Genomic DNA, 144,179 nt, shown 5'->3' on the forward strand with positions numbered 1-144,179 from the left:
TTCAACGTCGCTAATCAAACCTTTTCTGAAGCAACTGCGTACGATGCGATTGACCCATCCAGATATGTAATTTCAAATTCAATTAGAAATTCGAATCGCAATTATATCTGCACGCTCTCCCATATCGTCGTTATTTTTCTTCGATTGTAATTATATTAAATTAAATTCAATTAAATTATAATCATGGCAAAAGAACGTACAGTAGTTCGCGAAAGTAATCGAACGTTCGTAAACGTTTTTGAATATCGCGTGTCACGTAAAACATTTTGAAATTTCACTGGCATCGTGAGATACGGATATGGTGATTATATTGGTAAATTTTGAAACAAACGTAGAAACGTACACGGAAAGTACACAAGATGTTTAATGCAAGCACACGTGTGTCTTTTAGAAATTATAATACAGCCGAATAAGCCTCGATATTCGGTAGGATCGTCTTTCACGCTTATTATACGCCCAAGATGATTATTTATGCTGTATACTAATCTTTCGCTAAATATATATTTGCGGTAAATATCTCGTGGCTTTTATACGCGTTTCCAGATTGATTTGAAATATTATTAATACAACGAAAGTAGTTGTTGCAACGTTAATGAAATTCCAAAATGTTTTCTACAACGTAAAAGTTCAACATAAAAGTTTTCAGCGGTGAGCGTTCACGTATTTTTGCGCGCCATTCTACACCTACGTACGTAGTACACAGTTTACGAAGACACTGCAGATGATGGAAGAAGAGAATTTTTCCCTGGAATTTTCTGAAAACGCGCGTTTCTATATTCTACGACTGAGACTACGATAGATAATCGTCGTATTGGTTGATCGTATCGATGCGACTATGACAAGATAGCGAAAACAGGACTAGGATTTCCATTAATCGAGCGTGTAACGACTCGAGCGAAGAGTGAAAAGGAATGAATGGATACCGTGCGTAATCTGTCTGTGAACGTTTTCACAAGAACGATCGGTATTACGCAACGATAATTGGCCACAGTCTCGCGACTACGAAGATTCGTTCGAGACGACGAGTTGCACGCCAGCCGTGAGACAGGTTTCGAATAAAAGCAAAAGCCACGGCGAAATGGGACATTGGATCTTGGTTTTTTTATTGCCACATCCTTAGCACGTGATCGTAATACTTCATCGATGGCCAAAGAAAATCTTGGCAACTGATACACGTGCTCGTCGTCTGAGAAAGAGAAGAATAGGAATCGTGGGATTAACGAACGAGGAACTATTCGTTCCGGAAGCTTTATCGTACAGAACGATTTTACACAGAAGTTTACAAATTTTTATTTTTCTCTATTGTTTATCGCTTTTCATCTTTCGATAAGAGAAACGATATGTTTGCGTGCTTGACATTCTCTTAATTTTCTTCTCGTAACGTACAAATCCGATCGTACTGTGCGACGTTCGATGCTGAATTTTTAGCTGATTCGAATAATCCTACCCTGTGTTGAATTTCCTACGAATGAAATTCCTATCTTACAAAGTTGCTTTTATTTATCGTATCTTTAACGTATAAAGTTTCCCTCGATTTACCATCGAAAATGAACAAAACCTTTGTATGATAAGAAACAACTAACCGTAACTATTTTGTGAAATATATTTTTAGTATTCTTTCACGGATCGAAGGCGTAGAAACTAGATATTTTTGTAGGAAAGCGCGTTGCGAGTTAAAGAACGATCGCATCGGGCCAGTGCACAGTGCGGCATTGGAATGAGAATTGGGGACAAAAATCAGAATTCGCTGGTCACATTCGTTCGCATGTTCGCAGATCAGATACACAGGTAATCGCATTAGATTTTGAGGTAGAAACGATTTTTACTAACCCGTCGATTTTTTGAGAAAATTACTGTTTACGATTATATCGCTTACTTACAGACTGATGATATCATCGTACAATAAGATCGAAATCGGACGATTATTTCGATTCTTATCCACCGCATACCTCATTGTATGGCGTAACGATTGGAACCAGATCCGAATGCGGATGAAGCCAGAAATAATTAAAAAATGACGACTTCGAAAGGAGCGTTTGCGATATAAACGTTAGTCGAGGCAAACAGCCTTTTTTTTAGCATAGAGACTCGTTTTCGACGACAAACCTGCTTCGAACAGGAGTGTCGATCCTTTACGGGAGCGAATTTTTCGAGAGTGGAAGCAAAGCTAAAAGTTACAGTTAAACACGAAAACATGCGAGAAGAGTCGAATGGAAAGAGGTAGCTGATGAGAGAAATTGATAAGTTTCAATCGGATAATCGTTTCGTTTTGTTAAGAAAAAATTAATCCACATTGTTTAAAAGTAACTTTATGGAAAAAGAAGCGAGTGGATGAAATAAAAGAGAAATAATTTTCCCGAACAAAAGCATCAAATTGTGGATAAGAAATATTCTTATATTATTAAATAAATGTTAAAATATATCATCGCCGTTGTAACGAATCTTCTACGAATTCTGTATTAAATCCTCCCCTGTTCCGCCAAACGATTTATAGAAAAGTACTTGACTATTTCATAACAAATCGTCTTCAATGAAAGCAATACGTTTTAACCGAAAGAACAGATACAATTGCCCGTTTGGACGAGACGGTCGTAAAACACGAAGAACGACCCGCAGAAAAGGTCTTCGTTGTCAACGAGCCAGAATCTCTCTTGAACGAAAGAAGAAGAACGAATTTTTTTCGACAGGGATACTTTCATTTCCTGACATTTAAATCTTACGTGGAACGAGTTAACCAAATCGATGGAGAAGCAATTAGGATGGAAGAAAAGAGGCAGAAGAACGGCGAACGAATCGAACGGTGAATCTGACGTGGCTTCTGAAATCTGAGCTGTTGAAAATAGGATCCACGTTAAGAGACACGAGTTTCTATTCTTTCGTTGAACAAGGCCATAAACTTGACAAATGAAAGGCGATTTCAGAGCAAGTGTAATTTACCGATATAAATGACTGTGAAAGGAACTTATCGAGTGGACCACGGAAAAGATCGTACTGCGACTTGATCGATCGCTAGAAATCTAATGGTAAATTGTGGCCAATTCGATTCGATTCGATATACGTCCGTCTTGTTAGTTATTTCATCACGAAAGCAAGAAATAAGAAATATTTCGTGTTTTTGGTAGATCGATTCGGTTGGTTGAATTGTTACAGAACAACGTGGATCGTTATCGGTTTGGAATATACAGCGAATCCAAAGTTTCATGGATTTTCCATATATGTTACTCGACCAATACACAAACACGTTATACAGTACGTCATCTTACGTTATTCTCTTATGCTGTTAGGTTGCACATTTGAAGAAACGACAGATTACGCGTAGTAAGTTTGCAGACTGAAGTCAGAAATATTGGATTGGCGATTACGATAAAGAGAACAATCTGGTTTCTACGATTGTTTGATTAATCTACATCATGTCTCTTCGAAAATATGACATTTATCGTTTAATTAGTCGATTAGCTGGTCTATAATACTCTGCTGAGATTTATGTTACAACGATCTATATTCTCCGAGGGCAGGTAAACCAGTTTTGCCTGCAAGATTTATCAAGTGTTAAGAATTCTCAGGTAATAAAAACACGGAGCGCGTGCTTTCAACTTGCAGCAACTCGTAACAGCTTAAAAAAGCAAGTCTCGTTGAAGAAACGTGGCGCAGCCCTACGCTTCTGTTCAAGAAGTGGTCTCAATAAAACTTTTGCTTATATAAAAGTAAATGAGAACGTAAACCATTAAAAGAGTCAAAAAGTTGATTTTCATCTTCTTCGGAGGAATAACGTGGAGTAAGAATGAAAAAGAAAAACAAAGTCGTTGGCGAGCGTGACTTTTAAGGAATTTTTCCTCATCGAATCCTTGAAATTTATGCACACACTTTATAGCACGGTTTTTTATGTACGTGCGATTTAATAGCACGATGATGTTTTTCTACTTGAGACACGCATCGATCGAGAAAGAAATCGATATGCACGGTACGTGTAATACGCGGTGGTTTCGATATGGGACGGGCCACAGTGCAGCGAACTGTTCCAATAGCAAATCGGTCGCGAACGAGTAACGGTACCGAACCAGTGAAATTTGTCCTAATTCTTTATTTCGCCACGATTCGCGAAACGCTATCTCGTGCTTGATACGTTCTATAAAATAGTTTCTTTTTTGTCGCGTATACAAATTTCTACGTTTCATAATTTTTGATCGGAAATTTCTAGGTCTCGCTCGTTTAACATTCGTAATCGTTGTTTTCGATATAAAAATAGGAAAATGTACGGAAATGTAAAAAGATCGCAGGCGAACTCGTAGCAATTACACGTTTGTTCGTTCTAGTGTTACTTTGCGACTAGAAAAGAATATCTTAATATGAAAATACATTCGTCACATTTGACGATACTATTGCTACGTTCTCGTCGTTTAAATTGAATTTTATTTGAAAACGATATCTCGCTCTGGATTTCTATGTCTCTGTTGCTTGCATTGAACGCGGTAAAAGTATCGAGAGGTGGAATTATTTCAAAATAATATGCACCAGCAGTTTCCTACGCTCTTATTTCTTCAATTGAATTTAATCAAACTTTTACCACATCCAATTAATACCTGCGATTTCCTATATTGCTGTTGCTGCGACGTTGATAAAAAGCCTGATGATCGGTCGAAACTACGATTAGATTAGATTAGATTAGATTAAAATTGTTAAAAGTGAAATTAAACGACCAGATACTCGAAATCACTTACTTCGTTTCTGCTTTATATCTAATACGTTCTCCTAAACGGGACCAAGTATTTTACAATGCTTCGAAAGGCGATAGAAATCGTTAAAAATACGAGTTAATATTAATATAATAAAAATATTTGAATCGCCAGTACTTGACGGTTTACTTCCGATGATATGTGAGCGTTGCAATTATTTTGACCGTCTGGCACAGGTAAAAATAATTCGACCTGGTCTCGAAGAAAAGAAAATTGTAAAAGAGAAACTCGAGTCCTTCGACACTTGAAACGAGCGTCCAAGTTTCTGGGTGTCCTGATTTATCCTCCTATCGATAAATTCGTTCGCACAAGCGTATGATATTATTATTCGTGATTATTCGTATAGCGAAACATTTCTTGTACAAATTCCAATTACTCAAACGAACGCAACAAGTTAACGTGGATCTAGTTTCTTATCAATCGTGATCTTACCGACCACGATCATATTCCACGTATTTGTATCGGTTTAAAAACGTGATTATGCAACTTGGAAAAACTCTAGGAATTTTTCTTTTCCACTTGAACGTTACACGTTTCGTTTTGCAATTATACGTTGTCTCTGCTAATTTATAATAAACTTGTCGTTATTGTGTTAGAGATTATAAAAGGAATACAGCGTTCTTCGGTCCTAGAAACAGTTTTGTTTTCTTATTGTACACAGATCGGATCGTTAGACTTTAGAAATTATAAATCTCAGAGGTTTGATTTCGGTTTATCAGTTGACATCGAAAAAGAATTGGAAAGTAAGAACTTTTGGAAATCGTAGAAGACGGCAGTAGAATTTTATTTTAGCTTTAACATTCGCAACCCACGGATATTTGTTTCTTTACATTTGCCTTTAAAGAGTCAGATCTGCCTGAAGCAAATTATCAGACCGTCCGAAAAGTTTTTTTCGTTTTATAAGGAAATAATAAATGCACAATATTTTTCGTTTTATATTATTTTATCGAGTTACGTACGATCCATTTTCTTCTATCGAAATAAAGATCACAACGTTCGACAGATTAGGTTTCATGTTTGTACAAAGATGCGTCGCTGTAAAAAACGTGTAAGTTGTAAAGACTGTAAAGACACTTTTCGGACAACCTAATACAAATTACAAATTACACCGTGTGACACAGTTTGACACTTGTAACGGGTAGACTATCAAACATTCCTTTCTCACAGACCCGTTATTTGCTTAATACATTCTTACTGGTCTCACACAAATCATCGTATTAATTCGTCCAGTCATCGTGGTAAAAGATTGCCGTTATTCTATTGCACAATCACATTTTAAGATTTACTCGTCAAATCTTCAACTTTCACTTGTAAGTATCGTCCACTTGGTTGATAGTACTCGTTCATCTTCAAAGAGAATTTGTGATCTCAAAACGGCCAGCCGTTAAATTAATCATCGTGCTCTGTCGTTTAAATTGTAAACCAACTTCTACGAGCAACTATCGAAGAAAGCTTGCAGCGATTTTGTTTCGACGGTTCTACAGCGACGAAAAAATAATATTCGTGATGACAGAAGCCGCTTATAAACGTCGGAAATACCTGCGATATTCGTACATCAATAATATCTACAAGCGTGGACGATCAGAGAGATGCGGTTCTGTTTGCCATCGACTTAATCTTAGAGCGCAAACGTGTTATTCTTCGCGATATTTACAATTGATAAATTGCTTCCGTTTGTCGTACAAATAGTACGTTCCATCGTCGATTATTAATGGAATAAAATGTTAAATAATAGATCAGAGGTAAGATGAAATAAAATATAGCATCGTGAAAAGAACGATGCAGAGACAAAGTTTTCTAAATTGTACATTTTAAATGGAATCGTAATTTTGATAAACGCATTTTGTTTCTCATGTTTAGCGAGATATCGAATAATAATGTACGATAAATGATATTAAAACGAAGATCAAAGATGAACGTTCTTGACATTTAACAAACGTTGATACTCTAAAGTGTAACAAGATCTGGAAACGATATGAAAAACTGTTCGAAAGTATATTGGAATTAAAAGAAACTGTTTCGCCGAAGGGGTAGAATTTTATAAAGAATATCCAATTAGGATAGCAGAGCGAATCGTCGTTGCAAAATGTAACGGATATTACGTTACTATTTAATGATGGTAATAACAATTAACGAAGACGCTCCTAAACGAGCTCGGATAATCTTTCAGTAAATTATTCTTTTATCGTGTTTATTATCGATATTCTTTATTCTCTGATATTAAATGTAAATTATAAATAAACGAAATGAAAAGATCAATGAGAAGAACTCCTATGCGCTTATACGTTGTCTTTATTAATTTATAATAAACTTGTCGTTATTCTATTGGAGATTATAAAAAAGAATACAGCGTTCTTCGGTTGATGAGAAAATTGTACTGGGAACCAGCTGGTACACGAGCTGTACCTAGCAAAATTTTTCTTCCTTTTATTATTTAATTTGTACCTTACAATTTGTCCAGATGGACATTTGGTAAATGTTTCTAACTTAGTTGCTAAATAACATGTCGATGGCTACCCCCAGCAAGATACCATCTTTGAGTTTGGCCATTTTATATTTTACCTTGAAAATTGAACATAAGAAAATTGTTTTCTTTTTTATTATTTAATTTGTACTTTATAATTTGTCCAGTTGGACATTTGGTAAATGTTTTAAACTTAATTGCTAAATAACATGTGGGTGGCTACCCCCAGCGGGATACCATCTTCGAGTTTGACTATTTTATTTTTTATCTGCAAAATTGAACATAAGAAAATTTACTTTTTTTTATTATTTAATTTGTACTTTATAATTTGTCCAGTTGGACATTTGGTAAATGTTTTAAACTTAATTGCTAAATAACATGTGGATGGCTACCCCCAGCGGGATACCATCTTCGAGTTTGACCATTTTATGTTTTACCTTGAAAATTGAACATAAGAAAATTGTTTTCTTTTTTATTATTTAATTTGTACTTTATAATTTGTCCAGCTGGACATTTGGTAAATGTTTCTAACTTAATTGCTAAATAACATGTAGATGGCTACCCGCAGCAGGATACCATCTTCGAGTTTGACTATTTTATTTCTTACCTTGAAAATTGAACATAAGAAAATTTACTTTTTCTTTATTATTTAATTTGTACTTTACAATTTGTCCAGATGGACATTTGGTAAATGTTTCTAACTTAATTGCTAAATAACATGTGGATGGTTACCCCCAGCGGGATACCATCTTCGAGTTTGGCTATTTTATTTCTTACCTTGAAAATTGAACATAAGAAAATTTCTTTTTTTTTTATTGTTTAATTTGTACTTTACAATTTGTCTAGCTGGACATTTGGTAAATGTTTCTAACTTAATATAAGAAAATGACTCAATATTATACGCCTACTATGTCGACAGATAAGACAATGCTCGAATATTCCAATAGTATATCAAGATGCAAAGCAATCTTTCACTTTTATTTCACTTTTCACGAATTGATAATCCTAACAGCGTGGTAAATCAAACTCTTATATTCTCTACTTTCCACTGATTAAAAACCTTCTATCCTGCGATATCTCAATTTAAAGAATTTCCAATACCATTTCTTCCACCTCGTACGAATAATGCGAAATGGTTTGTCATTCCGTCAATCGATCAAAAGCCCATCAATCTCCGATCCTCCTCCGATTTTTTCAATCTAAAAAATGAGCAATACCACGGTTCTGACTTGTAACGAGCAGCCCCAAATCATTTTCCCACTACGTTGATCAACCAGCCATCACAGCAACAGAAGCAAAATTCTAATCGAACCTCCCACTTTTGCATCGACAGCATAGTATAACAAAGGTGTCGAGGTAACTCACGATTGGTTTGTGTATCTCATTGTTGCTGGTTTGCGGGACATCTTTGTGAACGGGGACCATCGAAAAGCAAGAAGAAGCAAGTGCTGGTGGGAGGGAAAACTCTCTCTCTCGAGCACAGCTGATCATTAAAGCTACCGCTGGCCAGTCAAACTTTCACGCTCGGTGATATCCAAGCTTCGTGCGTCGAAACGCGTCGAGTCTCAAGGTCTGCGAAAATCGATCGACCGATTTTTTTCGCTCGAGCCCCTGCACCTGGGCCTATTAACCTCGTTTTCGCTAAATCGAAATTTAACGGAAGATAAAAGCAAGACTAATTTTCGAAATACGAAAGCAGTGAATGTGATTCGATCGACTCGCTAAACAATAAGAATCTTCGCTATAGAGCGACGTTGAAAAATCTGCCAACTTCGTTTTCGCTGAATCGAAATTCAGCTGAGTTCGTACAATACGAACATCGCGAACGACAAGATCGACCTACGTATTTACGTACGAAACATTGAGAGTTTTTAACCTAACGCAAACTAAAAGGTGTTTATCTCGTTTTCATTGCATCGATATTTAATCAGAAATATGACCGAATGAATCTTCCACGAAAAAAATTTCCGATCGAATCGATACGTCAAAGGATAAGGAATCTTCGCTGTAAAGTGACACTAAAAGGCATAGGTATCGGGTTGTAGCAAGGAGAATCGTGAGCGAGGATATCCGAATGGAATTAATGAAAAAGTTGCATAGTGAAACTGAATCGATGAAACGTTGATTCAAAAGAACGATTTCAATTTGGCAGAAGAAACTTCTTTCGTAGAAATGGTAAGGAAAACGCGGAGGAACGAGCGCACGAGAAAGGAAGGAAACGCTGGCTGCGCGTAAATCGCAAGAAAAAAGTCGAGGACCAGCACCACGAGGTAAGGAAAAGTGTTACGGATCGCGTCCCACGATTTTCGACGACTCGATCGAGGAGCTTCGTCGACAACCAGATATACTGTCGAGCTGTGACAAACATTTGTGAAATAACGTCATAAATATGTTCGTCATACGTCTGTCAATTCGTGAAGATTTAATCGTTAAAATTTGCTAGTGAAAAGAACGAGACTTTGATCCTCGAAGAATCTTTGCTCCTTAATTTCCTCTGTATACGTTCGAAAATAAGTCTCCTGTGAAATACGATAACTAAACTAGACGTTCAACTAGTCGATTTTGTATTTAGTATTTTGTATCTATTGGAAATTACGATTTAGTATAACAAGGGAAGAATTTGTCGAAACCATTTGCAAGAGGCATAGAAACGTAGATTAGCTACATATAGAGTCATAGAAATAAAATAGAAATGGAAAAAGAAAACCATCATTGGTCGAAAGTTAACTATCGTCGCGTGTTGCAAAGGTCGTAGAAATTTGAAAAAAAGGACGACTTGTCGTTAGGGTCCACAGTATCGATCCTTTTAACGAAAAATCCATCGAAATCAAGAGTTACGCGTATCTAATTATTAGTCGGGACGAATGTCGCTAATTAATTAGAAAAACGCAAAAGATAATATAGACATAAAAGATATAAAACACAGATAATATATTCGTACAAATTTTCTACATTTACCAAATGTCCAGCTGGGCAAATTGTAAAGTACAAATTAAATAATAAAAAGAAAATCTTCTCCGACAAATGTTCCGTTACTTTCCCGTATCGCTGTAATCCATACAAATGTTCGATTCGTCGACAAATCTGCGTTCCTCGTGTCTGTGCGATTGAACTTTCGATCCCTGAAACTCCCTAAAACGTACATCTCGTAGGTTGAAAAGGTTACTCGTCCATTTGAGATTCACGAAAAGGATTTAAAGTCTCGTCTAATCCCGTTAAACGTGCCGTGGCACGTACGGATATCGACCTATCCGTTTTTCGCGAAGGAAAGAGAATCGTCGAAGGAAGAGCCAGAGAAAGGAACAGGAGGGAAGGAGAGTCAAGATCAGGATTTCAATCTCGAGAGATCGTATTGTCGGTCTCGAACGAGCGGTGCACTTGAAACTTGCATTATTTAGTGAAAGTTTCAGGCGTCGTTTGAATATCGTTGAAGGTTAAATTTGCGTGTTCTTGCGAACGAACGAGAATTGATTAAAGATGATCGGCTGATGAATTGGATGATCTTTACTCCGAGTTTCGCGTACTGTACTTGAAACAGTGTCGTTTGTCGATCGAACCACTGTCGCGTAAGAAAGAAAATTGCCGGGACAAGCGACGAGTTTCGAATGTTTCCCTTGGCAGAAATTTTGCATATCAGAAACGAGGATAGGTAGTTTCCCTTTCTTTAAATAACAAATATTTAGACTTAACGCTATACAGTGGATTTATTCCTATGGTTTTATCACGTTTCAATAGTTTGGTTGAAGTATCGATTAATTTATAAAGCGTTACAGCAACGCGTTACTCGATGAAAGACAAAACGAACGTAAAAATGTTCCGTTTGAAAACGTGTTTCTTTACTTTTAAGTAGTAAAATTGTAATCGTACAGACCATTGCGAAATACATCGAGTATCGTACACCGAATGACGTAGAAAGGCAAAGATGACAGAAAGAAAAATGATAAAACTTGGATGTCCTTCGCATTTAAAACGGTAGACAGAACATTTGAACTAAGGAGAGTTTCCGTGTAGCCGTGCTACACGAACAAACAAATCATTCTGTGGTTTTCTGTGTTTCAGTTGCAGACCTTTAAGCCGGAATAAAGAATCACGGAAACGAACGTGATCGGTCATGCTCGGCGACTTCGTGTAAAAATGACGAGGAAATAGCAGTCTCGAGGTTTCATGGACGGGTTTGTCCGAAGAAAAGCCGTCTCCTCTCCCATCTACTCGTCTCTCTCAGGACTATCGTCCATCGTGCGATCGATGGCCGTTTCTTTTTTCTCTCGTCGACCTATCATTACAATGATAATGGAGTTGTTTTCCCAATCCTTCGGGCTTTGACGGGCCAGCGTATATAGGCGCGGTTCCACCGACGAAAACCAGACTTTCGTGCCACCCGAGCAACATCGTAGTACGCTACTTGGAAACAGGAGTTGGAAGAATTTGAGAAATTCAGTGGAGGAAAAGATAGAAATATACATCGGCAGTAATATAAAGTAGAGAACGTTGGAACGTCGAGGTTACAAGTGAGAAACTGTCATAGAAGCTCGGGCAGAACTTGCAGGAATTTATCAAACTACACGAAAGAGGAGATAGAGACGTACAGCTGAAGTAACGCGAAACAGAGGACGTTGGAATGTTAAGATACGAACGAGCAGCTTTCGTATAAGAAGCTTAGGTAAAACTTTGGAGAACTTAAGGAATTAGATCGAAGAGAACAAGACATATGAAGAAGATACTTGAATGTTAAGATCGCAAATGAGAAACTTTCTGTTCGAATAAAGGATAAAGCAACATCGAGTGGAAAATAGGAATCAACGTAGGACAAGGAATATCGAAGAATACTAACGGCGCAAACGAGGAATGTTCACGGAAGAAAGTTGCAAAGTTTAAGGGTGCTGTTTCGACGATGATATAGTTTCCGACGTCAAAAGCTTCTTTCTCCAGTGTAAACTTCATCGGATAGACGCAGGACACACTGGTTGAGGTGTTGTGGAGGAGCAAAACAGCTGAAACGCGAAAAGAAGAAAATCAACGGTGAAAACTTAAAGATGACCAATTCGATGGCTCCAACGATTATTTTCTTCGTTATCTCGTTAGTTTGTAATTCCACGATGGGTTACAATATCCTGCTGGCCACTATGGGTGGCACGAAGTCGCACACCGTGCCATTTGTGGCACTGGGTAGCAGTTTGAAGGCACGTGGACACAACGTGACCCTATTGAGCGCGTTTCCGGGACCAGCTGCGAACAGTGGATTGCAAGAGTTCGTTCCGCCTATCTTCGAGGTAGTCATTTCCAATTTTTACGAATTAAATATTTCACAAAAAAAAAAAAAATTGTAATACGAAGATCGACAAGTGACAGAAATTGAGAATTCTTGAATTCGGTGTTTTCCTGCTATCTAATTATGAAAGATAAGCTGATTAGAAGTAGCTCTTAGAGAATAACGGAAAACATTTTCGAGCGCGTATTACTCCGTCTAGACGCAATTTCACCTATAGTATCAGTTCGTTGGATTATTTAATTACGAAAGTGCCGGAAGTAGCACAAGGGCGTACAAAAGGGACGGTATACGAATTGACTGGAGTTTGTAGCGTGAGCAAACAGCTGCTGGTAAATTATAGAAACCCGGGTCGAGAAGCTTGGGGAATTCGATGGTTGTAGGCCATGTACACACAGAACCTCTTGGTTTCAATGAACGCTGTTCGTCCCACTGGGTGGAAATAAAACAAATAATTTGATACTGGTATTTTGATAATTGAAATAGAGAAGATTATTATCGAGAACGACGTATAGAAGGTTTAAGAAAGGCAAGAATATAAAATAATACGAAGTGAAACGTATTTGTCAAATGGAATAAGACAATCGAGCTTCGTTCAAATTAATCGAGTCAGCTGACTCAGATGCGCACTGATAAAATGGTTTCAAATTGCTTGAGTCCGCGTTTTGCTTGACACGAAACGTACAAACTTCAAACGAAGTCGAGGTTCTTTAATTACTCGCAAAAATGTCAAGTTACGTAATTAAGTTCAAAGCAAACGCTTGGCTTTTGACCCGTCCGATTTGTACGAATCTCCTAAACTTGAATTTTACAAGCCTATTTTAATTCCAAATAATCTGATTAATCTACAGAAGGATTTGGTAAAGAAAACTCGGAAACCTAACTGCGTCTAAATTCGTCGCTTTGCATATCGGTAACGTTAATGACTTTATACGAATTGTGTACGTGTTAAGCTTTGTATCGCCTAACTTCTCGATCTTCTAGTTTTGTCTCGCTAAAATGCTCGCGTTCCGTGGTTATTCGAAATAACACGTTTCCATCGAGTGGATACACAGTAGAAGAAATTTATTAAAGAAAAACGCGATAGTAGGATTGCTTTATGAGGAAGCTGGCATTTAGACTGTGTTTTATTATCGATAGGCTTATGTCGGGAATTACACGTCCGAATGGGACTTGGTTGGCGCAAGATTCCGAGATGAAATGCCTATCTCTCCGTGGGACGCAATGCGATATGCCTGGGAGGCATGCGAGGCGCTTCTTCGCGACGAAATCTCCGTATCTTGGCTGAGAAGACCCGAAGGCAATTCTCAGACGCGATGGGACGTCGCGGTCGTCGACGGAGCCTTCCCCGAGTGCCTTCTAGGAGTTCTTCATGGCGAGGATGTGCCCATTATCATGCTGAATACCGTAACTATTTTAAATACGCTGTAAAGACAGGCATTCGCTAGCAAACATATTTGCCAATAGCGTTCGCGAATAACAAGTCCGTAATGGCCGGGACCTAAAAAAGTATTTCATTATGTACATGATCCTTAGTCTGGATAAAAATTTTGAATAATTTTGGATAAATTAATTTTGAATAAAAGCGTAATAACGGGTGCAGGAGTAGACATTTGAAAGAATATTTTTAAGCAAATAAATAATAGCAAAGTAGATGAAGGAGTTTCGAGAAAACTAGTTTACCGCACATTTCTCAATGTCTCGATTACTCGTAGCGAAACAACTGAAGAAAAATGTCGATATAGGTGGCACTATACAGCGGATCCATAAGTCGCCAAGGGAACCCATCGCCATGGTCCGTCACACCTTACTTTGGCAAATCCCTGACCCAGGACATGAACTTCTTTCAAAGGGTTCTAAACGTAGCCTGTCTCGTCACCTTGAGAATAATGCACTGGATTATGGTCAGCGGGTACCTTCAACCGGTTCTGAGAAAGTACCTAGGTACGTACATCTTTTATTCGCGATCGGTTTCATTGACGACGATCTGCTTTTTCTCGAACAATCTCGTTTCATCTTCGCTGCTTCAGGCAACCAGTTACCAGACGTGCGAGATCTGACCACGGAGATTCCTCTGACGTTGCAGAACAGTCATTACAGCGTGGCAGAGTCGGTGCCGTATTTAGCGAACGTGGTGAACGTCGCGTGTCTGCATTGCAAGCCGGCGACAAAGCTTAGTCCCGACTTGGAGAGCTTCTTGCAACGCGGTGAGTCGATATCCTAAGTCAACTCGCGTCGTTAACGGGAAATTACGTTCGCTTGTTGGGATAAGGTTTGTCGATTGGTCGGAGAAAGTGGAGATGATGGAGCTGCGTCAAAGGATATTGAACATTTCTCTCGTAGCATGGGAAAGATGCAAACTCGCGCGATGTAGAATTTACATGTTCGCTGTAGCGAAGATCGAATTGCCGTAGGAATGCAACGCTAGAACCACCGACCAGATTAAAATACACAACTTGTGCCAAAGAGATAGAAAAGGAAGATACGGAGAACAAATTGTTATCCTGTATTTTACGAAGAATCATTCGAAATTATTATAAAAATTCGCATATCCGTCGTTTTAATGGATCTGCTAGCTTTAATGTTAAAGTAGCCTTGATACGTCAAAAATGTCCAATCTGTCTTTCTGTCATAACGATCCATTACGTTTTTGTACCAGCTTATCGACGACCAGTCTATCATACAATGGATCATTTTCAGGCCAAGTCGAAAGACTGAAAGTAGTTCGTCACGATAACCGTGAAACATGGCCGTAGGTTTCATATTCGTATCTATGGGTTCGTCGGTTCGAGCATCAGGAATGCCAGAGGCACTTCGTCAAATTTTCGTGGCAGCCTTCGCCACGCTTCCCTACAACGTCGTGTGGAAATGGGAAGGTATGAAGATCAAAGATCTGCCGTCGAACGTCAGAACGGCGGCATGGTGGCCTCAGCAAGAGCTGTTAGGCCATCCGAAGCTACAAGCGTTCGTCTCACACGGAGGACTTTTGTCTTTGCACGAGGCTGCTTATCACGCCGCTCCGACCCTCGTTTTGCCTGTTTTCTGCGATCACGATGGAAACGCGGCTCAAGCTGGTAAAATATCGACGCTCCTTCGCCTTTTATCTTATTGTTTCGTTAACTTTCTGCACTTGGAATATCGATCAAAGAGCACGTAACAAATGTGACTCTCTGTCTATGCTTGTGTTTCTTTAAACGAACGAAGAATATACTCTGGCATCTTTGATCTCTGTTTAATATATATGAATTTTTAAACATTTTTTACGATATTTCTTACATTACACAATTATCGTAAGCGTGTCTCTAATTATATCACAGAGAATTGTTTTCCATTAAGTCGTGGAACCTTGGTAAAGACCATGAATATCGATAAATGAAATAAATTAATAATAACTTTAGAAATATATAAAACTGAAGGAATTGAATGACTTGGAAGAACTTCGACTAAGCGTACGATCTTCAAAGGAATATTTTCAATCCTTTTGCATTACAGAAAAACTGGGTTACGTTCTGGTGATGGACTTGGCTAGGATATCCATCGGAAGCTTTCGTGATGGGATTCTCAAGGTGGCTGCCGTACACAACAATTCGTACCGAATAGCAGCGAAGAAGAGAAGCTCATTGCTACGGGAGTTGCCAATTAACCCCAGAAAATTGGCTACTTGGTGGGTAGAACACGTTGCCAAGTACAAAGGAGCTGAGCATTTAAAAAGTTCTACAAGGTACGTCGAAGCTTTTCTAAGAATTTCTCTTTTAGGTCTTAATCCCTAAGAGATTGTTTAATGGAATTAATTTGTTTTAGATATATGAATGTTATTCACTATTATTCCATCGATGTGGCATTGTTTTACGCGATAGCGTTATTAATATCGGTATACGGACTGAAGAAATTGTGTTGGAGAACTATTTCCAAACAAATTGTTAGGAAGAAAATCGACTAGACTGTGAATAGTGTCAATTTCGTTTTCTGTGAAATTATCATGTATTTATTTAATATGTTTAGTACCTTCTAATAGCGTCTATGGATATTTTAGCGATTTTTGATATTGTCTATATAAATATCTTACAATTAGATTAAAAATATTTTCTTAAAAATCTAAACATTTCTATCCTCTTTACTGTGCTTGAATTAATATGTAATATAGTAAAATAAGCTCTGTTTAGATGAAAGAAGAAATAATTAAAAGTAAAAATTAATGATTATTCAGAAAATGATAATATCGACGTATAACAGGTTTCTACATTAACTACTATTGATGTAGCGGGTCGAAAGTATCTTGGAAATCTCACGGAATGATGCAATGTAGTTTACATTGCACATGCAAACAATTTGTAAAGTTTGTGGTTTAAACTACAAGCGCGAAAATATATTGAAACAATTTTTTGAGACTATATGCAATTCATAAAACTATAAACATCCGGTTGTTCGGCAATTGTATAAAAGCGAACTTGTTTACAAACATTCGAATCGAAAGCTATTCTGACATGTTATATGTATATTGCCTGCATAATCATTCTCCGATGTAAATAAGAGAAACCAGATATATATAATGAACATTGATATAAATCACTTCTGGCAAGATGTTTTTGCTTATGCAACCTTCAACAAGATAAATAAAAAATAGTACTCCTCGCTTCAAAACAAAGACTCAACGATAAAAAGTCTTTTTTACGTAGATATCTACTCTTATGCAACCTTCAACGAGATAAATAAAAAACAGTATTCTTTGCTTCGGAACAAAGACTCAATAATAAATATTCTTGAAAACAAGTTTCTACCGATACTTGCGCTGCTACATATGTAAACTGGCTAAACACATTCCCACTTTTTCCTCTACATGGAAGAATTCCTGTATGCTATACCCGTCGTAACTACTCGTCGTAACTTATCGCGTCTGGCTTCCATTATTGGGCGTTTTGACAGCGCTTTCAATCATTCAGACAAGTATCGTTTCTCATCGGGAACGACAGTTCCGGAAATGGTTGAAACCTACGTCGCACTTTTAAACACTTTAGACTTGGTGCAGATACACCTACATGCTATTCGATTCTATAGCTTTATACATAAACGATGTAATGCATATGAGTGCGAGATCTCATTCTTAAAAATATAAAGATATCGAATTGCGTAGCGTCACTGGTGATAAATCACAACGACGTCATATCGTACACTGGCTGTGTCAGGCCTTACGTCCCAAATGTTTATGAATATATAAACGTCTACCGATATTGACGGAAGCAAGATAGCATGACGGGGAAGGGGGCATACACGTGGCTAGTGGCGAAGTATGGTACTGACGTTAGTTAAGGAGTCTTTACGAACGGCGGCGCACGAGTCGGATTCCCGCCGCGACACGAGCAGAGTACTCGTGTTTTCACGACGCTTCTACGTCCGTGACCCGTGGCGAAGTCGGCGCTCGATCACGATTGGATCAGTACCAGCTGATTCGTTCGTCAGAATGTTGGTGTACGTTTTGTTATTACATTTCTGAGGGCTGCCTCTAACCGAGTGTTCTCTCGTCGTCAATCGGGAATCGGTCCGTGTGTGCGGAGACGATACGAGAGTGGCAGGTCAGAGTGCAAATTCCGGGACACGCGAGTAAAGCCAAAAGGTAAATGCCAAATATGGGATACAATGTAACGTGTGTGTATGCGCGAGATGGTAGTGAGGATCGTGGTGTTTTGAAAGGACACGTCTAACCACGTGGAACGTGGTGCCAGTTTGTAGCGTGACTCGACAATTTGTTCGTGAGACGAAAAATATATTAAACGTGCATGCTTGAGAAAAGTGAGGAGGTAACATTCTATGAGAGGAGACGAGAAACAAAAGAGGGCACTTGAGACGATGTCGCGAAAGAAGAGAGAACAGAGACGGGCGAGAAAAGAGAGAGAGAGACAGAGAGAGACAGAGAGAGAAACAGGCGAGGCAAAGATAGAATAAAGACACGAAGAAGAGAGTCGAGGCAGAGAGTTGACTGTTGTTCGATCAGCGAAAACACGTGGGGAGCGAGCGGGAGTTTCGCCGTGATCGACGAACGTTGTTTCATAGCCCCGTAAATAAGAATTCTCCTCGTTAAATGGATGAATCCCTCGTGTCGTATCTTGACGATCGATCGTTCCTCGGCACTTGGCGAAGGTGCACGAGAAACGATGGAAAACGGCATCCTGTTAGACGAATATGCGCGAACGGTAAACGATGCTGCGCATATGAGCATGTAGAGTGTTCACATGGTGGCGGTAGGTGGGTAGCTGGATATCTAGTTTCTCACTCGCGTTTTCTGGGGCCTGTTGGTCACCGGAAAACAAACGGTCGAGGTCGGGGCCGAAGTCCTCCATGCAAAATGCCGCATACTGAATACGCGCAACAACCGATGCAACAAACAAATGCTCTATGCAGTATGGGCATCATCGTGTGTGTTGTGTGTCTGTTGCGACGCTTTTACCCTCTTGCGCTTGCCTCTGGCGCGTGACGTAATCCATTCAAGCGCTTACTACGCAATACGGGACGCGGGCAGCAGCAGCCGCCTCTCTCTCTCTCTCTCTTTCTCTCTCTCTCCTCTCGTCTCTCTCCTCTCCAATATAGTATACTTTTCTCTTTATCTAGTTTAGAGGAAGACCATGCTTTCCATGCTTCCTTCCTTGTCGCACCCCCCTCCCACTTTGTCGGAACAACCCTTCTTTTTCTTATCATTCGATAATGGCGACGGGAAAGAAAACGGTCTCACGTCGTGCGTCGCAATTATAGTTTCCTCCCGACCGGTTTTTCCTTTCGTCCGTCAGTCGTGCTGCTCTGTCTGTGTCTGCCTGCCTTTTGTGGCACGTGTTTTTACATATTCTTTGTTTTTCTCCGTCTCGAGTTAAGCGATCGTGCGTGCATAGACGTATATCCTGTCGTGCGAAGGAAATTCAACGATCGAAGGATTTCCGAATACACGAGAGCAGAATTTCGCAGTCGTGACCACTCGTGACCACCCTTTCTCCCTACCCCCACTCTTATGACATTCCCCTACCGTCGCGGCGAGTTTTCTTAGCGTCGCATGTGAATTACGCGGTTCTTACAGCAATCGGACGTGCCGAGCCGCGTTTTGTTTCGTCGCGTGTAGTGTGTACGCGTGTGTCGAACGCGTCGCGCGTGAGTACCGCGGGGAGTTAACGGTATCATGTTTAAAAAAGCAACCCGAGGCGCGCCAGTGACGATAACATGGTCGCCTTGAACGGTGTTTGGTGTACTTGTTCGTTTGGTGATGTCTGTTCATCATCCATGTGAATTCGTACTTCCGTTGTACTATTTAAATCTTTATAGTCGCATAAGAAACGACTATTCCAATCGTGCTAGTAAATACAAAAGAAGCAAACTAGATTGAACTGTTTAACGAAGTTCAGTGCCGTGAATTATGAATTCTTCTGGTACGTAAATATGATTCCATCGCGTATCAACAACCTGTTCGAAGGTGGGGTAAAGTAAACAAGCGGTGCGTAGATCGTTGAGAGCAGAGGCTACTTGCGGTGGTGGCGTCTCGGCGCTTTAACCTTCGGGGAGTGGTTCTTTGTGTTTCTTCTTTCTCTTTATGTTTTATGTTTTATTTTATTTTACCGGAGTCCGCGAAGCTAACTACGCATTAGAAGCGGCTACGAATCATCGCGCGTCAGTCGAAGGAGTGAGCACGCGCGCGCACGTACGCATCAACTCACGCACGCAGTCTTTGTCCTAAATAGTTCGTGGAGCGAAGTGTTGGAAGAAAAAAGATGGAATTTCGTGGTGTATAGAGCAAACTCGTGTCTCTTGTGAAATCTTCTACGGACGAAGCCTTGAAAAAGTTCCGGCTAGGCGACGACGCAGAAAAAGAGAATTAGTCTGTGGTCGTGTGTTTTGTAATCGGTCGCGTTACCGTACACATCGATCCAGCTCCTTTTCCACGTGCACTTGTACCTACGTATATACCCCTATACTTGTACAATTAATCACAAATGTCTACGTGTACTCCTCGAGCCGGAAACGTTTTTTAAAACGAACAAAGGCATTAGCTCTCAGCAATTGTTTTGCGGTCAATTTTCTTTCAACATATTTCCACAGCTATGTGAAATCGTAGAACAGGTATACTTAACCGCCTTCTGTTCTTGTTAAACGTCAAGGAGAATCAAAGAGAAAAGTTTCTGATCGAAAAAGTTTAGTCTTAGTCCTTAATTTTAAGTTTCCTATACGAAATAAAACATCTTATTTCTTGTTGTTGTTGGTACGCGTGATCTGTTTCACTTTTACGCGAAAGATTTTCTTCAAACACCAAAAGTTCTCCTCGAAGTCGAAACAAGATTGACACACATATGAAAAAATTCATATATGCAAATGTCCATATAATATATATAATACACGTACGAAGAAGTCCTCCATAGACGTTGCTAAGAACCTTCGTAGAACTGATCAAATCAAAACGTTAAACGTTTCGTAATTTCTGATAAAATTTCGTTCTAAAAGTCTCTCCTAAGTCTTCCTCCAAATACCTTAATATGCCGAGCAAATTTACCTTTTCACTTTGCACTGATGTATAACTGATAGTGTTGCCTTTTGGTTTCTATTGATAATACCATACATACACATACACTGGAAACTTGAAGCGTGTAAACAGACCGTCGTGAGCAACTGCATGCGTACATCTACACGTCTATGTACGTGCAAAAATCGTTCTACTTGGCCTTTTTACTTCATATCTATTTTCGTTATTTACGCAGTGATTTCGGACTATCGGCATGCCGAGTAATGTGGGACACACGGCAGTGGTGCTTCGGTAGTGATTGTGTTATCGACGTGTCATCATCGAGGACGAACGACACGGATCCACTTCGCGGCCAGGAATGTATGTATGTATCTATGACACGCGTAAGTATTGGCGCGTAAAAAGTTTCGGCACGTTCCTTAGCCGGCAATTTGAACGGTTTCTGCGATAATAACGCGCAACAAGCGATCGTGTCCCATAGCCGTTCGAATTGCGTGTCGGCCAAAGTATATCGAAGAGAATGTTATTTGTTCGCCGGCGTCTAGACGCATGATTTTTTCGATAAAAGGTGCTTCGATAATGGTGTGGCGATTAAGCATGTGGATTAGAATAGTTTGTTTGCTACGAAGATAGTGTCAATATTAGGGGATAAATGCATTTACTGGAAATATTGATTACTATATAAGTACAGTCTACAGTGAGTCACGAAACTGTTTTGATTACTTGTACATTTATTAATATTACGCGTGTTGTGCAAAACTTCTTCAAGTTTTATAACGATCATTATATATCGTGATTTCACATTTCGTTAGAATTCTGATCGTGGTTATATATATTGGTAAAATTTGAATATTGCTGAACATTTGGTGCAAGCGTATACGTGTATCTTGTAAAAAATCAGTATACGACATAAGCAGTCGTATACTGTGCCAAAGCCGTGCCGCTGTGAAAACACTTAGACTTAATAATTAGCCGTTTCGTTACGATAGAACTTGGGTTAAAATTGAAAGCCATTCTGGATGTCTTTTTTCCAACTCGTGAACCATTGTTTGGCTCAGCACGAGATATACATATCTGTCACGTGCTTGCGAAACAGCGTTCAACTTCGACTTTGCGACACTTGTTCCGCGCTCAGGGTATCGCGTGAACAATGTTTTTTTTTGTCTCTGCTTCTCCGTGCCGACGTGTTTTTTGCACGCGTAGAAGAAGCTCGCGCGCGCACACGCTGTCTTCTGCACCACGTGCGCGTAGAAAACACGTTGCACGACATTCGATTAATCGGAAGCGATTAAACGGAAGAAAATAAAAACGCGCTCGAGCGAAGAACTGCAATGGTCGTTTCGAGTCGGTTTCGAAGTACGTTCATAAATCGTGGAAAATGCTAATTACGCGTAAACATGCTGCGAACAATTAATTGGCTAGCCAACGAAACGGTTTTTGCGGCGTTAGTAAACAAAATTCAATTAATTAATCAATTATGCAACGAAGTTATTGCGGACGAGCGTGCATACTGATATCGATGATCGTTAAATTTTAAACGAAAGATACAGAGCGCACGGAAACGTTAAATTTAACGATTCTGCGATAAATTACGTTTAGTGGCCGTTTAATTTGACCGATTGCTATAATAAGAAAAAACTGTCAATTTACGTGAGCGAGCTTAAATCACGTTAAATTATTTATAGTAGGTTGTATCGCATACGTAAAGAATCGAAAGTCACGTAACCGCGTATCAGAATGAAGACACGATTTAAAGAGGATCGTAACTCGACGAGAAAAAGCCGTGACGCCACCATGTTTTGTGTTATTGTGATTATCTTGAAATTATAACCTTCAACAGAGAGAGAGAGAGAGAGAGAGAGAGAGAGAGAGAGAGAGAGAGCGTGTTACCTCGTAAACAAAATTTTTATCGTAGATCGTTCTATCCATCCTTACCTGACTGTCAGAATTTCGTTCGGGTGTGAAATAAACATGGCTGGTCCGTCGTCACGCGAATGCAGGGAGCTGTGACGGAGACCGGAAAACGAGAGAAATATTGGCCATCAGACATAACAAAATGGTTACGTAAGCTAGCAACGGAAGGGTGGTTGGTCTGAGGAAAATTATTGTCACGTCTCTCGTTTGGTTAAATTTTCTCTCGCATAAATTTTCCCATAGAAATAACCATCTAGCTAGCGTGTAACCACTTTTACGTATACATAGTAAAGAAACGTATCAGATAGCCGTATTTCATTTACGCTCGATGGAAAAGAGAGATAAGGAGATTTTATTAAAAGTACACCATCCTCGATAACTGACAGGATAAAATACGTGACCAGTTAACGAAACGACGAAAGTTATTGTATTCTCGACTATGAACACGAAACGGCAGCTCGCATCGTTACGACCGATCATCCCCATTATCTCGACTCTTCCGTAATCAGCTTCTGTTCTAAAAATAACGACAACGTGTCGCTACCGATGGAAAAGAAACGCGGACACTGTATTCGAGAGCGTCACTGAACACGATAACGATCGCGAGAAATCACCGTCGGGATCGTGGAATGGAAACGCCGACGACTTATAGTTTAAAAGAGGTCTGCGCCGTTTAATGACGTCGAGATCATCTCCCTAGTATCGCGGTCCGGTGCGTTTGGGGAGGGACGCTTCTCCAACGGTTTTAATATAGAACGACTCGGTGGACGAAACGATCGGACTACGAGCGAAGACAATGAACGTGTACGGCTAATTTTTAATGAGACGCGCAGCAAGCATTTACCTACGTAACGCGAACCGATTCAACGAGTTTGACGCAACGGTTGTGACACACATGACGTATACCTTGCAGCGATAACGTGTTATCGCGACCACCGTGATGCAATTTCTTCGCTTTTCATTAATCTTAATCGATTTTTTTTTCTTTCATGAATGAAAATCGTAGAATAAGCATTCTATTTTCTGTCGATGTTTCTATTACGTTATTACGTTTATCGAGTACTATTATACAACTTAGGCGTAGATAACATAGCATCTGGTTGAAACCTTATTTACTTGTCTTATTTATTTGGAAAAGGAAACAGCTAGTTCATCGTAGTGATATACATTTTTGTATTTAACGCTTCGAGTAAGTAGTAACGAAAGTAATATTCGGCGAATTCTTGCGACTGTTTTTCAGCATCGCATAAATCCAACGAATTTAACAGAGTTGAATAACGTGAATCGATCAAGAGGGAATGAAATGAAATGCTGAGTCAACGTAAGTTCCAGCCTCGATGGGTTAAGATTGGCGAGAACTTGCGTTCTGACAGAAAACTGAACGTCCGATTCAATCGAAAGTTAAATAGCCGTGCTTCCACGTTTTCGCGATTTTCATCCCGGCGTGTAATACGCGCGGTATTTGCGCTATCACAGCGACCACTACTAGCAACGAACTGACCGGCACGAAAATGAAAGTTACGAAGTGGAAATATCCATTCGCTGGCTGTTACGTGCTCGTCCAGTGGAAAAGTGGAAATTTCCTCGCGTGAAGGTCGTGGCTGTAATACAGCCGTTTAAGGAGATCGAGGTTTCCATGGAAAAGGAAAATGTGACGGTCAAGGACGACGAAAATGTCGATCAATTAGCGCGGTATCGCGCTTCGTATGCTCGCCGCAGGGAACTTAGTTTCCAAGTAACAAGTAATTCTTGTCACACAAAACGCGTATCTATTTGTCGTGTAACAACGATCGAAATCGATGAAATCATTAAGAAGATATGTTAGCTTCTCCTGTGTCTCCCCATATACACCGAATTAAGGACAAATAACTGTACGTAGGTCAGAAATAATCGGGAGAGCACTTTGGAATTTCGTGACGAATTGATACAGGTGGAGAAATTAAGGTCACTTCGAGATTTTGAGTGATGGAACTTCTTTGCAACTTTGTTCTTATGGACTTTTTTTTCTTCAAATTTATGGTACCAAGCATCATCAATTTTAACATGTTTTATATCTGTTATTAAGGTTACCTCTTCTCCAGGTTATCGTTTAATTTTTACACAGTCGCATAAAAGTATCCTTTTTATATAAAAATTTCATTTGAAGTTTAAACAAATGTTTATAATATCGATATAGAGGGCGACAACGTGGGAAATATTTATCGTTACATGATGAAAATGCATCATCATCATCAAATGAACAGAAGAGGAACGTAATGAATTATGACGAATTATACGTGTTAGCCTTTGCTGTCAAACTGAAATTCGATGATCGTTTATGGAATATATCGTACGATTTTAAAATATCATTTAAATTCTGCGTAATCGAGCTTCACGCTTATCCGTACACCATAGATCCCAAAATTCCAATGAATCAGCCTGTATATTGTGACTACGTCAAATCGGCCGAAAAGGACACACGTGGCCATATAAGCCAAAGAGGCATCTATTTCCTCGTAAACGGCTCGAAATGTCCTCGAAGCGTTCGTCTGTCGGTGAGCAAGTAGTATAAACCGAAATGGGTGGGAGAGGCCAAAAGAGGCCGTGATCTCTTGACACACGTAATTTGGGACGACGCAAAAGCAATGCGTGGGCCGTTGCCGAAGCTTCCTGGAAGCGTTTTCTCACGGTGTTTATATGTTCTTGTTTCCACGCCTTCGATCGATTCCGCAACTCACTGAAAATAGATCGTCTATCGAATCACGCGATCCCATGAAATAAAATATGCAAAGTAGATCTTTTCGTTAATTTAAACTTGTTGCGATCCTCGACTTTTTATATTTCCATCTTTCATTTCTATCAATAACGGTGCTCCGGTTTATTTTACCGAAACTCGTGATATATTTTTTAAAGTTAGAAGGATACAAATTGAATCGAAAATAAACCGTAAGGTTAATCGTCGGCTATGTATAAATGTCCAACGGTATAATTTTGCGTTGCAACGGTTTGATTCTATGGCGAATAATAGCAATTTCCGGAGGCCATTAACCCCTGATACAAGAGCGGTTAACTGGCCCCTTATTGTACGGAGTCTGATCCTGATGATCATTCAAATCGATAGTCCGGTTATGTAGATACATCGTGTGGATTAGAACCGATGCAGTGCAGACGAGAGATGCGATGCTGCACCCCGTTCCGATTTCGTATTAATCGCCGTTACTCGATGCACGCGACCTGTCTTCAATGTGTGATTCGTCAAATTTGTGTGTATTTCTAATCGCAGAATGCGCATACGGTACGTCGTAAAATATGTCGGTGGTTGTAACGGAATGGAAAAAGAAGAAAATTTGCAAATGAAGCTGTTGCGGAGAGAATGAACGATGAAATTCTCAAATCACAGAAATAGAAATTAACACGCGTTTACCATTGCACACTAAGAAGAGATTCCACCGCTTTGTTGTGTTATCTTGAAATAGTTGCGCCAACCTGGCAATTTGTAGCACTTTGTTAAGAAAATAACCGGAGAATGTGACGAAATAAAAATTTATGTTTGTACTATTCTCTTGGTCTAATCTACCGAGATAATAACTAACATTTGAAATTATTTGCATAACTAAAATACATATGGATTTGCATAAAAATCGTCGGTTTAGTGGTCGCTGTAAACAATCACAGAGTAAAGAAACACCGTACGATATGTGCGTAATAAATATTACGCGATTTTGCTACGTCTTGACTCGTATTGTACGATCTACTGTTGCAATCCGATACGTATTTCGTGTATTATATGTTACGTGCTAAAGCTGCCAAGTCTCACAGCTTCACTTGTATGTACAAAGCCGCAACTACATGACATCGTTTATCTACATCGGGCCTTACTCGAAGTCTTTTCTACAGAAATGTGTCTGTACACTTTAGAATATCGCCTGTTGCTCCTCTATCTGGCTCCAGACGTTACATCGTCGATGCGAAGGGAAACTCGAGGGACTCGGTGGAAAATTCGTACAGATTCGGAAGGAAGATGAGACAAATTTAGGAAATATCGTATAGAACTTTTAGACCTTCATGAGATGGTTTAGCAGTGTTCGGAAGCGTACACATTTTCCAACTAAAAGTTTAACTGCATTTTTATCTGTCTTTGATTTGTTCGATGTAAAAGTAAAAAATTCGTCGTTTCTACTATCTTTCTAGCGAGCTTCTCCGCTTTGGTGGACATTTTGGTGGAAATTAAACAATAGGAAAAAGATTCTTATTTAGTTTTCTTTTATTCTGTCGCTCTTCTTCCGACCTGCTTGGTTGACAACCAAGTGATTGCCACCTAATGACAAAATCCACGATCAGTTGCCAACCCAATAAATGGATAGAATTCCTATCACATCGTATCTTGACTAGGAAGAAAATATGATTTTCCAGGAACTCGGCAAGGTTAATCTTGTTTTTCGTTGTTCCTTAGTGTGTCGCAATTTTGTTTCGTTTTGTTTTCGTGGATGTTCATAGACTGTAGAATCTGGTACTATTTGAATATCGAAAATTGGTGCAGATAGAAGCGGTGAAAGTCGATGAAATTGGTGGCGACAGATGTTAAGCACGAGAATAGTAATTTAATGGTTGACTAACTTCGATGAAAGCATTTCTCCGTCGATGCGTCTCTTCTTCCGCCTGTTTTTTTCGTCGCGATCAGACGCTATGGTCTTTTTATGCTGTTCGCGATGAACGAACTTGTGTCTACGTATAAGCCAGGAAACATTTATCACCAGAAGCTCCGCACCGATGCGTAGACTCGGGATTACGGTGGAATGTAAAAGATCCATAGAGAAGTGTTTGACTTTTACGAGCGAGCATGAAAATCGATCGTAAACGTCCCTCCCTCTTTTTCATAATTTACCATTTTACGTACTGTCATATCCTGTATATTACCTTGCGGTGAAAGCACGTCGTTGTATTAAAACTGACGTTTGAATCATTCTCCCAAGTCACGTGATACGCTAGCGTCATTTCGAACAGTATATTAAACGAAGCTGCCACGATTGGAGGGGGTTAAACGTGCGCCATTTTAGTTGATCGATCGTCGCGTGTTACTCGAAGACCGAATATCGCTCGTTTTCTGCGACGTTCCTCCTTAATTTTCGTGCGCCCTTCGCATGGAACCTTGCAGGAAACGAGGAATAAGTCACATGGCTCGAACAACCAAAGTAACGACGCAATGATGCAATTTCTCGTCCTGTCATTGCCGTTTCCCTTCGTCTAATCTCGTTTGCCCGATGATCCGGCCCGTAATCACGTAAATGAGATTTCTCTATCGTCATCGTCTCGTTTGCCGCAACGGTGAACGTTGTTTACGCGCGTGAATATAATTTGCGTTTCTAGAAATAATCCGCTATTATCTCTTGGTTGCACTCGTCTCGGTTTCGCATCTCGCTAAACCGATCGTGCCCTCGTTTCGGGATAAACTCGAAAGAATTTCCTTCCCGCGAACAATTCTCGTAGGCATTATTATTAGTTGCTTGTGATTTTTCTTTCCATGAAATTGATAATCGAGATGACCTTTCGTGATTTATTTTTGCTTTCGAGTAAACACGTTAGAGGAAATGGAAAAAGAAGATATCGCGTAGGAGTAGTGTCGGAATGTTGATACTGGCGTGTAAATGTTGGCAACTCTGATGTTGATATATTAATGTGTTGAAAAATATTAATGGTCCTCGACTCGACCGATGTTTTTCGATATCAATACGTATCGTCGTTTAATCACTGTCAACGTACAGACAGTATGTAGAAATGATAGTTTTGTAATAAGTCAAAGTGAAACCACCAAGGAAGTTAAAGTGCAAGTTTAAAGAACGGCATAAAATATTTCGCAATAATTTGAACACCGATACTCGAGGACTAATAACGTAATAAGGTATTAGCAAGCATACGTATGGTTTTCATGATCGTTATCATTAAGACGTTAACGAGCCTCGCAGTCCATCCTTAATGTACAAATACGTAATTTCACACAGTCTTGCGGTTGTAAAATACCGTGCGTATCGTCTTGTTACAAGCTGTAATTACGACTAATCTAATTGTATCTTTACCAGTCGAACATTTTGCATCGCTGATTTCGTTGCCTGTTACACCAAGGGTTATTTCTTTCTTTTTCTTTTTCTGCTCGTAAAACACCATTTGCACGTTAATTCTCAGCAGTCGAACGTTCTTCCCAATTTCATTGGAGAATTTTAATTGTATCGATATTACGCTCGTTCGCGATGATACACGGTCAACATCGTTGCTTAATCAATCCGTATCTTGTCCATTCAATTAATTGGCGAATATTTCAGGTTTGGTATGTACGGCTTTTGCGATTTATCCATCCGAATGATTATTATCGTGTTTGTCATTGTTATCGTTATGATATTATTATCGGAGGAAATATAAAATATAATAATTTGCAGATATAATTTGTCCATCACCGATGTGGATTTATTTCGAATATTTTTCATTTAGTTGAAATTTCAATTTTAGTTAACGAATTTCTGATAATGCAACGAAAATGTTAATTATACTTTGCTTCGATTAAAAATAAAGAATATGTTAACGTTAAGAATATTTTGTTACGTCGGTCTTTATTTTGGCTCGATAATAAAATTAAAATATTCAAACAGTTAGCTGTTGCGACCTCTTTGAAAAGCGTGTGCCTAAAACTTGTCGGAAAAAGTAAGCTGCGACGAATATACTCGTCAAACACAGAGTATACGTGGCTCTTATTACACAGAATTAAATTATAATTAAACGACTGTTTTATTTATTAATTTTATTACCGACAGGGTACGTCGTAACGCAAAATATTGCCGTCTCTTCATGACGAATATACTCGTCAAAAACAGCTAACTGGTTAAGATACATTCCTCGGGAATGTAAATCAATTCCGTGGCGCTATTGCATCATTATATTTTCCTGTCGTTGCAGCATCGAGTTATATCTAATATCACCATACTTATATCTCCTACAGAACAATTCGAAATTCTTTAAAAAGAATTGCAAATACTTCCAAATGTCCATTTATACGTAATCGCGCGTAATTTATAAATGAAATTAATTAGCGTGTAACAAGAACGAGGACCGTGACTTAACAGCAAAATAAGCTTGCAGAATGTCCCGGACGAATTCTCGAGCTGGAAAGTTTCGGCACGAGGTTACAACGTCATGTCCATCTAATTATGGTCCGGTTAACATAACGCTTCGTTCGTGAGTCAGCTTGTTGACGTTCTTTCAAACGATTTTGCTCTACCGCTTCGTTTCTGTCTTTCTTATTATTTCGTCGGGTCTCGCTCGCTCACGTCCATTCAAGAAAATGAAAAGTCGTCGGTTTTGCGTAAAGATGATAAAAAAAGCGTCAGCTTGTAAACATACGCATCTGCAGCTACCATTCATATTTAGACATTTGGTATAATTAGACCAAAATATCGATATTTTTGATATATTCTCAAAGTTGTGATAGAAGAACGTACCTTTGCTGTTTATTTGTTTATAAATAGATTTCAGTTGAAATCAGTTGTGTGTATAGCTGTATCGCTCGAGAAAGGAACATGTTTAATAAACATGTTTAATAAACATAATAAATAAAATGATAATAAACAGGTTCGTTTCAAGAGTATTTTACATATTTGTAGGCGGTAACGTATCTATATTTCTTTTCTTTTTTTTTTGTTTCTTGTCCTCTGTTATCGTTTGTTGCGTCAGCATGAGGCGAACAGAGAGACCGGAAATGGGTTGCGAGGGAAAACAATGTGCGTTATGACGATGCTAGTCTTTTCGTTACGTGCCACGGAACAAGTCGCCTCTAAAGGGAGTACTCTTCTCCGCTTTTCCTTCTTTTTCTTTCGTTTCAGGGTTGATAAGATTGTTCGTGATAGAAGGGTTTATCGTGACTCATGGGATTCGTGAGATGAGCTGTCTTGGGGTAAATTTGCTTTGGTCTTCTTTTCCTTCCTACATAATTGAGTGAAATCGTGGCTAATACGAGTGACACAGGTTTCGACAAAGTTAAAATCGAGTTACTAGGAAGCTAAACTGATCAACTTAAGGGGGTATTCTGGTCTAGAAATTTGAAAAAACCGAAAAAATGTTTTTTTCATATTTCCGAAGTTTAGACATTCGAGATTATACCCTTAAAAGGATTTTTCAAAATTTCAATTATTTTATGTGTTACAACCATTTTTGTGACGCGGCATCTGCTCCGGTCTGACCGGAACAAATGAATAGTAGACGGTAGACGTTGTCCGAGTAAACTTGTCTCAAAACTTTAAACGCGTTTTTCTCGAAACTACTTTTTTCGAGTTGGCCTGCACGATATCTCAAGTTCTAACGAACCGATTTATTTTAAATTTGGTCTGAATATTCCTTATATACTCCTCTATCGTCCGGACCACGCTCAGCTCAAAATCTTTAATATTACTATTTTTTAAACGTTCGGAATTGTCAAAAAAACGTGCGAAATAAGAAATTTTTTTTCAAACGGTCGTCATTCTGTGAAAAAATGTTGTATTGATTTTTCCAAGGTTTAGACGATAGCGGCATCCATATTAATTAAGAATCCGTTCGCATTTTTTGTTTCAAATGACCAGAAGGGTTGATATCATGCACGCCACGACACCCCATTTTTTTGGCAGCACCCACTTTGACAGCTCATAACTTTTTAAATATCGAGTTTTTTTTTCAGTGAATTTTTTACATAATCTCGAAATATCAATAAACAAATGCTAAAAAGAAGGATAGAAAAAATATTTTTTGTTTCGCTTATACAGAGCTTCAAAAATCGCCCGAAATTCATGCCTCTAGACCAGAATACCCCCTTAATTTTCTTTCACTTAGAAAGAAATTTTGGTTTATATTTTCGTTTTAATGTCGGAATATAGCGTTAGTCGACGAATTTTTGTTTTTCGCGTGACTCAATCGTGCGCTGGTAAAATTAAAATCCAAGGGTTTGGAGAATTTTCGATGGCTTGGAGGTTAAATGAAAATTCCAATTAAACAAAAGCTGAACGCTCTTGGAAACTAAATATAAATCTTAACCAAATGAAAACCAAAGTGCAATGGAAAGCTAAACGATGGTCAAATGCGAAAAGAAATGGCACAAGACCGTCCGCGTTTTTGTTATACTTTCACACGCGAGACTGCATCCTGCAAACAAGAACTTGGGACGTTTTTTACCAAACTACGAACCATTTGTAGGGAATTTGTACCGAGGTATACCGCAGAATTTCAAATTAATTAACCGTACCACGAATAATATTTTAAACTAAGTACACCGAACCGCTGTTAGTTATTAGTTAAAATCTGGAAAATTAAGCACACAGAGGGTTCGAGTTTAATCGTTTAATCTTCGTTCATGGTCTGTAGGAGGAAATTAATATGTATGTGTATATCCTTGAAATTACGTGATTCGTTTCTGAATCGCGGATATCCTATCGAGTAGCAACCACGAGGAAAACGTGAGATCGCGAACGAAACATCGTTAACATCCTCGAAGGTTCACGATCGCATCAACCTTTAACTAATTCTCGTTCGATCGTATCCAGTCGGTCGTACATCACGATTGGTACATAAAACGAAAGAATTAAAAATTCTGTCAGGTACGTCGAAAAGTTCTGTCGTTTTTGTTCTTCGAAAGAATGGGAACCAATTATTCGCACTGGAATTTCTACTAATTAGTCTTCGATATAGCGTCGTTTTCGTTAAATTTCTCATTGTTCTTATTAAAATATTCTTCCAGCCACTACTCTACGACCTGATTCTCAGCATCGAATATTTTTCCTATCGGGGAGATTTATAAAGACCCGAAGAAATTGCCAATTTATGTTTAAAAAAGGCTGAGAGAACTACTTTTATCGTATATTTCTTTTTGAAGCTTCAACAAAATGATTTCTGGTGCGTTTCGTCGTGGAACAATCGATCGAATTTTCAACAAGTAATTTGTTCAGCAAAGTACATATTATGGACTGTCATATACCAAGTACAGAAATAAATAGACAGCGCATGTTTATGTATTTATTGCTTATACAGGGTGGTTGGTAACTGGTGGTACAAGCGGAAAGGGGGTGATTCTACGCGAAAAAAGAAGTCGAAAATATAGAATAAAAGTTTTTCTTTTTTTTAATTTTCCATCGAGACAACGATCTACAGTGAGATCCGTTCTAACGAGACGTGATAAAGTGCACGCGTACCGAGCGGAAATTCAAAGTCGATTTTCTCGAAAACAAAGCCTCGAACGAAAAATTTGTATTCTATATTTTCGACTTCTTTTTTCGCGTAGAATCACCCCCTTTCCGCTTGTACCACCAGTTACCAACCACCCTGTATACGAGAAATTTAACTATCCAGAGCGAAGCACATACTTCTTATCGTGTTTACTAGGTGAAACAAATTTTTACTCGGACCCTACTTCAGTTGCGTTTGTAAATAAAAATATGAAATAGTACAAACGTCTAAACGTACACGATCTACTCGTATACAAAGAAAAGCTAACGATAAAATTTCTCGGTCAACCTAACACAATAGAACATCAAGATTCGTGTCGGGTGAAGGTCGTAAGAGACCAAGTTTGAACTGTTGAAATCTGTATTGGACTGTGTACGATGTTTCACGATATCTACATTCGTATGAAGAAAAGATCGCAACGAGCGAAGCTTCACTGCCGAAATTTCGTCGTAAGTAGCACGACTTTAACGCGTGACGAGTATATGAAAGATGCAAGTTCCTTAGACCGAGAGGTGTAAAAGTTGCTAATAAATAGCGCGATGAGTCGCTCGACTGAAAATTCGTGCACGTGCGTCTGTCGCTATGGCGAAATAACATAGCCGCGCAACTATGCCGGCCCTGGGCTGCGGCTGGCATACTTTTCGTGCTAAGAGCCAAACGCGAGCGTGCCAAGCTACCTCGATGCGTTAATTAATTTTGCAATTTGTCGTCGAACGTCGATGAAAGTCGAATCTTGTCATTTCGAGGACGCGCGACCGTCTACACAGTCGAATTCCTTTCGAGTTTGTAGCATTTCTCGCGAACTTGGAATTCGTCGGTCAAGTTTTACGCGAATTCGTCGCTGTAAATTTGTTTTCCCCAATTCTTGATCGAATATTATATTAACGCGTTCACCGCCACTTCCATTTATTCCAACACTTACGGACAGTTTTTGTAAATATATTGCGTGTTGTCAGGCAAAAGATTTTTTATGATACACGACGATATGATACAATTGGCGCGATCACGTTGGTAAAGTTTGAAACAGAAATCCGGAAATGCGTCTAGAAGATGGAAAATATTTATCGCAGAAACGTATACTTTGGGAAAATCAGAAAATTATTTGAACAGTTCGTTGTCCATCGTAACTCGTAAATGTATTCTCAGATCGGTTTCAAACTTTACCACTGGTATTCAGTCAGCTATACTCGCAAACAGTTAACGTTTGGACTTAGAACAGTTAACATTGTACAGTTAGAAAAAGAAGAAAAGAGAATATGCTTTTCTCTACTAGTAGTATATCTTGGGCTTAATTTTAAACGCGTAATCATTTTTGTTTTATCACATCTTGTCGATAATTCAAAATGGTTTTAGCCTGTTTGTTTTGGATCGGTTCAAATGTGAACAGAATAGATACTATGATTTATTTCTGATATACACGAGTTGCTCGAAATAATTTGAGGGTCGTTCGCAAATAGATTATCCAACACTCTCGATACTATGCTATGCAAATGCTCTGTAAAGTTCATACAAACTGAAATATATGTAGCCTGGTTTTTCCCTATGTACTTTATAGTAAAACTTATTTTCCATTCCCTGTTGAAAGCTCACGAAACAACGTGAATTAGCCGTTTTACGTCGATCGTGTATCCCTGTTTCAAAGATCAATCTCTTATTGTTTATAATAATAGACTTTAAAGGGATCTATTTTGAGTGGACATATTTCTCTAACGAAATTCGACGACGCACTTCTCTACGTTACGAATTATTCATGTCGTCTAGATCACGTATCGTCACGAATTCCTTGGCAGAGTGGCTGATAAGAAACGAGGGCTCAGACACGAGCCAATCCGCTGTTTATCAGCTCGTTATCAGGGCCGCGTCAACTTATGAATGGGCGGAATGATGCCAGTTCGTACGATTTCGGGCTCTTTCATGACCACCCGAGTTTTTCGTAAGATTTAATTACGAGCACGAGAAACGTATGGACCATTCACTTCGTGGGATTTCTTATGAACTGTTTTTCAAGTGCGTGTATTATCTCGGAAATTTGGACTGGCTTGATATCAGGGCAAATCAAACACTCGAAAATGTCAAGTACTCTTAGCAAGACCAAAACAAATCTGTTTACTTCGGCATTACTTCTTAATATGAAAAGGAAGAAGAAGGAGCCAAGGAGGAAGTTAAAGAGGTGCAACTTAAATTGCATACTAAGTTACTTTGTATTCACGAGAGAAACCAATAAGTATACGATTTACTCGAAGATGAACATTTTTAGTCGAACTAAAAGCCACCTGAATGTTTCCATTACCCTTTGATAAGTTCGTTCACTTTAGTTTCGTTTTCACTTTCGTAAAATCACTGTATTTTTGCTGTTTTATCTGGGCTCGTCGAACAGAGAAATAATTTGAATATCGCGTTTTCCACTTTGTGACAAGCGAAACATTTTTAAGAGAATTAGAAAGTCGTTAAAAAAAATAAGGGATAGAGATATTTTCCAGAAAACGATATCCAAACAAGGATAATTATCGTGGAATATTTTAGTGGTTGAAACAAAACCTCCCTAATATCTGGAACGAGAGTCAACAATCTGTCATTTTTCTTAGTATAATTTATAATTTATAATTACTTTACCGAATAGTTATGTATTTGCATATTACGTGTTCCTACGTATTTGTAAAATTTTCCTAAGCGAATAAATGTTTTGCTTAGATATTTGCATAAACGAGGTCAAACAAATTTAACACAACTCCAGAAATGAAAAGTCGGTCGATATAGTCAGGAATATATATAGTTATATATATATAGTTAACACTTGCAATTATCGCAATTTGTTTCAAAATGAATATCAGCCAATCCTCTTAATTAATCGTCTCGAGTTTATCGAAGTTCTCCGATACGATGAATTATTGGGTTTCAACAAAGAGAATGAAGTGGATAAATTAAGTATCATGAGAATAATTCGATAACGAACTCTGTTTCTTCTTGCGATCGAGTTCAAGTATTTTTATCGTCGTTTTATCTGTAGTAAATTTTCAGTTACTGTACTACTTCCTTTGAGACTTCCTTTTCCTCTATGTAATTACGCTACCATGAAATTTGCCGGTCGAAGCTACTATCAAGCTATTTTCTTTCCTGTTTGTTACTTTTTTTTTTATCTTTATGAATGGCATTTAAAATTGTTGTGAACTTTTCTTATTTAGCAAAAACAGGCTTCTGTTTTCCAACGAATACGTTAATTACGAGACTCTATTGTTTGATTTCTTTTTTCTTTTGTTTCTCAAATTTTTATTCAACGATATTTCAAGAATTTTTCTTACGGTTACCCGCAATGACGAAAGGAAAATGTCTTTGAATTCTCCTCTTTATGAAGCTTCTTGTAATTTTCTCTGCTTGTTTCTACGAAATGATAGGAAATGATAGGAAACAGAATAATCTAATCAGCGTGACTCGATAGCACATTATCCAATAATTCTACTGTCCATTAAGTCTAGCTTAATTCAGTGAAATGACACTTTACAAATTTCTGAACCTTATCAAACAAGATTTCACCCATATTCCAACTTGTTCGTTAAATTACAACAACTTGGATACTCATCGTTAGTTACGTCAAAGTACCAGGCTAATTACCATTCGAAGCAACCTGAATATTCCTAATAACCATATTAAAACGATCAATTTCTCTTCGCGATAACCAACCTCTCATCTTCATCTGTCCACAAAAGGAAGAGTGTAAAAATAAAAAAAAAAAAAAAAAGAAAAAAAGAAAAGTAAAAGGAGAAATGGAAACTTCAAATGAGGCATCAACGTGTCGACCATTCCTCGTACAAACTTGACAAGATATAAATTCCAATTTCTGGGCTGGAAAGGAGTGGATATCTGATGAATATAGAAGCGGATCCTTGGTTTCACCGCAGAAAACTTGTTCCCAGACCTGACAGTGGAGCATAATTATACTCGTCACGTAAATAAAAATGAACCGTGCAATTACTGTGCAAACCACACGAACTATGTTGTATATAGGAAAAGATCTCCTCCTTTGGAAATATTTGCATACAAGATACTGGAGTAACAAAAATGCTAAGTGCAGGCTAAAAGTTAATGTTCAGTATTCATCATCCAGTTAGGTAGCACGTTATTATCACGCGCAAGTCGGCCTTTTACGTAATCTTCAGCAACTTGAAATCTTTTTACCAAAAAGCGCCGCTTACAACAGTTAAAGTCGTCGGTAAATTTATGCGAGTAGGAAGGTGTCAAAGTCCACATCTGTAACATTACGTTCGATATATTGCGCGAAGCGATTTCTTTCCGCACAATTTCTGATGATACAGAGAGCTCTCTGGAGGTTAGCGATCTCGCGAGTAAAAACGCGTTTGGCCATTCCAATCTTATGTTTTTTATCTTTTCTTCACCGGTGAGATGAGAATTCCACGAAACCCCGACGAAACTAGTCTGGTTTCACGAAATTCTTTATTTTCTTATTCCTTCCTTTTTATCTTTTTCTTTTTTTTTTTTTTTTTTTTTTTTTTACATATTTTTCTTCCATTTCGTTCGGAAGTCAAGTTCAAAAGTTCCTTCATCAATGTGTCTGTTAGCTCGTGAGTCACTCAGCTTGTGAGTGAATCGGTACACCCATGTGGTTGCAATTTTTGCAGGGCAGCTCTGCTGTTAAGTCGAACACCGTCCGTGATTTATGTTCGTAACTTTATAAAGAACGTTATGCGATACGTTTATGGATATAACAGCCTGCGCGGATCGTGAGATCTTTCGGGCGTCTTATCGAGGGTGGAGGTTGTGGCTAAAAAGTACGAAAGAACAGAAAGTGGACGGCGAAGATTACGAGATGCTTTCACTGCTTATCGAGTTAAAATTTCGTGAACCCTACAACTCGCGTGACAAAACGGCATTCGCACGGTTATAAGCAGCGTCATGAATATGCAAGTCATTTTTCTTTTTCTCTTTCTTCTCTTTCCGTTCCTTTTTTCGCTGGTAACCCGTGAAAGCTGTTTATTAAAACAGCTGTGTCTTGTCCAGGTGTTCGCCACCTTTTTCTGCGACTTTGTTAGATTAAGTGCACCGGTGTAAGACGCTTCATGATCACCGGTCATTTTATCTACTCTCCTTAATTATTTCCAAATTTAATGATTTACATTTCCGTAACCAAAGCACCAAATGTGTACGATCTTGGCGTTCGCAAATTTGCCGATGACACGCGATTTTCTCGTGCGATTTTAATCATCGCGCTCCATGACTGTTACTGCAGGTACCGCGTTCTACAATTTAATACCCCGTAAGCGGACCAACTTGTTCACGTTTTAAGCTTATACAAAATTTAACGAAATCCTAAAACGTTTATCAACGTCTTTACCACATTATGCGGTCTTTGGTCCAGGCAAATATTTGACGCTTATTTTAGTAAGAATGACGATTAACTTCGAGAAATTTGAGAGGTAAAATTTTAAAGTTTTTTAAAGTTCTAGTAAACTTTACGATACTCATAGTCGGAATTCTTCTAATTCGCACGAATTCTCTCGACTATACGAATATTAAAATACAAAACCGGGCCATACGATAATAAGAAAATGTAAGAAACCCGAAATTCTGAATCTAGAGAAACCTTTCTAGCGGTGCGTAAACACGTCACAGTGCTACGAATAAAAGTTGTGTGAAACTTCTTAAAGGGTTGTGTGGTCGGTTAGTCTCGCGTTTCTGCCGACGACTACTGCGACAATCCGCTAAACAACGTTTAGGAATAATCATCAGGAATTGCCTGAATCGGACATGAATCCGACTAGTCACATTTGTGCCGTTCGATTGCTTGCAGGCGTCGCACTGGTACAGCTATGAGGGGCGGAAAATTCTTCATCTTCAATAAGAAGCTTCTTTGAGCATCGCTTTGTCCAGGATTTGCACACTGGTTCTGGAGAAAGGCTTCGAAAACAACAAAAAGAACAGGAAGAAACTAAACCATTGGATCGACTATATCCGAGTCCTAACTATCTGCATCGAGTCGATCTTCTTTCTTAAAAATTCGCTTTTCTAATTGGAACTTGCAAGAAGAGCCCTAAGATCGATCTATAAGACCGTAGATCGAGGATCGCGATTTACTATCGGCCAGGAACGGAGCATGAAGCCGGAAGATCCGCAAACCAGGTCGTTGAGCAGTCATTAAACCAGCTGTGACCGCAGTTCATCGTGCTTGTTAATCGTTTGCACAAGGTAGAAAGTCGAAATCGTCACGGAACTATAATATATTGCATAGCTGGAAACCTGAGTCACGATTCTTGGTAGAATGATATTTGCAAGTTTCGCGCGATCCTAACGATTCGTCCGAGAACGAGCAGAAGTGGAAAAAAGGTCTAACGAGAGAGCAACTAGCGATTCTGCTCGAGGCAAACGATCGTTCGAGTTCCTTGGATCTGGAAGAGGAGAAGCGAAACCGTGTTGTCTGTTGTTCGATCTTGTTCGAGGTCCATCGGCTGAGATCAAACTGTTTAGAATCGCTTGACACACAGAGAGGGCCTTTGTTCGACGATCGATCGATCTGGTAGAAGTGGGGAGGCGAAACACGTTAAAGGGTGGGGTAATTTGGGAAGATTTGACGATCGCCTTCTCGATAGTACAGTCTTGCCTGAGACAGGAAGATGAAGATGAGGTGGTTACTGGTGGTCGTGCTCCTTTCCACCACAACGCTGTTGTCCTGCTGCCAACCAAATAGAGTTCGGTACAGGACAAGCCTCGACGATGACTACGACGAGATTAGGAGCAGATACGAAGCGAATTACGCATATACAAACACCGAGAAGGCTATCCCTAGGCACGGACGTCGCGAGAGGAACCTGGACGATTCTGACGATCCGTTTTACGAGCGGATCGTTTCCTACAGAAGCAACAGGGCCATCGATGCTTCCAGGTATATACTCTTGAAAAGAGTTGATTGCTTGTTTGATCAAGGACTTTTCGTTGTTAATCGATCACGCCATTACTAGTGGGTCCTTAACCCACCTTTGGTTGAAGGGAATTGTTTTTGGATACCTGAGTTATATAAAGCGTAATAATAATTCTTTGCAAAAAATTGAGAAGAAAACGTGAAAGGAGCTTTCTCGTAGGGTTGCTCGTTTGCAGAGAAATCGGAATTGAAATGTATGGAGACCTGCGTGCAGGAGGCGTAGATACCATAATTTCAGAGCCGATTTGCGTGCCAACGAAGAATCCCAGAACAAAACTTTTTGCACGTTTTCTGTGCACTTTTTTGCGCTGAATAATCTTCCGTATCCCAAATCCCAATCCTATTTGTCTGCAATTTACGTTAACATTAATCTGTGTCTGTTGCGTCTAATCTATGTCTGTAATTTATACTGTAATTAATTTCTTCTATCGCCTATTTGAAAACGCAATGTTTTAAAACATCTAATCAAGCATAATTGATTCAAATTAATCCCCCTTGTCTTTTAAAAAAAATTACTATTCTCTAAGACGTATCGTTATTTGTCCAAAGCAGCAATACAATTTCCTAAGAAGAAGAATTTCTTCCCATATATAAAGAAACAAAATTTAAAGTATTGCACGTACATGGAAGGAAAAGAGAACTTGGACCTTCTTCGACTAACCCAAACACAGAACCTTCAATCCTGATTCGAACAAATCGCACCTCGCCGTACATTTTACGATACTCTCCAGCGATCTCGGCTAAATTCGTTGCCTAATGACGACAGGTCGACGGAAGCCAACGCAAAATTGACCCAGCAACCGGGCCAACTACCGAACCTCCCTAAATCGAACGCAAAACCAATCGACGTGGTTCACGAGAAGGGTCGACGAAGGGTCACAAACAAAAACGTGACGATTGGCGATGGAATTTGCCAGAGCATCGATATACGGAACAGCGCGTCTGGTTTCGGCATTATGAAGGATTGTCGCGTGATAGAGGGCTTTCTGCAGATCGTCCTCATCGAGAATAACTCCGAGACGGACTTTCAACCGATCACTTTTCCCAAACTTCGGGAAATCACTGGCTACCTGCTTCTCTATCGCGTGAATGGATTGAAGACTCTCAGCAATCTGTTCCCAAATCTCGAGGTGATCAGAGGCAACATCTTGCTGACCGATTACGCGTTCATGGTGTACGAGATGCAGAATCTACAGGAGGTAAGCATTACGTAGGTACGATTTATAATTCTGCGCTGCGAAGTTTTTACTTCTGGTATCCGCGGTGTGAAAAAGTAAACGAGCGACGATCGAATAATAGCTCTGTTTGCGAAGCAAATATTGTCCAGCCGTATTGGTGAAAGAGAGAAAGAAAGAGAGAGAGGGAGAGAAAGTTGGTTGACTCTGGAAAAAAGAGATGGTGCTAATAATTCGCGTGTTGTTTCTGAAAATAAATCAATATTCACACCGCTGGCAAATATTTGCACAGAGAAATATCATTTTTCCGCAGTTCGTTCTGTATTCTCTGTTTTGTACTCGATCGGTGTTCTCCTTGTTCGAAAGCAACAGATAGATAATTAAAAAAGATATTTGATTAATATTTAGTTGAATTTAATTTCAGCCTGCTAGTTTAAATTTTAGTTTCATTTTAACATAAACTATGTATCTACGTTAGAGATGGAATCAACTTCACTATGTACTTATAATATGAATATACGTAAATGTGTAAAATAACTTTAGGCTCGAGAATCGTATAATTGTTTAATTATTTTAATGTTTTGTTTTAAAGATTGTTTCTTCTCTTGAAATAACATTTTTTTTTTGCAGACACTATGGCAGTGTATCCTTAAAACCTTCGGAACTTAATCATGTGCTAACTTAATTTCTTTATTCTGCAATTTATTTCTAATCACCTCGGCGTTACGAGCCACTGCCCGTTCTTTACTGAATTTTAATTAGATTAGAACTTTAAATAGACCAAGATACGTCTTATCAATCGAGTAAAGTAAAGAATTTGAAATGCGAACCAGTTTGCAAATACAAACCACTTTACAAACGTAAACTTTTTTTCTTTCTTTTTTTTTTTTTTTTTTTTTTTTTACTTATTACGTACTTGAAAGCAATACATATCGGTAGTATATCATAATCAGCGAAGAAAATTAGTAATTATGTCATAGTGGAACCGGTTAGAGAATCAATACGAAAAACACGAGTAGATCGACGTGCTCGGATCATTTCCCACGTTCCTGACAGAGAGGCTTCTCTCCAATTTGCTTTCTGGACGTAGCTAGTTGACTCGACGGGTCAAGTGACGTTAATTAGTCAATCGAATTAACCAGTCGTTCGACCTCTGGCTAGCAGTTAGCTTTATCGGGGCTAAATCGACGCCTTGTGGCGGAATTCTTTCTTGCAGATCGGTTTGAAGAAACTTACCGAGATCTCACGGGGCAGCGTTCGGATCGAGAAGAATCCGGCGTTGTGTTACACCACCCTCGACTGGGACCTCATCGTTTCTGCTGGGGAGAATGTTATCAAGGACAATGGGGAGGAAGCCTCTTGCCCTGGTATTTATCGACTTATTAGTCGGTTAATATTATTATTCTTTCAATTGATGAAAATCTCTTTGAGTAGAATATCATGTTACGAACATGCTGTGTTAATAATTAAAGGGCTTATGATAAAAATAATTCCTGTTCACGTTTTCTTTTATTTCGGAAAAATGGAAGAATGTTCTAATATATTTAATTTTTCTTTAATACATTGACGTTTTTTTTTTTTTTTTTTTTAACAAAATATCCGTATAATCGGTACGTAATTACAATGCGGTAATGTATCTAATTATTGGATTGGCAATTAAGTGATTGCGGATTTTGCCAATACCACCTAATGACAAAATCCGCAATCACTTAGTTGCCAAGCGATTACGAAGATGTGGAATTATTTTTGCAGAATCGACTAGTTTTCATTCGATAAGTCAAAATGTTGATTATTTTCTATAATGTCGGTTTCATCGTGAGCCTTGATTTCGACTGCCAGAACGAGATATTATTTAAAGAATCGCAAGATTGAATGGGGATGTTCTTATTTTTAAGCTCGTTGATTTACAACATATCGTGTCAAGCATACTGTTACAATCAAATTTTGTTCTTTTTTTTTCTTTAATACGATTTTATTGAAATTACAAATTTGTATGCTTCTTTATGCATGTGATTAAGTGATTAACGCTGACACAGAGATCTTTGCTTTTTGTGCTTGGTGTGCTTTTGCTTTGGAAAGGCAATCTACTGATCTTTCATTTTTATTCTTTCTATTCTTTGTGATTTTAATGAACTTCCTTTTCTTTGTTTGGTCGATTTCATAATTAAAAGATTTTGTTTGAATTAAAGTCTTCGTAGGATTACGCCCAGACTCAAAATACTCTTTAACTGTGCATATAACTCGTTAAAGTATAAAATTCCACTGCTTTTGCACTAATTGGCTGTTCGTTCTTTCTTTTTTTTTCATTTCTGTTGCAGGCGAAGAACGGTTCGGTAGAATATTAAATCCAATCTACATATAACATAGTATATAAGCATGAGAGGTATAAGAATAGGGAGGAGTAGTACTAAGTCATTGACCATTATTTTAGATGCGTATGTGTAAAGAAAAAGTGTGGAAAATCCACTACTCGCAATACATAGATACGAAAAAGTCTTACGTGTAATTAGATATGTGCGAGGGCTTTGACGAAATGTTTTTCTTGTGGATTTGAACCGTAAGTTAAAAGTTTTCAATTGGATTACTTAAAAATATGAAAAACAGGCGGAAAAATTTTGTGGAAGTTTTTTTTTTTTTTTGGTCAAGATTAGGTTTGGAATGTTTATAAAATTATGGTTTCTGTAAGAACATAGAAAGAACTAAATATAAACTTGGCTGTTACTTCGGAGTATAAACAAATTCAGTTTTTAATCTCCAATAATTTGGATCGATCTATTTGACGAATGATTTACTTAAAAACGAGAAAAACAAAACGAAAAGAAGAATTACGTAGAAAATGAACAAAGCAGTTTATACGATTTAGTTTTTATAGAAAATACTTAAGAAATCACGATCGTACGATACGTATAATCTCATTGTCGTGAATGCTTTTTCTTTAATCGTCACAAATTGAAGCAATACATTCGCCCAAGGGAGAATCGTGTATCTACCTAACGCACGTACTGTAGCAATTGAACTCGTGACGAGACTTCGAGTATGTTTAAGAGCTTCTACAATGCGACATTACCAGTATACGATTCTCCCAACGTCGTGCTCGCATGTTAAAGATACATTAGTTCAGGTACGAGCAAAATTACCACGCAGCCATAGTTTTAATCGACTTTTCACCGCTACAGGATGTTCCCACTGTCCCGGGGGTTACTGCTGGACTTCACAGCATTGTCAGAGAACAGAGAGGCTGGATTGTCACGATCAGTGTCTGGGCGAGTGTCACGGTCCAACGGAAAGCGAATGTTACGTATGCAAGCATTATCGGCACGAGGGGAAATGCGTGGAAACCTGCCCTAGTGATCTGTGAGTTATATTCTGCAAGCTTACTTTTGTTCCTCCTTCCTTTATATACTATCTTTTTAAAAATATTTTTATCGTTAATTTCACATAGCATAAATTTGTTCTCTTCGTATTCGTTAATTTTATTCGTAAATGTAACGTTAAATATTCGTGGAAAATTGGTCGAGCGATTTAAAATAATGCTGCGGAAGCTATATTGATTTTTTTTATCTATACAGAAATTCTTTTCAAAATTAATTCAATTGATTTTCAGAAAATAAATTTTTCGTTCGGTAACCGGTAATATCATTTATTTTAGTTTTATAAATATATTACTACAGCCTCTCTTGTGTAATGTTAATCAACGATTTAAAATAACTATATCTCAAAGTTACTCCCGTTTTTTGTCTTTCCTTAAATCTTCTTTATTTTCACTTCTTTTTAATCGTCGATTTCTCGCAAAAGTCCTATATTTATTATTTAGCGATACCTTGTATGACTTGCCCTGTCGAACTTTGAGGGGTTCTGCTGATTACATCCTCGCGTATATCTTACTTTTCTCTGATCGATAGTAAGTCTTGCAAAATTCCTCTGAAACTAACTTACAGAATGCACAAAATTCCAACTGATTTAATTATTTCTCCGACAATTTGTACGAGTTATCGGATATCGTGCAGGAACAACGTAACACTTGTGGATAGGTGTTGGAATAGCTGGAAAAAGTCTTTTCCACTGCAAAGATGCTGCGTATTTCCATAGTTATGGAAAAAGTTTGTCTCGAAACTCTGAAGCATCCTTCCTTTGGAAAGGAGAGCGGAAGTCGCCGGTCATGCTTTCTATTCTTTCACGAACGTTATGAACACGTATAGTGGGGGGATTGTATCGTAGTGACCTTGAGCTGCTAACTGTTTCCAGGCAAGCTATAGCAGCCGGATAAACGCGACACGATCTGTTCCACAGATACTCCTATCTCTCGAGACGCTGCGTCACGAAGGATGAGTGTGTACGAATGAATCGTCTAAGACGAGTATATTACGTCCTGGAAGATGGTCAGGCGTGGAGACCATTCAATGGATCCTGCGTGACTCATTGCCCTGACGGTTACGAGGATGCACTCGACGAGAACAATGTACGTAAAATATTCTCCTTTGTGTTCTCGTTCTTTACTTCGATCCCACCATACGATTAATTATTGTGTACCAACATTGCGATCAGATTGCGAGCTCAAGGAAGGAAAATGGGAAGGTAAGGTATAGACCGGTCGCGTTGAACATTCGCTTCATATTTAATTCAACGCACGATGAGAAGAGAGAACGTACGTTATTGCGGAACGCGCGCGGGTGTTAAAATACTAAATCGCCGATAGAATTATAAAACGATGAGATCTCTTGTTCTACTTGAAGAGATCAAGGGTGATGGTAATTGACAATTGTGGGCTGGCCAAAGATGATAGAGATACCAACAAACTACGGTGTGATAACGTTCTACCGTCTGATCGAAGATGTGGCTTATGAGATTGTTCGAGTGTGAGTTTTTTTTTTTTTTTTTATTTATTGTAAGTCAATCGTTCTCTGAACAGCTACAGTGCGGAAATAGAGGCCGATTTTAATTTGCAAAGGAAATGTCAGTAGGTCTTTGTGAGTTTCGGTCAGCTCGTAGATCGTTGTTAACTTAAGTTAATAGTAATTAAAATAAGAAATCAGTTAGATTCCTATAGAAAGTGTCTTCTACAAATGGTATCGATGTGCTCTGTATTTCTGGTAACACATGCCATTCATAACACTTCGTTCTAATTACAGATGACCACGTGTCGCGCTTGCGTGAACAGCTGCCGGAAGGTCGGCCACGGCGCTCTGATCCGCCACATCTCCGACGCCCAGAGCTTCCGCGGTATAACCGTAGTGAAAGGCGCGCTGGAGTTCCAAATTCGAAATGGAAATCCGAACATAATGAACGAACTAAGCGACGCATTCGGTCGAGTCGAAGAAATTACCGAGTACGTCAAGATCACTCACTCGTTCCCCATCACCTCGTTGAATTTCTTCAAAAAGCTCAAGGTTATCAAGGGTGAGAAACTGGACATTAACAACGCCAGCCTATCCGTCTTGGACAATCCCAATCTGTCCAGCCTGTTCCCACCAGGGCAAGAAATCAGAATCGAAAATGGCCGACTCTTTTTCCATTACAATCCAAAGCTCTGCTTGTCCAAAATCATACAGTTCAGTCAAATGGTGAACATCACGAACTACACCGACCTGGAAATACAGCCGCAATCGAATGGCGAGAAAGTGGCTTGCGATATAGTGAATATAAATATCACGGTTAAAAATCTGGGACCCGATTACGCGGATTTGATGTGGGATAGTTACAAGCCACCGGAAGGGCAGCAGTTGCTCAGTTACCTGTTGAATTATATTGAGACGGAAAATCAGAACATCACGTACGAGATGAACGCTTGCGGGTGGAATAACACCTGGCAGATAGTCGACGTAGATATTCCTAAATGGAACACAACGGTTTCGAAGCATATCAGCAATCTGAAGCCCTACACTATGTACGCGGTATACGTAAAGACGTTCAACGCCAGGACCACCAAGTTCGTGGGACCAGTGGGCCAGTCGAGAATCATCTTCTTCAGGACGAAGAGCACCATTCCATCACCTCCGATGAACGCAGTATCCACTGCCTTGAGCGAGACTGAGATTCTAGTCAAGTGGGAACCGCCACTGTTCCCTAATGGGCCAATAGGATACTACATGGTCTCTAGCGTCATGATCTACGAAGACGAGAATCTAATCTCGTCCAGGGATTATTGCAACGATACGCTAGACAGTGAACTGGAATCTGAGGAAGTGGTGCCGGACGTAACCGTAAAGACGCCAGTGGTAAATCGAGTTTCGTGTTGCTCGAAGAGCACGAACAGGAATATCATCACGTCGAAGAAGTTCGAGATTTTCTGCCACGAGAACACGACTATCAGCTACATATCACCCGGCTGGAAGGACTACTGCGTGTACAACTCCTACAACACCGTGGACAATCAGTTCTACGAGCTGGCGAACAATCTGTCCACCCCTCGACCAGAAGAATCCAGCAGATTCGACGCATCCAAGTCCACGGGGAACGTGTTAGACAAGCACGCGGTCACGTACAACGTTAGCGGTCGAAACAATTCGTTCGTGATCAAGAATCTACGCCATTACTCGCGCTACATCATCAGTATAGCCGCGTGCGGCGTCAAAGTCAACGAGTCGAATATGTGCTCATCGATTCAGTACACGAACACCCGAACGAGGAAGCGGAATCGTGCGGATGACGTGAAGAACGTGAAGGTGCAGGTGACTAACAACACCATCGTTGAGGTTTTTTGGGACCTGGTGAAAGATCCTAACGCCCTCACCGTTTCATACACCATCGAATACACCAACTTGGACGTGAAAGACGCGAAGAAGAGCACCGAGTGCATCCCACGAACTGGTCGAAAAGATACCATCAACAGTTACTTGATCAAGAACCTAAGTCCTGGAAAATACAGTTTACGGATGAAGTCCACGTCGTTGGCCGGTGATGGTAACTTCTCGAATGTGGTGTATTTTTCCATAGGTCTGAGCAACACCACACCCATCACGTTAATAGCGTTGTTTACGTTTGGTGTTCTGTCTATGGTATTGGTCGTTTTACTCGTCGTTTTGAGGCATCATCAGAAGAGAAAGAAACAGGAAAGACTGATCGCCAGCGTAAACCCTGATTACATAGAAACAAAGTACGTGATAGACGAGTGGGAGGTACCTAGGGAAAGCGTGGAGATCTTGGAGGAACTTGGTTTGGGCAATTTTGGTATGGTGTATAGAGGAGTGTACGACAAAACTACGCCAGTGGCCATCAAAACGATTTCGAAGACGGCTAGTCAGAGGGAGAAGAACGAGTTCCTGAACGAAGCCTCGGTAATGAAGAACTTCTCCACTTTTCACATAATTAAGCTCATCGGCGTGGTATCCATCGAGAACCCCCCGTTCGTTATCATGGAACTAATGGAGAATGGAGATCTGAAGACCTATCTGCGTCGGATTCGCGACACCCATCTCGTGCCGGATGCCTGCAGAATTATGAGGATGGCGGCTGAGATAGCCGATGGCATGGCTTATTTGGAATCGAAGAAGTACGTCCATCGAGACTTAGCTGCGCGGAATTGCATGGTGTCGAAGAACTTGGTGTGCAAAATCGGTGACTTTGGCATGGCCAGAGACGTCTATGAAACGGACTACTACAAAATCGGTAGGAAAGGTCTTCTTCCGATCAGATGGATGGCACCGGAGAATCTGTCAGACGGTGTGTTTACGTCAGATTCTGACGTCTGGTCGTTCGGTGTGGTTCTCTATGAGATTTTAACTCTCGCAGAGATTCCTTACCAAGGTTTCTCTAACGAGGAAGTGCTCAGCCATGTGTTGCACAAAGGGACTCTAAATATTCCACGTAATTGTCCCGAAAATATCCAGAAGATCATGGAAAAGTGTTTCAAGTGGCGACCAAACGACCGTCCCACGTTCATGGAGATCGTATCAGAGCTGGAGCCGTTTCTTGGCCAAGATTTCTACGAGAAATCGTTCTACCACTCGATGGAAGGTGTGGAGAGTCGAAACTCGGGTATGAAGAAGCCCTATCATCACGCAGCTCCTATCAGATTTCATTGGGGCAACGAGACGGCCAGGTGGGTAAAGGAGTTCGAGGACAACGTGACGCTGTTGGATCAGACGAAAGCCGGCACCAGCAGGGGACGTATTTTTAAGAATGGCTTCCAGCATTTTGGTAATGTAGCCAACATGGAGGACGTACCCCTCGATCGATGAAGTTCTACGGTCAGTCTATAATAGCGAATTTTTCAATGGCGTAAGTGTATTCGTCCGGGACAAGTCCCCGGCAAGTCACAAACTCGTTTAGGTACGATGTACAAAGGATACTCAGGGCAATGAAACGTAAACGAGGGCCCAACGAGTTCGGCAGACGGGAATAGGCAAGGATTTTTTTTTCTGTCTCTTGCTAGCCTGACAAGTTCAGGACGACACTTGAAAAGATTCGTCTGTCGGTGCTCGTTGATTTCCAATTAGGACCTTAATGGCAACGAGCGACTAAGAATATCTTCACAACTTTTCGTGCATACGTTCTTCGCTCTACCCGAGCGCTAATAGTATGTATAATGTTTAACTTAACCAAAAGCGTTTGAAGACAGAGTCCAATCAGACGCGATGTTTTTCTTTGATTTCTTTTGTTTTTCTTCTTAGAAAGCGTAACCAAAAGCTCTTAGCTCCTCGGCCATGCAAGCCTACGAACTTTGTTCATTCCTTGAAAGGATTATATTTCGTTTCGTCCTTTCACATGGATATTTCTTTCTGTTTTTCTTCTACTTTTTCTCTCTAGATTAGTAGATAATGTTTTAGGGACACGCGTTTTTTTTGTTAACTTGCAGTCTCCTGCCGCTCAAAGAACTGACTAATTATATGTGCTAGGTACGAAGTTACGTAGAGTTCGTAAGCCCAGGTACAATGAATTCTTTGTTGTTTGATACTCGTTGCATTTTCATCAACTCATTGTTCAAAACTGCCCTGTCTAAACTTGCCAAGTTTGGTGCTCGTCCAAGATCAAATTTTTGATTGTGTACATTTTTATAAAGGGAACATTACTGACTGTTAGTTATTAGATCCAGAAAAATAGACGGAAATAAAAAAGACTCAAGAGACTCCGAAGGGAAACATTTTTCTACAGATAACAGTAATTTGATTGTGCTTCGATGCATAAACGACTGGAAATGCTGAGTAACAATGAATTCACTGTATTCACGCGCAGTTTTTGCGAAGAAGAAAGTGGAAGAAGACACATTCGCGTCGTAGGTACTTTCTTCGTCGACCGTTTCAAAACGACGCGACGACCGATCGAAAGTTCAAAGCTCATCGAATCGCGTTGTCGTGCTCCATTTGCCAAGTGGGACTCGATGTGTCAAGATTTATGGATGCTTATACATATCTATCAACGTCCTATCAAGAGAGGAAGACTTAGCAATACCATGAATTTAAAAAAAAAACCCTCTTTTTCACACTGTTGCAATACTCTAAGGTTCCAAAATTAAGCAGAGTTCGTTTCCATTTTTATACGAACGTCAGTCAGGTTTTCCGAAAAAACGGTGGACTAAAATGATGCTATTCGCGAAGCGATCTCTGGATCACCAAGAAAATCTGGCGGTGCAGCCAAACGGTAAAATAATTTGATTAGATATTACATCACCGCGACATATCGAATCTGTTGATTTACTTTCTTTCTGACAGCAGAATCGTTGAAAAAGTTGCAAAATTTTGAAACAACATACCATTCGAACTCGTGCTACTGATCTCTTCTACTAAACAAACGAATTTACTTTCACTAAAATCTTCTAAAATTTAGGCGAATGTATACATTGATTAATCACTTGCTAAATTCTATACTTGCAATCTGACAACAGAATGCTCTCAAAATTTAAGAAACTCTTACATTTTCCCTTTATTCGATCTATAAAGTCAACTGATGAAAATGCTCGAGCAATTCCCCTTTCCAGTTTTATATCCATTTTATGACCTTTTTCTAAATCCTATTCCCTTCCAGAAACTTCCGATTCTTTCTGCGATTCGTTCCATCATGAAAGAACGATCGAAAAGAGAGGCAAAGAAGCAGCTGCACGGCGATGCACCGCCACCCCATTTCGTCCACGAATCGATCCCAGACTGTGTTCATAGGACAGAGTCGACCGGAAGCCGACAGAAAGAGAGAGGAGATAGAGATAGAGATTGAATAAAGGGGAGGGGGGAGGGAAGGGAAGGGAGGGGGGTAATTTAGGCGATCGTCGAGCGCTCGAGAATCCATAGACAGACACACTGATCCCCCTCCGCACGTACATAGTACACATATGCATACCAGAGTTCCTTGTTCAGACATACGTATATAGTTTACGCGAGTCGTGCCCGTGTGCGCGTGTACACATATTTTATTCGCGGAGGAAGATAATGGTTACACTTCCGGGGGCACATGCGCGCTAAGCCGCGTTTCCATCGTGCAACGTATACGTTGTTCTAGGTAAAAAAGAAAAGAAAGAATAAAAAAAAAAGAAAACACTTGCAATAAGCATGCCAACAATCTTCTTGCAATAAGTACTGAATATAGTTAAACGTATAAAGAATAGTTAAGCGTTGTAAGCGTGTATAGCGGCTTAGGTAAATGCCAAGGAAATCTAAGAGACAGAAAAAGAGTATATCTCTATTTTATTGTAATGATATATATATATATATATACACATACATATATATATATATCATATATATATGAATATATATGTACACATAATAGGCACACGTTCGGATAAGTATTTTTTCGGCTGCAGTATATATATATATATATATATACATATATATATATTCACTCTTTGACCGATCGACATACACACTCGCAGGGGGAATGAAAGAAAAAGGGGACAGAAAGGTGTACGCGTATCATGGCGCACGAATACATTGGCGCAGGTACAGACAGAAGTTCCAGAGAGGCTTTTATCGACGGACGTTGCGAAAAGTCGTCCACCAGAAAGATTATGTTCTTTCCGGTTATTGAACGATAACAGTCTCCGTTTCCGATTTCTCGCTCTTTCATTATTTTGAATGGAGACACGAATTGAGTCGGCCCGAGGTATTAAAATTCGAGTCCATTTCGTGAAAGAGAATTTATGATATGGTTATGTACTGGGTGTTCTTTCTTGTTGAGTTTGAACGTTTCGAATGGTCTGTAGTAGCATTAAATTTGTTTAGTGCGCCAAAATGGTAGTAGCTTCGTACGTATTTTTTTTTTTTTTTTTTTTTTTATTCGAACGTCATTTGATTTCCTTTTCTGCTTTTCTATAGAAGTCGTAGACGCTCGTGAGACGTAAGTAATCGATGCAATATCTCTGACAAAGCGTACACGTTCTTGCACACAGTATTAATGTACACTGACATCGTTGCATCGATTAAGAATGGTAACACGGAGTAATCACGATTTTTTATCAACATTGCATAGATTGTTATAACGCTTAAAGCAAAAGAAAGAAACCATAATTTTTCATTTCTTGAATATTTTCACTATATAACAATATTCATTGAAATTCTCTCGTATATTTATCATACAAGTGTATTACGGTGGCGTGAATAATTTTTTAAACATTTATATGAATCGATAAAAATTGAACACCTTGTACATGCCGTATCATGCATTGCAACCTTTCGTTTACCTGGATCAACTTCATACGGAGATAAAAGAGTATATATATTATAAATATATCATATGTTATTATCACTATTATTACTATTATTATCATAATTTCTATGTTTATACATATATGTAAATATTTAACTTATTTTTATTTTATATTCGATTCGCGAGCGTAGCTCGTGTCCCGTTATTACTAATTCTAATCGTTTGCTAGCGCACGCATAGAAGTTCCTTTAATTTAGCAATATTTCAGCGGTATATCGTTCGATTTCGTCAAATATTTGCCGTAATTTATCCGTGCTAGCTTTAACAATAACGATAGCGATTTGAAGAAAACGGAGAATAAGGATGCACATAGTCGGAAGTCTGACCTGCGCGAATACCATGTACCTTCTCGTTCTTTTTCATTTTCTATTTTAACCCTTAACGGTTGTCATACACGGACGTTCGTTCACCGCAGCACATCTTTCTTTAACTAAAAAGTTCACCAAGTCAAACAAACTGGACTAAACGTATTATTATCGTTAGACGAATAGTTCGCAGCAGTTAGTTCAGTAGTATTATGTATTGCAGCACGATGATATTAAGATAAAGCGGGCTAGAGTGAAATTTCACTCGCTATAGCCTTCAAAAAGGATAGATAGACTTTTAAACCGACGAAGCGGTTTTAAACGGGGAAAATATTTGACAAACGAAAGTGTGTGGTAAATTAATTTTACCATAAACTACCCTACGATTAGCAGTCAGGCAGGTATTACGTAGGATAAAACGTTACTAAAAGAATAATAACGATATGAGATAGTCGTGTTTTATTGTTGAGATATTCGATCTCCGTGGTCTAATATCTTCGCCAACACAGATATACGAGATTCTAAAAGCATAGAACTTTCTTCGTTTTAAGATTAAACCGTGCAACCGTGTGAATAATCTCTTGAAGGAATAGAGAACAGTCGAATGGAAACAAGCAATTTTACTTACGATTAGTTACGAAGCATCGCGAACACGTTATGTACCCTAATGGCCGATCACAATGACTTTGCCCCGTTGTTGCAACCATTTCTAAACTATTCCGTCTTTATCTTCTCGACCTATGTGCATACGGTTCTATCGATACGCTGTTATTTACTGAAAACCGTTCTAATTTACTTGGAAACATTTGAATTAACTAGTTGCCAATTGATTCAGTTGCTTAAATCAAACTAAATCTTCCTTGCGCCAATGTTTGATGAGATTGAGCATCGGATGTTATTAAAGCCGCTGACAACTATAATTGATAATTAGAGAAATATAATTGGATAAAAGAATGAGTTAGAGAGCGAAGCAGGGTTAAGATGTGTTTGTTAATGAACAAATTTATTTAATTACAGAGATACCGGTGTTCAGATAAGGCGATATTCAGTAAATAACGCGTACAGGAGAATCCTTGAAATTGAGTCCTGAGATGTTCACCATCGCACACGTTGTATATATTATTGTGTAACAAATAGTGATAATAATGTTAACATAACGATTCGTATCCGGATAGAACGATGTAGGAACGATGTTGGCTCGATATTCCTTGAAATTTCGATGATTAGACGAATCATAGATCAATAAATAATAGAGGATAAATGTTTAAATTCGCGGCGCTGTATATACTAGGGTGTCCTAAAATATTTGGTCAAATGAAATGGAATTTGAACGAACGACGACGTGTAACGAAAGAATTGATTTTGAAGTTTCGATCGCATGTGATATTGAAAAATATTTTTCATATTATAAAAAAATTTTTTTTCATATCTCCGGGGGATCTTTATATTTTATGTACTATGAATTTTCACGTTTTCTTAAGAACTAGTAAGGCAAAAAGATTTCAATTTAAAGATTCTAAAATAAATTCAAATATTCCAAGCTTGTCGAACGTTGTCTACGTTGATAAAAAAAAGAGACCAATGCTATCGAAATTGTAGAAACAATATTTTATTCCTCGTTGTTGATCCTCGAATCCATTTTTTCTCATATTTGTCTGCATATTTTTCGATGCTACGTTTGAAACGTTAATCGTTAACGTACTAATTCTACTAAATTCTTCAGGAAGGACCTTTTTCTCTCCTTCTCTCTTTTTCATTGTGTTCCATGATATCGACAATGTGTATAATGATATTAAAAGCGACGAAGAAGAAACTAAAGAAGTAAAAAAAAAAAAATGTGTAAAAACGAAATTTAAATTTTGCCGCTAAAATATGCTAATGAGAAAGAGAGACTGGAAACTGTATAATAATATTCTCGAAAATCAAAATATTCTAATGGGCATTAATCGTGTGTATTTATCGTGAGCCTCGTGTTTGAATAATAAACGACTATTTTTTACGCGTTGCAATAAGTAGAAATTAAAAAATCGTGTAAATAAAAGAGAATAAACATTTCGAATAACTAGAAGAGGAAGAGAGAGAGAGAGAGAAAGGGGGAGAGAGAGAACTGTATCGAATCAACGTTTGTGGAAAATACGTAAATAAATGAATAAGAGAAAAATATAAAGCCCTTAGGGTGTATATGAACTAAAATTAAAAAATTAATTAAAAGGGAAAGGGAATATCGAAAATCGAATACCGGGCCAACACATAAAAGACTTAAAAAAAAAAAAAAAAAAAAAAAAAGCCGTGAACTACGTTCTATGTGGGTGATCGATTTTATTAAAGTATTTATTATTGCCGCCTAGTGCCTGAAGGCAGGAAATCGTTTCGCGTGCATTTCCCGATACGTGGAAGCACGTGTTTCCATCAGGAAACGCGCGAGGGGAAGAGTTTTTCGTTGATGCAGGTGATCAGTGCCGTAACTAGAACTAACTTCCTTAATAAGTCATTAACTGCACTATTACTGAATTGTTGAATCATTAAACGAAGGATCTACGATCTTGATCTATTAAACGCTAGGCAGTGGAACGATTTATAAAAATTACATGGACGCGACTTTAACGAAGGTAAATTAAACTATATTATAATAATAAATACTTCGCAAATGTTTGCTATGCGATTCAAAGATACGGAAAGTATTTCTATGATATTCTTCTATCGATTAATCGTATGGTAATTTTATTGTAACACGAGCAAAAAATTTATACGAACGAGACGGTTCGTATAAATCGATTAATAATGCCATTTATATCTAACAATCCTCTTTCAATTTCTTCAAATTTCATTCTTTCAAACGTCGATGAAAAACGCATTAGTCAAATTCTTGGGACGTTCTTTCCATAATTACGTCGTTAAGGAAGTGTTAGATTTAAATAGCGTAAATTGTCTGGCACCTTTCGATAGGTTAATCCGAGTCCTTTTCGTTTCGATCTAGTACACACGCCACTTTCTATCTATCAGATATTAGATCACATTCTTTGAAATAGACTGCAAAAACAATCAGGTGCGAAGTAAAGTAGCGAAAGGTAATAAGACTAAATAAAAAAGAAGAAAAAAAGATGGTAGGTAGAGGTTCACAGTGCGGCCCAGTGCCACTGATTGCTTTCACACGACCTATACAACTTTCGATGTACATATTGCATTGGCAACTAAGTAATTGCGGGTTCTGTCAATACCATCTAATGACAAAATCCGCAATCACTTAGTTGCCAACCCAATATGTCGTGTTTTCTCGCGTTAATTTATCGAATGTTAGAATGTTAGAATGTTAGAATGTGGTCCAATCGCGCATTACGTTTGCGATACGCATCTGTATCGGTTCTCGTGTACATAAATAGATTTTCTGGATCTAGATTTAGTAACTATGAACAGGGTGAGCACAAGCCTAGCTTGTCGAGTCTGTCGACGAACGATCAGTCAAGTAAAAGAAATCCCTTAATTCGTTTCGCAGGCAAATATCCTAATTTAGCGTAATCGACGGTAAAGTCAGCAGCACTGAAACGTAGACATACACACGCTACGAAGCGTGTGCGCAGCACCTTAGTTGCCTATACTAAGTAATCATAGACGGTTAATTAGCGTGAGGATGAATTTCCGTGAAGTGTCCCACGGTGAACCAGGTTCAGAAGGCGTCGTTCGACGCTTTAAATCGATAAATTAGTCGTAAAAGAGGCGAAGCAACATCGGGCGTGAATCGTGCTGGTTGCTCTGATGACTTTCGTTTAAATTTCACCGACTGCACTGCTTCCTGAATGTACAGGGTGTTTAGGAGAAAAGCTGCAAGATTTTTCTCACTCGTATTATTCATTCGGATGAATAATTTGCTAAATTATCTTTGATACAACTTGTTCCTTTACGAGAAATGTTTATTTTTTTATAGGCAATTGTATACTTTGACAAAATACTCATACGTGTACTATAAATCCAGCAAATCCGATCATTAGATACTTACGAACAGTAACGTTAACTCGCTCATCAATCGCGCGAATGTTGCATCGAAGTTAGAGAAAGAAATTATACTTGGAAATATTACTTGGCAAAGAGAAAAGAAAGTTCCTTGCTTTTCTATGATTTTTTCTGATATTAACGATAATCTATAATTACGATACCATGTTGTTTCCTCTTACGTACTCTTTGTTCCATATACTCGTATTCTCAGATCGTTTCTTTCCTTCTTTGAGTATTATACCGATCAGACGTGTTCTATTCTTCTCAGTGAGTAAAATATTTCGTTGAAATAATTTCATTAATAACATTAACTAACGTCTTGGATCCTTATTTTTCTTTTCCACGCTCTATAGCAACGTGTATGGTCTTGTTGATTCAGTATTTTTCTTTTTGCTACTTGCTTTTATAGGGTCGTTTTCCTTTTTCTCTGAACGTGGTGCTTGGCCGTTGTTCATCGAACGAAACTGATTAAACGACAGGCCACTTCGGAATTTGTGATAGTTCTAGTTACGGTACTAGTTGTAAGCGTTCATATAGTATGTATAGGGTGCGCGAATGTACGCACAAGAAAAAATGCGCGCTGCGTCTAGTAGAATTTCAATGGACTGACACCGAAGATTTAGTTTTTAAATTGTATAGGTATATCGCGCCTCAAATATTCCTTCGTTCGAACGACTGGCCTTCGATAGAGAAATATTCGCGGTAATTACGAGTATCGTAAGAACCTTTGCAACCGCCTGTACATAGTTTCGGCGGTCTTCATTTTCGATGTCTTTTTTTCTAAAATTGAAGCGCCACTTCTTCTGAAAAAAAAGCGTGATCTGGGAATCGGAAGAGGAAATTATGAACGATAGTGACGAAGTTTCAGTTCCGAGTATCGAATAACGTTATCTATAGATATAAATCGTTGAATGTTCTTTGGTTTCTTCGAGATTAAGAGCGAGCATAATCGTTAGTTATTACTATCGCGAGTTTGGATCTAATCCAAAAGCTTTGATCAATTTCTCATTTTCTTGATATCCGTTAAAATGTTAAATGTAAGATAAACGATTGTACGTATGTTTTTGTTTAACGCGTAAAACGACCAAGATTATTCAATTGATCGACGTTCGATTTATGTTTAACCGTAAAAGTAATTTTTTTTTAAGATTCGTTCCAACGCCTTCTTCAGGTTTCGTTAGGTTCTTTTTCAAACATCCTCGTATAAATAGATTTCTAATAAAAAATTGCGTAAAACGAATACTGCCTAAGCACGATCAAACTATATAAATATACAAGCAAGAAACCATAGAAAATAATTTCTATCGTCTCAAGGTACTAGGAGCAATAAAAAAAGGTACAACGTAAAAATTAACATAGAGAAGTTTAACGAGATAAGATACGAAATCCAAGATTCCTGGATCGCGAATAGCCTGCAAGACTAAACTTATTATAATACAGCTTGAAGTCGGAAATCAGAAAGAGAAAAGGATAATTGAGAGGCTGTGAGAAGAAAAGTATTATGTACGGTACTATGGAAACTATACAATCTATGTACCGTTTCTCGTAAACGTTTAAACACCAATACGTTACAAATAAATAAGAAAATTTACACCGATAAACGTCGTATAATCGTTTGAATATAAACAATTTGATTAGTCCGATCTGAAACTTCTTTTTTCATTAGCTTCTATTTCTTTTTGATAAAATTCACGCTTTTCCATCATCGAATCCCTCAATTATCCTTATGGAAATAATCGATCGAAGGAAAATGTTAACGTTAATTTCCGATCGATTTCCGGCGTATTTTTATCCAGACTGCTCGCATATTTAAGATTCTTCTACTCATCTACCATACGTAACCAAAAGCAACAGGAAACTTCAATTTTCTCGATATACAGAAAAGAAAAAGGGGAAAAAAGAACTCGAGGTGCATAGTCCTATATTTTATACAGACCTTGTTACCTTAAGTATATAATATCGATAATAAGCAGCATGTATACGCGTATAACGATTCACCGAACTATACTATATCGTATAACGATAGAAACTATAAAACGTTATAGATATAACGATCTAACGAATACCTATATACATAATTTCCTTTTCTTCGTCTTTTTCTTCTTTCTTTCCTTTTAAGGATCGTATACAATCGGAGCACAGGTGTTCGTTTTTTTTTTTTTTTTTCTAATTAATTATTCGATATTCGTTCTTTTTATTTATGATCGTTAAACATAGAAGTTAAGAAGCTATTCCTCTAGCAACGAATTATTTTGCTCGCTCAGTGGATCATCGAGTTTATTACTCGTTAAATAGGGAATAAGAGCGACATCGTGAAAAGTAAAATATTGCTATGATGCAGTATACTACTTGCGATGTGATCGCGCGTGATTTTTCGTTCACACATTTCTCGAAGCAATAGAAAGCAACGATGGTTGCAAAAATAGTTTCGTATGGAATGCAAGGGATGTTTCTGTTTTCTGCGAAAAAGAGGAATTTGTTTTTCTTTTGGTTTGAAAGTGCGCGTCGAAGCGTGTGCCGTGTTCAGGCAGAAGAATCTCACGAATTGAACAACCCGTTTTCAACTTCGTAGCACTTTTGTTAATTCGTAAGAATTGTCACATATCCGCCACAACGTCAGCCGCCAATTTGTCGTCAATAGTCATCCGAGACATTGACTAGATCGCCCGTGTTAAACTGCATTTAAAAAAAGAATATACATATATATATAAATATATATATTGTTCATGAAATCCATTCGGAAGATTTTAAATCTAACTAAATCGATAAGTCTAATGTTTCCGTTCTTTTTTTTTTTTTTTTAATCTAATTTAAAAGAAATTGTTTTAATGAATTTTATTTATTTAAAAAATCACGTTATACGAAATTGAGTTAGAAATTTGTCGAACGACATTTGAACATTATTCGTGAACGAGAAAAGCTTTCCCCGAGGGCGCTTGATCCTTAATTAATAGATAATCATAATTTATTATTTATCCCGTATGGGTGAATCCTCCCAAACGTTCCCCCTCGGTTTTTCGAAAGGTTTCGCGATTCCAGCGTAACCCATTATCCGTCAGAATTGTTGGAAATATATATTTACGACATGAGATATCGCCTAACTGTGTTGCAATTTTCTCAATGGAAAAAATAAAATAGAATCGAACGATCGATAGAGGAAAAGTTATATAGAACTGACGGATAATGGGTGAAGATTTAATTGAAATTCTGAGGATAATATCGAACAGATGAGCCGGAGAACGCGAGGAGAAACCAAAATCCAGACCTTTCCATAAGAAACGTTATTCCTAATCAAAAAATCCTGCCATACCGTGTCTTCCAAGACAGAGATTATTGAATAGCGAATTAGTTTAGTATTTATACACGGTTTTACGCCGCTATCTGTGTTGCGAACTCGCCCAAATCGACTAATTATTATCGATGAATGGATATTATAGAAACTGATCACATTCCGATATATGGGAATAACATTGGAGTTATTATTCTAATTTTGATAATATCATTGTACCGAATTTATAAAAAAAAATATCTCATGTCGCGATGCTCAAACTTCTACATATATTTCGATCTTCCTCTCGTTTTAATAGAAGATGGGATTTACAACGTTTTAGAAAGATGTTCGATGTAAAATTCAAATGATAAACCGTGCATACCGATAAGAATCTCTTTCATATTTTACTAGAAATTGACTTTTCTCTTCGAGTCAAATTGTAACAATCACATTGTCGATGATCAATCACGCAAAACTATTGTCTCGCGCGTAGATCATTTGAACGATGAGTTTACTGGATACGAGGAACGTTGTAGGAAAGAAATAACGAATAATAATAATAATAATAATAATTATGGGCTAGCAATATTCGATAACGATGAAAAACCGTACCCCTGTAATCCGAAATAAGTTAAGTTGTCGTTTTATCCTGTTAAAGAAGAAAAAGTAGCGAACGTGCGAGCATTGAGATGAATGAAAGAAATAAGTCTGATTGCCTGTGAGATGAAAGAAGTAACGCGCGAATACTTTACGACGCGGAAAGAAAGAGTCGGCGAACGTCGTTGTCAACTTTCTTACGGCGAAAACGATGATGCACGCGCACGCGTAAAAAGAACATGTTTTTACACTGTGTAAGATACGAGTTTTAACGATTGTATAAGAGAAAAAGGTTCTATCCGGGAAAAAATTGGCGGTGGTGTGAAAAAAAACCAGAGACATCGAAGATAAAATTGTTCTGAAATAATTATGATACGATTAATGAGAACACTGCACCACGATTACTTGCGACACTCGATGTGTATTTAAAAAAATTAAAAAAAAGAAAAAAAGTCTTTCTTTTCACGAGTTGTATCGGCTGAGAATCTAATTTGGTACAGAAAAATCAAACACTATATCGTTTGTTGCTATATGTATTCGAAAGACGGTTATTATTGTTCTTGTGGTCAAGATACGAGAATCTAATATAAAGTTGTTTTAAAATGAAAAAGAAATGTATAAGAAATCCGAACGTTTCGTATGATATATCGAATGATATTCCCTAAAATGCATCACATACATACAAGATCGTGAAATTTCTAATTTTATCGGTAATCTGCCCTTTACTAACTTATTTGCGTACTTTCGTTTCGAGTTTCAACGTGAAACTCGTTCGATTTCTTCGATATCTCCTGTTAATACCCCTTGCCGGACCCGCCACACCTAATCACACAAATGTACATACTTATATTGCACTAATTTTAGTATTGCCGCTGAGTATTATAACTAGTCACATAAGCCAAAAGTTTGTTACTCTCGCAAAGTTTTCTTTTTTCTCAGTTTTGTAATAAAGGAGGATGAGTAAAGTCCTTAAATTGAACTTACGCGTTATTCACAATCCCACCTCTATGTTTCCTATTTCTGAAATTTTTTGTATGTTAAAAAGTACAAAATTTAAGTAGACAGAGTGAAAAGTTAACAGTGAAAAGCAAATAGAGAATTCGAGTAAATGTCAGTTTCAAGACGTACAAATTTATTTTAAATATAATTTCAAATAAGTAATTATTTAATAGTTAAACGAATAATTTCAAGTAAAAATTATCGTTAGTTTTTCTTTATTTGTTTAACTTTGGATATATCGTGTCATTACATGTCATACGTTAACGGCTAAGTTTAATGAGAAATAAAGTTACAAGTGGTATTCAGGCAAATAGGATCTTCAAATTTCCCGCCTATGTTCGACAAGCAAACATGGAAGATAACCATTAAAATCGATTAAATATCTTAATGTATTTCATTCAAATAGATTCTTATCGCTATTTCATAACTTTATATAAGTACTCTTCCATTTACTCAACTTTATTGTCTTTAAATGTCAGAAATTTCAAAACAGTCACTTACCATTTGATGAATAACCTTGATCGTAAATAATTTGAAGTCTGTACTTGACGTCATAAACTTGTGTTACACCCAAATTACGTATAAATGCAACGTACTTTTGCCCTCGAAATTATCGATAACTGGTATGAATAGAAAAATATTTTTAATATATTCGTTGCCATAAAATTTTTTCGTGAAATTTTCGTTTTTACTTGATCGTTGACTAGACTTCGTCCGCGATTTGACAAGCATTGATATCTCGTAGAATCGTAGAAATATATCACGTTACTTTTAGAGTTTAATGTAAGATGCAACCACAATTGCATCAAGGAAAGAACACTAACAAAATTTATGGAACGATTGAAATATTTAACGTAAATTTAAAAGGTATATTGGAAATTGGAATCGACGAAAACACTACCACAAGCTTCGATCGCGAACCGCGTTTGCAACGATAATCGTTCGAAGGCAGTTCGAATTGTTTCCAACGAAGTCAATTGCATATCATTAAAAAAAAATCAACTTAATTATTAAAAAATTTAATATAGTATTGTATTAAATTATTTTTAATAATTATAAAGCTTGAATTACATCGCAAAGATTAATAAAGAATCCAGTTAAAATTAGTCAGTGTAAATATTCTATCTGTGATATTATCGACTTGCGTAGATTTATCGACGGTTGATACAAACTGGTCATACACGAAAACTCAAATGAACGACGATAGATAAATATTATCACCGAATTATTTAATCCATCTGTGTTATCACAGGTACTATCCTCATCATAGCCATACATATTGAAATATTACAACGAGTTTAACATTTTAATCGGCTTCCTTCGATAATAAAGCTTGTAGAATATCAATATCGATCGAATAATAAAAAAAGATTATAATATCTGTATCTTCTCGTTTTCAATACTAGAGAATATTATATTTAACGCTATGATTCACACATTTCCAACGCTAATATCAGGATATTAAGAACCTTTTAGAACAATTCTCTAAAGCAAATGGAAACTAAAATTGTTCTCGCGTCTGAATCGGGCTAAAACAACGCTTTAGTGACCTAAAAGCGAAGGTCGTTTCTCATGCAGTTACGCTCGACGTAATTACCTCTTAGGAAACAACACTACGAGCAAAATATTATTACGAAAGGTAAGATTGACGTCTTTGTACAAGCAGCGGGTCTTAAACTGGTAGGTGAGAGACTTTTCCTTATCATTCTTTTTTCTTTAAATATCAAAAATATTATAACATATCTAAGAAACATACGATACAAAGTTACATTGTTATTTCAATATAGATTTAATCAATTTTCTTATACAGACAATGCGATTGAAAATATCGGTAGACGTAGTCGACACATTCATTGAAAAAGAACGAAGGATTCGTTGCAAAATCACATTGCATCGTTTAAAGATCACAGTACCACGCGTTCTCCTTCATCTTTTTCTGTCCTTTCCAGCTCGTCCGCCTATTTCTTCTTTATTCTACTTCCAATTATCGCGTACCTAATTAACCGAATGGTAATTCGCTCAAACGATCTCTAAATTAAATAGACTTTATTACACTAGAAGAGAAACGTAGAAAGGCACAGTAAGATTCTAACGTTTTGTCGTAAACTTTGGCATTTTACGTAAAGAGTCAATGAATGTTTTGCGTTTAGATTAGATAAAACCGCATGTTTAGTTTTACATTTCTAATCAGTCGCAATTATAATTGTAGTATAACGAAAGGGCCCAACAATATCTGATCAGATTTAAATGACGCGTACTCGTCAGAAATCAGTTCGTGTCTGCCGACCACGGTTTGTGTCACGTGCAACGCTCGTTCTACTAATTCAGTTTTAAAATCGAATTTTTCTAGGTACGTATCGCACCAGACAGATTACTAACAGTCACTTTTTATCATCAATGGATTATGGATATGTGTGGAAATTCATATTTCTGAAGCATATTTTTCACTTACTAAATATTATAACGAATATATTCTATTTTCAATACTAACGTAGTTTTCTATATATTACGTCCATTTTATGCATCTTTGCACTTTTATGCATCTTTTAAATGCATAGAAATCTGCAATTCAGTCGTAAGTAAACAGTTTGAAATAATTTCTCAAGAATATTTTCTAAGATTTATACATGTTCGATCAATTTTCAATAATTATTTTTAAACGAAACAAAGAACTACGGCTATCACTGTGGTATCAACTTTCTGCAATTACAAAAAGGTGATGGCGCAGTATACGACAAGAATATTATTCGTTCTCTTATCGGTGATAATTAACGAGACATCGTTTGCCAGAATTTGCAATTCATCCGGGGAAAATTGTAAGTATATTTCTTTCATAACTTCGAAACTGTTCTTTAAAGCTTAACTGTTCCGATCACTTAGGGCAATCCCGGATTGGTTTACTCGTTTCGCCGATAATTTCGAGATCAAAGATTCGAGAGATAGAGATTTACTGGAATAACGTTAATATCGAGCCCGGAGACAAAATCTCGCTATTCGAGGAAAACTCTTCGGGAGATCAACGTGAAATTTACACCGTTGTTCCGAATAGTTTCAGTGGTGTCGAGAAAACCGGAGTACTAGCTGAATTCATACCCAGTTCGAACCTTTCTTTCGTGAAAAGGTGTACAAGTTAGTGGCCATAGAATTTTTTAATCAATCTAATCTCGCAAACGGATCGCCATTTAATCAGAAATTTCTATCATTCGTCTGTAATTGATTTCTCATATTTTTCTATAATTATAAATTAACTCGAATTATTCTGTACTTGGAAAAAGGTCTCGCTCTAATTCTGGCGGTATTTTTTTTTCAGGGTACAGTGTAAGATGGTGGACAGATAAAGAAATAAAAGATACAAAGTGTCTGGGAACTCAGCCGACATGGATGAAAGAAAGGAAAGATATTCTGGGCCCTTTAAAAATGAAACAGATATTTCTGCCTGGAACTCACGATTCCGCGTCGTACAATGAGAACGACGACAGAGCAAGCATCGTTTCAAACTTTGCTGTGACTCAGGTATAAATGTAATATGGCAGATAGAGAATTGAAATTTGCAATATCTTCGACGTGATTGTCAGCAGAATAAAGTAACAAATTCGTAGGATTTAGATATCCTCGGGCAATTAATACACGGTGTACGGTACTTAGACATCAGAGTGGGACTTTATCGCGAGACCAACGAGATTTGGTGGACCAATCATGGACCATTTTATCGATCAGTCTCGTTAAAAACTGTTATAGACCAAGTGAAAAAGTTCCTCGACAATACCGAAGAAATCGTGATAATAGATATCCGTGAATTTCCTGTTGGTAATGCGTTTAATCTTAATCTATTGTTATAAACGATAATCTTATTTAGTCTAGTTGCATTTAACTGTCCATGAATTTCCCATTGATAGTACTTTAAACCATTGATCCATCGTGACGAAGAATAATTTTATTTTTCATTCAAATCGCCTGTTTCTGGTAAATTCACAGGTTTCAATAACATATCAGATCACCACGCATTGGCCACGTATCTGGAAGATGAATTTCGGGATTATTATTTGTCCAATAGTTATGGATGGGGTACCACGTTGAACGAGATCTGGTCTTCTGGAAAACGATTGATAATCGGTTATGAAAACATGAGAATCGTGAACAGTCACTCCAGCATGTGGCCTTATGTGTTGCACAAGTGGGGAAACGTTCAAAGCATTGAGCAATTGTTCCGATATTTGGATAAAATTGAGACCAGTGATAGGTAAATTATTTAGAAAATAAAACTAAAATGCAATAGATCTATTTTACATATTACAAACGATATTGACAGAAAATTAATTTGGTAACAATTTGGTTGTAGGGATAGCGCAACAAGACCTCGATCGGCTATGGCAGAGATGACCGCGGATCTTACGTATATTCTTTTCAATGGATTGACGAGTCTACGAGATATGGCGCACAAAGTTAATTTAAATGTAACTAATTGGTATAGCACCGTTTGGCAATACTCTGCCAATATCGTAGCAGTGGATTTTTTACGAAGCACAGATATTGTCGAAATTGCCATTGAGTCTAATGAAAATCGTCATTTACATTGTAGATATTAGCCATTCTTTGTATAAGTCTAATTCAATCGTTAATCCTAGCTCGCACAATACGTTACTGTTTGGAAAGTACTATGCAGGATCATACAAAATTTTTCTTTAATACGTTCGCTATCATAGCGGATTGGAGTACAAAATGTCCATCACCGATCGTATTTTCTACGATATTTAATAATATTTTTCTTACAAATAATAACTCTGAAATTTATTTTTGTTTTAATCAGGCACGTCGGTTATACGAATTTCATTTATCTGGCAACTTGTAATTAAATGTAAATTAATTTTAAGCGTCGCACTTGTACGTGCTGATAGCGAACATATTAAATTCATTCCAATTAAGCAATACTCATCCAGGATATAAACATATTTGTAGATGTTATCCGAGTAATAAAATATACTTTCGAATAAGGTTTTCAGACAGAATATTTTCTAATAGAAATCGTATTTTCCGAGTTATATAATATTAAAAATGGTGGTGTGTGCAGGCGTGTGCGTGTGTATGTTTAACAACATCGCTTTAGAAACTTTATGCACAAGCATTTGTGCACCGTTTTTTGCATGACAATGAGACTTCCGCCGGAAGAACGAATAATACTTTGAACGTAATAAAATCTGTGTCGCATTGCATGTTACGAAATAGGATCTGCCAAACAGGACAGTCTGAAATATGTTTCAAACGGCGCCGGTTGATCAAAGAAAAGATGTTCCTTTCGTCAGTTTTTATCGTTCTTCTTTATTCTACTTGTACATTAAGTATCACCGATCAGGCACAACACATTTTCAGCGAAACGTATTCGATTAATTTGATTAATTGTCCGAACGATAAAAAGTGTACATTTGTCGAGCATTGTCCCGCTATTTTGAATTTAATGAATGACAATCTACTGCCGATTCATAGGTAAATCGGTGTAATGCTGCTTTATAGGAAATTGGAATATAAAGGAATCAATAAGAGAAATGATTTAAGCTTTTATTTTAAAAATTAACGTAGATTTCGACAAGCGATTTGTGGTTACGAGAACATAAAACCAAAAGTGTGCTGCGACGTGAATAGCAATATGGTGAACTCATTTTTTACCCAAAAGGATGGTACATCTTTTACGAGATCGAATCTAATTCCAGAATGTGGCAGGAGCTTCGTTCATGGTGATGTTAACTCTATAGGAATGTACCCTTTTGTTGCAAGAATTGGATTTAAAAGTAAGCCAAAAATGAGATATTTATTTATACAAATAGTAGATTTATTAATTAATAATAGGTAATTGATGTTTCACAATTTTGTCATAGGTAACACAGGGCAAATAAAGTATCCTTGTAACGGTGTAATTTTGAATCAGCGCATGATATTAACTACTGCCAGTTGTGCACTTGCAAAGTCTAGTATTTATCAATTGTGAGTACTCTCATCTTTTAAGGTAAAACTTCGAATAGATTTTTCGATATTTTAATAGGGATTCTGTGCTTGTTGGTGAGTTTAATACTGATACTGATCCTGATTGCAATACACAGAAAATTAATATATCGTACGTGATAAAACATCCCAACTATCGATCTGATACTTTTGCGAATAATATAGCGATGTTACGTTTAAAAGAATCAATACAATATACTGGTAATTATTAAAAGATTCTTCGATTCTTTGTATGAAAGATATACCGATGAATGTGAGTAAGATTTTTACCTTTGTTTCAATACTAAATAATTAGTAACGGCGCAGCCTGTGTGTCTTTTACCAAGAGATGGATATGTAAATGTAGGAATGGATTCTATTCTTGTTGGATGGGGTAAGCTAGCAAGCCAGAAAGGTAAAAAGATTACGTACAATTCAATTAAACACAGTGTATTTGTAAGGAAGTTACAAATATTGAAATTTTATCGAAGTGAACACTTGTAAGCAACAATTGCTGAAAATGAGGATTGTATCAACTGAAGAATGCATGAATTATTACAACCAAGGATCAACAGTCGAATTGTGCGCGATAGGGGATGAAGAGCCATGTTCAGGATACAATGGAAGTCCCCTTTTATTTAAATACGGCGATACATATTTCTTGGTAAAATTTTATATATTTAACATTTCATGAAATTTTACATTTGATTATTTACAATGAAATACATTTATAAAACTACAGTTATATTTATATCATTTTTAGTTAGGCATTTTATCGTATGGTTCCGACTGCAGCAAGATCAACAACTTCCCCTCAGTCTTCGTGAATATACAGAAATACACAACATGGATTCTAGAAAATTGTTGATTGTACATTAAGAGGTTAGTAGCTTATTTAATATTGTATATTTTAATAAAACATATATTACCACTTTCTTACATATAATTTCTTTGGTCAAAATTCTGTTATTTATGCTTGAAAATGTTTAAGTATTTTCCACGGGTCATTTCCTTCGCCTCTTCCAATCCCAATTGATACGCCATATCGTGTAACTTTTTCACTTCAGATATTAAACCACCCATTGATAAATTTCCGAGTTCTGAAATAAAAATCATCATATTTTCAGCATAATAAAAGATATTTTGTATGAAATTGTGTTTCTGGATGTAAACTTACGATGTAATTGATTTATATCATCAGGTGTGAGACCAGCGGCCCAAGATGACGGTTCTGTTTGAGGTGAATTTTGTGCTACGAATTCATTTACACCTGGAACTTCATTAATTGTTAATATATATATGATATATCGTAATTCTTGTCCAGAGTAAGCTATAAAATTGCATAGAATATACTTACTTTGCTCAGGCCATAGGTCAGGCGATGCTCTATCTAGTTTCTCTAAACTCATAAGGCTTTCTTCTACACAAATTAGATCTATAAATGAAAAATATGTGAATATTTAAGAAATTTATTGTTACTTTATTTAAGAGTATGTTAAATATATATACCTGATTGGTCCGTTGGATCTTCTGTAGTCATTATGTTCATTGGATCCGTGTTACCTAACCTTCATTCAAATTTAATATCCGAAACGAAAGTAAAAAAGCAAATATTTACAAAGATGTAGGAATGTAATTAATACAAAAAATATGAAAATTAGACAGTTTTCGTTACAATTATTATGAAATAAATACAACATGTACAATATATTATACAATATTTACACGTTATGTAGCTTGAAGAATTGGACCCTGTTTTGCCGCTTCTAATAATGGCTCCACCAATTGCGTTTCTTGTTGCGTTTTCCTTGATTTGTTGCGTTCTTGACGTTCAATATCACGTTCTACACCTAGTCGAAGCTGTTTTCTGTAAAAGTTATGAAAATATACATTATAAAATATTATTCCAAAAGCTAACGTGCCGCGAAATACAACTTCATCGTGTAACATGGATCGAATGCTCTAATCAAATTATTTACATTTATGGTATATGGATTAAATATATTTAAGTTGTACTTTTAATTCAGAAAATAAATAATTAGTCGAAACTCTTTATAACATAAAGATTGAACAGAATGATCGACGTTATTAACTTTAAATAGTTCGGTAACTTTTTATTTGAACTATGGTTTGAAATATTGACTTAAAAAAGACATTTGAAGAAACATATTTTCTGCTCTATCTATCGTCACAACACATGTAAAAAGGAAATAAAAGTATTTGTATTTTGTATTGTATAGTATATTTGCTGTTAATGTTTAACGATGAGTCCATGTTACACGATGGTAATTTTTTACCTAGAATACGTTGCTTACGCATAACCTAACAATATAAGAATACTTTGAATTACCTCTCAGCTTCTTGTTGATAATGTACATAACCTACCATCCATGCTGTCGTTGCACAACATAATGCAAAAGTAGTTTTCGCAGCAAATGACATAATATCCTTCTCACTATTTTTTTTTAATATACCTGTGCACTTTTACATCTATAAACGATTATATCGAAAGTATTTTTTGTTCACATGCGAGAATGCGATATATCGAATGTACGTAACGATTTATCTATTTCGATTCTCGAAAGTACGAACGGTAATTTTGTGAAAAATGCATAGTGCAAATTCTCTGTGAAAAATTATGATAATCAAGAATAACTTCGAAGCCGGATGCTGTAAAATGTAAGTAAGACGTTCTTTCAATATATTCTTTATTATTTTGTTATAATATTTGTTTTATAAGTTGTTATCGTTACATAAATGATGAAATAGGATTCGTTGTTTCTGAAATTGTATAATTTCGCCATTTTAACGTATCGAAATAAATTTCAAACATACGAAAAATTAAAACTTCCCTTTCAATTAATATCAATTGAAAGTAGAACGATTGTTATGTTTTTTTTATGAAATGTATAAAAAGATAATTTAATTTAAGGATTTATTATCGACAGGAAAGTCGATTGCTAGACAGGTACCTAATCTTGCCGCGAGAGATCACATCCAGTACGTCGTACGTCTCGAAACGATAAAATATTTATATTATATATAAAACTTATTGTTACAATAATTAATGATACGAAAGAAAGATGCAACGAAAACGGTTATATTAACAACAAGTGCTATAAATAATTCTTATCGATCGGTGATTTAATATTTATAAATTTTTATTCAAATTCCATCAAATCATCTAATTATACTTCTTCATAGAAAAGTCTTTTTAAACAAGAAAGTTATTTCAGACACTTACAACTATAATATCCATAATAGCATTCCAAAATGTTTCACATATACATAATATATAAAAAATTCTCTATGATACGTATTTAAATACTATCAGGAATCGCTGTGTTTCAAATGCCTATAAATTATAATACCCAAAACCATATCTGCTGTTTAGTTCAGATACTCGAATTTATCCAGAAAGTTATCAATACTATAAATTTCCATCAGAAATGGTTCAAGATCTGTACGAGAGTACATATATTCCATCTTTCTTGGTACATACTCTTGCTACTTGAGAAGGGACGATAATCCTCTCGTGACCACGCAACCATATGAAACGTAATTGGGACCTGAAGGAATCTGATGATGCGGAAGGGTGGAGACGACGACGTAACCGAGATATAGGGTCCGTTCTTATCTACAGAATACAGGCCACGTTTCTCTACCTCTCGACATTCCACATCTCGTAAGTTATATCACGAGTTCGGAAACACCGTAGGACACTGTATGATGAATCGACCTCGTTGCCCTTTTGTCCGCCCTTCAGATAAATTCCTTATGTCCCTTACACTTTGCTATTTGCATATTCGAAAATTGAATTATGCATCATTCTTGACGACGCAATTCTTTGAGAGTATTGATCATTGGTTATTGCTGCAGGATCGCACTTCTTTCATTCCTTTGGATCCGACATACTTCTCTATGGTTTTAAAGAATAATTTGTATAAAAATAATTTGCAGAATAGAAATCCTAAATGCTGTTATAGGTGTTTTAGGTTAACGTTGAATTAGGCTTGAAGCTAGTGTTGTTATACGTTGTTGTTAGTGTGTTTAGATGTTTAGGGCTCTCAGCCCCTTACACATAAAACGCAAAGCTCAAAATATTTGCTTAATTTCAATTCCAACTTCACTATCAACTCCTATGCTCGAATACCAGCAAACTGAAATTTATAACCTTTACAAAAATGCCGAATCACGGAACGAATATCAATTATTGAATATTGTATTACATCACACGTAGAAATGTTATCAATGTTACTTCTCTCTCTCTCTCTCTCTCTTTCTCGTGTCCAAATTTTAAATATCAAAGAAGATTAGAAAAAGAAGAGGTCGCCTAGGTGCAGCTAGCGTTCGTAGACTTCCTAAGAAGTTCTTCACCTTAGGAAGGGACGCGTGAGAGAACGGTTTAGGATATAATTATCGAATTCCGTTGGATGGCTGCTGGACACAGGGGCTCCGTGTATCCTTAGTGTGAACTTTACTGAACTTATATAATGCATGCGTAAGGAGAATGGACCACCCATGTAGAGAGGTCTCTCTCGACGCGGCCTCGAGTACCCTTAGGAGTCGCGCGCGGACCAAGTACTCCATCGGAACGAGTAGTCGCTTGGACAGCATACCGGGTAGAATATGACACCAGGTATGAGAACCAGCTTTTTCTAGCAGTCGAATAATATGCATCGTGCATGCTCGATGGATCCAGTGACGATTCGGTTTCCGAATGCCGGGTTTCAAGTCTTTTCTGCTTTGGAATACCTAAACATACAATTGAATATAATGAATTTGATGAATGATGATTTTGACTGATCGAGATTCGCAGAAAATTGCACTTTTCTTTAGTCTTCTTATCTGTTTTGATCGAAGACTCGTTTTACGTAACATTGGAATTTATTGCAATTTAATTTCATTTGCAAGGAAATGACAATTGAAGTTTTCTTATCAATATATTTGAAGTTCTTTAGATTCTAAACTATCGAATTAGTCAAGTGCAGTGAATTTGACGATGATTCTGGCCGTTTGGAATTTCTGGTAATTCTGTAATTTCCAAGTAGCAGTGTCCGAAGCTTTTCTTCTTTAGACTTCCTTTCAAAATGGATCAAATTAGTCCGTTGGTTTATATTTCTGGATACTCGAGAGATTTACATGGCGAAATGGAAATTTTAATTTCAATTGAAAAGGATGAAGATTATTGTGAATTCATCTTACGCTACAAAGAGTTATCAAATTTTAAAAATAACATATAAGCGATGTTAATGTTCGTTATTGGATAAGATTTGCAAAAGTTGAGACTAAAGTCTACAAAGTAGAAATTTTGTTGTAAGAATTCTTGCAATAAATACTGACAAGAATCAACAGGCATTTCAAGCGTCGACCTAAACAAGATAATCAAAGTGGCTAGAAACGAAGCAACTGGAACCTTGGTATTTTATATTTTAATATTTTATATTTTATATTATATATTTAAATCAAATGAAAGAATTCTCAGCTAAATTCTCAGTATTATTGGTTAGAAAAATCAAAGAGTTCATTTGATAGTTGGACGTTTATTTTATACGCCCAGGACACATAGTATATCAGATAAATCCGTAGAAAGCGCAGCGGAATGACGAGTCGTGATGCTGTTCCTTCGTGAAGAGCAGTAGAGGCCGAAGATTTCAGGTCAGTCCGTCTCGAGAGCATAATGCATCACAGTACGGGAAAGAGTTGTGTAAACGAACTTTCATGAACTTCCGAAAGTAGTCGCTTTTTTTCTCCTCCCTCCTTTCACCCCCTCCTGCTATACTCCTTTTGCTGTTGATGTTTTCGCTAAGCATTTCTGCACTCTTACCACGGTAGGCTCTGTCTGACCGAACATATTTTCAAAATTCTTCTTGTTCTTTAAGTCCGCCTGTTATCCCTCATTCGCCAACTTTAATTCTTCGATGACTTATGGTCAAGTTTCGTTGAAATTAGCCTCGAATTCTGTAATTCTATCCTTCGTAGTACCACTAGACACAAATTTCTATTAGGTCGTCCGACAAGTTTCTTTCGTTTTATAAGGAAATAATGGATGCACTATATTTTTCGTTTTATATTATTTTATCGAATTACGTACGATCCGTTTTGTTCTATCAAAATAAAGATCACAACGTTCGACAGATTAGGTTTCAAAAGACGGGTCTGTAAAAGAAAGATACTTTTCGGACAACCTGATACAATCTTAAAATTTTGTTTTTCGTCAACAGATTAGAAGTACCTATCTGTATGAAAATATTTTTCTGTCGCCAATTATATAATTTTGTAATTATTTTCTGCTGCTGGCGTCCGGATAGAATCAGTTAGAATCAGTAGAATCAGTAGAATCGGTCAGTGTTAGAATCTTGGTAGTGAGAATAATAAAGAACAACGATCTTGTTGAAAGTCACGTCGTTATTACGCGACATGCAGATTCGAGCGTGTGTCGATAATAAAAATAGGACTGGAAATTCTTCAAATTTTGTTTTTCGTCAACAGATTAGAAGTATCTATCTGTATGAAAATATTTTGCTGTCACCAATTATATAATTTTGTAATTATTTTCTGCTGCTGGCGTCCGGATAGTCTCGTCAGTGTTAGAATCTTGGTAGTGAGAATAATAAAGAACAACGATCTTGTTGAAAGTCACGTCGTTATTACGCGACATGCAGATTCGAGTGTGTGTCGATAAATAAAAATAGGACTGGAAATTCTTTAAACTGAGGCTGTGTGTGGTCCGCAAGAGGTGTTAATCGAGAGACTCGCTACTGTCTTGCTTCTAACCGGCCCTTCAATTAGTATACATCTTCTACCTTCTCTACACATGGTACAGGAACTCTCGTGGCCCGGCCGAATTCACTAACCTCTCTGTCTCGAATGAAAGAAAATAAAAAGACGAGAAAGAAGAAGCTGCTGTTCTTGGAATTGCGTCGTTCCTTCACAATTTCAATCGATTTTCTCCGTGGAAAGTGGTCAGCGTCGAACACTTTGATAGAAAGAATCGAATGTATAGAATAGAATTACATGTTTGCGGTGGAACTTTTATGTTCTTTGGATTTCGCTTCAAATTGCTAAGTATTTTAAAGGTAACAGTAATAATTCGATAGTGTTGCACCGACATAAAACGTAACGTTAGATTTCGTTCGAATTCACCGAGGATCAAAAGTAAATAGAAACAAAAGTAATAATTTGGTAACGTTGAGTGGCCAGTGTGAAACTGGATCTTATTTCAAGTCGAGAAAACTGAGTATTTTAAAGGTAAAAATAATTGTTGGATAGGATAGAATTTTTACGGGGTCGTGAAAAGAGCGTTCGAATCATCGAAATGAATTCTCTTTCTCGATTTATTTGACAAATTTCCTGTTCGATATGTGTTAGAGTATTGATTTCATAAATAGCGTCACTGTGCAAGGATTTTTATATTTCTCTGCATTTTTTTTTTTTTTCGTATTTAGGTGTCATCCAGAGTCGCATTCCAACAGCAACTTTGACATGAATATTCGATGAGCAATTTAAGTGAACACCGTTGACAATTGGCACTCATTGAACAAGTTGTACGCAGAAACGCGCGTACGTCGCTCATAAATATTAATTTACCGTCTTCTAGTCGATGTTCGTCGTGTGGCCGGAGACACGAGCTCGATCTTCTGCGTCTCGAAATTTTTCTTGGTAGAAAGGTTCAAAAGAGTTGGCGGAGAAGATCAAAGAATTAGACGAAACAATCCACAATTGCCTTGTGCTTGTTTCATTCCATTAGAAATGGATTATTAAACGGAGCCGATACAGCGTCGATTATTAAAGACGGTTATTCGCGTGCTTTGAGAAGCTGAAAGAATTGAAAATACGTATTTTTCGTATCTAAGATGCAACCGATCGCGTTATATTCTAAATCGACTATTCCGAATTACTTTATCACATCGTTGCAAACGGTACTCGAAAAAATCTGAAAAATCAGATATTACGGTGGAATGAAAAAGTCGACGAATAAAGGAAAGTCGTAAAAATATCGTTGGACGAAACCTCGCGCACGCACGCAACACACGAAAACCACTGAGCTCGATCGTAGAGGCGAACCTCTACGAAACACCGCGCCACTGAAACCGCTAAATTACCCAAATCTAACCCTTTCGCCGCCGAAACAATCGCTGTTTGATCCAGCTGCAACCGATCATCCCCTGGCAACTGAAACAGCCTCGAAAAGATCAGTGGAAAGAGCGTGCTCGAGTTGGTCTATCAACACGAATCCATGAGTCACAAAAGTCAGTCGCGGGCTAATATTTGACGGGGGTGTGCGGCTTTCCAAAGAAATTCCGAGGTGCAAAGCGAATCCAACGCAAACCGTTTGAATGAACTTGCCTTTTTGTTATACTTTACCACCTGTCGCGTGTGTGCGCAAGAGGGGCGGCGGCGCGAAGACGGGGATGCAAGAGAGAACGAACGCGAGAGACAGAGAATGACTGGAACGAGCAGAGGAAAGAGGGAAGAGGAGGAGGAGGCAGGGGGGAGGGAAGAAAGAAAGAAAGAAAGAGACACACGGAAAGCTGAGGGCTGGGTGAAAGGGTGAAGGAGGGGGCGAAAGAGAATGGGTAGAGGGTGAACGGAGGAACATGTGGTTCTATTTGTAAAAACAAAGTTTGCGCGGGACAAACACGGGCAGACAGTGGCGGGCCTAGTCGGCTTCCAGGTAAAAGCGCAACAAAGACTCGATTGCGTTCCGTTTCACTCGCTCTGATTCCTTTTTGCCTACGGTTCACGGTTGTCGTTCGTCCCGGACCCCGTGTACCCAACCCCCTTGTCCAAGTATGACGGCTGTTGACCGATCTTTGCGGTTCCAACGAGCCTTCTTTAATTAACCCTTCGATCTTGGAGCTGTTTCGCGATAGAAATGTCATGACGTACGAATTGTATGACGGTCGCGTGACACAGTTACGACGAGTCTATTTTTATCGATCAGCTGACTTTTCTGTCATTCGATGGTTGAAAAATAGTACTTTAACGTGAAATAGCTGGAAAAGGGAATATAACGATGAACTCAGAGATGCGAGCGTTTCGAAGATAAATGGCAAATAGACGAGAGATTTTTTCGTATTTATGGGAAATTTGAAAACACGAAATTGCGCAAAATGAACGTAATATAAAAATATACAGAGTCAGTGGATAAGTACTGTGTAAGATAGCTCGTTCTATCTATTGGTTTTATCGAACAACCTCTCAAATGAATTTCAATTATTCGATTATTCGAATCGATGCAATTTTATTTTCTAATGTCTTATATTCTTCTGCGTGTTAACATGATTTTGAGCTTTTTAAATAGTATCGTATTAGGTTGTCCGAAAAGTCTCTTTCGTTTTATAAGGAAATGATACACGCACGATGTTTTTTTGTTTTGTAATAGTTTATTGAATTATACACGAACATGATAATAGAAGTAGAACGAAATGGATCATATCTAATTCGATAAAATAATATAAAACAAAAATCGTTGTTCATCTATTATCACCTTATGAAACGAAAGAAACTTTTCGGACAATCTAATATATTTTCTGTAGCATTAGTGGATTCAGCTGGACGTTCCATACAACAAAATATTAGCCTATTTATTAAGAAATATTAGTTTGTCCGATATCCTAACTTCGATTTGCCAAAGTTAATGTATGACAGACGAAGAAAGACGCTTGTGTTTGCGTTATCTCAAGGAGGCGACAAAAGCATATCCCAAAAGCATATCCCATTTCGTTTAATCCCAAAATCAAATAAAAAGTATTTGTTGACGTAGAAGTGGCCGAGGATACGCTGAATTTTAAAATTGCTCTTCTGTAAAAGACGAGAAATGTGTCTTATCGTGTTCTTTACCCGTGACCTTCCTACGTACAGTATTGCGCCTACTGTGGACTTTTTTGGTGAATGTTTTATGACATCGATGGTAGACATGTTGATTGCAACCCGGGGGTTATTCCTGACTGCTGATGTTTGGAATTTATCGAAGTATTAAATTTTACGAATAAATAAAAGGTCAAAATATTTGGGAAATTTTTAATATTTTTATTGTACTACGGTAAAGGTGTAAAATACTAAATGCATCATAAGTCGCTTAATTATTTAATACATATATTTAATATAAATATATGTGCATAGATTGCTTTCAGTTTATTTTATGGATTATTTTAGCCATCCATTTTTATAAATTCAGTATGTATAAAAGATATATTATACATATTTTTTAACAAGGTTGTTGTAAACTGTCCAATGTATGTATATGCATGTTGAAATATTATCGTGTTGAAATAAGCGACAACTTTCTAGCGTTATGGACGAAACGTACAAAATTCAACCAAATTGGTGTATTAAAAAATGGGTTAAAAAATGGGTTAAAAAATTGAGTGAACTGCGCGATCTATCAAGAACAAGAGGGAATTAGTTACTTTTGGCTTAAAAAGAGTCCATAGTTTTTCATAATTTAATCAATTTTATTATTTTTTTATTCTATTCGTTTAAGTTGCATTAGATGATCTATGTTTCTTTTCGTAATACGATGTTCACTTATGAACAAATAGCACTTCTTCTTCTCTATCTAGTCTTTATTTGTTCTTGCATTCATATCGAAGTATTTTGAAGATGAATATCGGTAAATTTATTAATATCGCACTTGGCACATTACCGAAAGTATCGATTTATCGTTCTATATTCGCAGAAAGGCTAAATAAATAAGAAAAGAAATTCGTTTAAATTGCTATTAACTGATAATGTTCCCTTGAATGAACGCAGCGAAGTTTCCTAACGGATTAGGGCTGCCAGTACAAAGATGACTAAGGAACAACGTTGTTTGATGTGGACGTGTTGTCGAATGGCTCGTCAACAGCGGTGCAACGCGCCAGCTTTGTTGGTTTATATTCTAGGAGCAATAGTTTAAGGAAAATATTTGTCAACAGTTCGCTGATTGTTAGCTTAAACACTGAATATTCGACAGTGTTTATGATTGGCTAAGAATAGTTCAGAATTTCCGGTTAAAGATACCTTTTGCGATCGTTAAATGCATATTAATGTCTCCTATATATGTACGTGTAACTTGTACGTACGTTAACGCGTGTCTCACACGTCCTGTTCTTCATTTTCCTACACGAGCTTTGTATTACGCTCTGGCAAAGCAAACTTTTTAAGCTTCTCTCTATTCGTTCAACGTCGTTTTTAATCGGCGAAACCTCCTCTTTCTCCACGTTTCTTTTGATAAATTTCGTTTCTCGACTGGCTTCGGGAAAAAAGATTCTTAATAGCGTAATTCTCGGCAGATACTTGGATTTTGTCAAATCTATAAAATCTCGAAGAACCCTATCCGAACGTAGACGTCTGATCCGGAAGAGTAACGTAATTTGAACGAATCCTCGTTCCTCAACTTCTCAAACCACAACTTCTTCCATCTTCGAAATCATCGAAGAATCCGGCAGCTCCTACGAACCGTTCGTCTAGGCTACCTGTTCAAGGACGGACAGATTGATAGGCCGTTTTGACGCGAGAATGAGAAAACGGAAGAGAAAAGAACGTGAACGAGAAGAGGTGCAGGCACGGAGGATGCGAACGCGGAGATGGTGGTAGTGGCGGTTGACGGTGGTCGACGGTGGTTGACAGTGGTGGTGTATGCCGCGACAAATATTTACCTGTCAACACAGAGAGGCTCGCACTACCATCCCGTTCCATCCCTTCGCCGCAAACGACATGCATATCCAAGCGAACGTTTGATGGCTGGACTGGAGAGTTGGGGACGAAGGGAGCAGAGGAGAGAGATGCGACGTCGCGAACGGAGCCAAACGAATCATAAAAGAGGCCGATTGAGAGACAAAGCGGAATAGAGAGGAAAGGCAATGACACGCGATAAGAACCGAGAACTTGATTTTCACGCGAGCCTCGGCTTTACCATCGGTGGAACGCGAGTTTTCGGCCGATTATATGGTGTTTCAGGAAAGGCTTTAAAGGAGGTACGCAACCACGAAGACCTATCCTGAAGGGTACATCTGACATTTTCTTTCGCCTACGAGTATTGAAGGTGAAGGATGAAGGTTTTCGTGGAGAACTTTAAGCTGCGCCTTTACTCTGTGTTCGTCTCTTTCTGTCACATGAATTTAGAAAATGACGCAGCGGTACAACATTATCCGATTGCATATCCAGGGGAACATTATTCGCTTTATTAAACAACGGCAAATGTGACTAGAACGTAGAAAGTAAAAAATTTGTGCGCGGACTTGAACAAAAATATCTGCGATAGATCTAGTCTAAGAAGAATATTTATTAAGAGCTAATAATAAATTAATAAGATAATAATAATGTAAAGATCTTAGAAGGACGTTAAATCAAATCAAAGGACTAATCGCATCTATCGAAGAATTGATTCTATTGTACATTCTGTTCTCAGGTCGAATCAAAAATTTATTTCAGTTTTATCAGCAAAGAAATGTTAAAACTTTCTAAAATGAGTCGATCTCCTGACCAGTTGGAAATGTTAGGAACTTGTGGGAATTGATTTAACTTGGCGATCATGGGTCACGCGAGAGGTTCAATTTTATTTCCAACTTAAATTCGAAGTTCTCGAATTCGGTTGCAAGAAACTCGTGTAGAATTTGCAATTACAAATTTTCCGGTTACGTGTATCCGGCAGTTTATTCAAAAATATTTCATAAGTGTATGTAGAAGCACAGCAGTTACCGAGTTAACTGGGAGTTGATGTTCTACGCTCTTTGTTCAACGAAAGACAGGCCAATGTTGTAGATTAATTTGGACAAGCCACCGAAAATGTAACCGCGTTTACGTGCAAGGGGCTAATAAATTAAAAAGCTCGGTTCCTGGCTCCCTTCGCTGTAATTTTTCCCGTCCGGCGCGTTATGTAATTTTAACGCACCAAAGACGAACAAAATTGGCAACTTAAAAATCAATACCGCCTTCAAAACTTCTTCATGTAGTACGGCTTTACAGTCGATATCATTCGACGTTACACTTTATCAACGACCAAATTAATTAGGAACCACGAACTAAAGATAAGCAGAAATTCTGCAAGAAACCTTGCTGTGCAACAAAATTAATTACATCTCCCTTTACACGCTCCACCCGATTATAAATCCCAGAATTTTCCAATGTTCCTTTCTGGACAGATGCAAGTTTTGCAAGAAACTTTGCTCTACGCGCAATATTACGATCGAATAGAATATCCGACCATAAATTCCAGAGTTTTCAAATTTTCAAGTATCCAAAATTGTTCGAACTGCAGATAAAATTATACCTTGCGTCTGAACTATAAAACAAACGAACAAATTTCTCCATCCCTTCCGAACTCTGAAACCTTCAAAATATCTTAAATCTCAATCCTCCCACAAACGCTTCATCAAATCCGCACTACAATCCTCAACATGCCTCCTATCCTTTTTAAAAATATGAAAACATTCCACGAATCGATATAATCGAACGAATATCCCTCCCTCCACATCGTCGTTCGCGAAACCACCCTGTAACCGTGCGATGCTTGCTTAAAGGCCGCTTTCAGCCGGCTGTTAAGCGAACGGAGCCTAATCGAACAATTTTTCCGGCGCATTTCGAGTTTGTTGCGGATCGTGGGTACACAGAAGCAAAGCGGATCGCGGCCGAGATTCGGTTACTCGAGAGCGATGCAAAAGGGGGTGGCAAGGGGATGGAGGAAACACGGTGGAGGAAACGATGGCCACCTACGATCCCTCGCTCGTTCGTTCATTCACTTATTCACTCTCCTCCCGTTTCTATTCTCTCCTCTCTGTGTGCTTTTAATTTACCGGGCGGCAGGCAAATGTTTGCGCCACTCCCCCTCGATCGTACGACCATCTCTTTCTCTCTTTCCACCGTATTCCATCGCCGCCTCCTCCTCCTCCTCCGCCGCCGCCTCTTCGTCGATTTTCCTCCACCTTTTGCCTCCTACGCCGTTTCCTGTTCGCCCTGTCTCGCTTTCTCCGCGATCGTTCTCGTGTACAGCCCCTTGGCGAGCCACCCTCCGCTCGCTCCTCGAATATATTGACCGACTCTGACCATTCTGATGCTCGCGGGGGTGGTTCAACGTCGATGGTAATCTAGGTAATACGGCGAGGTCACTTATCGAGGAATCGCTCGCGGTGCCGCTTTGAAAAAAGCGCAAACCGATGGCGGGACGCGGCGAGGGGGTTGGTCAGAGGTTTCGTTCGGTTCGTGCATCCTCTTGTAGCTATGAATATACGTGTATCGTGTAGTGGACAGTCGAATTCGCGTGCTTTCAAAAGCGCTTTGGTTTTCGTCCGTTTTTTATCCACTTTTCCCTTTTTTCGTTTCGTTCCCTCGTGGAGGGAACTTTGGCAGAGCTTTAGTTCAGGGGTGGGAATCGGTTGATAGGGTAAATTGATAGGGTTTTCGACATAGGTGATGGTACTAGGAGAGTACATTTTTCAAAGAGGAAGGTTTTCTTTCCTTTTTTATTTTGTGTATCCCTTTTCTGTTTTAATCGCCAAGCTTTCTGAAAGTTCATTGGCAAACTTTTTAAATTTTTGGAATAAGGAAACGAGATAGCTGATGCTACTAGAATAGCGCTTTCTCAAGAAGACGAGTTTTATCTCTTTTTTCATTTTTCTTTAATACCCTTCTCTATCGAAAACCTGTTTGGCAGTTAATTACGTCTTTTATACGTTTTAGAATGGTTGACGAAACAAACGATGTTATTGGAACGATACTTACTTTCTCGAAAGACTATAGTTTCAGTTCTTTTATTTTCCTTCTCCTATCCCTTTTCTATCTCGATGCGAATCGAAAGATTCGTAATATCAATGATCGTTTATCGATTCGATCGTTTCGGATGACCTTGCCAATCTTTTGGCAATAGAAACGCAGTAAAGCAGTAGTTGCGATTAATTTTTCCTTTCCTTTTTGTAATCGGCAATTTTGTAATTCGAATCGTACAGGTTCTATACGACAATGTTTATTGGGGTTCTTTAAGGGCAGCAAGCGGCCGATCGGCGCGCCACTTAATGTATTTGAAGAGCACCGCATAAAGGTAGATTTGCAGAAGTTAGGCGAAATTTTATTGGGCCGGTAGCCGAGGAATAATATTGACAGGGGAGACGTAGAAACGAAATTGAGTCAACATCGGGTAATGGGAGAGTAATGCAATCTTGGGAATAAGAAAAAAAAATGAGACTGTGTATTACACTGAAGTGGGGGTTATATAGATTATAAAATCGATTGCGAGTCAATAAATGGAATCCCGTAGGCGAAACGAAATTACTAATTTCTTAATATTACAAACGCTGGTATCCGATAGATTGATAACGAGATGAGAAATATATTAACATATTACCTACAACGCTCTGTTTCTCCATTAGAAGAAATTCTTTCGTTCTTAATGTGATATCGGTTCTTTCATATCCTGCAGTTTTTCTTTCTGCAAGTACAGACATTGTCCTTTTTGAGATTCGTTTCTCGTAACAGTCGTAACGCAGATAAATTACCGTTTACTGCTAAAACTGCAAATTGGAAAGCTGCAGAAAATTTCCAATTTTAACACGAACATCGAAATTCTAATAAACAAAGTGTAACAATCGTCAGAAAGAAATTAAAGCGATTGTTGAGTATTCGTAAAAGCTGGAACACGATGCTTATTTCCGAACATCCAATTCTCACCAGCCACTTTCCTCCAACAACCCCCTCGAACTTCCCCTGTCGACTACCAAGTATACCGACCAACCACCACCCTCCGGCGAGCTTACTTTCTTGTCCAATCTAAATTCCAATAATCGTCCACCTTTGGCCGGGAAGCCGTGTTTCGGCGCGCGATAAAACGACGATGGCCGTCGGAACGGAACGGTATCGGCGCGAGGCGGATTTCGGTTAAGGCGCGTGTGCGCGCGTTTCACTTGTGGCTTTTAATAAATGGTATAAAAACGAGATCAAATATTTAACCGGGAAATATTTGAGCGAGTGCCTATTATTACAGGGTAGTCGCGTAGCATAGATATCTGGCCGCAACCCCATGGTACCCCGCGCCATTCCGTTTATGCCTGGCAAATATACCTAGTTGTTCGTTAGATATATGTAGGAAAGAGAACAGAGGAGATACAGGGTATCTGTGTGTCGATTTAAAGCGACACCAGCAGAGTGCCTCTCCACTTTTCGCCCGCTCCCTGTTTTATTTCCTTTCTTTCTCTCTTTCCCCTCTCTTTTTTAATTTAAACATCCTTGCTCGATCGCTTGCCCGCTCACGTCCAAGTGTTCTGGCTAATTATCGCGATTCTCGGATATTACATTGAATAATACATGGGAAATTTCGGACTGTCTTCGACGTTTTCTCGGCATGTTCCCTGAAAAATTTGTTGCAAATGTAGGCTACGAGATTTCGAGGATTTGGTTTGGAATTTTTATTCGTTCGTTAATTGCATGGAAATACGCACTTATTGTATGTTAGGATAGTTGGTAAATAGTCTTTCTTGAGTGACTAGGTTTTCCTTCGTTGTCTTTTAGCTTCGATAGAGAAGTCAATTATTATGTTACATGTGTATATATTGCATTAGGTTTTTCGGAAAGTGTCTTTCTTTCGCAAACGTGTTTTTCACAATAATGCATCTTTATATGAACGTGAAACCAAGTCTGTGAAATGTCACGGTGTTTATCTCAACAGAACAAAATGGATCGTACAATAATACAAAACAAAAGATAAAAAAAGTTGCGTGTCTATTATTTCCTCATAAAACGAAAGAAACTTTTCGGACAACCTAATACTAGTAGAGATAGGAATGTGCTTTCTCACGATCTATGGTGGTATCTTTGTGCACGATAAAAATAAGATCGATTATATAAAAATTGTCTTTAGGATATTATAGAACGATTCCATTGACCGCGATGATTATTTCATTGGATTTCGTCGAATTCCGGTATCCAAAATTCATAATTTCCAAAAGCAAAAACTTTTACTTTTACAAAATTACTTTTGGTAGATTTTTGGACGCATCCTATTTGTCTTTAACGCGTTCGTTAATTATTCGTGGACAACGGTCGTTACACGTGGTCGGACGATCTTCGTGTTCCTCGCGTCGTGCTGTTTCCGGTCACGTGGCGACGCACTACAAAACGAGAGGGTCAAACGAGTGGCCAGCGTTTATCGAAGGTAGCCGCGTGCGGAAGACGCGTAATTACACGACACCTTACGTTCTACCGTACACTATTTGCATCAAATTTTCTTCGAACGTGCAAACATGTCCCTGGCCGATAATTACAGCCCATAAATGGACTGTTTATTCGATTGTGCGTGAGGTCCGCGATGGAATCCTTCCACCTTCCCACGAAATGGACGACGTGTTCGTCGCCTCCACTTCGTTCGATAAACTCCAGCAGTAGGCAAAAACGGTAGTTGTTCTTAGATTTAGAACAACACGTATAAACCATTGATCTCTCGATGTAGCAATACAAAATGAATCAAATGAACCGAAGCAGATATAATCTTCAAATCTGATTACGAAAAACTATTTTTCGTAATTTAATTAACTAATCGTAATTAACTATTTTCCTTACATTTATTTAAATAAAATTCGATGTTTCCCGACAATTCCTAAAGATGAGGCAACAAAGAGTACGTGGGAGTTATCAATTCGTCGTCAGATCCACGTAGGCTGCCATGGTTTGCCGAAACTCGACTAGGGCCGCGCCATAAAGGCGCGTTATTCGTGGTGAGCGCGTCAGTGTGTAAATCACGTCTCTGAAAGTCGGGTTTATTAGCGACGAGGCGACGACCGGCGATGTTTGCCTGGCAATAGAACAGGCCGGAAAGAAGAGAGGATCACGGAGATCCTCGAGATCCTCTGTCGAAACGCTCGTGCGTATCGCCCTCCAATAACTGTCGCCTTTGTGTGCACGCCGAAATTATGTTCCAATAAAGGTTTTACGGGGCCGGGTAATACACCGTGTCTCGTTAATTGCACCCGATACCGAGCAACATGGTGGTGATGGTGTTGGAGCCAAAGATGCTCGTTCTTATCGTTCAACTTCAATAACTCCATCCACTTCTTAAAGAACAATGAAACTTATTTATACGTAATATACCTAGATGCTGATTAAAAATTTGTTATTATTTGTTATTATTGTCGTTGTAGTATTTTGCGCTGTTTTATGCACGCGTGAACGTATTTGAGGATATATCAATTGCGGAATTAAGTATTTATTTTTCATATAATCGTTGTAATGAAATTGAACAATTTCTGGAATAGGAATTAAAAGGCAGATGCGCATTAGTACACTGAAACAGGATAATTTCTCCTATCGTACGCATATAATGGAACGGATTAACGTTACTTCGTCCTGATCGAGATATCGTGGAGGATTTTTTGTTTCAACTGCAACCATCTTATAGCCCATTGTGCCCGGATTTCTATTTACTCGAAGAGAATCGCTATTTCTACGATATCCTGTGTACCGGCAAATATTTTTCTGTCAACATTAGCGCTCAAGAGAGCTCCCCGTTGTCATCGAGCGATATCTAAAGCTATTTCGATGTCCTTAAGACTTTCAATTTCCTTCAAGTACCTTCTTCCATCAAAAAGGAGGAAAAAAAATAATAATAATAAAATAGGACAAAAATTTTCGATTAAATATTGCTACATACGTATCATACTTATGGCTAGGAGCATAGTGACTTGAGTCAGCCCACCGCTGGGTTTCTTATATTAAAAATATCAGTACATCTCTTTCAAGTTATAAAAACGTATCGTGCTAATTACAACTCGCTATTGTATAACTTTCACCAGTACGATCAATCCAACGATAAATTGTGCCAATCGCCGAATCGTTTAAAGGAAAAAGTACAAAGTAGAAACGGAAAGGAGGGGGATACTAATTCCACGTATCGCCACGAGGCGGAATTACTTTTTGACGAATTTAATTTCAAGCTTAATTAATCGTGACGACCGGACGGGCAGCGCGCGCACGGGGATCCCAAAGACGCTCCAATTAACTTTAAATTCCCGGCTTGCCTCGTAATTTCTCCGCCGTGTGGCTCGACACAACCCCACTCCTCTTCCGAACCCCTTCCCATCGCTTCTCGGATGGACGAACGTAGAAAACAGAGGCTCTTGAAAAACCCTGGAAAATTCTGCGATACTCCGTTCGAGGGGGAAAAAACCTGCTCTGCGAGGAAGAAAGAAAGAGCCAGAGAATAAGGAACGAGAAGCGGAAGGAGAAGGAGGAAACGACGGAAGATCCGGTCTTTGAACTTCGTCTAGCGGAAGGCGGATGATTGTACGCTGTCTTTGAAGCTGGTTAAACTCTCTCTTTCTCTCTCTCTCGAGAAGGGCGAGACAGAGGAGGACAGAGAAACGGAGGATGGAACGAGAAAGGGGTGGAAAGAGCCGCGAGTGAACGAACAGTAAAGCCACCCTTTGAGACGAACCGGTTAGAAGATGAATTCGAACGCTGGCTGAGAGAGGGTTCCAAGGGGCAGAGAGGGTGGTTACAAACACGGAGATGGTAAAAGTTTATTAATTAGCTAGAATTAAGCGTGGCCATGGCTGGCGTTCCGGGCCGAAGTTCCTCGCAGGAAGTGGAAACTGAAGGAAGAAAACGGAAGGAGGAGGTGCGCAACTTTTATCCTGCTGGTTCTCGTTGTCCTGCCATCGTGGCGATTCGCATCCCCTTCGACCGGCTAATCGACCATTCCACCGTAATTCGACGTTATTTTTAAGGTGTAATTGAATATTGCAGTAATAGAAGGCAGAAGGGTGATAAGATGGTTGATTCTTTATTAACGCTGATTCGATTTGGTCGAGGGTGAAGGTTTCAGTGGTTTATCGGTTTAATTGCGGGGAATTCGAGGGGATGAACTTTATGTTGAGAATAGAAACACTTGAAAGGTGTTGGGGATGGTTTGTAAGCAAACTCATTTTTACAGTGAAAGCGCCTTTACAATAAAATAAATTAGGGGGAGATTGAGTGGTAAATAATATTTCGCAATAATTGACTTCACCGAGCATTAGTCTTTTATTTTCGTTTTAACTATTCGTAAAACACATTGTTTAGGTGAAGTTTCTAGTAACACAAAAAAACCAAGACTATCGTCCAATAACAGATTTAAGCTCGTTAATAGAAGCATGCTTCTCAAACGATTAAATTTTACTTTCATGGATTTTCATAGAGTGCATAGCTTTTCGATGTAACGTTAACGAAGATATATCTAGATGTGGCATCGCAATGACATTTAAAAAAAATTTTAAAAATCCAACATTTTTCACTCCTCGTCATTCCTACGATCGACCAACAAGCTTCAAACTTTCCTTAAAACTAAAAATCCAAGAACAAGTTTATTTCCAAAACTGGCCACGTCCGTTGTCTCCATGTATTCCGTTTAACCCCCGTTTGATCACATCCCCCGAGCCCGTAAGTGCAGCGTAATTCGTCGTACCAAGTAGGCGAGGCATGAGAATCGTTTGGTCGCACGGAGGTACCGCTTATTCATATTTAATTCGCTCGACTCGTCAGTTGTACGTCAAGGGGTTGTCGCGAGCGTGAATCGTAGGGGTTGGTTCAGCCAGCGGGCAAACGTGACCCATTATGCCGCGTTTCCGGCCGACTTGCTCTCATTGCCCGCTCATCATCGTCGATAATTCTCGTAAACTGCGCGTCCGGCCCCTCGTAATATTGTCCTACGCCGATATTTTAACGAGGTCGACCCATCAAGTCATAATTCCAGCCCAAGTGTCCGTGTTTATGATAGTAATTTTGTTAACGAAGTTGTGCAACGATGCTACCTAATGATTCTCTAACGTTTTGGAAAAGGTGTCGTTAAAGGGTAATTTGGTACGTTTGAAGCTATTAGTGGGTAGATTGCACAAGGGTTAGGATAGGGTGCTAAATATTAATTATGTAGACAGTTTGGTATGTTCGTGATGAAGGTGTTTGAATTGATAATTTTGAGTTGGCGTTTCGAATGGATGTCTGGAAATGGAAAATCCAAATGTTGAGCGATTATTAGGGCTCTTCAGGTTCCCTCACTCCGGAAAATCTCTACAGATGGCGCCAGCGAAGTCGCTTCATAGGCGCCGAATGATAGCATGATCAATACAAGATGTACAATTCCGAAAGTACCAGATTCTTCGTGAAACCTGACCGCATCTTTGAAGAAACTAATACTCGAATATTGCTTTCGGTACGTTGCAGGCTAATCTTCAGATATATCACTTCGTGAATTTCAGAAGATCTTCCTTAAGGATCAATCTGGTCACTCCAGAAGAACAACAAACACGATCGAGTCCCCTGTCCTCCAAATTCTAGATATCGTCAAACTTCTGTCGCAATCCTCGCTTTATAAAGAAACTTTTCTCGCTCCTCCATAGTATTCAACGCAAAGGTTCGGCTTCCTTTTTCAAAAACGGTCAGATCATCATTCGATCTTTCTGCGAACTTCAAGAGTCTCGGCCAGACGCGGACCAATCTCCGTCGCGATGTACTCAAACGGTGGTTTCAGCGTCACGGGGCAGTTAAGGTCGGCTTAAATTCATAAAACGCGCACACGCGCTTTCACTGTCCCGGCGCGTTATTCTCTTTCTCGGAACGGCTTGATGCCGCGAGGGTGAATAACGGGCGCTGTAGTCCTCCTCGTCGTGGCGTCGTCGTCTTTTCCAAACAAGAATTTGCACTCTCTTCGTTACCATGGCCAGGCGTCTCTGCAAACTACAGTGAGCGGGAACGGTAAAGTAACGTGGAGTAACGCAACGTATATACACGAAGAGAGAGGTGGGCAAGGGGGGAGTGGATGGTTGGGTGGCGGGTGTATACACCCTGTTGGAGCCCCGGAGAGTCTCGACCAACCCCGGAAGAGGCCAGAGTCCCGCGTGATAGACGAAGACGGAAGGACGCGGGAGCAGAGGGAGCGGCGGAGTGACAGAAAGGGAGAAAGAGAGAGATTTGCAGGCCCGTGGGTTTGTTTGACTTTACTTGCAGCTATGTAATTGAATATTATACCAGGCCGCCTCGTTGGAAGGGTTGAAAACTCTTACGAAAAGGGAAGGGCTCCGGGGCCGAGGATCCGAATGGTGGACGAGAGATAGCCCAGAAAAGCTTCGGGGGAAGGGGGATGCTTGATGGAGTGGTCCATAAGAGGAACCAGAAAATTAACTGAAAATCTCACGAAATCGCAAAGGACCTACCGTGCCGCCGTGGGGTGTGTTTACCCTTTATTATACTCGCGCGCATCTACCCTTCTAACGCAGACCGCTTCTTCCACCCCCGCGTTTCGCGTCCGGAACGTCGAGCTTCTTTTGAGTCCCTCGAGCTGGCTTTTCCCTTCTACCGTTCAAAAATCTTATTGTAAATTTTGGATTTTACTTCTAGAGTTTGGATCCCTTTGTACGTTGTGGTCGTAGCTATGGAAGTCGATCCGCTGTTGTTTGATTTGATATTCTGTTCGGATGGAAAATTGTGTCGCGACGAGTCCTTCTGTAAAGCTTCTGATCCCCTAATATTGAAACTTTCCTTCGTTCGTCTATTATGCCGTTTGCACAAAATTCAGAAACCTTCGTTTTACGTAACGATTCAATTATCATGGCAAGCAAAGATCTCGAGTTTCAAGCCTCACAGAAATTCGTCACGAAGATCACATGCCGAATATATACTCGTTCACGCTTATGCTCACGCTCTTCAATAACCGTCAACAAGTCCGAGCCATCGACCACACTTCTCCGGTATCTCTCGTCAAACCAAACTACCTAAATACGAGTACATACATCTGCTACTCTAAACTATCTCCTTAGTAGTTCCACGAAAATATCCAGTACTTCGTTCTCCATGAGTACAACTGGTTTACCAAAAGGCATCTTCAACCAGCTCTTCCCGGCTACCATACGTCCACGCTAAAAACAAAAATACTCCGGGAAGTACGTCTGGAAAGCATCGTAAGGAACAACAGGAAGGAGACCCAGAACCGCGGATTCTACCTCTCGGGAGAGATGAAGCTCGAGAAAAAGAGAAAGCGAAAGAGAACGAAAGAAAGAGACAGTGGACGGCAGAGGGGAAGAGGGAGAGGGAGAAGAGAACATGCCGCAGGATGGTTGGTATACAGTAGCGCGTACAATCCGCTGGTCGATGGTGCGGCCCGTAACGCCCAGCTACTGCGCAACCAATGCGCGAGTCCACCATGTTTAATGCTGCGAATTCGCTCACCCTCCGAGGTGGCTCGCCCTCGTCCCTTCTAGCCTCTCGCCCGGCATGCTGGTACCGACCCTAACCTCCGTCTGCTCGTCCTCCTATCCCCTCCGTGTCCTGCCCTTTCTGCCCTTCCCTCTCCTAACCCGGTCATCCTTCTTCAGGCTTTGCCTCCTCTGCAACTTCCCTTCTCCTCGTTGCGGCTCTTCTTCAACAGCGATCCGTGCACTCGCTTGCGTCCACATGACGGACAACAAATTCTCATGTACACGCGGCTGAAACCTCATCGGCTATACGACATCCCCTATTCTCTCTTTTGCCTAAGACCATTTTCCTCTGGATCGTTCATTTTTCAGCTTGGATCGCTGCTTGGGTTGCTTCGAACGCCTTCATCTTTTGGCTGCATCGTATTAATTCGACAGTCGAGTCGTCGGTTAATCAGAAGCTTCGCTAGTCGTGCAATTATAACTTAACGGAGACATACAGCCGGGGACGAAGATAAGTGGACAAAGACCTTCACTAGCAGTGAAAGCAGGCATCGATCAAATTTAATCGAACTCTCTCTTCTCTGGTATTAGCGTTAGATACTTAAGTCTTCATTACATAGTTGCAGATATCTTCTCGGGGACGTTTGATGGAAAATTTTAAAATCCTGCTATTCATCTTACATTACGATACTTTCTCATACATCTTCCATCTTGACTTCATTTCTTCATCTTCGTCTCATCTCTTCATTTCTTTGCTACAAGTCCAATAGCCTATTTTTAATGACACAAGTACAGTGCATCTTCGAAGTATTTCACCCGTATAATCCACTCGACGAACGTGCCCCGATACCAGAGCATCAAGATTCTTTTTCCAAAAGAACCTTGCTAACACCAAAAAAGAAGAAAGAGCAAACTGCCAGATGAGAAAGAGTCGCGCGGGCCATGGAACTGGATCCAGCCGATGTTGTAACGCTGCATAATGATTACCGATGTATTTAGGTATGGCTAGGTCGGGCTATTGACAGAAGGTACGTTGATGGTGCCGCGTTTGTCGGTTCGCGAGGAGGGTTGGCAAGGAAGAGGGGTGGATGGACGCGCAGAGAGATAGGCACGGGCCGTGGGCGCGTGGGTGACAAAGGGGGTGGCCGAGTCAGGGGGTTGGTAGCGGTGGATCGAGGCCGTAGGGTGGGCTAGTACGGAGAAGCACTAGTAACGAGTATTTGCAGGCCGGCTCGATGCATAGTTAATGATTTGTCAACCGAACCCCCTACTGGACCACGCCGAACCTGACTAGGCCATACATTATAACCAGCCAGATATACCGGGTGAGCCGCGGAAGCGCGTGACCTGTAGTGCACGCGCCACTTCCGCTTACAGCCAGCCTGATCAAAGTGTCGCGTTTGCTCTACCCTGTTTGCCACGGCTCTGCTCGTTTCCTATGAGCCAGGAACCATTTTCATCGAGATAAAAAGCGTTTCGATTCGTGATCGTTTGGTTATTCGTTGGACAGGCTGATGGTAGGTGTTGAGCGAAAGGAAAGTGGATTCGTTCGCGATCAAGGCTAGGAGATGGGATATCGATGAGACTGTGCAACATTCTAAGTGGTGGAAATTGGAAAATGGGAATTTTGGAGCAGATCTGCTCTGTATCTCGTTCTTAGAGCGATTAGGTATTTTAGAAAGACGGTTTGTTTGGGGTTAGGGGTGGAAATTATGTTGAGAAGTTTAGCGAGGCAAAGGGTGACTAGGAATTAATTTGTGCAGTTTTTTCTTGTAAGGTTTAAAGAAGCTTTTAATTAAATTTGAGAAATTTTTGTTGGTTAAATTTGTTAAAGTAATTACTTCAAGAAAAACTCTACATCTTTACTTTTGTATATCCGTGACCTGGAAACCGCTGTTACGAAGAGAATAGAATTTAACGAAACAAAAGATTTGAAATAACGAGATGTCCATATTATTGTAGCCTTGAATATAAATTATGTTTTGGGTTATGAGATCTATAAACAAAGGACCTATAAACAAAGGACCTATAAACAAAGGTAGATTTCTATTGCTGTTTCTTGTAGCCTTCAGCTAGAGCTACACGGTTAACTTTCTGGTAATAACCTTTGCTATAAATTTATGAACGTGCTCCCTATCATAGCTTCTTCTACTGTATCGTAACACTATAAGAATGAGGATCTGAATCAACATACACTATACACTATACCTATACTTATATTTATACCTTTATTTGTTTCAATATATTTTTCTATTACAAATTCATCCACTCGTTATTCTATCAATCAATCTCAACAAAATTAAAGAGTTACGTTAGTTAAATATCGATGGGGTTATAGAATATTCAATGTAATGATATGGAAATGATAGGCTAATTTAGAATTTTGAAGCAGATTCGGTGGCTAAAATTTTGTATAATAATTTTGGGAAAAGAGTTAGTTTCGATTGAAATCGTTGATAATTTAACGAGGCAAAAACTGGTAATTGAAATTTATTTATACGGTTATCTGTATTGTGTTGTTATGAGAAAACTTTCAATCAAATGGGAATGATGATTAAATTATGGAGTTATTAATAATAAGCCAGAGCCGAATAAAAATAATTTTCTGCGTAACGAGTTGAAAAACTGAACAAAGTTACCAATGAAAACATTAAAACTCATTTAATATTCCGTTAAATTGATATCGGAACGGACGTCCGCGATTCAACGCGATACGCACGCACGGCCGGATGTATAATTTTTATTTAAATATATTTCATTGCGCCCTACGTTTTCGAATTTTTGATGCGCTAAAGTGTAATATAAACAGCCGGTTTAATTATTTCAGTAATATGCAATTTAATTTTCGGATTGTACTGCTTACGCGTCTTGAAATATTTACTCTCGTGGTTGCAGCTCTATTTCGAATTCGCGTTAATCTGTAATTTTGCCCGAAATTCAATGTACGATTCTTTCTTTTCTTATTGAAACTCGAATTGATATCTTTAGAGAAATAAATTTTATTTTTTACAAAATATCGTACAAATGGTTACGAATTATTGTTCCTAACGAAATTTATCACACTTCGTCGAGTGTTCTTCAAATTTTTCAAAGATTCGAATCTCAAGCGTTTAAATGTCAAATTCAAATTTTTCATTTTTTACATCAAACTTTAATTCCAAAACTAAAATTCTTTGGAATTCAATTTTCATTTGTCAATGTATTCGAGTATTCGAGTTTTAGAAGCGGATTATCGACAAATCGGTAATCCCTTGTGGCAACGCATGATAATTTTCTGCGTGCGACCATACAACGAGCGCGCATGAGGGCAAACTAAATAGCCTTAACAACCGGTTAATGGTCGACCACATTATTGAAAAGGACTTGCGGTTTCTTCTAAGGACAGCGACCACCCAGCCGTAATATTAGGGAGGGATTGTGGTTTATGACCATGCTTCGTTCACACGAAACGCCATAAAAACCTTTTACGCATCCTCTCTACATTGTCCACAATGAAAACCCTTCATACTTTGCAAACAGAGCGTTAGGAACGTTTAAAGAAAAAGAAAGGCACAGTAAGAAATTTTCTATTCTTCCGATTAGACCAATCTCTAGGCAAATATTACGCTAATACTTTCTCGTAATATTTTTCTCTTATAATTTGCAAGTAAATGTAATTTCTCCAATTAAGTCTTTTATGCTCGATGTTGAATACGCGTAACATTGTAACAATTTGTTAACTAACCGAACGATATACAAACGTGTTTCTATTTGTTAAACTGGCCCATATTTTCACGCATTATATCTTCTTTTTTTTTGTACCAGAACACTAGCGAAATTGTTTCTATTGTTAACAAAATTGACGTCGAAAAGGTTAAAAATTTTGCCAATTACACAATTTTCTTCTGAATTGTTTCGCTCGAGGAGGTCACTAGTCCCGCAATACGATTCTCTAAATACGCAACAAGCTTTCTATCGAGCACACAAAGATTACGATGTTTCCTGATACACGCGTTACATCTTTCACGAGGCTTCGTTACTATTTACATGCTCGTTAACTATCACGAAAGTCGGTTTGCCGTTCGACGTTACAATGCAAATCCGACGTGCAATCGGTCGTTTACACGAAACGAAATAATCTCCTAATGTTAATAAAACCGTGGTGTACGTTTGTGTGCGCATTGGTCTCTGCTTGTACGTGTATACGCGAGTGTGTACGCCGGCAAGAATGCAAACGATAATCTTGAAGCGACGATTCCGTTAAGGTGCATCAACACCTCGAACGTTGGTATACGTCATTAATTAAATGGAAGAGTCGATGGAGTGGTGCGCAGTGGTTAGAGGCTGTAGACAATCTCCAAATATTTGCGAGGCCAAATATCTTACCTAAACATCGGAGTGACACGGTAGTTTCTAACCATCACTCTCATCTCCGCGTATAACTGCTTTCTGAAACGTCAAACCGAACGAGGGTAACACCGCTACAGTATTTTACCCTCTTTAACAATGTGTAATCGTTACCTATTTTCCATACGGTTGTCTAATAAGTTCGTTTGCCTTTCGGCATTGCTAGGTTGCGAACGTTTATGTACTTCTATTATATCTTTATGAACAGGATTTAAGGATTAAAATCCAAATAGAAATTTAGTTTTGTTTACTAGATATTGTAACAGATTACTCTACGTTGGATATTTGAATTATTTTTCTTTCTCTGCGCCAAGTTAAAATTTTATTTGGTGGATTTGGAGAAACTTACTGTTGCCTTTTTTATTCGGAAAGTAGTTACGTATATGCGTAAAGTTTGCGAAATTATTTGAAGATCTGAGTTGTCGAAATAGAGGGTTAAAAAGTAGATTGAAATTCAAATCAACGTTTTAATGTTTGAACTGCGTCCCATCGTCGAATTTACATATGTGTGTATGTTGCGTGATTAATGGTTCACGAATGTCGCTCATGTTCGACAGTCTCTATTTTTAATGCCACTCGTGACACGTTGAAAGTGTTGGTTCAGTTTGTTAATTCGTCGAGTACGTTTGCTCGAAAATTGAACGTTACGTATGAGCGAGGATTAAACAACGCTCTTTTATGTACAAACTTTCGCAAATAAGAAGTTACACATTTTCACGTGCATGTAAGATGTTTCGATAGATTCAATATTGTCATTTCTGGAATTGATCATCTTCTATTTGCTTACCTTTTCACGTTAAAACATTCAAGATTATCCGCGTTAAGTCTATTTTAACATTTATTTAACAGGATCACATATATATATTAAATATTTACATCGATTTCTTATCAAGTCCAAAATAAAATACAAACGATCTCTGAATATTTACGGGAAACGTATCTACGTAAAGTTGAAATTACGTGAAACTCACGTAATATTTATTTTTTTTAAATTCTTTGTTTCCGACGATTTCGTCTTGAACGTAGAACTAAACAGTCTCCGGAATCAAATCAAATTTCTCAATTTTCAGTTTCGTCCATCCAATAGTCGAACATTTAAAAATGGTTTATTATCGTTGAAAAGACATTTAATTAAAAAATTATTGGACCAAATATAACCAAATATATGAGCCGAGTCCCACAAAATTATCAGTAAAAACGAGATTTAACGAAACACAGATAAAAATGTACGCATCAAAGCTTCCACCTTCTACCAAAGGTAAACAAGAAAATACGTTACGTCTTAGAACATAATTTATCGTAATCGATTATGGGACTCTCGTGTCGACCGTAGGAAAATCGTCGAGGCGGTGGTATGTTCTATCGTGTTATGTAATTGTTCGACTCGCAGCATGGGGTGGGCACGCCCCACCTGGCGCTTAGTTCCCCATTCGGAAGCGTGGCAAAAGGCAAGGACCATAACCTCGTCTGTAATTTGTCACGATTACCAGCAGATTACTGGTGTCGCTGACAGCCTTTTAGGCTACCGTTCGTAACAGTACGGCTGCTCCTCCCTCGAGAGATCTTCCTCTTCCTTTGCCTTTGATTAAGGATTTTTTCGTTTAAAATTTGCAACGGAAGTAGCGATTCTACGGATATTTGGTACGTCATCAATCGCTTCTTTACAAATGCACGATATATTTTTTATTTAGCAAGCGTTATAAAGGTATACCTAACGCATCGTTCGTACGATATTTTATTCCTTTTCTTTATTTGAACACAAATGTTTAGCCGTTGATTTCGTTATCAAATAGAAGAGACAGAAATTGATCGCCAAATATTGTGATTAAGATTTCTCGTGCTGTTAGTTATTTGATGATATTGACTGTTAGAATTGGCGTGTGATTTAGGGATAAGCGGAGGATTTAAATAAACCGTCGAAGATTTCGAATAAAGACAAAACCGTATATAATTATGAAACAAAGCTAATATCTAGTAATCGTTTACCTTGTACAGTATATATAAATTAAATCTAAACTGCAAATGGTAATTGTCAATTTGTTGGTAATTAGCAAATATCCAGTGACTTGTGAATAAATATGTACCAATCTATACGTGATTATGATTGTTTACCTAATCGTTTGCCAAATTTATTTACCCTATATACACAAATTCATTTACTTTACAAATATAAATTATACATAGTATTCTTAAACGTTAGTTACAATTCTATGGAACATTTCCGATTCTCCGGTAACGTGTGAGCCACTTCCAAGCATAACCGATCAACCCTATCTTCCGAATATTACTTTCATTCAACTCAGTGCCAAAACATGTAATTAGCGTTTAATTCGCGAGAACTGATGCGATAAATCGTCATGTAACATGCTATTAATTGCTTAATGAACTTGATAAATCAACTAACCAGTCAAGTTTAAAGTTACACGAATTGCGTTGGTACATACAACAGTGCAATTCTCGTCAGCTCGTACGACTAACATCTTACAAAATAAAATCTCTTACAGATTGACCATAGTTCAAAAGGAGAACAGGAAAGAAAGGAAAACTAAAATAATCATTCGGTAGGTACCTGCGAGTAGCCGCGAGGAACAGCACAATTCGAATCTCCGCGCGCGACGTAACGATATGGCTAAACACACTTGCGCACCGTGTGCACGGAGTTCATAGAGCGGCGTGGAACGAGCTGGATGTTAGTATTTTAAGCCTATTTAAGTGTGTTTGTCGTATAATATTGACATCGTGCACACACAGGCGAAGATAGCGCACTTACACATGTGTGCTGCCTCTTTTTCTTTCTCTCCCTTTCTCACTTACGAGACGATCTTACTATTTCTCCTTCCTTTCCCATTTCTCATCTCTCTCTCTCTCTCTCTCTCTCTCTCTCTCTCTCCCTTTTTCACCCCTTTCTTTTTGCTGGCGTAAGCGCCACACGTAAGAAGACACACGCACGAACGAGAAAAGGAGCGGCGAGTGAATGAAATCGCGGTGTGTGCTCGGCAAACGACGCGGCGCGTCGCGTCGCGACGCCCCGTGCCACCGAGAATAGAACGTAAAAATTCCGTCGTCGAACTGCCGCTATCGGGATTAGCTGCCGATCGATCTCGTGTTTGAACGTCTCAATGAGTGGATTCGCGCGAGAATTGTTTGTCAAGGTATTGTTAACCGAGTGGTTTCTTTAGATTGTTTGGCGAATTATTAAGATCCCCGTGGCTGCCGTGAGTATTTGTCGAATTTTGTGTGCAAGTTTGTCCTGGGGAAACGAAAGTGATTTTCGTACAAGTTTCAAACTTACCACCGGATATGAAATGGCTGTTCGATCGAATTCTTTATAGGTGTGTTTCAAACTTTGTCTCCAGTAGAGGAATATCATCTAAACGTCCAAGATGTTAATTGAAAGGGTTGTTAAACCAATCGTTTTATTTTTCTAGAATTTTCTTTGAACGAGAGTCTCATAAAATATGCATCGTTTTAATAAAAAAATTTCGAAGAACTTTCTCCGATCAAACAAGCAATGATTGTGCGAAACCAACTTTCGTAAAAATGAGACACGAAATATTCATCCAAATATCAATTACTTGTCGATAATTTCTTGAAACGAATGGTCCTCGTTTCAGCGTAACTGCTTCTGTATAAACAACATTGCGATGAATTTAACAAATTCTAAACCACACATTGTACACAAATAAAGGTTAGAAGCGTGTTGGAAGACGATCTGTTGCGAAATCGGTAGCCGGAATCCCGGTCGAAGGAAGCGAAGGGCGATAGAAGGAATTGTAAGGAGAAAAGTGTGCGAATCATAGGACGGTGTGCCGGGGGTACGTGAAACGCAACATTGAACTTGTAAAGATCTAACGAGATCAATGTTGAGGTTCAGAACTGGCGACTGACTGTTTGCTGATTGGCTTAAATCAACGTTAAGCCGATCCAATCCAATCCGTGCTCGGAGGCAGGCGGTCCCTTTCCTTCCCTTTCGTCGGTCTCGGAAAGTTTAGGGGTGAGTCCTTCGAAGCAACCGATACAAGTAAACTTTAACAAACGATCTTAAGGCCTGGATATCTTTCGCGATAGGATTAGAAGCTGAGCTTCCTGTATGCGATCATCCGTCATTCATCCTATGTTTAAGTGATCTAAGTTGAAAACATCTGAAAACGCGCGCTTCCCTATCAACTTTGGTAGATGGGGACAAATTTCGTATCTCGAAGAAGTATTCGCGAAAATCTAAGCGAACTTCGAGACTGGTCAGGAAAAATGTCTAGACTGACGTTTAGATAAATTTTTGTCGGTACAGAAGCCGCTCTAAATCGCTCGTTCTTTGGAACGAATACCTCATTCTTCATCCCTTATTTCAATTTCTACGCTCACTGGTAAATTATTCTTAATTTTATTCTGCATATCGTTGACAAACCGACTATGTTACGTATAACTAACAGTATTGGGATTTATAAATAGGAATAAAGCTAGTAAACAAAACAAGATCAAAAGTTCTAACTAGAAGTGACTGTTCCATTAGAGCCAATATTCTCGGCAAAGCTAACATCGAAATAATAAAAGCTAACAATCAACGCGATATCTCCCAATTCCAGAAGTAAATACCAAACAGAAAACACAACGTGAAAATCCAAAGTTCTACAATTCCACGCAGATATACAAATATTGAAAAAGCTAGAAACAAGCGAAAAAGGAAGTTGCAACGATACGCCAAGTCATCGGAGGATCTAATTACGGCGGAATCATGCGTAATCGACGACGAATGAGTGCGTAACAGGGTGTATTCTTTCGCGACGAACAAAGGGGCGACGGTTCATCTTCTCGGAGAATTTGTGAGGCGATTGTGAATAGGCAAAAGGACTCCAGAATCCGGAGCAGCGAACGTCCGGTGGAATTGGAGAGGCAGAAAGGCGAAAAGGAAACGACGATGGTTAAAGAGCGGACAAAAGTCAAAACGTCCGGATCCAGGCGTATATTGTGCTTCGTTGAATCGGCCGTGAAATCCATGTTGTGCCTTTTTCGTGAAATTTCTTTTCACGTGGCCGTTCAATGGCCAACAGGCTGACCTGGCCTTTTTGCCGCGATGTCTAAACGAGAATCGAATGGAAGGTAGCGCTCGATGACGAGCTGGGAGGAGTGTTACGTCCGAATCGATGATCGATCGCGAGAAAACTGTCGAAAGTGCGTGGACAAGGGTGGAGCCGAATATCCATTTGGAAATTCTATGGAAGTACAAGGTTGTTTTCGATTCTGCGTCTCGAATTGGAAATGGATATTGTGGGTTCTGGGTATCAGTGGTCGTCGAAATTAGGACAAGAAATGGCATTAGGGAATGGGACGAACGTTCCGAAGAAATTTTAGTTCCAAGTAATTTCTTCCAAGGACGAAGAAGGGTGTAGGTGTCTATTTGAAAATTCCATGCACGCGCAAGGTTGTATTTGATTCTTGATTTAGGAATAAACGTTGGGATAGGATGGGTATCAGTTTCCAAGCTATTGCAATCATCGACATTTTTCAAAGTATCTTAAAGAGTCGTTTCGTAAATTCTTTTATTCCAAAAATCCATCGCTCTCTTTTTCGTTAAAAGTTCAACCATTGCTCGTTCGTTACTCCCCTTACCCCAGTAATATTACATTTTCATTAAATCAATTTGTTCGATTCGGAGCCTGAGCATCGAGAAGGGGTGGAAGTCGATCTATAGAGTCTTTCCCAGCCAATTTGTCGGGGTTGTCTATTCCTCGGGCGTCCATGAATGCCGCATCGCCGCCCTACACGCCCCCAGGAAATGGCATTCAGACAACACAACGTCCCTGCGAACCTTTGATTGCGTATATAATGTGTCTCGTTTATTGTCGGGGCGTGGAACGCGGAGGGACGACTGTTCGATGATATATGGCACCTTTCTGTCTCCACGAGACCAAAATTCTCCTGTATTTACGAGGATTCGTTTCAATCTTCTGCCGTTCGATCGATCAGCCGATTCATCTTCAAAAACGTCCATAGTTACGTAAGAATCGCTGTAGTAAACAACCTCGAAGGAACAGGTCTTTTTATCAAAGATCTGCTCGTACACTTCGATCCAAAAATGTATTTTAACGCCTCCTTTTTTTCTGGCGATAAAACCACGCGTGAACGATGCCAGAGGGAAAAGCGTACGTTAATATTAACACGCTATCGCGGATAAACATTCTGTTTTTAAGATTTAGATGGTCCTGGGCGGAAATTTGCATTCGCTTTTTACGCGTGTTTGGCAAATAGGTTTATGGTAGGGATGAAAACGGAGCGTTTGCAAATATGTATCGAAAGGAAAAAGGAAGGGGGAAAAAAAGGAACGAACTATTTTCATTGTTCCATCGTGTACGTCGGGGATCGATGGCGAAACAAAAAAAAAATGTTGCAAATATTTATTAACGCGCACTGTACATTTTTTACAAGTCCTTCAGACGCAAAAATGGGCCGTTTAATTGTGATTTGAAAACACACAAACGGGAAAAGAAAAAATATGGAAAAAATACAGCTGGTCGAAAAATAGGGATGGCTCCTTGGACACAAGAGGGCGAGTATACACGAGCCTGTTTTTCCCCGTGAATCATGTCGAAACACGGAGATCGCGCGGGAAATAAATGTCTCTGATTTTTATTAATGGCTCGTGTTTCAACACCAAATGATAGCAAATACGAAAAACAACAAATAGAATTTCAACGCGAGCAAGATTATAGCGCGCCGCCTGTTTCCGCTTTGCCGTTTCCTCTCCTCGATTTTTTCCATGATATTTTTTTTACCCGTTTTCGACGGATATTACTTCCTGCTCGTATTACGTGTTTGCCTACGCATTGTAAACATTAATCAAATTGCCTAGTAATTTCGTGCAACCAATTGGTCTATTAATTGACTTTCCGCCGCGAAACCAAGCGCTTCATCAGCATCCTTACATAAGTATGAAACGCTTTTTCGCTTTGTTTTCGGAATCGCCTTAAAGACGTATCTCGCGATAAACGTTCCGTCTAAATTCAAGGAAAATATCGTCTGACCAACTTTTTTTCGTTTTACGTATTTTTGCAGGAAAAATAGTATCCTTGGTCCAACTATATTTAAGATCCGACGTTTAAAATCGGTATATGGAAATACTTGAGAGACGCGTGGAATGGTACGAAAAAATAAATTGAAAAATTCCATTAAAAAAATTAGATATAAGAATTTGATCGATTAAAATGTCAAAATTATATCGATCGACCATGGAGATGGTGATAGCTTGCAGAAAGATATTTCTCTTTTCTATTGATTTCCCATGAAGTAAGAACGTTGCAATTATAACCTCCGTATTTCTAATTAATTGTACATTTTTAATGTCTAAAAACAAAAGTTTCTTCAATTCCTTCCGTACTACGGATATTCTAAAATCCCCCAAAAAACTTCTTCTTGTCGTATCTGTTCGTCGTACAACTCACAAACAAAGATTCGAGTCTCGGAAGGGATCGAACCGTTCGATCGACGGCGGCAACAAGTCTGCCGCGACTTTAACAAGAAGAATAAGATGGCGCTGGATGATCCATTGACTAGGAACGCGTGTCGAGTCGGTGCAAAAAGGGATGCGTGGCGCGAGCGCTAAAACAACATTTTAAGCGGGCAAACATGCATAGAATATGATAACAAAAGGCGTGACCGGAGCGGAACACATGTCCAAACATTAGGCACAATGTCCTACCGGTCGAAATCGTCTGTATCCTCTCCTCTCTCACCCCTCTGGTCGATCAGTTGTTCACCGGCAACGGTAAAATGTTTGCAATACGTTACACGGCCATTCAAACCGGCGAAACGACCCCGGTGAACTGTTACCTAAATGCCGTACGATGGCCAAGAAATGGCCCCCCGAAGAATGACCGCTTTCCTACAACCGATCGATCTTTTCTTCTCTTGTGCCGCAATGAAAACACCGTGACATCGTTTTTCACCCCTCGCTCATCCTCGATCTTGACCAGTTTTGAGGAACGTCGACGCGAGTTGTTGACCGTCCTTGAAAATTTCTACCCCTTTTGTTTGCTTTTTGGTTACATGTACTTCAGGCGAATTTCGCGAGATTGTTTCTTTAGGGTCGGATGTTAACTCCGTTGCATATTTCGGATCATTTTCGATTCAATTGTGTCTCCCTATTGTTCACGAATTTGCTAACCGCAAGCGCTAACCGCGGTTTAATGAAATCTCAGTGATTTCTATTTTTGTAATAATTTGGCCTTTTCGATCTTACTGTTTCGATATACAATTCCCTTATCGATATCGTATTTCAAATGTAATTAAGAGATCGTCTCGATAGTACGTGATTAGCTGATACGAGATTGGATTTAAAAATTGCTCTCGTACGAAAAAGACAAAATCCATCTTCCTTTTGTGATCTTTGTATAAACAGTAGTATGATCTTATAACGTATGACAAGATCTACCGGTATTGAAAGTTTCTACTCCGTAAGTGCAGGAAAATTGTCGCGTTGTCAATGCGAGCCGAGAGGAGGCAAGCTGGAATAAAGGTGGCGCGTTTTTCTTTCTCTCGTTACGTTTCGCTTCCTGTTCCTTCGTTACCGCGAGACGCCGGCGGTCTTTCTCTTGCTCTCCGGTGGATGTTATGTGGGTCGTTCCATCCCGTCTCAGCCTGTCTCTTTCTATTCTCTGTCTGTATCTGGTCCCGCGGCCTCTCGCCCGCCATTCCCGTCTCTTCCGTTCCGTTTCGTTCCAGGCTGGCTTGCGAGCCCAACTTGCGTCAATATTTGACTCAAACACGTTAAAACAATACCCAGGCCCCGGAGTAGAGAGTCGTTTCAACGTGCTTCCCAGAATTTTATCTCGCGTCAGAAAACGCCTAACGACTTCCCGCCGCGGAGAATTTCGGGCTTGTGGAGGGAGTTTGCGAACACCCGTCGCCACCCCCGGAAAACGCACGGAACCAGAGAATCGGTCGTTCTCGTCGTCTCCTTCTTCTTCCTCTTCTTCTCGTAGTCTCTGCCGTTTCCTTTTCATCTTTTCTTTTTTTCAATCTCCCCTTGGTGTATTCTTCTTTGATTTCATATTTATCCGAACGTTTTATTGCCCACGGCGACCAAACGGCACGCGGCCAACCTGGTTCAGCCTTTCGAGACTTTGTTGTATATTTCCATTAGGAGGTTAGGATCCAGGCTTTTTCGGGGTAAATAGAGGAAGAAGGAAGGATGGAAGGTCGATTGGACCATCGAGCGTACGGTTAATTAACTCGGAGGGTTGATCAGAATTGCTTTAGAAAGGGTGCATAAGCTGAATTGAGGTTCGAATTTTTGCAAATTGTTGTAGCGATTAATTCTGGGAATTAATCGGAATTGCTTCGGGCTAAGAATCGAATACATCTAGGGAAATTATATGTAGCGCGGTTAGTTTCGCCAGTTGATCAACATTGTTTCAAGCGAAACTGGATATAATCTGTTGATTGAATTAGTTCTGGCAGTCGATGCTGGCCAACGAGCATACAAGAAATTGTGAATCGAATTATTCGATTATCAACTAATAGCAATAAGAGTGACGATTAAGTTGAAACGTATAAATAAAATTTGTATCGTCTTCCTTCCTCTTTTTACGAGAACTTTCAGTTTCTTATTCGCTCGATTATCGTTAACCTACGTCAGAACGAATTAATGTTTCATACGCTCGGAAACACGTTTCGCGTGTTCGTTTATCGAGTTCGTATATTTTCATAGAGAAGAAAATTCCTCGAAGAATAGTTTCAATTGCAAATTCAAGTTTATGAGGTAGGATTTTAGTTTGGATTATTGCGACGAGTTATCTGTTAATGGAACGAAGCCAGGAAATAATAGAAAAAGATTCGTAGAAAAAGCGGTTCCAGGAAAACGAAGCACGAGGTACGAAGATTTAACACTTTGTTCGCGGCAGTCGAATGCATTTCGTATTTCACCTACGGTTCGCTTCTGTTTGCACGCGAAATACGAGGTAATAAATCGAAAACTACTATTGCAGGTCCGCTCAAAGCATTCGCTTCATATTCAAGCTGCTTCCATTATTCACTTTCAAAAGAAGTTGGAGCAATTTTCCGTTTCGGCGTGCTGCTTGGTAAATTAAAGGTTTGATTCTTCGGATCATCGTGATGCAACTCTTTTTTATCTTTTCAAAGCATATCGTATCGTTTCGATCCTGCAGGTTTCATCTTCCACACATTCTCTCTGCGATTGTACCAATTTCCAGCGATTTCTATCGCTTTTTCCTTGTTTTTGGCAAAGTTCTTCGAGTTAGAACGACAAATAAGTATCAGAATAATAAATGAAATGAGCGACTATGATATATGGGTGATAACAACTTAAACAATCGGAGAGGAAACTAACTGTAAAATCGTTAATTATTAGAGGTTTACAAGAGGAAAATTTCCTGAGTTACAAATCCATAATAGTCGTTACAAACACGTAATTAGATACAGAAGAATTTTTCTCCAATTTGTGCAGCAAAATTTCTACGTAATATCGCGATATTTAATGAGTCGAAGAAAGGGAAGGGTGGAACAGACGAAAGAGACGAAAGAGAAGGAAAGAAGGATGGAAAAAGAGGAATAAGAATAGTAGCCATTAAAAGTATCTAAAATCAAAGAAAGGAATCATCACCTTAAGGCGTGATTACGCGATCTTTTCATTTTTAACTCTAATATACTAATATACTTGTTGAGAATTGTGGATTTTAATCGCCGAAATAAATGTATAGGAGCACTAACATTACACTTAGAATCGACATCAAAATAGTTTCAGATTTATTTGATATGTGATTTACAAGATATTCGTCGATATACATTTGCACTTGTCTCAGCATTCTCTTTGTCTCGCCATCTTCTATACCACACTACCAACGAAACAGTTGCATTCATCTGTTTCACGAGACGTTGTGCACTCACATACTCCCATACACTCATAACTCACATATGTGTGTCACTACTACGCGGCTAATCCAGTGTAGCACAGAAAATTACACATCCGAATAATACTATCCTTCTTAAAGCACGTTTGCAATTAGGCCATGATTCGTATGACAGAAATACTTCAATATCAAAGAGTTACAAGGCAGATAATGGTTGCAATTTCAACCACGCAACAAAGAAAACTCCAAATCCCCGATCTTGTCTTATTTTACGATCGGGTATTGGTAATTCGTAGCATGAACGAAAGAAATCCCGGGCGCCTAAACCGCTTTGGCTCTCATAAAATCTCATAACCCGGGGGCGAGGTGGGCTTTCCCTATCGGCAGAGAAAAAAATAGGAGAAAGGAAAGGGAGAACGAGAAGCGGGACGGGATGGAAAGGGCCTCCGGGAAGAAAGGAGCACGGAATCGCTGGTGGCTTGATTCACGATGGGGCGACACCGACGAAAAGGGTCCGGCGCACTTTTGCCTGTGCGATGAATTTTCAATGGGAAAAGCGACGGCCAGGGTGCATCTGTTTGTCTTTCGGATCACGCCTTTAACGCGCAGACTTATAATGCCTCCGCCGCGTGTATGTACACGCGTACACACCGTCGTGTTCCCCTTTTCGTATAGAGAGACTTGTTATTCGTACTTGCGGATCAGTGTACACGACCGCTTCGTTATCAAATGCTCCAGAGGCGATTTTTCGTTGCATTCTTCCTGGTCGCTTGTTTTCTATTGAAAGGGATGTTTCTCAGCGAGGTTCGTTATCGATCAACCACGTAAAGATTAGAAAGTTAGAAATGTGTAAAAGCTGTTTTTTGTCGAATTCTAGCGGTACGATTTTTTTTTTTTTTTATTGGGAGGAAGAGTGTTTGGGTCTGTCGTCGATCGATTAAGATTTTCAAAAGTTGGAAACTAGCAGATAGATGTAAATTTATCGGCAGGGAATAATGGCGTAGCATCAAATCTAATTGTGTTTTTACGTGATCTTACGGAATTGTTGTTAAAGGCGATTTCTCGTTGCATCGATCTGGTTCCTCGCTTCCTCGAGAACATTCGGAAGAAGAAAAAATCCGAGCGTCGGAACGAAGCTATAAAGAAACCAGAGAAAGATGGGTGGACGATCCAGGCAGGAGAGAGATGAAATAGCTGCGCTACTCTCTCGGCTCTCGTCCTTCAAAAGACTCGGAATATTGTCCTGCAGTGCAAACAGTCCCAGACACATTCTACGTCCCACTTCGCCTCGAGGCAGCGCCAAGACGCTTCAGCTTCGCCTTCGCCACGGTTGGCCGTGTTTGCCCGCAGGCAAATGTGTTTCCTTAGGCTGTCCGAAATGTTTGGACGAAGGCAGCAAGCCGCCTCGGCCGCGGGTTTCACTATTCCATGGCTATCAGAGTTAAAGCTTTTCGATAAAAAGTACCCACCAGTATCGTAGTTCTCTTACGAAACATAGTGCCTATCGAATTTCTGTTAAACTCGTCTCTGAAATCAGAGCGGATGAATTGATGTGACTAGAGTCATCGAGAGAAGTTGATTCGTTGTAGAGAACAACGTTGGGTTATTGAGACACTATGATATTTGGATCAAAGTGTACAAGCAATTTACCTTGTAATCCATCAACGATTCTTTTATTGTTCTGTATTTAAAAATATATAACGATGAAACCTTCAATTCGGAGAAATAGCTTAGATGATTATCCGAGGATAGTAAGGAAAGAATATGGCGTATCTACAGTAAAATGAAATTTATTAATCAGGTGCAATCGAGGTGGTTAAGTAGATAATCGATTGGGAAAGTGAAGATTGATATTTGGTATTCAGTAATGGAGTTGGTTAATGGAGAGGACGGAGTGTCTGACCAGTGAAGGATGATTCTACTTTCGCTTAATCACGATAGTATATAGAATCCGCATATGTACATGGAGAATTATTTGTACGACGCAAATTGATTTTGCATATGAGTATACTTCCTATTACTTGTATTCCTTTGTTAATTCCCTTATTAATTCATATGTTTATATGCGTGTTAACACGTTTTCACTTCAAGCGAACGCAATTTCTACTAATCGTGATTCCACGGAGTTACTCTACTTACGATTTTATCTGAGAAACAAATTTGCAAAATATCAATTGCTAAATCAGAAACATTTCACGCCCTCACCAACACCACCCGAAAAGTCCAAAAAACCCAGAACCGCGTAAATACGCGATCGCAACCAGAACCAGTCGATCTGCAGCCTGTCTACGCCCGAAATCGGTAATCTCAAGTTAACTACCGTTAGAATTCGCCGATCAGTAAACTGTCCTGCAGCAAACGGCCTCGAGACCACACGTCCAACCACCTACACACACGCCTATATGTATGTATGCGGTTCGAGGTTAGTCCGTTCATCGAAGACGCCCTGTAGCCGTACGGAAACAGCGACTTATATCGAGGTATCCTCCGATTGGGTCATCCTCTCTGTATTCCGATCAAAGCCCTCAGGGCGGCGGAGTAGACGCTGCAGGTCGCATCGGGGATGCACCTACACTGACGCACCCTTGCCTACACGCTAGCCTATATGCATGTACATACCTGCGGGGAATAGATTAAGCTTGTGTCGGCGCATTGTCGTAGGGACACATGTAGGCTCTAAGTAGGTTGTGTGTGTCGAGTTTGCAAACATGTCTGTAGCGTTGTCAGGCGGGCAGGAAATTACGTCCGCCTTTAGCCGGTCTCTATATTACGCCACCCCCTGGTATCTCCTCCCGGTCACACAGACGCGCGTAAACGGACACACGTAGGCAAGATACAGGTACGTATATGTGTACGTGTACATACATCAGGCATCCTTATATTCCAACGTGTACAACAGTGGAGTTTAGAGGGTGAGTGCGCGCACGCGCACGCGCGCGCGCGCGCGCATACCACGTATACATGGCATGGATGGATTCTCTGAGGATGAGGCGGCTTCGTACGTAGTAGCTACCTGGGCCAGAGATACGTGTGTACACAAGCGTTGTGTACCAACGCGGTATGGTACATACCTAGGGCTAACAATAATGCGACTAGTTGCAAATGGGATGGATACCCATACCTGCCGACGTGACAACGTGTAAGACGGCGTACCGCGACGCGACGCTTCCTTTCCAGGATTGTCTTTGCCCGGATTAGGGTTAATGGATGCTTCTGCGATCGATCATTTGGTCGTTTGAAATAATTTCGAGATTCAGTGCCGAGAGAAGAATGGAAGATCGTCGCGGTCGTTTGTTTCATGACTGATCGTAAGCGTAATCGTAGAAGATAATCTAATAGTTTGAAATAGTTTTGAGATATAATGTCGAAATACGAATAGCAGATTCTTAGGTGGCTTGATTACACTCAGTTGTTTCATGGTGACTTTTGCAAGAGGAAGGGGGAATAGTTCGATAAGGTGTTGAGGTAGATCGAACTATCAACGTACTTAAATCACTTCCATCGTTCTTTTTTTAAATTACACTGTACGCTGTATCGATCATTTGGTCGTTTGAAATAATTTCGAGATTCAGTGCCGAGAGAAGAATGGAAGATCGTCGCGGTCGTTTGTTTCATGACTGATCGTAAGCGTAATCGTAGAAGATAATCTAATAGTTTGAAATAGTTTTGAGATATAATATCGAAATACGAATAGAAGATTCTTAGATGGCTCGATTACACTCAGTTGTATAGTTGTTTCATGGTGATTTTTGCAAGAGGAAGGGGGAATAGTTCGATGAGATGTTGAGATAGATCGAACTATCAACGTACTTAAATCACTTCCATCGCTCGTTTTTTAAATTACACTGTACGCTGCAAACAATTAGAACGGTGGTAGATGGCGTATCGCAGTCGGATTTCGGGGCACAATATCGTCGGTATCGCCGGGTTTTTCACTAGCAGTAATAACAGCAGGAATAAAAGAGCAGCCGGTAGAACGCATAAACGCATAAAACAGTGCGCGAGCGAAAGGTAAAGTTTGAAAGGCAAATTTATACACGCTTTTTGCTTTTGATCTTATCAATGATTACGTAGCGTCGATTTCGAAAAATGTTCAACCGCCCAGGTCCGTTCGCTTTTTGATCAAACGCATTTCTATCTCTCTTCCGCTCTCGTTTCGTATTTTACTTTCGTCACGCCGTTTATTCACCCCGCAGCGATTTCGCTGGATAGCTGAAATTTTCATGCGAACTAAGGCTTGGACAACACCGTGGCCAACGTCATTTTAAAGTACATCCGAAGACAAAGGCGTTTCTTCGTTTCTTGGGAGAAAAGCTTTTGTATTTTGTTTGTAATTTTCTAGGCGAGTATAAAAGTATGGTTAAACAGTAATAAAAAAGGGAGTAGTTTATTTGTGGATAAGCACTCTATTTTATTCGCCTACGTCAATATTTAACACTTTGATACTGGGTATTCGAACACACCGTACAGCAAATATTATACACGCATGCGTGTATCTATAACCTGCTACGATTAAAACGTGAAATTGTAAGAGCCAGCACAGCAGAATGGTGTGGAAGTTTCTATGTATAAAAGAACGTCAAGAATAATTGACGCTGAAAATTATAGAAAATATTCAAAGTACAAAATGAAAAATTATCAGTATCTTACAGTACATATAGGGGCATTTTCACCATTTTACGTGTATTTAAAAAAGGTAGTTTCTCTCTTTTTTAATTTGGTTTAATTTGGTTAGATTATTTACATATTACCAAAAAGTAATTATCTGTTTCATTTAAGATAGTCGAAACTTTCATCTTCACTTTGATAGAAGCGCCGTAATATCCGATTGCTTCAACTGCAAATAAAGCGGTCCCATAAACAAAAGGGTATAAACGTCGGGGCGGTAGCGTTAATCTACGGCGCAACTAAAATATTTATCGGTGAATAAATTTGTTCGTCGTCGCCGGGAGCAAACATCGAAGTTACTTATGGTGTAATGAATCACGGTTAATACCTGCTGCGCGTTCTCCTTGGCGAGTCGGCAAACTTTACGAAGCAGTTAGCACAGTACAGGCGTACAGTGTGCGCTTCACTCGCCTGGGATCGTGTTCGATTATCCAGATCCAGATCCAGCGATCTTAGAGTTTAATTTTGAAGAAGCCTTTGGTATTTGACAAAAGTTATTTCCTTCTAAATAATTCTTAAATAGGCCAAGACGAAAATTAATAAATTGGACTCAATTTTCTATTCTATTGGAATTTCGATTAAAAATCTCTTTGTTTTTAACTGTATAAGTAGAAAACGGAGACTTGTAAATTTCAATGTCGTACTGTAGTGACCACGTACAGAAAGCACGAACGATACCGTGTTAATTATTTTCTGTCATCGGACTATTATTTTTTAAATCAGTTTTTGTTTATCAACACGAAGAGCCTATACTTAGTGTCCTATTTTTGTAACTATAAACGTAGCTATAAAATACATGCCAGATTTCAAGGTTTTAAATGTTGCAAGGTCTAAGAGAGCGAAGATTTTCAAGCGGTTCGAGGAGCACAGATCGTTCCTTGTCGAAAGTAGAACCGTTCATTGGCCGTAGCACGAGGCTCTTGTCCAAATACTGAGTCACTGTGACAACAATGGATCACCACTACGATTCTCATCGTCGTGAACGGGGTCGAAGGCTCAGCTGATTGCTCCGTATCACTCAGGGGATGAGGGTTTGTTTATTAATACCTCGAAGATGCAACGCTTCCCCTATTTCCACATACGATTCGCGTGAATCCGACGACCTAATTTTACGCCCCCTAATCGTTCCCACGATTTTGTCGAAATTCCTGAAATCACCCTTCGCAACGATATTGCATCTAACGAAGATCTTCGTCTCGTTTCAGCGCGGACAAAACATTATTTTCATAGAATAATATTCTAATTAGAAACGTCATAAGGCGCATGAGCGTAGGTTGATCGAGTCAGAACGAGCTGTAAAAAAAACGAAAGTTTAAAGTGGAAGCAAATTGTTTGAGATATAAAAAGCACGAGCAAATAGTACAGAATGGGTTTACCGAGATTCTCGAGAGAATAAAAGAAGACTACCTAAAATATGAATTATTTGAAATAAATTAAAATTCTTTCAGCAAATTACCACTTAAATCAAACCCTTTCTAAGAGTTAGCAGCAGATTAAAAACAACGTCAAGCATCTTTGTACTCGTTCATAAAGATGTAACATCTCTTTTCGGTAATAGAATCCATGGTAGGTGCGATTAAACATGCCATAGAAAAACAAGTCCTTACAAGCAAATCCACCATCGTCCCGCTAACCTTGAAGAAACATTTCCACCCTTCGAACACGAAAAGTTCCACCATCTGTTGTCTCAGCGAAGACACTCGATGTCGCGCGAAGTATCAAAAATTAAGACGCATTCTTAGAGGCGAAAGGGAAAACAAGGTGGAGTGTTTGCATGGAACGGTCGGAAAGGGATGCGCAAGGGAGGGCCGCTTTGCATGGCATTAGCACCTATATTATTGTAAGCCGACGCGCATAATTCTCCAGGCTGCAAGATGGCCGACAATTTCGCGCACACCCCTCTTTCCGGGGATCTCGAATTAATTTAATATCGTTACACCCTTTTACCATCCCCCTTCCCTACACCTTTTCGTCCGGCTCTCTTTTGTCGTATATTTACACGATACGGCAATGATAAAACTGCGCCTGGACATGTCATGCAACCTGTTAATCGGCCGGCGCTGCAAATCGAATATAAATATGTTTATAGGCGCGTATTTGTATTTTTGCGCGAGTCGACAGGTTGCAATTACACCGATTAATAAACAGAGAGTAAAAAATAATATCGGAGTCAAGTCACTGGCGCGTGATCGTTTCACGATGCGTTTGTGATTTTTGGAATTTTTCCCTGGTGAAACGTGCGCGTGTTCGCGAATATTATACAGTATAAGTTGTGGTAATTTTGTCAGCGAGATTGTGCAAGGAAATTAGTGGCTTTTGGAACTCAGCTTTTTCCAGAAGTAAATCAACGATAAACAAAGGTTGGTATTTTTTACTACGTAGGCTTATGCGCAACTACCGACACAGATTTTCCATTACCAAACAAATATTCTATCTATTACCGTCGCGATAATTTTAGTGCTTCTCAAGACTTAACTTTTGCCAGCTGCTGAACTAGATGCATCCTAATTAGGTGTTAAAAATTCGAAACACGATTTTATTTCAAGCTGTACTTGCTTGTTCAAGGTAGACCCAAAGAAGCGAAACGCGATGCTCACGAAAAACGTTGTCGCGAGAATACAACTCGTAACACGATTGTCTTCCGAGAAATCAAAACCGCAACATTAACGCGTTATTACATACCAAGAAAAAATTCCTCCAAGAACAAAATTGTGCATCTTTGACCGGTTGAAAAGAATTGTACGTTAAGCGGTTAAAACCTTCATCCCCCTTCCATGACAAAAAAAAAAAAAAAAGAAAAACAGCAAATTTCACGAGATACTCGAGCGAAAAGACGAGAGAAGCATTGGACAGAATCACCGAATAATATCGAGCACACGGGGCTCAAAGCGAGTGGCATCGAATCGATCGTGGCGTTTGAAAGGGAGCCGGATCGAACGGGCAATCGGCGAACCGGCCCATCGATGTCGCGGTCGAGCATTACGTTTTTCCTGGCCGGATGTAAATGCAGGCAATATCGCGATGTTGGCGCCAATGGTCGACGCTCGAGTGACTGGTGCTGATTGATGTTGCCGTGTTTGGTCAGAGGGTTGTTTCTCCGCTCCGCAGCAGCCCCCAGCGGACCCAATAAGCACCTCACGCATACACGCGTGCCTGCTCTCCGGTCCACCTACGCCTAACTTAGCCGAAGGAAGCGGAGCCATTGTTTACACGAGTCGCAGTGGCCGTCTGTCGCGATACTACGAGCTCAGCCATCCCCGAACGCCCGCTCCTCCGTCTCCCATGGGGAGGAACTAGCTTTAAACCATCCCTTTTCAAACCCTCTCCTACAGAGAACAACGACGTCGATTTATCGAACTTCAATTGTGACCAGCTTTAAATCAATCCTCATTTTTACATCTCTGTGCCTGTTGTTGTTCGTATTGCTTTTACCTTTGCGTGGATAATTCCAAGGGTTGTTCAGGCTAAATGGGTGTTTATGGGTTTATGAGAAATTTAAATATGTAGAGATGTAATGCTTAAAGGATAAAGAAAATTCTTAGGTGGGATTCATTTCTTTATTTGGGTTCTTATACATTCGCATAAACGTTCCTAACGTAGTGATAATCGTAGGATTTTGACGTTAGAAGGTTGTTGGGTAATCGATGGATTTTGTGAGTTTTGGAGATGTTAACCATCAACTCGTGTAATGTGGGTCTCATTCGTGTTTTGATTTTCCCATTAGAGCGTTATGTTTCTCGTTGCATTTGACACAGCGCGAGAGAAATTCCTCGATCGAAGATTTTCCCTTTGCGATCGTAGGAAAATGAACTATAATTTCAGAGACATGACATTAGAGACAAAGACACACTCCGTACCGAAGATTTTGCAGAACAGTCGTTGGTACTTCTAATTACGTTAAACAACGGGGGTGCGGAAACTTCTCACGATATTTTTTCGATCGACGTGAAAGAAAGGGGTTGCACTAGGGGTTGGTCAAGTGGAAGCACGGTAGCGATGAAATAAACAGGCCTACCAATGTCACCAGCAAACGCGGCTTTCAATAAAAATTTTCCTCCGCAAAATTCTGCGTGCGTCCTCGTCTTTGCCGATTCAGACACCTCTAAAACGAAGGTGTATCGTTTAAACACTTGCCAACAATTTTCAACGCGACGAAATGTTCCATCTCTCCGCAAGAACCTTCGAAATTTTTGTTCTTGCAGCGCCTGTAATTAAACAGAGATCGTCCCGTGTCGGCGTTTCGTAGAGTCTAATCCGACAATCATCGCGATGAAATAAAACGCGCAGCGTGCCAAAACGCGGAGAGATAAAATCGAGTTAAAATCGCGTTCGCCAGCCAGGAAGTTGGGACGTTGAAAATGAAACTCGCTGCCTCCCTCCTGAAAATGCATTAATTATACGAATGCGGACGTGAATCGCGACGCTGGAATATTTCAATCTACTTAAAAAGCCATCCGTTTGAAAGTAATTATCGCGATGAAATTAAAATGTCAACCGTGGTGCAACGGTGTACACGAATATGTGTGTTTGAGCGCGCGCGCCCGCGCGCCAGCGAGTTCGTATCGTATGTTTGTGTTGTGTGATCGGCGGCGTGCTGTTTACCTGCAAATCTAACTAATCTAAATGGTAATGTGACAGAATTACGATAGCACCCGCTCCTCTCTCCCCTCACTCTGACTCGCGGCCGAGCTTTTTCTCTTCCTCCGCCTCCGCCCCCTGTTCCGTCCCTCTTGCGCCCGCATTTCGCCGCAGCACGACGACAACGTCATCGTTGTCCCATTACCAGCGCGCTTTTAATGAATTTTCAACCAACAACACCGGCGAAAGCTCGCCATTTTAAAACGTTTATCGCGCAACGCGATCATTCGTGCTTTCGGCTGTTATCGAAATTTCTGAGCAACTTTTCGAAGGTGCTGGGACATAGACACGCTCTCGCACAATTGGGAAATTCAGTATCGTTTAGGAACTTTTATAAGTTAGAGATTTTAAGTCGTCTCTGTCAATATTTTGATGATGGAATAGTTCTCGCTAAGTATGAAATGGCTGATAGATAACGAAGACTATACGGAAAGACTCGATGAGCCATATTTGTTGATTTTTATATCACTTGATAGCTAAAACAGGCCATTTTAATGTTATCTGATCGAAAATAGCGTGTTTTTAATTATATTCATAGAAATATAAAATTGTATATCCACAGTTTATATAGATAATATAATATAGATAACAGGCAACTACTTTCTTTGAATAAGCAACCGATCCTTGATCAAATAGAGTTCAAATCAAAATAGCTATCAACAATATCAAATACCAAAAATATACAATTTTCACTGCCATAAAAATCAACTAAATCGGCTTATTACCCACGATTAATATATATATTTCATAACAACAATCTTAAAAGCTTCTAACAAAAGTTGCCAAGTATTACGAATACGTAGTAACAAAAAAAAAAAAAAAAAAAATAAGACAAGTTAAAAAAATAAGACAAAATAAGAAAAGTAGACAAGAGATAATTACAAAGATATTCCTTTGCCAGTATCAAACGAAGCAAGTTAAGTTCCTTAAACAAGAATCTGTAGAAAGAAGCTCCTTGCTATTGGTTACAGTTTAACGAGCGTGTATCACGAGACACGTGTTTCGAGACACGGCGTATTTTTCTTTGACAAGCATCGTAGAGCCCTTAAACGACGTTCTCGCGGCGTTTCGAGGGCATTCTATTTCTATTCCGGAGAGTAAATGAAGTCACTTTACAGGTACGACGGGAGCGGCGAACGAACGAGGTCGCAACGAGAAACGCCTCGTCTCACCCTCCTTTCACCTCTCCTAGTCTCTTCGACGGTGATGTTCCGGGGTAGGTTGGGCCCCGGTGCTTCGAAGAATGCGACGCGCATCAGGAACCGCAGCCAATTTCAATATTTGAGGAAACTCGGCTGACAGGAGTTCCGCAAAATTTGCAGGTAAAAGGCGAAAATGTCCGTGGTGATTTAACGAGCCCTTTAAGGCACTCTCAAAAAGGACTCTGTTGACAGCCAAACAAACTATTCGGAATAACAGGTTAAACTCCCCGCGCACGATAACGTCTACACATGAATATTGAGAGGCGAGAGACACGTGGAGATGTTACCCTCTGCGGCTTCTTTTTTTTTCTTCTCCTTTCCTACTCCTCTTTGCATTCCAGTCGTCCCTTTTTCCTTTTCGTCACGGACTAATGCTCGCTTCTACCCGGATAAAAGAGATAAAAAGCGGGGAATTTTGGTGGAGAAATTTCTGCGTCGATGCGAATCCTTCTGGGGACGTTTTTTTTGATTTCAGGTACGCTACTGGTCACAAATTTCGAATTACCTCTTTTTCTTTCAAACAATAAAATCGGTTAAAAGGAAGGTATAATTTATGTTCCTTTACACGACGTTCAAATACGATACAGTAACCTTTTAACGAGTTTCTGCGCAATACTTAACAAAGTCCACGGTATTGATACTATATTTCAAAGACTTTATTACACACCTGTTTTATTAAAGCCAATGTTTATAACTATCAAGTGACTTGTTAACAGAAGTGTACTTAGTAAACACATGCAATTAACGAAGTAACGTTTCGATGCCATAAAGGTTAGCGTATATATTATCCGCTGACTTACAGATACAGATATTCCTACTATCTCTTCTTTCAACTAGCCCAATATTCTGCAAATCTTAAAACTCTGAATAAGAAAAATGTGAGAGACGTGCTAAAACACGTTACTCTTATTACCGGTCTCCGCAAAGACGTCCGAGCAGAGCGTCCGTAGGTTCTTTGAATGGGCTTGAACGCGAGCATATGGGGGTGGAGCTGCGGGTTCAGCGATCGACCGCGTGAAATCGACCACCTCGTGCACCGCCATCCCACGGGCAGCATCCACCATCCAGCATCCAGCATCCAACGTCCACGTTCCGCTCCCACCCTCGTCGCTTCCGCCATCCACCCTCGTGCTCGTTGTATTATCGTACGACCGCACGGGCTAGCCCCTACATCGTCAACATGTCCGGGACAAGCAGCGGTGTGTGCGCGGGCGCGCGCTCTCCGCTCGTTTTCACACATATCCATCTGCATGTATGTATATAATATAGATATATAGATATATATATGTGTATATATGTGCATGTGTATATATGCATACGTACATCTGCATACATATATACATATACGTATGTGGGTGATAGTCGCGTGGTACATTGAGACAGTCATGGTCGACGATGTACAGTTGGTGGTGCGTCTGTGTATGACGTGATTAAACCGGGCTCCACCACTCACTCCCTCCCTCTGGTATCGCTTTCCACCCCCGACAACTGCCGGCGGCCAACATGGCCGCCGCTAATTAGCGCCTAATTATTATTTATTGCATCGGACGCGACCCGGTATATGCCGACACCAGCGACAGTCGCGACACACCGCGTAATATAACTGCCACTACGCCCGTCTCTAATCGTCTCTCTCTCTCTCTCTCTCTCACCCCCTGTTTTTCACTCTGTGCTCGTCGTTGCCTCGGGCGAGAAGCCAATTGTGCTACGTTACGATCCGCATACGCCCGAAATCAATCTGGCTTGTCGCAGTGGCTTCCACGATAGTTTTTTCGTGGATCGGCGCTGCTTGAACTGATGCTTTTTGATGAACACGGTAGAACCGTGGGGGTTGGTCGAGAAGGGTGCAGGATGTCGCATCGAATGCGAATGAATTTATCGTTAGGAGCCGTGGTAAATGTAATGGATGAGGCGAGGAGCTAAAGAAAAGTTTGGTGTATGTTCGCAGAGATTTGATTAGGTTTGAACGTCGATATTTGCAGCGATGATCACGCGTAGATCTTTGGACAACCAGCGATCCTTATCTTTCTGGCAGTTTTGCGCCTTCGAGATAATATTTCGGCTTCTGATATTCTTTGCGTTTCGTTGTCTAATTATAACGGATATTTAATTCGATAATTTGATTTTAACGTTATGTCTTATGTTATGATTAGAAATAACCGTACAATTCTTAAACCTCTTCGACCACTCTCCTGTATAAAAGCTCAGAAAGATCAACCCTTAAATTACACTCGTTGATCAAACTCACAAAACGCATACTCACGTACGTACCTATTATCAAAATCGACGCGAATCGTTGCACGGAAACTGGCTGAAAGGTTGGTTATCTATATGAGGACGATAACGAGGGAGATGGCAGAGTTTTTCTGCCGCGGAATAATCCAGAAGAGACCGCGATAGTCAGCGAGAAGAAGGGGTGACGAAGGGAGTCGTAGTCGAGTTGCGGCCGGATCGGTCGAGTTAAGTCGGGTCAGGTCGAGTCGAGCAGAGGTACCAACAGGGCGGTCGCAAATATTGGTATTTGGCAAAGACTATCCTTGATCCGTGTCTCTCTTTCTCTTTCTCCGCGCCTCCTTGTCACCGCACCCCCTTATCCTCGTGCATTCTCTCACTTGTCGTCACCCTCTTTCCATCGATGTCTCTTCTATCGTTCCTCCGTTTCCGGATCCGGGCTCACCCCGTTGTCCGGCCATCTTCTCAAGTTCGAAAGGGGTGCGAATGCCAGTTTTTCTTTCGAATCGTGATCAATGATCGGGAAAGTGGTCGTTAGAGCACTCTGTTCGGACTGTTTGAGCAAGTTTGATGGACTCGTAGAATAACAAGCGTAGTTCTTAAGGGATATTTAAGGGATATATAAAGGATATTTCGGGTGTTGCGGCTTTTCGAAAGGAATTAGCCCTTTTTGATACTATTTTTTGGTAATATTCTTCGATACTGCCGATAGCTTGGACTTACGGATGAATTATATTATAACTATGGCTGGAATTTGTACAGATTACGATGAACTTTGGACGTAGTAGATTACAGTTTATCAAAGTTTCAAACTCTGGGAAACTTTGATATAACGGAATTGGTGGAAGCAGGTTTAAGCAACAAGTAATTCAATTGTTTATTGAACTTTGCAGCGAAATAAATAATCGACGATATGTTTCTCAATTAAAACAATAAAACAATTTACTTCGTTTAATTCCAAAATTACGAATCCACTTACTAACTAATTTACTAACATCGCTATTATACTCTAACTTTTGATATTATTGAATTTACCGATATTTATTTAATCGTTAAATGTTCTAATTTTGGCTATCGCTTGTGATCCAATGATACGAAATAACGATTAAAATTTTTCACATTTTTGAAACGAAGCCCAACTTCCGAATACATATCGCTAAGCACACGCGTCTCTAACATAGAGTTTACGCTTGTAGTTTGCGTGCGAGTCCGTCTACAAGAAACAGGTTGCATTGCTCAAGCGTGCATTGAACGTTGAGAGAGCTGGAGAATAATAAACGGGGAGTGGCTGTTAGTTTGTATCTATTCGCGCGATCGACGCCAGACAAAGCGATATTTTTTCCAGACGATCGAGCAACAATCGGCTTCCGCTACCCGTTTGGATTTTCACGCGAAAACGATCGGACATGGCTTCGCTTGCTCTAATATTTACTTCATGGAACTGTAAAAATGGCGACCCGAATGTTACATGTTAAAAATCTGTCGCACGCGAGCGGAGATCTGCTAAATGCCAACGCGATGCTTCGATTCACGGCCTGCAGCTATCCTCGTGTAAATAATCCTCATATTTTTTTTGCTTCCCCCCCCCCACCTTTTTTTATTTTTCACGGGAGATATGATGAAATTTAAAGGTATGTTTGGTGTGTAGTGGGAATTTGTAAGCTGGAAAAGGATAAAGGCGAATTGGAAGGAACTGCGCGCTAGTGTGATTTGTTTTTGAACAGGATTTTCGAATTTAGAAAATTCTGCAATCTGTAAAAGAGTGTGACGAATGAGGCTGGATAATAACAAATATTTTTCTGGTAGCTATAAAAGTGTGAAATTTGTAGTCGGTTATTGCAATAATTTATCGCGGAGATGAATATCCCATAAGATTTGTAGCCCGACGTTTTTATCGAGTCTTGGTTTAGATAGTGGATTTTGGTTATCACGTACGATTATTAAACGATATTTAAGAAGAATTCCCACAAGCACACCTCGTCCTCAATTGCTTAAACGCAACCATGGCCCTTCACGAGCGCTGATGTTTGCTCAGCCAGGAACGCTATCGCATTCTCATGACGGAAAATCCACCAGATAGTCTTCTTAGTCTCGCTGATGCGCGTGAATACCGCTGCGCCCTTCTTCGACTTAAAGCTCCGTTCACAAGCAAATTATCGTTTAACAAATTCTTTATAACATTTCTAAAAAATATATTACGGATGAACGTTACGAAAATATAGCATATCCTTAAAATATAAAATACAGGAAATTCTTTAACAAAAGATCGAGAAGATCGAGGAAACCTCTGAAATACATTGATATCGACGAATCATTGGAAATATTGAAATTACAATTTTCCAAGATATAAAACATTTCCAAAATAGTTAAACTAAATCCATTGAATTTTTCTCTGAAACTTCTAAATATATTACGCAGAGTTCACTGAGAAAAAAGTTGCAAAGTATAGTTGCTTGTTAGCAGAAGTATGTACGTGTAATATGTAGAATTTAATCGCTCGAATCATCTCCAGAAAACCGCGAAAGAACTTTTCTATTGCACTGAGTTTCTCAAATCATTCCTGAAAAATACCAAACGTATTGCGTAGAGCATCCAGAATAGAAGATTGCAGTGAACAAACACCGGAAACAATTCGTGAACTTCGACAGGAAGTTCTTCGCAGACGTTTCGTCCGATCTTCTGTGAACGTAGCTTAAAGGCCGATGGATGGGAGGGAGTTCGGTGTGGCAGAACAGCGATACAGCCAGGGTACACAGAGAAAGCAGCACGGTGCAAAGCAAACGCGCGACTACTAAGGCTAATCTCAAAAATGATAACGCGGAGATAACGTCGGCCCAGATGTCAGACGTTGCTCGCCACAAGAAACGCGTTGTTACCGTGTTCGCGTTATCCGTTTCACGTTCCTAACCATGAAATTTCAACATCTACGGTAACTTGCGGAAAGGCTACGCTCGTTCGAGTACCTGCTCCCATGAAATATCACGTACCGTTTTCGTGGTTTCCGAGTTACTGACGATTTTGTAAAATTTTCGAAAGTTTTGGTAAGTCGACGTAAAATCCGGGTTGTCCACTTCGTTTCAAGATACTGACCTATATAAATATTGTTAGATATCCCGAGACGGAATCGAAGCCACAATGATCGATTCTATAAATGAGAAAATAAAGAAGGAGGTGACGAGTGTTAAGCAATTTTTTACAATTTCTTGGAATTTACGATTGCTTATGTATCGCAAACTGACGAAAGTAAAAATAATTTGAGAAGTTGTACGATGGCAGTTACGTGTCTGGATGATGAAATCGAGAAATTTATAAATACTGGAGTCGATCAATTTGGTTCTGCGTTTCAAAGAACAGGTGTTTTTAGAAATATGAAGATGAAAGGTAGACTCGATGAAAATACAATCAACTTGGTTCTAATACATCGAATACTCGCAGCTTCCTGCCACGATATCAAATTCTCCTTGTGTGTCACGTTTAACGCTAGAACTACCGATAGTTAACACGAAGCTATTTCTATCAAAATCAGCCAGAATGACTGGTCTTTAAAAAAATACGTAAAATATTTTTATATTTATTGATTTATTACTTTCTTACAGAAGCAATTCCACGTTATGTAGTACATTTTTGGTATTATTAATCTATCCGGGACCATGATCCCTAAACGAGTGTTGGCACATTTATAAAATTGTAGAACCAATCATTTTGACCGGTGTGATATTTCTAGTGTTAAACGTGATCCAAACGATGCCATGAGAATTGTTCAAATAATTCCCAACGTGTCCAAATTTACGAAATCTGTCCTCGAACGTGATCAATCCGTCTCGTATTTTCGAGTCACATTAAACATTATCGGCTAATAGCTATGATATAACTAACTATTCTATGTTTACATTGGACTAACGAGGCACGAATAAAACTGGAAACGAACGGAGGAAAGCAAGAGATGGTAATATATCACGCTTGACGCCAATAGGACGGCCCTTCTACGTAACAATAAACCTCCTAATTAGCTCGACACGAAACGACGCAAGGCCTGGGCTTCTTTGTGTTGGCCAACCCTCGAAGGAACACTTAGCCTCGCACGAGCCCTCGTCACACGTATGGAATCGTTCTATCGGGCCGATTATATCGACGTTTACGATCGGCCACCTCTTTGTACCAACCCTCCACTTTTGTTTTCGCGAAACCGTTTTGCTCGCTGATACACAGGAAGGGCGAGATTCTTCTGTTATCGTCGAACTCGAATGGTATCGAGTGCGTACTGAATTTGGGTCGTGTGATCGTGCGAGTTCACGTTATTAACGTGTCAGGCTATGGTCGAAGCGAACGCGTTTTCTGACGAACTAATGTTCATTTCGACAAGTACGTGAAAAGAATCAAATTTACGTATATACAGTGACTACAAAAGTTATTGGCGAGTATTCTTATTTTCTTTATCACGATGGGTTTTTCCATCGGTTCTACCTATCGTTCTCGCAGTATCACAAATTTAAGACGCAAGTTTTTCAAGTTGCTTTCATATTGGAGCGAAATGACAAATTACGCAATTGAATCTGATTTAAAAGTAGAAAGTCGTGCAATTATCGATACGTACATTTTTTAATTAATCCCTGAATATATTATTATATATATTAATATGAATATAATATAAATTAGGATTACTTGCGTATCGTGATTAGAGTCGTTAAAAGGACACAAAGGGCGCGTGGCAGAATATCCTTTATCGGTAAAAACGGTACTTCCGTGAGAAACCGGAAGTGGATCCTCCGCATTTCGCGCGGTGACACGTGTCAAGAGACACAGCGAGCGTCCCGGTCTATTGAAAAATCGAGTCGGAACGTGAAACACCTGCGACACGCGTCCTTTTCCGTTCGGGACGCATATTAAACAGACCTTATTGTCGCAAGGTGTGTCGAAAACGATGGAACAAAGATTCCAAAACTGGGGGTTTGCCGTAGAGAACGAGCAGAGTCTTCTAAATGGTGCTTGATTGTCGAACAATAAAAGTTAGAGGGAGTTGGAATGGAAAAAGTGACGCTTTTCTTCTTTTTCTGCCATTTCAAATATATTTCCCTCGCTCCTTTACAGACAATGAAACCAGATGTTATTCGAATAAGTTTTCAAAAAATATTCAAATAATAGTTACAAAATGTAAAGCATAAAATTAGTTAGTGAAACGAGTACGAATCTATTTCTTCCTTTGGTTTTCGTAACTAGCTTTCAAGAACTCCGGCGAAACTATTTTCAGTATAATGTTACCTCGAAGAATTCGCCCCTTTTTTTACGCCAATATCCCTGATTACCTGTAAAACCTGCGATTACCGCACAGTTAAGTTATAAATGGTCGACAGATTGCACGTAATTGAACATATGGTGGTCATCCGCAGTTTTACAAGCACACCTTGTCGCCCTTTGGGTATCGACCCTCAACAGGGATTCATCTACTAGTCCATGCACAATCTTTGAACAGTAGACCAGGTAGCCGACTACACGTTCACTTATTATTCCTTTATTATCGCGTTTCAACAGTCTGCTTTTACCTGTACGATAAACGCATTAAATCAGCCTTGGAATACTAATTGAAAAATTAAAGTACGCGGCTGATAGGTAGACTAAGCTTATGGAAGAAATTTACTAAAATATATCCTCTGTAATAAAATATACCCTTGTCGCACTACGCAAAACAAAGCTACAAAAAGTGAATAATACCGAAAGCTCTTAATGCCCTTAATTTTATGATCAGGGACTGGATATATCTTTTCATGTAGCTTTCATTCTAATATCCTTGGCACAAATCTATATTTAGTAGTTCTGACGTTGGAAATTGCAACACCTTACAACCCAGTACCTGAGAATAGCAACTACAAATCAATCCTAATCGTTGCTTCGGTAACAGGTGCTACCAACCTCGAAGACGTCTCAAACGATTCGTTCGGCCGATCCTACGCGATTTTCATGGTATATCCGGCTTGGTTTTGCGCGATATTTTTACCAGACCACCCTTCTAATGGAAACTCGTTGGAAAATCTCCGGTCAGTCAGCCTTTGAGGGATCGAAGGTACGTAGTGGCTGTATCTAATCGATGAACGGTCAGCGGAACCCTGAAATGTTCCGAAGATACGAGGCTCTACCTATTTTCGATCATTTCACTAGAAAGATTACGAGTTCACGAGTCGGTCGCTGCGTTTGAACCAGTTTCGCCTAACAGGATCTGAATTCTGACGACGGATGGTGGATTTCATGGGAACGGATTTTGATCGACCTTAGATTCTGAGATTTTTTTCTTCGGAGGGGTTGGTTTTTTTTTTGATGCAAGTTTGTAGGTGGAGATTTTTCGTATTGAAAAGTGATCGATGAGTGAGGAAACGTGGCTGTCGATGGTGATATTACGAGAATCGAAAGTTGGTGCAATTTACGATGTAGAGAAACAACTTAGACCAATAAAAATCTGCAATTGTTGCAACTGGGACAACGACAGTTTGCTATGATTATAATTGAAAGTATTAGAAGTTTTCGCTAATTGTATTTCCCAGTGATAGAAATCGGGAATATTTTTTAGTAATAGCAATAATAATTTACAGCAAATATCATTCTATGGCAGAGTAGTCACAATGTAATTATGTTAATTAATATTATAATATTATAATATTAACACACTTGGCAACAGCTGTGATTCGAGTGAACAGAAAATGATAAAAGGTCATAGGAATTATATTGCGTGTAAAAAGTACAATTTTCTGTAATAAAATAGTTTCAAATACAATAAAATTCAGAAGTTGGTACTAATCACTAGATGTAAAAGAAAAATCGGAGTAAAAAGTTATTAAAATATGCTTGAAGAACGTTTCTACGAAACATAACTACGCGAAAAAAGTTGATAACTAATTAAACCTTCTTCACTTTGGACAGTGGCTCGTCAGCCAAGTTTCTTTTGTTCGGTGTCCACGATTTTGGCAAATTTGGCGGTGGTATCGGTCGTTTTTGATCGCGGCTTTTACTTCTCGTGTTGTTCGGTCGTTGTCTCGACTTCGTCCTCCTCTTAACACTCGGAACCTTATTTTTCCCTCGACTCCTGTTCCTACGAGATGAAGTCTCGCGTCTGGCGGTACTAAGTTTTGCATTGTCCAGATCGAATCTGTGCTCGTTGAAAGAAAACGACGCAAGATGAATCTCCTGATAGTAAAATTTCTATGTTTGAGAACCAACAAAATATTTAATAATCTCTAGGCGATTTTAGAATCAATATAAAACCTTATATCTGATATGAACAATGAACGAAACGGATAATTCTTAAGATTTCAGTTCTTCATAACAATTATCCAGAATAAAGTTTCCTATGTTTCCCTATGTTTTATATTTTGCAAAAGAATCAAGTAGAGAATAACGTTTTTTTTTTTTTTTTATATAAATTTACATAATTTTGCAAGGAAGGTTGGTTCGTACCAATAGATTTATTCGTCGCTTCGATTAAAAAATTGTTACAATCACCTAAATCTGTTATTCTTCTTGGCGATGATGCCAAAATCGACGCCACGACGAAGCGCCACGGCTACCTGCTTCCGAAGTGCCTTTCCGGCCAAGATGTCGTGCTTGGCACTGATCTGCTCGACGATCTCCTTCTCGGTGAAACCGTCTGGCGGTTGTTCGCTCCTCAGCAGATCGTAGACGAGGATCGACTTCCGTACCATCTTGATCTTCTAGTTCTTGCTTTCGTTAATGGGTCAACCGGTCGCCAGAATTGGCCAGAAGGAAACATAGGGGATCACACGAGAATAAGTCAAGCCAACATCGTTCTCCGGAAGTTGGTCCCTTATCGCGCGATTATTTCAGAGATTTTCGTCGTATCGTTGGATATTCGCGTCTGCGTTCATTTGGTCTAGATCGTTTTTGTTTCGCTATCGATTTTGTTAATTTTTGATAAATTGTGAAATTATCGCGAATATTTCACTCGTGATAGTTCATAAGGATGAAAAATAGAAGAAAACGCGACGCTGAATTTTACATTGAAAAGTTAACTTATTAAGTTGATAGGTTGAGTCTGAAATATTCGAGAACAGCGTAGTTCTTGGATCTTTAATTACAGATAATTAAAAAGATAGGACGAGATAGGAACGATATAATTTCTAAATCAAGCAGCATATAAAATGTTTACAGAACTCGGCTCGTTCAAATTAAGCTACATTCGTATATTTTTTTTTCCAGGTTTAATTTTGATCTTACGCTTCGACAAAGAGGAAACTAATAAAACATTGTGTTTCATCGTATCTGCCAGAAATTGCATTTTGAAATCACGTTTACTTTTTACAAGCCGCCCCGGCTCGCTGTGTGTTCTGCTTGCTCTAGTATTTGCGCTCGCCGCATTTATTGCATCCCCGACGCGTGGAACTAACTAAACGGCGTGTTCAGAACGTGCAAATTAAACTCGTTCTACACACCACACAGAATTCAGTCATTCGCGTTCTACTTCGAACGGCCTTGAAAGATTTTCCCTTAATTTTTGTGTGATTTCAAAATTCCGTTTGGACGATGACGATGCGCAAACATTCCGACTATTCTACCTTAATTCAAAAGAAAATCTTCCGCAAACCTCCAAAGTGCAAACCTTCCCCTGTACCAAAAGATCGTATGTCCTTCTCATTACCAGACTACAAAACCAAAGCTGTTTCGTTCGACTTTCGATAATTCCCCGAGAGACCTGTCCTTTTCTTCCTTTGGTTTCCAACTCGAAACTTCTCCAACGATAATATTTCTAAATTTCCAATATTCTGTCCCTCGACCGCTCATTTTCCAAAGAAAAAGTTGCTTGAAAACCTCGAGAATCCCAACTACCCTGGTTGTTGCCTCGAAGCCCAAAACCAACCACTTCGTTCGGTCTTCAAAAACTCGTCGAAGAAACCTCAGTCGCTCGTCTTAGTCGCTTTTCCCTTCGATTTCGCGAAGTTGGTATCGAAGTCGCGACCATCTCAGGGTACAACTCGGTTACACCTGAGCTCTTCGGTATCCGCGGCGGAGGATTCCGTGGCGGAGCTGGATGTTTGCCAAGAGGGACCCGGCTGTTGGAGGGTTTAGAAGGAGCGGCTGGCTTTGAGGATAGCTCCCGAAGGATGACAAGAGGGGATCGGAGGGTGTGGGTGGTTGGTTGGTTGGTTGGTACGTTGGCGCTTAGAAAGAGGGAACACGGCTGGATGGCCAGCGACTCTGATTTCCGTCGGGAATTTCGCCCTATCCGACGCAACCAAGCGAAACCGCCTTTAATCATTCGATTGCCGCCGCTTAGAGTCGTTTCTCGGCCAGGACCGATATCTAACCGCCTGCCATATTTACCCAGTAGCATCTGCTGGACCAGACGTTTCTCCTTGGCGCACGGTTAATTAATTTGCCGTTTTTCTTAGCGTTTCGTCGTGGATAATCTTGGCGTCAGGTAGGATCAAGCGATGCTGAACACGCCGCATGTAAATTTTCTTTTCCATCGATAGTCGAATTTCGTATTCTACCGTCGTTTTTCATCTGTATCGCTTTAGAATCTTCTTATTGTTGATCGCGACGAATATTTGTTCGAAATATATTACTCGGTGCTTCAAAGCAGTTTTTCAGCATTTTATTTCAACGTTTGAGGGGGTCCCGGTTGGATCAAAGAAAGTTTTGCAGAGAGAAAAATTGGAATGTTAAAAAAGAAGCATTGCGCTTCTCTTGTAGAGAAAGGTGGTTCCATTTCGTGTTTGGATTCTTAAACGAAATTGGAGTAGAATTGTAGCGTCGACTCTTATTTCATGCTGCAGTATAGGAAACAGAAATTGGCTTTCGCTGTGTTCTTCATTACGTGACAGCTAAATTTGGACTACAACGAGTGAAACGGACATGAACCAAACAGTGTGCCCCGAAATCGCCAAGTGTACACCGTGTTCTACATTCTGAAATCAACGTAAATCCAAATCCAATTATAGTCCTTCTCCAGCCATTCTGCTAAACAAACCTCGTGTGTCTCCCTAATTTTCTCGACGTTCTACCGCACTCTTTTACTTCGATCAAGAGAAGATCGGTAAAATAATAATTCATCTTTCTTACGAACATCCACGAGGCATTGAATAAAGAATCTTTCATTTTAATTTTGTTAATTAAACTTCATCAGTTTTGCTTATTCTCACTTAAAAAAAAAAAAAAAAAAGAAAAAAAAGAAGAAACCATTGCTATATAATAATTCATCTTCGTTAGAAAGCTTCGCAAGAAATTCTTTAAAAAATCTTCCCGTTTAATTGGACTATCTAACTTCTTCGGTCTTTCGATTATCCTTTTGCCAAATTCCTCAAACTTGACCTTTCTATTCAATGGACGAGATTTCTAACGAATAACGATTCATCTTTCTTAGAAATTTTCGCGAGACAAGGAACCGAACCAGACGTCTCTCACTTTAATTTTCTTAACCAAACTTCATTAGTTCTTCAATTTCTTTCTCGTTGTTTCTAAATTGCAAATATTTCGAATATTCTACGGCGTTTAAATTGCAAGAAAGTTCTTGAACATTCCACTTGAATTAAAACCACAATTTCCCTTCTCGTTCACCTCAAATTCTATACGTTTCGACGTTCCAATCTTCAGATTCTCGTTCGAACCAAAAAATCGACGATGGTCGCTCCTTGTTACAAACTCCACACCATAAAATATTCCGCCAAACAAAGACTATCAGTCGACCGATAGAAAGGAGCCTCGTAAATCCGGCTCGTGATCACGAAGGAAAGAATAAAAGAGATGGAAGCTCTTGCAATCTGGATCAGCGAGTCGTTGGTTCGTGCTCAGCATCGTCGAGGACGATAGAATCGAAGGCTTCGATCGTCTTGCCTTTTCTTACCGTAGGATGGACCCCGTGGGGCATCGGTTTCCCGGTTTCCACGGCGCTTTTTCCAATTGTGCCGGCCCCCAGCTCGCCCCCGGTCGGTCCTCCAAGTCAGGGCAAGTGGATTATTGACGGCACGAAACAATGGCGTAGCTTTGTTCCACCAGCTCCGAACGTAATATGTTCGATGCAGTAGTAGGGCCTGTCCGTCCGACAGTTTTGTGCTCATCGAGTGGTTAAAGCCGCGCGCGAGTACTCTTTCTCTTTTTCACTCTCTTTCTCTCTTGTGCGAGCTGAGAGTCAAGTACCCGTGCGGTACATCTGGCTGTCTGATCGGTGTTTATTAAAAATCATACGAAATCTACCGGCCCCTTAGTCCCTCTTTTAGAGTCAGGCGAATATTCGATACGGTGCAAGTCGAGGATTTGACAGGGAATTGGGTGGACGTGGAGTGGTGCGAAGGTTCGAGCGTGGTTCGCTTTCTTTTCAAACGACAACAGAAATTGCTGGTGGTTTGATTCGAGTGTCGTTCGATTGACGTACCAGTGGAACGCAAAAGACGCGTTAGGTCGTGGATTTTTCGCGGATCCAGGGTTTCGTCGATAATTTGGCTTGGACAGTAGTCGAACCTCCTTTGCAGAAACTTGAATTTGTAGGGGATTTATTCAGTTTGGTATTAAAATGATCGTGATGTTACTAGAAATGTTAACAGAGACTGAGAACTGAGTACTATGAAGAAAATATACGAAATAAGCGTCTCGCGCAAAGAGTAAGCCGCAGGATGAAATCGAAGAATATCGATGACTTTGTTCTCGAAACGTCGCTTCCTCCGAAAGATACCCAGGCTGAACGCCATTTAAACAACAAAGCTTTTTAAACCGATCAATCGTCGAATATGAAACCTTTTCGTCAAATTTGAAAATCCAGCAACGTCGTAAAATTATTCGCTGAAGAAGAAGGAGGAAGATGGAGGGAGAAGAAAAGCATGTTGCCAGATAAATCCTCGAGGAACAGGCAGCCAAACACTCGAGCCGACAGTGCCGCCAGCGGAAAAGGATGAAAAGGAGCGAGGAGCAGCGATTACATTTCAAGTCGGTCCGTAACCGGCGTAACGAAGGACCGGAGGAACGATAGTTGAGGAATTAATTCAACTCGACCATCTTTTTCCCCTTCTGTGCCATCACGAGGGAGCAACTGGCTGCCTCTTTGAAGAAGGGCCAATAAGATCGTCCCGGGAACCTCCTTCTTCCTGTCCTCGGGGATAAGACGAGCACTCAGCCGAACAAAACTATCAGATCTTTTCGCGAGAGACTGCTTCGTCATGAGGCGCGAGCCTCGATGGCTAATTTCGCTCCATCTTCGATGTTTCGCCTTCGAGATCTTGCCATTTATTTTCCTTTGATACTGTTTTGACACATTTTTAGGAAATTTTGATAAATCTCTTCGCAAGATGTTCGAAACAAGGTAAAGAGAATGTCGAATTATTCTTTAGAGTACACATCAAGTTTTGTTTCGTGACTTGAAACATTGAATGCGTTTGTGAGTGGCCAAACCATCTCTCACTTATTAATTAATGCGTCGCTGACAGCAATTAACAGATGCTGTTCGAAAAGTGGACGTAAGTTAGTCTGCCGTGTGTCAGCTTTTCCTCCAGTTTTCGAGCTGGTCACATTTTTCATTTATAATTCAGCTTAAAGTATAAACTACGACAAATGGTTCGATAATTCCAGTCTTTTCGTTCTCGTTAATTTGTGTAATGTAATTGTATCCGTAAAGATAATTTCGTCTAAGATCCGAGTACTTTCGATCAATTTTTGAGTCACTCTACGTACGTGGACTGTCTTGGTTGATTCGATTAAACATAGTCTAATTGTTAGCAGTACTTTTGTGGTTTCCACGAAGATGGTAACGTTGCTAGAATGATTTTTACGAAAGTTATATAAATTAAGCATAGAAACCTGGAATAGGTTTGCGATATATAGAAATTCTATGCAGATTAAATTTAAGCAAACCACTAGTTTAGATTAAGTTCTAGTAGAGTTAGTAGAAAAATCATCATCTGTCTTTGAGGAATTCTGTGACGAGTTACCTACGTGATTTATGTCAAATAGATCACATTCTATAAAAAATTCGTCCCGATTAAACCCAAGCGCAAGTCGTACAAGAACCTGGTTATTTCTCAGCAAATCCATTGCTATATTTAACGCTATTGAATTATAATTATAAATATCGCTGTTTTTTTTTTTTTTTTTTTTGAAAAAATAACACTAGTCTCTGACGCAAGATACTTGGACGATACTTGAAATTCCAAGGGCGGAATGCGATATTAAAATTGGAAAGAAATGCTGTACGTTGGAGACGATTGATAAAACAAGAAAAGCGAGGTCGGAGGCACCGAAATATCGGGACAGGAAGCGACGGAAAGGTCGGGCCTTCGAGGCGAGTCTCGTGCCGTTGGGAATAGCAAGGTTTTGCTATGGTGAATTTTGCCATGGAGGTCGTGATCCAACGTGCAAACATCCCTGTGGGCAAGAGCTTCGATTTGGTATCCGCCGGCGGTAACTACCGTGCAACCCTCGAGATTCAAAAGTGGTGCTCACCCGTGCAACCGAAATTCGCCGTTTATTTCCTTCCTTGATGCTTTTCCTTTCGCGGTCACTGTATGCTATCCATCACACGGTCCGACTTTTAGCAAAAGCCTCTTACGATTTCAATACCTTCATCAAACTTTGCCTCTCAAACCGCAAGAAAGATCGGTGTTTAATATTTTTTAATAAATCGTAGACTTTGATATATCTTTCGTTTCATTGGAGGTTCGAGCTTCGAAGTTTGAAAAATATCTTTTAACGTTCCAGCGATTTAATGCAAATATAACGATTCTCCCTCTTTTAACGGTATTATTTGACGATCTTTTCAAGAATTACGAAAAATGATTATGAATAAAAAGTAAAATATACATAGTAAAAAAATAAATTATAAATAAAAGAAGAAAAAGCTATATTTAATAACTTCCTCAGGAATTATGAAAGCTTTAGAAACACGACACAGAATTTCTGAATTTATCGCTTTGTAATGACCCAAAAATATTGAGAAACAGAGAGCAATGGACAAAGAAGAGAAAGAAATAAAAAGTTGAAAAGTTCCATGGACGAATTTCGAATTATCTCGGTGGAACGTTTGAGCACCACATGAAACCTTCTCCACGGGGGTGGAACAACGAGGGTGGGGTTTGACAGTAGCTGGTGGCTCGGAGGGATTCAATATAATCGCGCAATAAAATTCACTTACAAGCTATAGCCGTCCCTCTTCGCCCTTCGAAAGCGGCGCCTCTCTTTCACCCTACCTCCCCTGCCCTCAACCCTCGTCGATTCGTTTCTCACTCGTCCCAAAAGCGAGCCTTTATCCTGCTGGAATCGTTCGAGGGAGTACCGCGAAGTATTATCGTTCAGCTTTCGACAGAAGCTCCCTCGACGACTCTTTTTTACCATCCCCTGCCAAAGTACGGAAGCCTCATTTTCTTGCGCGCCCCTTTCTATCTTTCAGTCTTCCACGACTTTTCCTTATGTTTTTACCATTCGCCCGTTTGTCAGCTAATTTGACGGTGTTTCTTTGATTTGTTTCCTTCCACATCATTCTCGTTCAGCGTTTTATTTGACGTGTATATAATTTGTCCATATTATATTCTTCTTTTTAGTCTGTTCCCTTAAAAAAAAAGAAAACAATTTTTCTGTATTCATTGAGTGTTCTCTTCAACGTCACCTTCGTAACTTTATAATGTACGTGTATTTTATGTTTTCTAATTGTAAAATAATCTTCTTATCTTTCGTTATTTGTATCGGGTTTATATTTCTCAATTTTTACTATATTTATTTATTCCAATTCTCTTAAGGATTCGACTTTATCGCCTGTTTTCCAACGTTTCAAGCGTGTCGAATTTTCGAGAAGCCATTACGCGTATCCCCGGCGTATCTCTTATTCAGGATGGCCATTGTAACGGGAATAATTCAGTGTAATTTTGTCCAGACAACGAAATTTGGTGGCGCGGTTCGATCAATCGAGTGGGCAACCTTTCGTTAAATTATGCATTGCCAATCTCGGCATGTTGACGTGGACAATGTGTGTTACACGATGAATATAATAACAAGCCCTGTTAGTTCCTTCCTCTCTTTTACAGCGCTAAAGTTGCGTTAAAATTTCTCCGTGTTCTTTCTTCTCAACGCTCGAAATTAATCAAACCGATCAACAGCCTCGCCACTCATTGAACCTACATTCCTAAAATTTCACTAAAATTCCTCCAAAATTTCCTCAAATTTTCGCTTGTAAATAGTTTTCCACTTTCTTGAAGCTACACTAAAACACCACCGCAATCCATTTTCCCCAATTTCTACGGTCAAGTACACACGCGTATACATCGACTCAATTCAAAGCGTGCAAATTCCATCGAACTAATCGACCACTTCGTCACTCGCGAGACCTTCGATTCTCTCGCGGTTACTCTAAAGTCCACGCTCCTAAAACCCACGTTTCTTCTGCTCGAATCTCCGCCCTTAAAAATCAAAATACAACACCGAACGTCCGCCATTCAAAGATTTATTTAATCGAACAACTTCTCGTGGAGAAATTTTCCAAAGTACGATACTCTGAAATTATGGCCAATTTCTACGGGATCGACCGGACACGAAATCGACTGCGATAGTTGAGGCCAGAGGGTTAGAAAGGACGTGGATAAAAACAGGCCGACAGCTGAGTGTACATAGGAGCCTGTGCCTTTCTTTCTTTCTTTCTTTCTTTATTTTCGGCTCTCTTTCGCTCTCTCGTCGACGTTTCGAATTCTCCACCCCATCGTGAACGCTCGTGCGCGCGCGACCATACTCTCTCTCTCTCTCTCTCTCTGCTCTCTTCTTCTCTCCTCTTCTCTACTCTCGTCACTCGCATCCCTGACAACGCGCGCTGCACCTCGGGACCTATGCAAACACGGCCTATTCATTGGGCAACGTGCTCGTATATTGGCGGCGGCGACGTCGAGCAGAAACGAGCGGAACGGAGCGTAACCGACGCGTCTCTATGATTTAATGAATGGGCCCGGTCGATTGATCCACGCGATTCCGCGGCTGTTCACCCTGTGATTATCCTGCCATTGCTTGTCTGCGTTACATCCTTGTCTCTGTGTTCCTTTCTTTTTCTACTCGGCTGTTCGGGAAGTTCGTAGCGTTTTCAGGATTTTTCTCAGGAATTTTCTCAGGAAATTCTATCAGTTGAGTATTAAACGTAACGACAAACGCGAGGAACGAAAGATCGGTCAGGAATATGTTTTCCGATGAGACAGTGAATATCGACCTTCGTGCAACGACGAAGTATGTGGAACTTCGGTTGAGACGTTGGTTTCACGCTACGCGACAACGGGACATCGCAGAAAATACGCAATAGAAATTTAACTGTACAAAAATACAAAGATGCTTTTGTCGAGTAACCGCCTTAAGATTATTGAACTAACATATCGAATTTGTCAGTCTTCGTTCTGCCAATAGAACAAACTATTCTGTGCTACCTCTAACTATAGGTAGATACTTGATTGCTGAAATTCTAAGAAAATCGTTCGTTTTCGTTCAAATCGAAATTAGCCGATACGGAATTCTACGATCGGTCTTGCCACTGGTAATGCCATAATCACTGTACGTTTTGTACGTTCCATAGCGAATTGCAGGAAAGAAAATAGCGCGTTATCTTCTTTTTTCAGCACAAACCATGCCATATGAATATTATCCAACGCAATCGTTTCGAAGAGAATTATTTAAATGGGCAACCGGCGGGGATCGCATTATTTCCAGCAGATTATGTCATTTAAGTTTCATGCAGTGCAACGTTGCACTTTATACGCGTAATATACCGCGTTATTTATACCCGGGGCGCCCCGTTAATTTAATAAATTGCGTTATTTCCAGAAGCAGAGATAATAATAATCATGGATCGTTAGAAAAATCGCGACGTCCGTGCTAATGAATTCGTTGCGACGCGGCGATAACATTAATTAAACCGGCTGGCGATTCGTTACGTAATGCCCATTATCAGGCGAATTTTAGTAAATGCCTGCTGTTGCAATAATATATTCCCTCTGAATCCACTGGACGAATAAATTCGTCCCAGTTTATAAAGAACCGTTGTCAACGACCGTTTTTCGATCAATCTACGATAATCCGATAAACAGCGGACACTCAAAACACTCGACGGAGAATATGTTCCGACCTTTTTAAAATATCTAAATCGTCGTTGCATTTGAATCGCTGAAAAGCCACACATTGATCAACTTGAGAAATTGAAAAATAGAGAGAATAAACGTTTTCTCTTCTTTCTTTTATCATTGAAGCTATTTAAATATCTTTCTTTACCAGATACTTCTGCGGCATGTTGCACGTTATTGCAAGACGAATTATAATTGCAATTACAACTACGATTACAATCGTTTTCTTACGCTACTAGGTTATACCTTTTTGCAGCCTCTCTACAACTCTTAATATTCGAGCAAACACGATCTACGTGCAAAGTGAAAAACGAAAGCGTACTATCCACATTTTTTCGATCTCCACGAATCAAAGTGGCCAAAAACTGTACGCCGCTCGATGGTTCATTATTCTCCATCACGTAGAACGAACCGATCGCCCGTGAAAATTCGCTAGATGCTTGAAACGCTATCGCGTGTAATATTGTCGAATATCGAGCTTCAGTTTTTCGCAAGTTTTACGTCTGCGTTACACATTCTTCTCTCGTATACGTATCTCGCGTAGATCATGGATCTACGCTTAAGTATGTTTTCTGCAAGAACGTGGTAACGCGTTTCTAATTTGATTTCTGACGATCGCAATGAAACGTTCGGAAGAATTTCTCTAGGAATTCATTCTTGGAAATTTTAGAAAGAAGCGTTATCGAAGAAAATAAAGGATATTCTTGATGAAAATATTTTTTTACAAATTCTTTCTTCGCACAGGAAATTTGATCTCGGTGGAAGCTAAAGAATTCTTTTTCAAGAAATTTCTAAAAAATTCGTCTATTCTCTGATATTCCTGCGAGGGACAAATTAACGATGTCCCTGGAACTATAAATTTTGTCGCTTGTCCACGGATCAGAGTTCGGTATTTCTGAGTCTGACAGGAATTTCGCGCAGAAGTAACCGGTATAACGCGCGAACGGACTTGTGATGGATTAATGGTAGCTGCAGGACTTTTATGAGGTTGAACGTGGCACGGTTAGTCCTGCGAGACGAGCCGGAATGGAAATCCTAGCCGCTGGTTGGCTGCGGCTGGCTCCGCCTTTCATCCTTGCCATCCCGCCGTTATGTGTGTTACATCCTGCCGTTTAAGTAGATACGTATACTCTCACGTTGGTTCCTACTACCTTGTAATAGGAGTCTTTCGACCTACAGGTTCCTTCATGCAAAGAGATTCGGCGAAATAAGGCGTTTAGCGAGCAGATTCTTAAGTTGTAATAACTTCAAGTTGCACAAGCTGTTTTAAGCATTTGAAGTATTTTGAAATGGCAAGTTAAGTCACTACGTACGCCTCGAATACCACAGTCTCTATCACACGCTATCACGCGTCTTATTTCTTGGCAAATAATTTTAATGTCTATGATGATTTGAAAATAATCTTAATGTTTGCGATAACTGAAACGTCTCTCGTTTCAACAGCATTTAAGGAATACTTCTCTTTCTTTTTTGGAAATATTTTTAAGAGTCAGTGGCATTAAGTGGACGAAAAGTTTGATTCGGCTTAGAATTTTCTACATCTCAGAGAAATTCGAAATATTTTAAATATCTTAGTCAGCTTCGAGAAGTTGCAAAAAATTAGGACGAAAGAGAATCACGTACCATCGATAGTAGTTTTCTTTTGATACAGATAGTTTGATAAAATAGAAGCAAGCTGCAGGTCCTGTTATAGATTTGCACAGTGGCAAGTAATCCTGACGTGAGAATTACGCGGTCGACACTCGAAACAAGCTGCTCCGTTTATTCATGTAGCTTAATTCGAGAATCTAGCGTTTCAAACTTTGTGTATCTTGCTCGATTTACAACGTTAAACACACAAGGGACATACTATACATCCGTGTCGAGTCCGAATCTCTTTACAATACATTTCACCACCTATTTTCCAATGTTTCACCTGTGTATCTCTACTTTCGATTTTCTCTTCTTTCTTTCAACCATCCTCCGTACATTCGTGGTTTTTCATTGTTAACACTTTGACTGCCACGCTGAAATCACGTGTTTCGCTCAGCACGCAACAGGAGTATTTTTATTATTCGAAGCATATAATGGCAAAATAATAATAAATTGATGATGTAACATTCTTCCCCAATGGACCGTTTATCTTATTGGTGGTCACGGGTGACCACCGTGACGCCTTGATAACAGTTGATAGCGACATATTATAACAAGGCTTCGTTTATTTCAACAAACCAATCGCATTCGTTATTTCGTCGCAAGCAAAACGTGCAGAATATATTGTTGAAATGTGTAGAAGATATTGGTAAACGGTATTTGCTCGTTCTATATGTAATAGTAAGGTATGTTCACACTTCTAACTTCGATTATATGATTATAAAGCAGCATTTACGATTATTTTTTAAGCTGTGTTTATAATAATATTCGTAGATTATCCCTGAAAGATGTGGATGCAAACACAGTGCACCGTTAGATGCAAGATTTGTTCTCTTTTTTTTTATTGATGTTCTAATAAAAATGTTTAATCGTTCAATGGGGCACTTTTTATTTCAAAGTATCTTCTATTTATCGGTTATATTCAAAATGCTCTAACTGTCAATTTTCATTGAATTTTTACAATTGTAAGTTCAATCGCTCCGGTCACCAATGACCACCGTCACAGGACCATATATGACCATATATGACCAACAGGACGTATATGATCAACGTGACAGTCAAAGTGTTAAAATATTTGTAAGAAAGCTGTCGTACGATCATCTCGCGGAGATTAGAATTCGAAAAAGATTCGTCTCGAAATTTTCTTGAAATCCTTAACACTAAACCTACCACTGCTGATCAAATTGGCCGCTTCCAAACTTCTACACAAATTTAAGCATATTTAAACGGTATCATATCGCTTCATAATTTCTGACTTTTCATAAAACATGCGTACAATATATTTTTTTGATATTTATTTCTAATTTGCTTTGACCGGACACGGTAGGAATAGGTATACACGAAATGTCGGTAGGTTTAGTGTTAAAACAACGATTATCGAAGATTTCCATCGAAAGTTTTATATTAGAAACAAATAGATGACCGATCGTTTGGCTAAGATTCGCTATATTTCCCAGGGTTGGATACGGCAGAGAGGCAGGGTATCCCGTTTCGAGGCGGCCAAATATTTACTAGAAAATGAACCGGTAATCAGTGGTCATATAATTATCGAGATAAATGATAGCCAGTGTACTTGTTTGGCGTTCGAGATGGATACGCGATGACACGCAGTTTGACTGAGCCAAACACGTTTTATTGATTCGCCAAGTGATATCTGCTTCTCGGCCGCCTCGCTCGCCAGCTTCTCTAACGGGTGTGTAATTACGAACGGCCACCTATTGACAATCGTAATTCGACGCTCGACGAGTAGCTACTCTGTTTGCTGTTATTCTCCTATCTCTGCCTTCTCTAAAGAAACATCCACTCTTGGATATCGTTTAATAAACATATATTCTTCGCCATTCTATTGTGCAAGATGTAACGAAATTAGCAAAATATCTTTTCATTGGTATAAAGTAACCTTTCAGCTGTTTCCACACATTTATCTGTTATCAGGATTTTGCGCGATTTGTAGACGAACCTCGTTAATTTTCCTGGCTTACCATAGCCATATTTTATAATAATTATTATTAAGGTTTCTTAGCGATACGTCTTATCCGAACGAACAGAAAATTGTACGAATTGCATCAATTGTTCTTGTCTTTATGTAGATTTTTGTCTGATTAACGGTGTTGTTCTAGCACCAGTAGAATAACAACTATTAATATTCGTCAAATATTAACGAGAGAATATGAGAAAGAATTTAATTCGATCGATAGGTTAATTTTAACAGAAGTTGATTAACAAATCGTCGCGTTTACCTAAATTATCATAAAACGAGGTAATCCCGTGTAATACAAAACGTTAAGATCGTGGATAAATTTTCTTCGCGATAAATTTATTTCTTCGCGTAAAAAGTCTAAACTAAAAAGGAATCACAGTTGATCGAAAAATCACAGAGAGTGGTACCGAGCACCATCCAACTAATTCCTGCTCGGTTTCGAGATCACGAGAGTGTACATCGATCCTCCAACCCCACGCTCCAGTATTTTCGTATCTCGATTTTTGATTTCGCGAAAGCTCGTCCACCTTTGGACGCGCGGCAGTCGTGTTTCACGGCGCTGGAATAATGCGTCTATGATCGTCGCGGCGCCGAACGAAGCGGCACAATATTTGAATCGAGCCACCACCCTCCCTCGACCACCAGCAGCGACGCTCTTCCATTGCTGGACAAATATACTCCGAGTCAACATTCGCGATATACCGAATACAGCTACGCGACGTCTGATTGTGTTCACTGCCGGACAGCCCTGACAGAAATCGGAGGGATGAGGGATGAAAAAAGAGAGCAAGGGTAGGCTTTGGACAGCGCATTGTGCGTGTATTGAATTCTTACGACGTACGTGACACCTCGCGAAAAAGAACAAGAAATAGCTTCGTTATTATTATTATTATTATTATTATTATTGCTTAGTCCGTGCCTTTCTGCTTTGGACGACTTTGGCTTTCGGTTTTACATCTCTTAAGTCTATTGCTCTCCTTATATGTAGACTACCTCTTCTCTTTTCCACTCTATTCTATTGCACTATCTTACTTATTCTACCTCTGAAAACTAAAAATTAGGAACTATAAATTAGCAACTACTGACTAAAAACTATTGCAACTTTGGTCTTTAGCCTCCTTCTTGTCGTTTGCCCTTCTCATCTCGAAATAGCTTCGTTTTTAATTTCCTTCGAGCGATTATGTTAATAATCAGTAAGTTAAATTTGAGGAAAATCCGACGTTCGAATTTTTCAACTGTTTTATCTTACCGTTAGAAGTTACGTTTCTTATTTTTTTTCGAGGAATTCTAAATTCGAGCTAAATCCAAATTTTGGAACTGTTCTATTCGATTCTCAGAAATATAATAAATTGCAATTTCCTTTGATGATCGCGTAGGTTCGTCCTGCGAAAAGTTGAACGAAAAATAGAAAAAAATATTTTAAATATTGAGTTTGGGAATATTTTTATTCAATAATCGAGAGTATCGATTTTTCCAACTGTTCTATATTTCATCATTGCTAATGTAAAAAAGTTTTTCGATGGAATATTTGGATCAGATTTGGAAAACGACGATGGGAAAAATTGAGCGTTTGAAACTTAACGAGATAGTAGCAGAGTTTATTTATAACAAAAGTGTGGGACGTAATGCAATTAAGTTCGACGAGGGTCGATAATTGCCGCGGCAGTCAACACGCTAACGACCGTGATCAATTTCGCAGTGAAATCTGATTCGTGCTGCTGCTCCAGCGACATATGCAAATAGGTTAAGAATACAGTTGCTTATTAGTCGCCGCGAGGGACCTCGTGTTTGACGTTGCACACGTTGTGTGTGCTTAAACGTAGGAAGGGAAAGTAGCGTCGTGCTACGCAATTTTCACGACAGGACAAAGCGACGTGCCACCTTCTCGCTATTTCAAAATTATACGAAGAAACGACCGACGCTTTCACCGTCATTTTCACACAATTTTCGATCATTATCTCCACTCTTGTACTTCGTTTTAACGTTTTTCAACTTGCAAACTTTTACTTAATTTTAGTTTGTGCATTACATTTTATATTGCGAAACCTATCGATAACCTTCGCTTAAAGTTATACGTACAAACATACTTATATACATATAAAATTAAATATTTTAACGCAAATTTGCAATCGTTGTAATCAAACGATACAGTCGATTTCGAGAAATTTTCCAACTTAAAGTATGTTATATATTTCTTCGTATCGAACAAGAAACCCGAGCCAGCTTATTACAAAACCTGCTATGAAATTCATTGTTTCTGTTATTACGTCAATAGCGGTCCAATCATATTTAACAAACTCGATATCTTCGCTGCAAAGAAAACTGAAGAAACAACAAGAAACGATGAAGAAATACGCGCGATTTTCCAATAAGCTTCGCAGAAACTACTTACACCGCCTTCTTTCCCTTTATCTGTGCCGCAAGGATACAATAACACCAGGAAGCAACGGGAAGAAGGAAACGGAAGTGGAATAGCCGGAAGCAGCGAGGAAGCGACATTAAAGAAAATTAAACGTAAAACCGTGCCGACCCAGAAATTGAGTTTCTTCGCCTTTGGCGGGCCGGCTCCGTAGGGATCTAATTATCAGTTTCGGAACTTTCGAAATTAATAAAACTCCCATCCCTTGCCCGTCCCAAGCTCTTACACCCCCCGTTCCAACCCTCCTCGATACCCTTGCTTGGTCCCTCTTGTTATATTGCTCTTCCAAGTCTCGAAGAACCGACCTCTTTGAGGCTGGACGAGAAATGGGCGATGAAGAGGGATGGAAAAGGAGTTTCCAAGTCTTCGTTGGCAAGGGTGAGGCTGTTCCTCACGGTAGAAGGCTGGATTCGGAATTTACCAGTCTAATGCGACTGAAACTCTACCCTCGAGACTCTGTGGGAAAGTTTGCGGGCTCTGCTCGCGTCAGACTCTGCTGCTGTCTTCTTCCTTCGTTTACCATCATCCATCGCCTTGTGCCTCTTCCTTATAGCGCTGTCATCTAACTACTTTCTGCGTCGTCGCTTCGTACATAGTCGCGTCTTGCTGTTTGTGGTTCGTTGCTAACACGACGACTGCCACGGTGGTCATCGGTGAACCAGAAATTCTGTGCAACGATCGAAAGAGAACGTTGAAAGTTTGTTTCATGTATTAGGTTGTCCGAAAAATTCCTTTCGTTTTATGAGGAAATAATAAACGCACAAGATTTTTTGTTTTATATCATTTCGTCGAATAACGTACGATTCATTTTGTTCTGTTCGGATAGACACCGTGACATTTCACAGACTTCGTTTCACGTTTGTTCGAAGATGCACCGTTGTAAAATACGCGTTTGCGAAAGAAAGACACTTTCCGGACAACCTAATATCGCGACGAAAATGATACTTCTTGATGAATGAATCTCGTACAAAGATTGAAACTTGGATTAAAGTATCATTTTTTCGCATTAAATACGGTCGATGAACGCGATGACTGTGGGTCGATATCTAAAAATGCAACTGTAAAGACGCAGCAATGGTGCGAAGACCGCAATCAGACGCGTGTAACGAACGAAAAGGTGGAAAAGCTGGAGACACTCGAGGGCCCGCCGGATACCATGTGTCTGGAAAACGCTTCGAGTCCGATCGAGAGACGAAAGTAACGTCTCTGTAACGGTGACATCGAGGACCCTCGACCGGCCACGCGGGGATCCCCGCTGCTTGCTTTTCGTTGCTTGACGCGCGCGCAACACGCGTCGATACGAAAGCTGCGAGTAATTTGCTGTCAGGACAAGCTGCGGTTTTACATCAGAATTCGAGTGCTCCATTGATACATTTTCCTGTCGCCTGGCCATTATTCACGCCTTCGTTTCCACGCTGTAGGTATCGAGGGACGAACGTCGACACTTTGTATTTTCATTTCTCTCTGGGTTTTTCGATGTTGAACGTTTCGTTTTTCTCTTTTATATTTTTATTTTCGTAGGATAGGTTTTTGGGGGATTTGATGATATTGTGTATGGACTAGAGTGTGGATATGAATTTTTATGCGCTTTCTATGAATATATGCTACTATGTAGATTCTTTGATGGACGGATGGATATAGATTGTGTTGTCTGAAGCTTCTTCGTGTTAGTGGATTTTCCACATTCATTTGTGATTTTCTGCGATTATTCGCGAATACCGAGAGTGTATTCGTTCGAGCGACCAATAAACCTAGGTTCCATCGTGTTTCACACGAAGCTCGTATCCGCTTGCTCGCTGATATTTCACGACCCACGATTACTTGCGCCTGCAAAAGGCGATATATTTCATCTCGTACTCGGCCAATCTGTCCAAAGAGATCTTGTAAAGGCAAGAACGACAGAGAATAAAGAACAAATAACGTCAAATTCTGCAATGAACGAAACACACACAACCCTCCAAACAGCATTAATAGAAAATTGCATTTCCCAGGAAATCTAC

At 39.3% G+C, this 144,179-nt stretch overlaps 6 protein-coding genes and 2 long non-coding RNA genes across 26 annotated transcripts in view; 6 read left to right on the forward strand and 2 right to left on the reverse strand.

Moving 5' to 3' along the window:
* The window catches only part of LOC138183697 (green-sensitive opsin), a 13,576-nt gene extending 11,189 nt beyond the window's left edge, over positions 1-2,387 (forward strand). For 2 of the 3 annotated variants that reach the window (XM_069121027.1, XM_069121028.1), the window contains one exon: positions 1-2,387. This exon is cut by the window's left edge and continues 1,422 nt beyond it. The gene's annotated coding sequence lies outside the window, so the exon portion shown is untranslated. The other variant, XR_011174123.1, reaches the window with a different exon arrangement.
* A 6,116-nt stretch (positions 2,388-8,503) lies between these two features.
* Positions 8,504-16,425, forward strand: Ugt50B3 (UDP-glycosyltransferase family 50 member B3). The gene is made up of 8 exons (XM_069121015.1): positions 8,504-9,467; positions 11,257-12,467; positions 13,604-13,870; positions 14,209-14,407; positions 14,494-14,670; positions 15,220-15,537; positions 15,956-16,184; positions 16,265-16,425. The coding sequence occupies exons 2-8, from the start codon at positions 12,231-12,233 to the stop codon at positions 16,401-16,403; spliced, it is 1,566 nt and encodes a 521-aa protein (XP_068977116.1). The 5' UTR covers positions 8,504-9,467; positions 11,257-12,230; the 3' UTR covers positions 16,404-16,425.
* Positions 13,833-62,909, reverse strand: LOC138183708 (uncharacterized). Of its 2 annotated transcripts, none has more exons than XR_011174128.1 (4): positions 62,484-62,909; positions 14,416-14,772; positions 14,152-14,342; positions 13,833-13,964 (listed from the first exon to the last, which is right to left on the reverse strand). It is a non-coding gene; the product is annotated as an uncharacterized LOC138183708 (long non-coding RNA). The 2 variants fall into 2 exon arrangements; XR_011174127.1 differs by lacking the exon at positions 62,484-62,909 and adding an exon at positions 20,985-21,070.
* LOC138183687 (insulin-like peptide receptor) lies at positions 17,801-59,823 on the forward strand. Of its 7 annotated transcripts, none has more exons than XM_069121004.1 (8): positions 17,801-18,074; positions 21,190-21,318; positions 38,887-39,975; positions 40,778-41,210; positions 42,403-42,553; positions 44,363-44,540; positions 45,477-45,645; positions 46,316-59,823. In XM_069121004.1, exons 3-8 carry the CDS (start codon positions 39,707-39,709, stop codon positions 49,361-49,363), a joined length of 4,248 nt encoding a protein of 1,415 aa, XP_068977105.1. In that variant the 5' UTR covers positions 17,801-18,074; positions 21,190-21,318; positions 38,887-39,706; the 3' UTR covers positions 49,364-59,823. The 7 variants fall into 7 exon arrangements, with proteins under 7 accessions (XP_068977105.1, XP_068977107.1, XP_068977104.1 ...); XM_069121006.1 differs by lacking the exon at positions 17,801-18,074 and adding an exon at positions 18,114-19,934; XM_069121003.1 differs by lacking the exon at positions 17,801-18,074 and adding an exon at positions 18,114-19,869.
* Positions 62,910-63,593: 684 nt separating the features above from the next.
* On the forward strand, positions 63,594-66,977 carry LOC138183693 (PI-PLC X domain-containing protein 1). Of its 6 annotated transcripts, none has more exons than XM_069121021.1 (8): positions 63,748-64,253; positions 64,333-64,557; positions 64,653-64,798; positions 64,863-65,111; positions 65,293-65,495; positions 65,582-65,789; positions 65,958-66,222; positions 66,322-66,977. In XM_069121021.1, exons 3-8 carry the CDS (start codon positions 64,702-64,704, stop codon positions 66,566-66,568), a joined length of 1,269 nt encoding a protein of 422 aa, XP_068977122.1. In that variant the 5' UTR covers positions 63,748-64,253; positions 64,333-64,557; positions 64,653-64,701; the 3' UTR covers positions 66,569-66,977. The 6 variants fall into 6 exon arrangements, with proteins under 6 accessions (XP_068977125.1, XP_068977122.1, XP_068977124.1 ...); XM_069121023.1 differs by having other exon boundaries at positions 64,699-64,798; XM_069121020.1 differs by lacking the exon at positions 64,333-64,557 and having other exon boundaries at positions 63,749-64,062; positions 64,133-64,332; positions 64,699-64,798.
* Positions 66,978-67,118: 141 nt separating this feature from the next.
* Positions 67,119-68,889, forward strand: LOC138183696 (chymotrypsin-like protease CTRL-1). The gene is made up of 7 exons (XM_069121026.1): positions 67,119-67,463; positions 67,557-67,765; positions 67,853-67,958; positions 68,017-68,177; positions 68,272-68,370; positions 68,447-68,619; positions 68,719-68,889. The coding sequence occupies exons 1-7, from the start codon at positions 67,192-67,194 to the stop codon at positions 68,821-68,823; spliced, it is 1,125 nt and encodes a 374-aa protein (XP_068977127.1). The 5' UTR covers positions 67,119-67,191; the 3' UTR covers positions 68,824-68,889.
* Positions 68,613-70,470, reverse strand: lin-52 (DREAM core complex component lin-52). 5 transcript variants are annotated; one of them, XM_069121045.1, is made up of 7 exons: positions 70,341-70,470; positions 69,681-69,822; positions 69,465-69,523; positions 69,313-69,390; positions 69,133-69,225; positions 68,885-69,055; positions 68,613-68,808 (listed from the first exon to the last, which is right to left on the reverse strand). In XM_069121045.1, exons 3-6 carry the CDS (start codon positions 69,502-69,504, stop codon positions 68,922-68,924), a joined length of 345 nt encoding a protein of 114 aa, XP_068977146.1. In that variant the 5' UTR covers positions 69,505-69,523; positions 69,681-69,822; positions 70,341-70,470; the 3' UTR covers positions 68,613-68,808; positions 68,885-68,921. The 5 variants fall into 5 exon arrangements, with proteins under 5 accessions (XP_068977146.1, XP_068977145.1, XP_068977143.1 ...); XM_069121044.1 differs by having other exon boundaries at positions 69,133-69,231; XM_069121042.1 differs by having other exon boundaries at positions 68,896-69,055; positions 69,133-69,390.
* Positions 70,471-70,556: 86 nt separating this feature from the next.
* On the forward strand, positions 70,557-117,112 carry LOC138183709 (uncharacterized). The gene is made up of 3 exons (XR_011174129.1): positions 70,557-70,634; positions 116,763-116,966; positions 117,039-117,112. It is a non-coding gene; the product is annotated as an uncharacterized LOC138183709 (long non-coding RNA).
* Positions 117,113-144,179: the final 27,067 nt, after the last annotated feature.

Source organism: Bombus flavifrons, chromosome 9 (genome assembly GCF_040668555.2).
Source record: "Bombus flavifrons isolate JBK064 chromosome 9, iyBomFlav1_principal, whole genome shotgun sequence".
In the NCBI taxonomy this organism is placed as follows: domain Eukaryota; kingdom Metazoa; phylum Arthropoda; class Insecta; order Hymenoptera; family Apidae; genus Bombus; species Bombus flavifrons.

Excerpts from the sequence above, each read along its gene's own strand:
- LOC138183687 (XM_069121004.1), top strand. The coding sequence starts at position 39,707 with ATGAAGATGAGGTGGTTACTGGTGGTCGTGCTCCTTTCCACCACAACG. Across the intron at positions 41,211-42,402 it reads AGATGCAGAATCTACAGGAG|ATCGGTTTGAAGAAACTTAC; the intron begins GTAAGCATTACG and ends TCTTTCTTGCAG. Across the intron at positions 42,554-44,362 it reads GGAGGAAGCCTCTTGCCCTG|GATGTTCCCACTGTCCCGGG; the intron begins GTATTTATCGAC and ends TCACCGCTACAG.
- lin-52 (XM_069121042.1), bottom strand. The coding sequence starts at position 69,504 with ATGAACATAATGACTACAGAAGATCCAACGGACCAATCAG. Across the intron at positions 69,391-69,464 it reads AGATCCAACGGACCAATCAG|ATCTAATTTGTGTAGAAGAA; the intron begins GTATATATATTT and ends TTTCATTTATAG. Across the intron at positions 69,056-69,132 it reads TGATATAAATCAATTACATC|AACTCGGAAATTTATCAATG; the intron begins GTAAGTTTACAT and ends TTTTTATTTCAG.
- LOC138183696 (XM_069121026.1), top strand. The coding sequence starts at position 67,192 with ATGTTACGAAATAGGATCTGCCAAACAGGACAGTCTGAAATATGTTTC. Across the intron at positions 68,371-68,446 it reads TAAGCTAGCAAGCCAGAAAG|TGAACACTTGTAAGCAACAA; the intron begins GTAAAAAGATTA and ends ATTTTATCGAAG. Across the intron at positions 68,620-68,718 it reads ACGGCGATACATATTTCTTG|TTAGGCATTTTATCGTATGG; the intron begins GTAAAATTTTAT and ends TATCATTTTTAG.
- Ugt50B3 (XM_069121015.1), top strand. The coding sequence starts at position 12,231 with ATGACCAATTCGATGGCTCCAACGATTATTTTCTTCGTTATCTCGTTA. Across the intron at positions 14,671-15,219 it reads GGAGAGCTTCTTGCAACGCG|GTTTCATATTCGTATCTATG; the intron begins GTGAGTCGATAT and ends ACATGGCCGTAG. Across the intron at positions 16,185-16,264 it reads CATTTAAAAAGTTCTACAAG|ATATATGAATGTTATTCACT; the intron begins GTACGTCGAAGC and ends AATTTGTTTTAG.
- LOC138183693 (XM_069121024.1), top strand. The coding sequence starts at position 64,702 with ATGGCGCAGTATACGACAAGAATATTATTCGTTCTCTTATCGGTGATA. Across the intron at positions 65,112-65,292 it reads TTTCGTGAAAAGGTGTACAA|GGTACAGTGTAAGATGGTGG; the intron begins GTTAGTGGCCAT and ends TTTTTTTTTCAG. Across the intron at positions 65,790-65,957 it reads TATCCGTGAATTTCCTGTTG|GTTTCAATAACATATCAGAT; the intron begins GTAATGCGTTTA and ends GTAAATTCACAG.